Below are 144,179 nucleotides of genomic sequence, written 5' to 3'. Positions count from 1 at the left end.
GAAACTTTCCCAAGGAAGAGATACAAATGGCCAAGAGGCACATGAAATAGGGCTCTACATCACTAATCATCAGGGAGATGCAGATCAAAACAACCATGAAATATCACCTCACACCACAGAAACTGGCACACATCCAAAAGAACAAAAGCAACCGCTGTTGAAGAGAATGTGGGGAGAAAGGGACCCTTCTACACTGCTGGTGGAAATGCCAACTGGTTCAACCCTTTTGGAAAACAATATGGACACTTCTCAAAAAATTAGAAATTGAGCTCCCATTTGACCCAGCAGTACCACTTCTGGGAATATACCCTGGAGAATCAAAAAAGTATGAATGATGAAAGATGTCGAAATGACATCTGCACTTATATGTTCATGGCGGCACTGTTTACAATAGCCAGAATCTGGAAAAAAACCTGAGCGCCCGAGAACAGATTACTGGTTAAAGAAACTCTGGTATATCTATACAATGAAATATTATGCAGCTGTTAGAAATAATAAAGTCATGAACTTTGCATATAAGTGCATCAACATGGAAAGTATTATGCTAAGTGAAATGACTCGAAAGAGACAGACATAGAAATATTGCACTCATCTGTGGAATATAAAGTAACAGAGTAAGAGACTAATATCCAAGAATAGTAGAAATAAGTACCAGGAGATTGGTTCCATGGCTTGGAAGCTGGTCTCACATGCTGCGGAAAAAGGCAACTCAGATAGAGAAGGGAACACCAAGTAAAATGTGGTTGGAGATCCCACGCGGGAAGGGAGATGCATGCTGAAAGTAGACTAGAGACTGAACATGGTGGGCACTCAATACCTCTATTGCAAACCACAACATCCAATTGGTGAAAGAGTGAAAGAGATAAAAAGGGAATACCCTGCCACAGAGGCAGTGTGGGGTCGGGGGGAGATGGGATTGGAGGGGGGGGGGTTGGAGTGTTACTGGGCTTATTGGTGGTCGAAAATGGGCACTGGTGGAGGGATATGTTTGAGAACATTGTATGAGGGAAAAACAGGCTCGAAAATGTGTAAATCTGTATCTGTACCCTCATGGTGACTCACTAATTAAAGAATAATTTTTTTAAAATTTCAGGAGTAGACAGGCAGTAAAGTAGAACATGTTTTATTTGCAGTTTTTTGAAGGTCAGAAAGGAGAGAGAGAGAGAGAAATAGAGAGAGAAGAGAAAGAGAGAAAGAGAGATGCTCAACGGGCTTCTCCAAGGGCAAAGAGAGCCTCTACACACAGAGACTAGCACCAGCATTACATAGGAAAGTTCACCTCTCAAGTGGGCAGATGCTGGTGCCACATGTTCTCAGGTGCCACATGTGCTCCACCATGTGGACACAAGGAGCATATGGGCCCTGGCAAGATATGCATGTCCTCCCTTTGTTCTAGGTGGCTTTTATAGGCTTTTTCCAAGTTGCTCCCATGTGCAGCTTTTTAGCTAGATATGAATCCATTGCTAAGTTGTTGCTGAACTGGTTGAGTTGGGAATGGTCTTCTCTGAAACTCCGTTTCTTGCCCTTTGCTCCTGATGGAGCTTCTCTTGGAGGGTTTTCCAGCCTTCTCTGGTCTGGGCTAGCTGAGCATTAATCAGATTAAAGGAAGGAATTGAGGGCTCTCCAGTAATTTCATTCCGGACCTTCCTGTTGGGAGGGGTCCAGTCTCCTCATAGTCTGCTGATGCAGAAGTCTTATCAGGTCTTGTTTCTGTATACTCAGTATGGGTCAGATTTAGGACTGATGACTTTATTATTTCCCAGAAATTTTGTTGCCATGATTGGGTGGTGGTGAGGAGCAGCTACGAGAGTCACTTCCCTAAACTATCTGCCTACATTAGAATGAACCACCTGCATACTATCACATGCACCAAGGAGAAACTGCACAAGATTCACACTGCAAATAATAGATGAAGATAGGAGTCTTGAAGTCTCAACAAAGAATGCCCACATACATAATCTTTCTATAAAGAATTCAGAGATGAAGTAGTGAGGATATTTAATGAGCTCAGACAGTGGAACAGACATCCAATAAAATACAGGATAACATGAAAAATACAGTGGAATGGAAATCCAACAAAAAAGAAAAGGAGATGGGAGCAGAAATAAGAAACCTACAAACAGAATAGCATTAATAAAAAATTCAGTTGATGAGATGAAAAACTCAATGGGTGCCCTCAACAATAGAGTAACAACACCTGAAGACAGAATCAGTGAGCTTGAAGATGAGATGCAGAAAATTTTCCAGCAACATCAAAAGATTGGAGAAAACCTCAAAGTAATTCAAGGGAAGAAAAGAAAGAGAACCATGGGGTGAACTCAAGAGGAACAGTGTAAGAATCATCAGAGTCCCAAGGGACAGCAAGGCAATCCCAAAAAGCTGTAAGACAGTAACAACTAAAGACATTGCTGAATATTTCCAAGAGCTCAAGAACAATAGCATGTTCGCCAAGAATCCCAGAGAGTACTAGCTAAAGGAGAGACTCTAATAAAAAGACTCCAAGACATATCCTGTATCATACTGACAAATAGTATATACAGAGATACAATATTGAAAACAGCAAGATCAAAAAAGAAAATTACATAAGAAAGAGTGTCCCTTAGATTTACAAAAGAACTATCAAATGAGCCTTTCTGGGCCAGAGGACAATGGTGAGATACAGTTTCAAAAAAGAAGAAGAAGGGGGCTGGAGTGATAGCACAGCGGGTAGGGCATTTGCCTTTTACGTGGCCGACCCAGGTTTGAATCCCAGCATCCCATATGGTCCCCTGAGTACCGCCAGGGGTAATTCCTGAGTGCATGAGCCAGGAATGACCCCTGTGCATTGCCGGGTGTGACCCCACCCCAAAAAAAGAAGAAAAGAAAGAAGGAAACACACACTGCCAAAATGGAGGCTCCACCAAGAATATTTTACCCAGCTAGATTCTCATTCATATTTGAAGGAATGATACACAAACTTATGGATAAACAAAATCTCATGAACATCATATATTCCAAACCATTTTTAAACAAAAAGTCAAGGGGACACGGTAAGGTAAGACAAATACCACAAACAACAATCTTTTAAAGAAAGATGGCACAAACCCTATGACAACAATCTCTCTTAATGCCAAAAATCCAAATGTACCAGTTAAGAGACACAGGGTGGCAGAACAGATTAAAAACTTGAATACAACATGCCCCTGCCTACAAGAGACAGATTTGAATAGTCAAAGCAAACACAGACTCAAAGGCAAAGATTTCTGAAAAATAATTATTTAAGCAAACAACTTCTTCAAAAAGGCCAGGGTGGCCATACTAGTATCCAATGGCCTAGATGTCAGGCTGGAAAAGGTTATAAGAGATAGTGAAGCTCATTTCTTAATTATCAAGGGGTATGTACATCAAGAAGAAATTACACTTCTAAACTTAATGCACCCAATGAGGGATCACCAAACACTTAAAACAATTGCTAATAGACTTCAAGGAGAATATCTGTAGCAACAGACTAGTAATTGGAAACTTCAACACTGCCTGTCACCTCTTGATAGATCAATGAGACTAAAACTCAGCAAGGAAATATGGTTTTGAAGGATGAAATTAAAAAGAGGAAACTAGTATATATATATATATGTAAATATATATATATACATATATGATAGCATTTTATCCTCCAAACCCGATATACATTCTTCCATTCTTCTCCATACATGGGACATTCTCCAAGATAGACCACATTCTGGGTCACAAAACATACCTCCATAAAATTAAGAAAATAGAAAATTGTATTAACTATCTTTTCAGATCATGAAGCACTGAAAATAATAGTGAATCACATACAGAAAGAAAGAAAGAAATCAAACACTTGGAAATTGAATAGCTCACCAATGAACAACCAGTGGGTTAGAGAGGAAATCAAAAGACTCCAAGAAACAAACTTGAGTGAATAAAAAGAAGAAGAAGAGACCGACACCACATAAATAACTTACTTTCACAAGTTAATGACCAACAAAGGGAACAAGCAAGAAGGAAGAAAGAAATAATGAAACAGCAGAAATTAACCAAATGGAATTAAAAAAAATCCAAAAGATCAACAAAATTAAGAACTGGTTCTTCAGAAGAATAAATTGTCACTGTCACTGTCATCCCATTGTTCATGGATTTGTTTGAGCGGGCACCAGTAACGTCTCTCATTGTGAGACTTATTGTTACTGTTTTTGGCATATCTGATATGCCACGGGTAGCTTGCCAGGCTCTACGTGCAGGCGCGAGACTCTTGGTAGCTTGCCGGGCTCTCCGAGAGGGGCGGAGGATTCGAATATGGGTTGACCGCATGAAAGGCGAATGCCCTACCGCTGTACTATCGCTCCAGCCCAGAAGAATAAACATGATTGATAAATCACTAACAAGATTCACAGAGAGAAAGAGCCTGAATTAACCAAATTAGAAGGAAAAGCGGGGGAGGGCAGGCAATATTACAATAGAAACCACAGAAATTCAAAGGATCACCAGAAATTACTTTGAGAATCTTTATGCCACAAAAGAAGAGAAACTTGAAGAAAATGGGTAAATTTCTGCATTCCTATAGACTCCCCAAGCTGAACCAAGATTATTTGTGTTGTGCCCAAGTTTCAGATCCCCAATATCAAAGAAACGCAGTTCCACACGTGATAATGCAAAAGCAAAGGAACTTTATTATTAGCCTGAGCCAGCACTAGCTCGAGCTAGGGCCGAAGTCTCATCTAACATGGTGGAATCTTGTCAAGGACCCAGACTCTGAATCGCAAGCAGTTTATATAGGTTTCAGTCAAGAAGCAGTTTATATACTGATCTATTTTTAGCATTGCCCTATTACCACAGTGGTCAGCAATAAGACAGCAGGTACCAGTAATGGTTTGGGGTTCTTTCCAAGAAGGGTGTGGCGACCCCTCATGATTGGCCAGATCCAACTGCCCAGTTTCTTATGTAGGCACATTACTCAACTGGGAGTTTACCAGAAACTGCAAGTCCTGCTTTGGGGAAATAGAAACTGAGGTCTAGTTGAAAAAATGTTAGCTGAAGCTTGTCATGACTTCTGAGGAGCCTGCTTTTGCGCCTCACAATTTGGAAAACCTGGGAAACTTAGCACTATTAAGGAAATTGAAATGGTAATCAGAAGTATTCCCCAAAACAAAAGAATTGGTCAGATGAATTCTTTCTAACCTTTAAAGAGGACCTACTGCCAATCTTTTTAAGCTCTTCCAGGAAATTGAAGAAACAGCAACTCTTTCAATTTCTATGAGTAAATACCACCCTGATACCAAAATCAGACTGAGACACTACAGAAAAAGAGACTTACTGGCCGATATATGACTATTTTGTCTGGAACTTTGGACTCTGTTTTATTGGGTTTCCATTGTAAAACCCTTCACTCCTCAGTTCTTTATATTAGGTGAAACAGTACAAAAGGAGTGACTGTGTTGAAAATGAACTTTATTTTTCAACCTTAGTTATCTTTCCGACCTTTGTGCTTTTCGATTCACTGATTTTTTTTTACTAGCTCCCATTATCAGTTATAGTCCAAGATAATAATTATTTCAGATTAAGGATTACCAGTCAGTCTGTAAGTAATTTCAAGTGTATTGAAAAATCAAACCTACAGGCTTCTGCTTTTAATATATGAAAATATGTATGTAGTCCTTATGATCACAGTGCAAATGTTAGTTGTGCTCAGACTAGGTGATCTTATTTCATGGACAGCAATGGCAAGCTTCAAGGTCCCAGATAAGTGTATAAGTCTTTTCCTGGAAAGTCCCAGTAAGCTGTAGCAAGACCTGGAAGATTTCAAACTACTGTTCTCCAGTCTAATTCCCTGAAAGTGTTTTGTAAGTCTTTTTATGTGTGGTACACTTGAAACCTGACTCTCAGGCTAAAGTTCCAGGACAAGTAAATGTTTTATTCCTAAAATGACAGAAAATGTTCATGTGTTGTGTTGCAGTGCCCATACCTGCCAGGAATGATTTCCAGTTGTCAAGTTTTGTGGGACCCAAGAATAAAAAGTCCTGAAGTCACCAGAGCTTGCAAATTAGGACATCCCCATATTTTACTACACACATCTACATGCTTAGCTACACAGTAGGGTATGCAGGGCTGGAGCATGCAAGCTTGATAAGCAAGGCAGCAATGAAGTTCAAGGCCAAGTTTCATGTGTGCTTTTAGAAGACCATGTGAGCCTCATGATCCTAATACTGAAGGTTAACACAAAACCATGCAACAATTTCACTTAAAGAGAGAATTTCAGTATGCCCCATCTTTTCCACTGAGTGCTTTAATACTTGCAAATGAATCTTCTTCACATCATACAGTATACGTATTTTCTTTTTCATTTAATTTATTTTTTAATATTTTTGTTAGTGAATCTCTGTGGGGTACAGTTACAGATTTACAAACTTTTGTACTTGCATTTCAGTCATACAATGATAGAGTACCCATCCCTCCACCAGTGCCCATTCTCCACCACCAATGATCCCAGTATCCTTCCCACCCACCCCCACCCCACTTCTGTGGCAGAGCATTCCTTTTTGTTCTCTCTTCCCTTTTGGGTGTTATAGTTTGCACTAGAAGCATTGAATGGCCATTGTGTTCAATTTATAGTCTACATTCAGTTTGCATCTCTCAACTCGAGCTGGTCCTCCAAATATCCTTTACTTGGTGTTCCCTTCTCTATCTGAGCTGCTGCTTCCCCCAGCATTTGAGGCCGACTTCCAAGCCATGGAGCAAACCTCATGGTTCTTATCTCTACTATTCTTGGGTATTAGTCTCCCATTCTGTTACTTTATATTCCACAGATGAGTGCAATCTTTCTATGTCTCTCTCTCTGACTCATTTCACTTAGCATGATACTTTCCATATTGATCCATTTATATGCAAATTTCATGACTTCATCTTTTCTAACAGCTGCATAGTATTCCATTATGTAGATGTAACAAAGTTTCTTTACGCAGTCATCTGTTCTTGGGCACTCAGGTTTTTTCCAGATTTTGTCTATTGTAAATGGTGCAGGAATGAACATACAAATGAGATGTCATTTTTACTATACTCTTTTGCCTCTCCAGGACATACTCCCAAAAGTGGTACTGCTGGGTCAAATGGGAGCTCAATTTCTAATTTTTTTTCATTTTTGTGTCACATCCGGCAATGCTCAGGGGTTACTCCTGGCTCTGCACTTAGGAAATACCCCTGGCAGTGCTCAGGGGACCATATAGGATGTTGGGAATTGAACCCAGGTTGGCCGCATGCAAGGCAAATGCACTACCCACTCTGCTATTGCTCAAGTCCTCAATTTCCAATTTTTTGAGAATCGTCCATACTGTTTTCCAAAAGGGCTGAACTAGTCGGCATTCCGATCAGCAGTAAAGAAAAGTCCCTTTTTTCCCCACATTGGTGCCAACACCAATTACTTTTGTTCTTTTGGATGTGGGCCAGTCCTTGTGGTATAAGAGGATATCTCATTGTTGTTTTGATCTGCATCTCCCTGATGATTAATAATGAAGAGCATTTTTTCACATGCCTCTTTACCATTCTTCTTCTTTGAGAAAGTTTCTGTTCATTTCATTGCCCCATTTTCTGATGGGGTTGGATGTCTTCTTTTTGTAGAGTTCGACCAGTGCTTTGTATATCCTTGATATCAACCCCTTATCTGATGGGTATTGGGTAAATATCTTTTCCCATTCTGTTGACTGTCTTTGTATTTTTGTCACTGTTTCTTTTGAAGTGCAGAAGCTTCTTCATTTAAGATATCCCATTTGTTAATCTGTTTCCACTGGCTTGGCCAGTAGCATGTCATCTGTAAAGATATCTTTAGCTTCAATATTGTGGAGGATTTTGCCAACCTTGTCTTCAATGTATTTGATGGATTCTGGTCTAATGTTGAGGTCTTTAATCCATTTTGATCTGATTTTCATACATGGTGTTAGGTAGAGATCTGAGCCCATTTTTTTGCATGTAGCTGTCCAGTTTTGCCAGCACCATTTGTTAAAGAGACTTTCCTTGCTCTGTCGAGGTCCTGGCCAGTCAACCCTGGCACACTGGAATATGAGCACCGAAGTCACCGGACTTACTCCCTATAGGAAAAGGAGTGGGAAGGGGAGAACCCTCTGTCCTGGCCCTCTGCTCGCCACAGGATTCCTACTGCCGAGAAAGAAGCAGACCGAGAAGGTCATGGAGCAGAGCGGGGAAGCCTGGTGGTCAAGCAGACTCCTTACACAGGGGATTTTTATACACACAATCTAGGGTGGAGGGACATTCCACGCATGTATCACGTTTACTCCATGGAGCTCAGTACAAATTCCAGTTAATGATTTGTATTCCCCAATCTCGGGGCCGAGTTAACTGCTCAGGTAAATGTTAACTGTCACACCCCCTCATCCCATTGTCTCCTCAACCAGAGTGCCTGTGTGTGGAATGCAGGAGTGTGTGGAATGCAGGGCCCCTGGGCCCCTGTAAACAAGGCCGAATCTTGCTTTCAGGGGCAGGGGGTTTAGTTAAAGTCTCAGGCCGGCTACTGAGACCCCAACATTGCTCCACTTCACTTTTCTTGCTCCATTATCAAAGATTAGGTGGTCATATATTTGAGGGTGTGTATAAGGATATTCAACCCTGTTCCATTGGTCTTTGGCTCTGCCTTTGTTCCAGTAAGTATAGGTATTTTCTTAATGGTTGTTTTGGTACTGAAAAATGGAGATGTGAGCACATGTGTGTGTTCACAAAATGGAGGGGGCAGAAGGGCACCACATGCATTCAGTGACCATGAACTCTCTTCACAGCTCGGCATGCAGCCGCCATAGCAAACAGACACCTGAAGCAGGGAACACAGCCACCAAACTGTTCTGTGATCAGTCATTGTTTATTCCAATCTCCGTTCCTATTCCAGGCTCATGCTGCCTCCCATTCCAGTCTCCTACTGTCCCTCATGCTCATCTCCACCAGGGCCTGTCTCACTGCTGAACAGAGCGAAAATGAAGAGATATTTGTTAGAAATACAAAAAAAAAAAAAGCATGACATTACTAGGAACACTCCTTGCCATTAAATTGAAGAATCTAGAAGAAATACATGAATTCATAGAATCTTACAATCTCCCAAGACTGCACCAAATAAAAGTAGAAAGTTAAGCCGACCAATCATGAGTAAATAAGTGATTCTGGAAGTTTTTGGAATGCAATTCATGCCTCTTATCAGGTTTTTGAATTCTGTAGCTCAAGTCAGTTTTTCACAAAGAGCATGAAAAAAAGTTTAGTGGTGTTCTCATGATACAATAGAGAAAAAAGACCTTTAGACTTATAATCAATTTACTAGATAAATGGTAAGAAGTTATCTCTAGATAAAATGGTGCAAATGAAAAAATGGACATAATTAACTAACCTGAGAGTATACAGCCTTGTTGAGGAGTTCACAATGAAAAGAACATTTCATTTATTTCTACTCACATAAAAGTAAAAGAGCATTTTTCCTGGAGAAAATTAGGTGGACACCTAGTTCAGAGTAGCTATTATACCTTTTCCCATGAGAAACATGAGTCCAGGATTACATAGAATAGGAAGGAGCTTAGTAGGAGTCACTTGTAAGGAAAATTATTATTAAGGTCACATTCAAGAAGGTTCAAGATTAGTTTTTCCAGGTTGGGAGAGCAGTTCAAACCCATTTGATCCTTTGCACAACTTGGCTCTCTGAGCAGTGTCTATCGCCCTGGTGACTCCACTACTGCCCAGATAAAACAGCACTGCATTACTGGGCCCAAGTACTGAACTTATTGACTTCGTTGGCAGGGTATCATTGGGAATAGCTCCCAGGAGCCCAGGAGCAGTGTTGTGGAGTGGTTTGTTAAGGAGAATTGAACACATTTATATACATATGTATATGTATCACCATCATCATCATCCCATTGATTGTTGAATTTCTCCAGCGGTCTCAGTAACGTCTCCATTCATTGTGTCCCTGAGATTTTAGAAGCCCCTCCCCACTCATCCTTTCTGATGGTGCCACATTGGAGGCTCTTTCAGGGTCAGGGGAAAGAGACCCATCATTGTTACTGGTATTGGCATATAAATACGCCATGGGGAGCTAGCGAGGCTCTCCCATGTGGGAAGGAAACTCTCAGTAGCTTGCCAGGCTCTCCCGGAGGGAGAACTAGGCTATAAGATGTCTTCCGGGAGCTTGGTTTTATAGTTTCTAGATGTTGGACATTGGTGGGATTACATGGCGCCTGGGGCTGTCCCTAGGTGTGACTGCCTAGCTACTGGAAAATGGGGAATCTGGGTGGAAGAGGCCCAGGCCCGATCCGAACAGGCTTAGAGGTCTCAGCCTCAGGTCCCACACACCTGGGTTCCTCTGCCAGTTCCTTCATGCATGAGACTCATCCAAACATGTGGAGAGGGGCCTTGAGCATGGTTGTGGCTAGATTCCAGAGGTCTTTGGCCGTGGAACCTCTGCTCGAGGTAGGGAGGGAAACTGAAGCCCACCCTCTCCTAGGGGCCCTGGGGAAGACAGCCAGACATGGAGGCAAGAGACTCTCTGCCATGTATATGTATATGAGTATATTTGCAAATTGATCTTGTTGGCAATGAGTATGTTTCAATTATCTTGCATTTTTAAAGATTATTTAAAATGACATCGATTTGATTGAGCAGGCATAGCACAGTGTGTAGGGCATTTTCCTTGTACACTACCGACCCCGTTCAATTCCTCAGTCCCTTTCGTGAGCCCAGCAACCTACCCAGAGTATCCCACCTGTGCGGCAAAGCCTGGCAAGCTACCTGTGGCGTATTCGATATGCCCAAAACAGTAGCAACAAGTCTCACAATGGAGACATTACTGGTGCCCGCTCGAGCAAATTGATGAACAATGGGAAGACAGTGCAGTGCAAATTTAAAATGACAATGTAGTGTCTATGAGAACATGATAGAATAAGGAATTATAGTGGAGAGAGAGTGATTAAAGACAGTGGTATGATCAAAGCTGGAGAGAAGTGGAGGGCAAACTGAGTCAATGGCAAAATATCTGCCCACCAGAGACTGAGTTCTGTCAGTTCAGCAAGCTTGAATTTCAATATTGCATTCATGTTTCCTGTCATCTCAGATGATTGGGACGGTAGACATACTTCAATTTAAGGAAGAACTTGTTCTATTTATAAGATGACTTTATGCAAGAGATAGGTTCCTTTATGCATGAGTTATTAAGTTATATTTTGCAAAATATCTGTGAATATCTTGTATTCCTGAGTATACATAGTATAGAAATATGTGCTTCTTTTACCATCAGTGCAGAGGGGCTAAATGAACTCAAATTTCACAAAAATAATAAAATATTAGTATAAACTTTTTCAAAATATTGCAGCAAGCATGCATACATTACAATTATTAATTTTTTATTTGAAAGTTAAATTTGACTGTTTGTCCATTATTTTAATTTCATGAATCTGGCCGTCATACATTCAACAATGTTGGAATCAGTATCTCATATAATAACATCACATTGAAGCACTATCAACTGTACATCAACAGAATTATGATTCTGATTTCAATAATAATAAAACCAACTATAATAAAATCATGAATTAATCTTGAATATAAAATACAAAGATACAGAATATTGAACAAGGAAATAATAGAGGGGTGTACAGAGAGAGTACAGAGGCTAAGGCTCTTGCCTTGCATGTAGCTGACTCTATCCTCAGCACCACATGTGGTCCCTTTGAACACTCTTGGGGCCAATCCCTGAACACAGTGTCAGGAATGATCCCTGAGTACTGCTGAGTGTAGCCCAAATCACCCACTCAAATAAAAATAATAAAATACTTTTCCAAAAATCAAAGTTGAAGAAAGAAGTTTAATCACGAAGGCAAGGTATATGAAGGCAAGACTGATGCTGGTGGAAATCCTTTACAAAGCTATTATATATTATTGAACTAAATCTAATACTGAAGGCCACTTATAATCTCCACCACTCCTTACTTTCACCTATCAAAAAGGCATTTAGTGATGACTTGACCTCTTCATTTCCTATCTGTATGCCCTTTATATCTTTTTCTTGTCTAATATAGCCAGGACTTCCAGTACTATATTGAATAGACTCCACAAAAAAGCTCCTAGAAACAATAGGTCATATAGTAAAGTGGCAGGCTACAAAATCAACACCCCAAAGTCCATGGCCTTCTTATATACAAATAATGAAAGAGAAGAAAGAGGCATTAAAAATAATCCCGTTCATAATCGTACTTCCGAAAATCAAGTACCTTGGAATCAGCTTAACCAAAGAGGTGAAGGAACTATATACAAGGAAAATTACAAAACACTACTTCAAGAAATAAAAGAGGAAACTAGAAAATAGAGAAATCCTTCTCATGGATAGGGAGAATTAACATTATCAAAATGGCAATACTTCCCAGAGCACTGTATAAATTTAATGCAGTTCCTATCAGAACACCCATCATATTTTTCAAAGAAATAGACAAAACACTCCTGAAATTCATATGGAACAATAAACCTCCACGGATACCTAAAGAAAACCTTGGGAGAGTCTCGGGCCGGGGCCAGTGCTGGCTTGCGCTCCGCCGAGATTCAACTCGGGTGGCCATGCCTTTGCACAACCGCATTGCTGCTGAACGAACAGGATCCAGAGCCAGCTATATTACTTGGGGTCCCAGCAAATGTTTGCAGCCATGTCTCCAGACTGTGAACTAAGCTTTTGCCCCATGCTGCTCCAGGAAGGGAAATGATGCAATTTCCAACTTAAATCTCTCTGGACTTAATTACTAAAATACAGAAATCCTAAACCACGCGGCCGCTACTGCAGCCGCACGACTTTATATCTTCATTCTCATCAGTGGAAAAATAATTATCAAATGTTTCCTTGTCAATAGGGCTGTATTCTTGGGGGATAAACTTGAACAAGAATAGTAAGTTCTCTGTTGAAACTCCAACAACAATAGTGAGTTTTGTGTTGAAATATGGAATGTAATCAAGGTAAAGAGAAAAGGAAGTGAAATTTATCAGTTATGCGGGGGGGGGGGGTTGGGGGGGAGGTATACTGTTTTTTTTTCTTTTTTTGGTGGTGGAATATGAGCACTGGTGAAAGGACGGGTGTTTGAGCATTGTATAATTGAGACATAAGCCTGAGAACTTTGTAACTTTCCACATGGTGATTCAATAAAATAAATTTTTTTAAAAAAGGAAAGATGAACTGAAACTGATCCTGAGATGAAACAATATTATATTTAGAGACAAGGAGCTTTTATATTTATTCTTGAGTACATAAAGAAAAAATACTGAATTAATATATTTTTATACATGAACTAATAAGTAGGAAACTCAGAGAAATTTAAATTATAAAAAGAACTAATGTTGATTGATGTAGTATTAGAATTGTGTGTATGAAGCTATCAATAGCAGAATTTTAAATCATAAAATCTGAGTCAATAAGAATTCTTTTTTAAAAAGAATGTGAATATAAGTAATAAAAACATTAGATTGAAAAAAAAAAGAGAACCTTGGGAAAAAGAAGATGGGTGGCATTACCTTCCCCAACTTCAAACTCTACTACAAAACAGTAGTAAATAAAACTGCATGGTATTTGGGCTAAAAACATATCTGCAGACTAATGGAACATAGTTGAATATCCTGTCACAGACCCCCAAATATATGGCCACTTAATCTTTGACAACGGAGCAAGAAATGTGAAGTGGAACATGGAAAGCCTCTTCAACAAGTGGTGCTGGGAAAACTGGATAGCTACAAGCAAAAAAATGAACTCTGACCTCTGTCTAATGCCAGGCACAAAAGGCAGATCAAAGTGGATTAAAGACCTCAATATCAGACATGAATCTATAAGGTACATAGAGGAAAATGTAGGCAGAACTCTCCAGGACTTTGAAGCTAAAAGCATCGTTAAGCATGAAACATCACTAATGATGCAAGTGGAAGCAAACATAAACAAATGGGACTATATCAAACTAAGAAGCTTCTTCACTTCAAAAGAAACAGTGACCAAAATACAGAAAGAGCCCACAGAATGGGAAAGAATATTTACCCAATATCTATCTGGTAAGGGATTAAAATCCAGGTTATACAAGACACTAGTAGAACTGTATAAGGAAAAAACCGCCAATCCCATTAAAAAATGGGGAGAATAAATGAACAGAAATTTCCTCAAAAAATAAATACAAATTGCCTAAAGGCACATGAAAAAATGTTCCACATCACTAGTCATCAGGATGATGAAAATCAAAACAACAATGAGATATCATCTCACACCACAGAGACTGGCACACATTCAAAAGAGCAAAAGCAACCAGTGCTGGCATGGATGTGGGGAAAAAGGGAAGCTCTTTCACTATTGGTGGGAATGTCGATTGGTCCAGCCTTTCTGGAAAACAATATGGTCAGTCCTTCAAAAACTAAAAATTGAGCTTCCATAGAACTCTGCAATACCACTTCTGGGAATATATCCCGAGGATGCAAAAGAGCACAGTAGAAATGACATATGTACCTATATGCTCATTGCAGCACTGTTCACAATAGCCAAAATCTGGAAACAACCCAAGTGCCCTAGTACAGATGACTGGTTAAAGAAACTTTGGTACATCCACACAATGGAATACTATATAGCTGTTAGGAGATATGAAATCATGAAATTTTCTTATAAATGGATAGACATAGAGAATATCATGCTAAGTGAAATGAGTCAGAAAGAAGTACAGAGATAGAAGGACTGCATTCATTTGTTGAGTATAGAATAATATCACATGAGGCTGACACGCAAGGACAGTAGATACAAAGGCCAGGGGGATTGCCCCATAGCTGGAACACTGCTTCATGAGCAGAGGGAAGAAGGCAGATGGAATAGAGAAGGGATCACTAAGAAAATGATAGCTGGAAGAATCATTCAGGATGGGAGATGTGTGCCGAAAGTAGATAATGGACCAAACATGATGACCTCTCAGTGTCTGTGTTGCAAGCCATAATGCCCAAAAGTAGAGAGAGAGTATGGGGAATATTGTCTGCCATGGAGGAGAGGGGAGGGTGAAAAAGGGGGTGGGGTATACCATGGATATTGGTGGTAGGGAATGTGCACTTGTGGAGGGATGGGTGTTTGATCATTGTGTGATTGTAACCCAAACATGAAAGCTTGTTACTGTATCTCACAGCGATTCAATAAAATTTTTGAAAAAACAACACATTTTATAGATCACAGAATGCATAGATGAAGACTTATGTGATCTTTCAAATATATAACAGACTTGCCATTTTCTCTGGCCATATTTTTCAATATCACACAAATTTTATTTATACAGTTCTATAGATAAAATGTCTTCTACATATCCGGTACACTAAATTGTCAAGTAAAGTCTAAAATGCTATGTTAAACAGTCAATTAAAAGGCACCTAAATGAAACTAATTATCATGGATAACTCAACTATCTGAAGTTTTACTTGGAAAGTCAAAGGTCAACTTAAAATTAGTTCTTTTGAACTCCTCTATAGTCTTTTTTTATAATGTAGGAGTACTGCTATATATTCAACCACTGATGAAGCTGACAAGCTAGAATGAACTCCCCATTATTTTTTATTTTATTATTTTTAAATTGATCCATGAGATAGACCATTACAAAGCTGTTCATGACTGAGTTTCAGTCAGATTCAAAATGCATCCCTCCACTGTGGAGTCCTCCCCACTATTGCCAGAGAAAATGTATTATGAAGCATAGCATAAGCACCACCATTTGTAAGTGACAATCATTCTGCACCCAAGCTCTCACTAAGCTTGCTTAGTGAAAAATTTGCATGGCCATGACTGTGACTTTGAGGCATATCTCACAACTAGAGTTAGCTAAAAACCATGACCCACAGTAGGATGTGGAAACCTGCAATTGGCCAGTTCTCAGAGAGAGAGATGACACATAAACCTCCAGATGTTAACAACCGATAGGAGTTTGACATGACACTTGCACAACACAAACCAGCTGGAGGCAACTACTCAAGTAAAAGGTCACCAGGAAGTTAGCTAGACCACCAAGAAATAGGCAACTTTCATAAATCAGGGATAAAAAGGGTGAGATAACAAAGGAGAGGATTGCTCTCCTACTAGAGGGGATGTCCCTGACTGGTCAGCTTCTTAGCCTTTTCGGCCTTCTCTATGTTTTCAGGTTTCTGAACTCAATGCTTGCCTGACTTGTGCTGAATAAAACTTTATATTACAAAGTTCACTGCTTTGTGTGGTCTTTTGGATACCAGACCCTAATGTCCATCAGTGAACAATTCCCACTACCTATGCCCCCTGTTTCTCTTTCACCATTCCCTAACACCAAACCAGGCCCTGCCAGCCTGTCTCTATGGCAGGCACCTCTCTCTCTCTCTCTCTCTCTCTCTCTCTCTCTCTCTCTCTCTCTCTCTCTCTCTCTCTTTCTCTGTCTCTCTGTCTCTCTGTCTTTCTCTGTGACTGTCTCTTCTTTTCTCCCTCTCCCTCAACTCCTCTCTCTCCTTGTGTGCATTATATTTTGCAATACAGGTACTTAAATGTCATTAGAGATCATTGTGTTTGTTTAGGAGGTCAGTATTTTTAAGGAAAAAAGGAAAAGGAAGGTTGGAGAAGTTTTTATTTATTTTTTTTAACAGGATGGAACTTTGATATGTGAATATGATTGCCAAGGTTCAGAAAGTACAGATAGGTGGGGGAAGGTTGCCCATCCCAACCCTAAGAAAGCTTGGAGATCTTAACAAAATCAATGTCCTGTTTCCCTCCCACCATCCCCAAACACCAAACCAGGCCCAGGCCCTGCCACCCTGCTAGCCTGTCTCTATGGCAGGCGCTTCTCTCTCTCTCTCTCTCTCTCTCTCTCTCTCTCTCTCTCTCTCTCTCTTTTCTTCTTTTCTTTCCCTGCCCCCACCCCCCACTCATTGTGCTCATTATACTTTACAATACAGGTACTTAGAGGTCATTAGAGGTCATCATGTTTGTTCAAGGAGGTCAGTATTTTTATGGAAAAGTAAGGCTGGATAATTTTTTTTAACTGGATGGCAGCTTTGGCACGTGGATATGACTACCAAGGTTCAGAAAGTACAGGGAGGTGGGGGAAGGTCACCTATCCCAACGCCAAGAAACCTTGGAGGTCTCAGTCATAAAACCCACATACCTGAATTTTTTGTAGATTATATTTTGATGAGATCTGTGCTGAGATAGTGGAGTCTGGCCAGGAGCATAGAGGCAACTTTGGATCGTAGAAGCAAGCAGCTTCTGATTTATCCTTGTCTGTACAGCTTTGCATGGGTCTAAGATTAACTGAGGATTTTGATCTTTTTGATATTTATTTATGGGTCTCTGAAGAAAGGCAAAGAAATGCGCTTGTCTAGCTGAGGCAAAAGTGGTTTGTGGGTGTGGCTCCCATACATCTAACTTTTGGCCACTTAGTTTATCAGGAAACTTGGTCCCAAGTTATTGGGGTCTGACCAGAGACACAGCAGCAGTTTTGGGATATCAAGAAGTCTAAAGACACCATCAGGCTGCATATGCACTCACCATGCATGTATAGGTTGACCTGCTGGGGGAACCATACCCTCACCTCTATATTTGTTTGACAACAAATATAAATACAGATACAGAGTATAATTCCTTAAAACAATAAATAATATATATGGCAAAGACCATACATTTCATAAATTCTTGTACCAATAGTCAATCCCATCTCTGCTTCTTGTCCTGCAAACATCCTAAAATATCATAACTGATTGATATCTCTTAAAAATACTTCCCCTTTGAAGATACCTTTAGTTTCAATATGGTGAAGGGTTTTGCCGACCTTGTCTTCGTTGTACCTTATGGATTGTGGTCTGATGTTGAGGACTTTAATCCATTTTGATCTGACTTTTGTGCATGGTGTTAGGTCGATGCCTAAGCCCATTTTTGCATGTGGCTGTCCAGTTATGCCAGCACCATTTGTTGAAGAGGCTTTCCTTGTTCCATTTCACATGGGACTATATTAAACTAAAAAGCTTCTGCACCGCAAAAGACACAGTTACCAGAATTCAAAGGCAATCTACAGAATGGGAAAGGATATTCACCCAATACCCATCTGATAAAGGGTTGATATCAAGGGTATATAAAGCACTGGTTGACCTCTACAAAAAGAAAACATCCAACCCCATCAAAAAAATGGGGCAAAGAAATGAACAGAAACTTTCTCAAGGAAGAAATACAAATGGCTAAAAGGCACATGAAAAAGTGCTCTTCATCACTAATCATCAGGGAGATGCAGATCAAAACAACTATGAGATACCACCTCACACCACAGAGACAGGCTCACATCCAAAAGAACAAAAACAACCGCTGGTGGCATGGATGTGGGGAGAAAGGAACCCTCCTACACTGCTGGTGGGAATGTCGACTGGTTCAGCCCTTTTGGAAAACAATATGGTCGATTCTCAAAAAATTAGAAATTGAGCTTCCATTTGATCCAGCAATATCACTCCTGGGAATATACCCCGGAGAAGCAAAAAAGTATAGTCAAAATGACATCTGCACCTGTATGTTTATTGCAGCACAGTTTATAATAGCCAGAATCTGGAAAAAAACCGAATGCCCGAGAAGAGATGACTGGCTAAAAATACTTTGGTACATCTACACAATGGAATACCATGCAGCTGTTAGAAAGCATGAAGTCACGAAATTTGCATATAAGTGGATCAACATGGAAAGTATCATGTTGAGTGAAATGAGTCAGAAAGAGACAGACACAGAAAGATTGCACTCATATGTGGAATATAAAGTAGCAGAGGGGTACGAGTTAGCAATGATGCAACCTCTGGCAGAAAGCCCTCTGGACTTAGTCACTAAAATACTAAAATACAGAAATCTAGAACCTCACAGCCGCTACTGTGGTCACACACCTCATATCTCTTCATTCTCAGCAATGGAAAACAAATTATCAAATGCTTCTTTTCCAGCAGGTCCGACTCTGGGGGGGAAACTCCAAACAATAATAGTGAGGTTTTTTTCTGTTTGTATGTAATCAAAGTAAAGAGAAAGTAAAGTGAAATTTACCAACTACACAGGCGGGGGTAGGGGGCTGGGGGTCGGGGGGTGGGGGTAAGGTTTACTGTGGTTCTTGGTGGTGGAATATATGCACTGGTGAAGGAATGAGTGTTCAAGCATTATGTAACTGAGACTTAAGCCTGAAAGCTTTGTAACTTTCAACATGGTGATCCAATAAAAAAATAAATAAATAAAATAAAAATTTAAAAAAATAAATAAATAAACTCTACACTAAGACCACAAAAAAATACTTCCCCAAGTTAAAAATCCCTTATGATCCAAATAAACAGGATCCCATTAACTCCTGATTACACTCCCAGCAGTTAAACTTCAGGGGCATCTCCTGTGGTTTTGATTCATCTGTTAAGAAGAAAAACAGCTCCAGGTTCACCAGCTCAGTGAGACAATCATCATCTAAGCCTTATGTATAAGCTGATAACTTATTTGAAATATGCTAGAAAAACTCCCATGTGATGATTCAAGAATCATTTATTTCTTTCTTAATTGTCTTCTTCATTCTTGGGAAAACCAATGGTTTTTAATGTTTTGCCATCTAAGACCTCAAACCAACAATTTCTATTATAATAATTGCAATGATTCTCAATGAACAAACTTTTTCTCTAACTCTATGCTCAGAATCCACAATCTTACTCATCAGTAATCTTGTATTTTACTCTTTGTCTTTTTTTTTCTTTTTCGGTCACACCCAGTGATGCTCAGGGGTTACTCCTGGCTTTGCACTCAGGAATTACTCCTGGCGGTGCTTGGGGGACCATATGGGATGCCGGGGATCGAACCTGGGTTGGCTGCGTGCAAGGCAAATGCCCTACCCGCTGTGCTATCGCTCCGGCCCCTAATCTTTGTCTTTTTAACCATAAACCAAATTCATCTTCTTTCATCTCCATGTGTCAGCCTATGATTTGTTGCTTAGTTTACGAAACTCAGTTTATCAGTTTGAACCCATAACCCCAATGTTTTAATGTGGCTACCACACTTATGACACAGCAGTGATATAGATTGGGAAAGACATACATTCATTATTGATTAGAAGTAGATTTAAAAGACACTTCATAGTCCCCATTCAAAGATCCCATTGCTGTCTCTCAGAGGAGGAGTGCTCCAGATTGGAAAACATTATGCAAAACACTAAGACAAATTAGGAGGGGTGGCTGACCACAGGCTTTTGCTACTGGTGACAAACAATTTTGCCATGTAAAACATCTCTTATTATGAAAATTGCCCTGTGCCCTATTCTTTCAAAACAACCTACTGCCTTAGGAATGAGGTAGAAACAGGTGCTGGGGAAATACAATCTGTAAGCAGTATCCCAATGTTCTATCACTGAAAAATAGCACCAGTCCCTCCCTTGGTGCAGATTTCTTCCTTCAGTCTTTTCTGGTGTCCTTGCATAATGTTCTCAGTAAATCTATTTCTTACTCACCTTTAGTTTTTTTTCTTTGGTAAATATTTTTATACCCATTACTAACTTACCTCGAATCCACAATGTTTAGTCTTCTGTTTTCAGAAGTTTGAACAGTTTCAGGAAACATAATAATAAAGTCATAAATTAAACAAGATTCCACTTAATATAACAGAGTTTTTTGAGGAAAAATTATCAACAAAAACAAAAGTGAGGGGCTGGACTGATCATCTTGTGAGTAAGGTAACTGCTTTGCATATTGCTAACCTGGGTTAGCTTTCCAGCACCACATCCCTATCCCTGAGCCCCTTCAGGAGTAATCCCTAAGCATAAGACAGAATTAAGTCCTGAGTGCTGCCTGATTTGGCCCTAAAAACAAAAACAAACCAAAATAAAAGAAAAACAAAGTGAAGCCATTTGGGGTTTTGTTGCTGTTGTTGTTTGACTTTTGTGTCACACCTTGCAATGCCAGGGATTACTCCTGACTTTGCCGTCAGGAATTATCCCTGGTGGTAATTGGGGCACCATATGGGATGCTGGGATCCATCGTGGATAGACCTCCTACAAGGCAAAAGTCCTACCCAGTATACTATGGCTCTGGCCCCCAAGTGGAGCCATTTTTTTCACATCAGTAAGTGGCATGTTGCATCTTCCAGTTTGTTCAGTGTTTTGAAGCTCAAGGATGCCTCTGCTTTCAATTGTATGCAAGTCTAAAATATTCTAGCTCTTTTCAAGCAGCAGAAGACTAAAAATCAAATTAGGACAATGTAGATTTAATGCAGAAAATATTTGTAAACATATTATCCATTTGAATATTACAATATCAGCAAAAGTGAAACCATTTACAGGTGAAAAAGAACTGTCTGGAGCTGGCCTTCCATAAGTTTCTGAATTTAGACTGATACAATAATGTGTGTGTTAAAAGTTATTTTGACATCAAATAGAATTGGCAGTACATGCTTGTAGTTTTAAAAATCTAAGCAAGATCTTGCCACATTCAACAGAGAAGCAGCCAGGCGTTCTGGTGAGCAACGTGGCCGGAGAATGCTCCGGACCCAAAACGGGGCCAGCAACACCGAGGATCCAGACGGAGGAGGTGCAGCCGCCACACCTTCTCCAGATGGAGCCCTGGCGACACTGAGCAGCAACTAACACGGCTCCGGGATGCGGGACTGGGACACATCCGAACTGTGTGGCCGCTAACGCGGCTGCCGCGACCTTTTCTAAAAACTGAAAACATACAATCTTTAAATGGAAAACCAATTATCAAATGCTTCCTTAGTAGGGCTGTCTTTCTTGGGGGGAAACTCCAACAACAATAGTGAGTTTTGTGTTGAAATATGGAACGTATTCAAGGTAAAGAGAAAATGAAGTGAAATTCATCAGTTATACAGTTGGGGGTAGGGGGCAGGGGCGAGGGGTATACTGGGGATTTTGGTGGTGGAATATGGGCACTGGTGAAGGTATGGTGTTTGAATATTGTATAACTGAGACATAAACCTGAGAACTTTGTAACTTTCCACATGGTGATAAAATAAAAATTAAAATAATAATAATAATAATTAAAATATATATATATAAAATAAAAATCTAAGCAAGGTATAAATCCAGACTATAAAGATATTTCCTTTAATCATAATTGACTGAAATAACTTCCTTTCACAAACCACTTGTTAAAGGTCACAAATAACCAAATAAGAAAAATCATTCATTGTGAGTTCAAAAAAATGTGTAGGTGTTTCATGACATGTGCTTTCACTGGCCAAGAGCCACCTCCCATGGCTCCCCAGCAGAGACAGAGATGGGGGACCACAGTCTGATGGTGAAAATGGCCCACTTAATTCAGAACTGCTAGCATACTTATAGAACACCTGAGGGATTTGATGAAAGGACATAGGTGTGATTGATCATTTACGGAGATAAAACATTCAGCAGAGGTGATTCTTTTGAGATTAAAGCAAAACATTTGGAGACATAATTCTCTGGGGAAGATTAACTCAAGGAGACACTGTCTCCTAGAAAAATCGACACTGTTTTGTCTTTCCTTCTAGTTGAATATGTCAAACAATTAAGTTTACTTCATATCAATACTTGCACTTGATTGGATAAACACAGCAAGAGACAATGAATCCAACAGTTATTTCTCTGGGCTCTGAGAACAAGAAAGGCTTTTACGGTAAATCCCAAACTAAGTCTTCTCAGGCCAGTTAAGCTTGTCCTTCTCTATTGGGTTCCTATCTCTTAAGTCTTAACAGCTTGCATCAAGACCATGCATTTATGCTTTCTAGATTGTTTTATTCCGATGTCGGGGTAATTTTGCCACTGGCCCTGGGTCAATCCCAGTCCCACAGTGGGACCTCCCTTTTGAGATGTTAGAAACTACAGCAACTGAAGCCTGAGTCAAGTAATTATGACCAATACCCGGGAGTAGATATATTTCTGGGTCAATCAACTCCCAAATATTAAGAGCACAGCATTAACGTCTTTCTGTGTTTAACCAAAGAACATTGCTCTATAGCAAAATATAAAAAGGCTATAGGGGAAATAGAAAAGCAAGTACAAACACCCAGCACTTCATATGCAAATCACTATGAATACAAAATCCAGAATTACCAGAAAGTTTCGGCTTATAAGGAATCAAGACTGACTTGGGAAACTGAGACAAAGAGAGGTAAAACACAAAGGAAAGGTTAAAGATAAACTTTAAAACACAAAGGAAAGGTTAAAAATAAACTTTAAATTAGGCATGCTAGCAAGAGTACAGTAAGATACTCTGGAAGGAGGAAAAGGGGCAATTCCGTGATAAGACTAAATCACTTAGGGTTAATATTTAACAATCCACATTACAGTCGCCAAAACTGGACACTAAGTGACTTTGGAATTTGAACTCTTTTATTGCTGTCCCCCACACCCCTGTAACATGAAACCCTTTCCCCTTTAAGTCTACCCAACCTGTGTGCTTGCTTAGACAACTTGATTTGGTTTAAGTTATCAAATATCTGACAAGTTATGAAGTGTTTCAGAGGGAGGGTTCTCAGGCTGTATATAGTTTTAAGTGGATTGGAAACTAGACAACCGAGTATCTGTTTTAAAGTACTCAAGTATATTTGCAGTTTTTGTGATCACAGTGGCAAACACTATTTGCCCCCAGGCCAGGATTTTAGGGAGCAACTCTTGGGCAACAGTTTCAAACTCAGGGTCTCAGATAAGTGTATAATCTTCTTCGTGGGAGGTATTATCAAGTTGTAGCAAGACCTCCCAAGAACTTTATTTATTTATTTATTTAAAAAACTTCAAAAAGCCAGGCACTGTTTCTCTGAAAGCATATCCTTAATCACTTGCTAAGTCCTGCTTTTCAGGCTAATGCTCCAAGATAAATAAATAGGTTTATTCAGGGAAGACAAGAGGTGTCTGCTGTGTTACAGTGCCCTGGTATCATACCCTGTGCAGAATTGTCTCCTGTTGTTACAGTCCTCCAGGGCTCAAAAACTAAGACCTCATAGTTACCAGAGATGGAAATACAAGGAATCCCCTATGTTGACTACACACATCCACCTACTGAGTTACGTGGAGGTCTGTGCAGGATTTTGAGATTTGCTAATTTGCAATATTGTTTATTTTATCTATTTATTTATTTATTTTATTTTTTATTTTATAAGTAGTTGAACTACCCTTGGTGTATTCGATATGCCAAAAACAGTAACAAAAAGTCTTGCAATAAGACATCGAGTGTCCACTTGAGCAAATCGATGAGCAAGGGAATGACAGTGACATTGATACAGTGATAAGGTAGTTCACAATATTTGATTACATTTAATATTCAAACACCAATCCCACCACCATTACACCTTCCCACCACCATATTTGGGATGTTTTCATCCCAAACCCCAATTCCTGTCCCAAGGCATAACCAGTTTTATGAAAAAACACTGAAAATTCTACAAAAAGGTACGAGCTATCAATGATGCAACCTCTGGCAGAAAGCCCTCTGGACTTAATCACTAAAATACTAAAATACAGAAATCTAGAACTTCACAGTCACTACTGTGGCCACATGACCTCATATCTCTTCATTCTCAGAAATGGAAAACAAATTGTCAAATGCTTCCTTCCCAGCAGGTCCAACTCTGCGGGGGGGCGGGGGACTCCAAACAATAATAGTGAGTTCTTTGTTTGTATGTAGTCAAAGTAAAGAGAAAGTAAAGTGAAATTTATCAGCTACACAGGTGGGGTGGGGGGCTGGGGGCGGGGGAGTGGGGGGAGGTTCACCGTGGTTCTTGGTGGTGGAATATATGCACTGGTGAAGGGATGGGTGTTCGAGCATTATGTAACTGAGACTTAAGTCTGAAAGCTTTGTAACTTTCCACATGGTGATTCAATAAAAAAAAAGGTATTCATACAGGAAACAGTGTGAAGATTGTTCTATTTTAGCAAAGGCATTAAGACATTCTTTAGGATATCACTAATATGTTGTTAAAGGTTGAGTGATGTGAACTTTTGTATGTGTATCTGGAAATATGTATAAATGCATATATATATACATATATATATATATTTCCCTCTATGATTGGTTGCTACTATTTGAAATATTGGTTTATTTTTATTTTTATTTTTTATTTATTTATTTTTGCTTTTTGGGTCACACCTGGAGATGCACAGGGGTTATTCCTGGCTCTGCACTCAGTAATCACTCTTGGCAGTGCTTGGGGGACCATATGGGATGCTGGGAATCGAATCCGGGTCAGCCATGTGCAAGGCAAATGTCCTACCCACTGTGCTATTGCTCCAGACCCGATTGGTTTATTTTTTATGATTTTTTTAGTCTTAGGGTTTTATATGTATATATTTTCTGTACATATATTATTAACTAATCTGTAAATAGTGAGAGCTTAATTTCTTTTCCAATTTCGATCCCTTAATTTTTTTTGGGTGATGAGGACTCCAAAACTTTACTGAATCAAAGTTGATAAAGTGGATATCCTTGCCTTGTGCTCAGAGGGAAGACTTTCAGTTTCTTTGTCATTGAGTATGCTGTTGGCTATGGTTTTGTTGTAGGTAGCAAGTATTTCCCTTCCATAATTATTTTGTTGAAGAAATTTTGCATAGCAAATGAATTCTGAATCTTGACAAATTCTTTATATGTATCTATTGATGGTTATTTTATTTCCTTTGTTGATAAAGTGTATTACATTAATTTGTTTGCACGTATTAATCTTTCTGCCATCCCTGGAATGAATCTGACTTGATCGTATTATATGATCTTTTTGTGATGTTTGTTTTGGATATCCATCTGTAATTTTATTTCTTAGTGATAGCTCTGATTTGAGTATTAGGTAAATAGCTTCTTGGAAGCTGATTCAACTGTCCCTGTTCTTTGATAATTTGAAAGAGCTTCGGAAGTATGGCACTATATAACGGAACTTATAGTGAATCTATCTGAATCGAAACTTCTATTCTTGTGATATTTTTAATTACTGTTCCATTTTCCTTACTCGTAATTGATCTGTTCAGATTTTCCATATCCTCCTGACTCAATCTTAGAAGTACTCTGAGATTTCACACAATTTTTTTAGCTTAGTGATGTAATGCTGTTTATAGTAAGTTCTTATGATTTTAGCATTTCTGAGGTGTCTGTTGGCATTTATCACCTTTAGACTGATTAGATATTTCTATTTTTTTCATGACTCTAGCTAAGCTTTTGTGAATCTTCTTTATTCTTTGAAAAATCAGCTCCTGGTCTCATTAATTCTTTGTATTTTATTGTTGCTTTCTATGTCATTGATTTCTATCCTAATATTTATTATTTTTCCCTCTCTTACTTTGGCATTTGTTTGTTTTTCTCTATTTTCTCAAGTTTTGAGGTTGGTTCATTAATTCTTTTCTTTTTTTCTGTTGTAAGCTTTTCTTGCTATAAACTTCTCCTTTTACCATTTCCCATAGAATCTGATAGTGTTTTTATTCTCATTTCTTTCAAGAAAACTCATTTTGGTAGCACCATGATTTGCAATGCTGTTAATGGCAGGGTTTCCTGCATACAACATTCCAACAGCACACCCTCCACCAGAGTTCACCACCCCCCTACAATTGTCTCAGAGTCTCCTCACAATGCCCCCATCCTCCACCTTTGCTAAGCCAAGTTCTGTATGCCAGGTCTTGAACTCTGTTGACTGACCATATTTTAATCCCATATCATGTTTTATTTTACTTCTTTCACAGTCTTTTTCATTCAGAAGCCACATAACAGTTAATTGTTCAGTAATGGGGCACAGAATGCATAGAGATAGAAACAATACCAAAATCTACCTCCCTGTCCTATTGTCTCAAAAAATATTTTATATCAGTGGGAAAAGAGTCTTGAAGATTCTAATTATTTGTTTCTTAAAAAACAGGATTTGGATTTCAGGAGAAACAGGATGAGGATGTTTTAAGGGAAAAATCAGGAGGTCTTAGGATAAAAATTTTGATTATCTGTTTATGGGTATTTTCTCTTAAAATACAGCACATAACAAGACTGATCCTTCTGGCTATTTTAAAAGCAAAAACAGATATAAATATTGTGGGGAGTGTCTACAAAAGGCTGGGTTTACAAAATATCTTTAGCATAATTATTAACATTGCCTGACCATAGGCTTGAGCTACTGTGAATAACATCCCTTGCCATCAAAAGACAGCCCCATTCTCTTCCTAAAAGACTCTTTGCTACTTTAGGAACAAGGGAAATCAAGTACCTATTGGGAAAAAAGTATTTACAAATAGAGCCTAAAGCAACATTTCTTTACTCTATGGAAAATCCACAACCACAGTAATCTTCTGTTTTAGTAATTTGAAATCTTGTTAACAAAATAATAGGAAAATAAATAAGATTCATCTTAATCACCTGATTTATGGGAAGGAATGCAAATCAACAAAAACAAAAGTGAAACCAATCTTTCTTTGGTGCTCAGACTATAAATTCAGACCCAAGTGTCAGAGAGGAAGCCAACATCTGAGCCAGAGACATAAGCTGACAGCATTCCAGAATCAACTGCTCTGTGTGAAGATTTCTCTAGAGCAACCAAAGCAGGAGTTTGCACTAAAGGATACAGGTATGTAAAAAAAAAAGATTAAAGAAAATAAAGCAGACAAATAGAGTGGCAGGCAGATTAGAGTAGAAACAGAACTTATGGAAATGGTCATAGGAAACAGTGAGAAACAGGAGCATATTCAGAAATGCTGAAACACAAACATGGATGGAGCCTGAAGAGATAGTACAACAGATTGGGCACTCATTTGCCTTACACATGGTCAATACTGGTTTGATCTTCAGCACTACATGTGATCCCTGAGCCCTGCCAAAAGTGATCCCTGAACACAGTCAGGAGTAAGGTCTGAGCACCACTGGAAACCTACAATAAGAATTTGGCATGAACATTTACTCTATACAACTCAAAATTGGGGGTTAAGGAGGGTCTGGCTACTACATATGTTATCATACATTTGAACAATTTGATAATTTGAGTTATTATATAAAAGTTAATATATATAATATAAAGAGTTTAAAGAGACTAACTGAAAAAATATTTGCAATATAGGATATGAGATTATTGAAACAGGGAAAGTACTCCAATTATGAATCTATGAGCAACTCCAACATCAGAGAGTTAGAAATCTTCTTTAAATAGAAAGGGTCAATTAGATTAGAAGGAACAGGGTTGACTGAGAGTGAGATAATTAAGGAATATTTTCCCTAAGTTCTGACAATTCTTGGGAGGGATCACTAAATAGTTAAATGCTGAAAGAGCTGTGATGCAAGAAAAGTTTCAGTCTCATTATAAGCACTGCTTTAATTGATCAGTGGGAACAAATAGTTCAGCAAATATTTTATAAAACAAAATGGTGAAGCAAAATAGTTTTTATTAAAACTTACTTAGAAAGATGTAAGTTTAGAGAAAGAAATGAAGCACATGGTCAAGAAAGAACACAGGCTTCCCCAGAGTAGAAATAAGCAAACAAAGAGACATAGAGACAGCAAGAGAGATACATATTCAAGGGAGCACATGTGCTGGAAGACCAAGCTCTAAAAGACTTTCAGAAGGAGCTTTTATACAGTTCTTTTGAAAAGGCTTTTCCTGGATTTTTGTGTAATAAAGGTTCATCTGGACATTGGCATAATAAAGGTTTGCACTTTGATAGTCTCTTCATAATCTCATCAGTTGCATTGTTTATGGTCTTCTCATAATTTCAAAGATTCTTCTGTAGCTTTTCTGATTCCACTTTTCTCTAAGTGGGACCTAGGATTTCTGAATCTGGGTAGTGTCTCAGTGTCTCTTACTTGAAAGAGTCACAATTTGCACATTAATGGAATGTGGTCTTCATGCCTTTGGGTAACTTAATGTCTTTGGGCTAGGAAATATCTTAAGCTTTTATTATTAGTTCTCAAAAGTATATTACCTGACTCCCTCATACCTATATACCTACAGCCCTTATACTCTTATCATGACTTGTAGTTCTCATGTTGCCTCTCCCTTTCTAAAGGGGTTCACTACTCCCTGGGTGGTGCCTCAGTTTATGCATCTCAAAGGATGTGCTTTCCTTACTTCATGTCTTTCGCTTACCTCAGATATAGAGATAGATAATTTCTTCTTCATTTTATTGTTTCCCAAAAATTTACTCTCAGAGTCCCCATGTCTATCTGCAAAAATATTCATTAGCTAATCCATAGAGAACTTCCAAAAGAATATAATGGTAGAATTTAGTAGAGAAGAAGAGACCAAGAAGCAAGATAATTATCTGAAATGTATTTTTTTACTAAAATATAATTGTTACATCACATTCTATTCATTTCAGATCCACAAATAATAGTTCCATTTATATTTGCACTATAAAATTATAAGCACAATATATCTAATAAATGTCACTGTCACTGTCATCCTGTTGCTCATCGATTTGTTCGAGCGGGCACCAGTAACGTCTCTCATTGAGAGACTTATTGTTACTGTTTTTGGCATATCCAATACACACGGTTAGCTTGCCAGGCTCTATCAAACAAAAACTTTAAGTTTATTCTTTGTGATGGAAATTCTTGTCTTACTCTAAGCAACTTTCACATATTCAATACAGTACTATCACCTCTATCTGCCAACTTGTACTTTGTAGTGTACAAAGCTTTCATTATATAACTGATAATAAACCTTTGACCTTTTTGCCTAATACCAACACCTGCTTTTGGAAAACACGAATCTGGTGGGGTTATTGTTTTAAACTCCACATGCTAGTGATATTTTTATCGCTGAATTACTTCACTTATCCAAAAATCCTAGTAGCTCATTAATGTTGTCACAAGTGTCCAGTTTTCCTTTTTATGAAGCTAAATAATATTCCAGTGAAAGGATATATGTAAGTCTGTGATCCTGCACTCTGAAAGAAGAGACTGAGCTAATGCTGATTATGAATAGCCCTACTAGCCCTCAAGTACATATTCTGTAACCATATGATCAAAGTGTTACAGGATAACTTGGATGAAGTGTGGTACAAGGGAAGAAGCCTAAAGAAAGTAGCCACAGGAAGCTCCTGGCATAGATCAGGACTGGGAAAGTCTGTTACTAACACCTGCTGCAAGCAACTACACCACAAGGACATTAACCACCCACCAGTGCCATGAAGCACCTGTCAAGCTGCATCTGCAATCTCTGGCCCAGAGAACTGGTTTCTGCTACCCAAGTTCTCAGGAGTCTGGGACTCAAGGTAGAAAAAAAAAACTACCCTTTGCCAAAAAATAAAAATCAGTCCTAACCTCAGCACAAGTTTTCCTGGTCTCCCATCTTCCCTCACAGAAAATAATTTCCAGAAGAGGCAAAATCATAAGCAAAATAGTTTTTTTGAAAGAAATCTACTTGGAAAAATATGAAGGGAGAGAAAGAGAGGAATAAGTGCTCAAGAGAATGGCTTCGGGGAGAAGGTTATATGTAATTTTTCTGCATTGGTTTGACCTGGAGTTCTCAGGATACAGAAAAGTTAATCTGGGTTTTATACCATTTGTACTCTTCATGCTCATTTCATATTGGTATTATGAACATTAGATTCTCCTTTTCTTGGGTGTCCATCCCTCTCTGGTTGGTGTCTCCTTTCTACATCTAAGTGGTGTGTAACTATTTATATCCAAATATCTCAGAATTTATACCTTAGAGGGACTTGTTTCTCAATTCATTGGACTGCTTATGCAATAGACTTTGGTTTTCTTGCATTAATTTTTCCCCACAAACTTATTTAGCAGGGTCCCCTTATCTAACTACCCATAGCACTGAAGCACTGTCCTCCTGTTGTTCATCGATTTGCTTGAGTGGGCACCAGAAAAGTCTCCATTGTGAGACTTGTTTTTACTGTTTTTGGCATATTGAATACACCATGGGTAGCTTGCCAAGTTCTGCTGTGGGAACAGAATACTCTTGGTAGCTTAGCAGGCTCTCCAAGAGGGATGGAGGAATTGAACCTGGCTCAGTCACATGCAAGGTAAATGCCCTACCCGCTGTGCTATCACTAACTACCCATTAACAAAAGTATTGTTAGTTTGAAAGTAGTTTCTTGAGAATTGTATGAAGTATTTGCATACAAAACCAGGGTGCTTAAGTGTGATGTCCCTGTTTCTGTGATACCCTATTGGCCAATGACTTTTCCCCAGCTGGCTGAAGATGGATGAAGGAATGGGGGCCACAGGCTGGTTGGTAATCAGTGACCGTTTATTCATGTCTCACAGCATTAATTATAGATAAATCATGAAGGGTTGTGGGTAGCAATTACACATAGGTGTGGTTGAATATTTTCACTAATTATTATGATATAATTAAATATTATCATAAATTATATCTATAGGTATATTGCTTCTTCCTTTCTTGCTAGTAATCTATTTAAACAATCATATTAAACTTACTTCTTAATCATATTTCTCGTCATTGTGTATGAACATGGTCAGAGATATATTAAGTTTAAAGAGTGACTCTTCCCAGAAATCTCTCTATATATATCCCAGACTACAGTCAGGCCAGGTTAGTTTTTCCTAACCCCAACAGATGCCTTATTCAGTCACTTTTTTTAGGTCATGTCACTTTGTTCCATGACCATACACTTAACTTATTATACTTCTTATGGCACTTAGGCTGTCCTTTTCTTAAAGCCAGGGTAGTTTATGGCTTGCCCTTAGTCCATCCAAGTCCCTCAATGTGAACTTTTATTGTGGGGTGTTAGGAACTAAGCACAAATGAGGCCTACGTCAAGTAAATAAGATGGATGCCCTGGAGTAAATATTATTCTCAGTCAATTAACTCCCATGTAACAAAAACATAGCATTAATTCTCTTCCTGTGTCTAATCAAAAAAGACATAGCACTAAAATAAACTATGCAAAGCATATGAAGAAAGAAAAAAGCAATATTTCACTGACATATACAAAATCCAAAGCTTTCAGAAGATTTGAACTACAGGGTGCAGGTTCTGAATTAGAGATATTGTGATGTTAACAAATAGGGAAAGAAGATCTTAAAGGAGAGTTCAAAGATAAATACAGAGGATTGGGAGTCCCCAGTGGAATTGGGTGTGCCTTGGGAGCACTGTGGTTTGTGTAATTCAATAAACCTAAGGTCCCTGATGCATGGGGGCTGGGGAGGGAAGAAAAGTAAAACCAATGCTGCTTTTTAAATTTCTTAGAACTATAATCCAACACTTAAGTTAAAGTTTATTATACAGGTCAAATAGATGGGTCCAGGTTCACTATGTATACTGTCAGTTATTTAGTCTTTCTGTTAGGTCTAAATTACCAATGTCCTAGTCACCTCCAGGTATGATTATCTAGTCTTGTCCCTATGCCATCTGCCTTCCTCCAGTGTTCATGTTCCTTATGTGGAATCGGTCCAGCTGAGAGGAACCTGTCACTGGTGCTGGTGCTTGCTGCTCTGTAACCTGATGCTGGGTCTCTCTATACTGTACCCCAGCTGTTCCCCATTGTCCTGAAATTCCTTGGTCTCCTGCCACTGCTATGTGCACACAGGTGAGATCCCTGTGCTCTGAGATCCTCTGGGCTCCTCTAGGACTTGAACAAACAGAAGTTCCCTGTTGTCTAGATTTTCCTTAGTCCAAGGCTTCGGTCACATGTATGTGGATGAGACCTTGCTGTCCTGCTGTCTGTGCAGAGGCGCATAGGTGAGTGCGAGAGGGAGGAGAAGGCAGATAGAGAGAGACATAAAAAGAGGGAGATAGAGAGAGAGAAGAGAGAGAGATCCTGGCTGGGAATTTCAACTTATTGACTGTTATATCCTACCTCCAGCCATTCCATCATATGTCTTTTTTTGGAAACCGTTTTTCTGGGCAAAATTGAAAGTGACCTACTGAATTAACTAGCTCACCATACTTGGAAGTACTCCTTACTTCCACACCATTGTATCAGTATCATCAAGCAACTGTCGATCTTATTATCTGTATCTTTCTTTTTCATACTCAAAACAACCAAATTAGGGTTAGGAAGATAGTCCAGCTGACAGAGAGAACATGTGGGTAGTATAATTCCTGGCACTATATTAACCCCTGCACTACCAGGTAGAAATAACAGGGCACCCAGCATGGCCACATGGCTTTAGTGGCCTCTAAGCTCAAATTCACAGCTACTGACTGACTAGGTCCTGACCCCCACACTTCTAGACTACAACACTGCCAGATGCAGTCTATATGGAGGAAAAATAGCAAATATGTAATGAATACATTGATTCAGGTATTTACATTTTTTTCTTTGGGGATAGCACCCAGTGATGTTCAGGAATTATTCCTTGCTCTGAACTCAGGAATTACTCCTGATGGTTCTTGGGGCACAGCATGGGATGCTAGGGATCAAACCCAGGTTGGTTGTGTGCCAGGGTAATGCTCTACTAGCTCTACTATTGTTCAAGCCCCATATATTTACAAATTAACAGTTAGCTTCCACCTTTCAGAATGACAATTCTCTAAGATCAGGAAACTAATCAATCTTAATCATTAACCAGCACTTAGAGCACTTTCTACCGTGTAAAATTTATGACTGAATATATGTGTAACAAATGCTAAGAAACGTTTTATTTTACAGCATTTGGACCACATCTGGTAGTACTCAGGAGTATCTTTGGCTATGCAAGGAGGACCATGCAGTGGAGTAGATTAAATTCAGTGCTTCTACATGAAAAGCATGTGCTGTACTATTTCAGCTGTCTCTCTGACTGCCATGTTAGTCTGAAGGCCATACCCTACAGTGCTCAAGACTTACTCCTTGGTCTGTACTCAGAGATTGCTCTTGGCAGGACTCAGGAGACCTTATGGAAGTGTCAGTGAATGAACACAGGTCATATATGTGCAACCTCATTCCCTATACTGTTGGTCAGGCCCCCACAATGTTACAATTTTTAATACATTTAAATTCTAATCCTTGATATTAACAAACATATTTTTAAAAAGTCTTTGTGAAAAACTTGCACCAACTTGCATTCATATCAACAATGTACTCAAGTAATTTTCTCCTCATCCTCACGTATACTAATTTAATATTTTTGACTTTTTAGCATATGGCATCATTGAAATGTGATATGATATCTCATCTTATTGATTTAAGTGTTAAGTGATGTTAAGTGATGCTGAGCAATTTTTTCTTATATCTGTGAACCCAAAATCTTCTGTGAGCAAGTGTCTATGTCTCTTGCCTATTTGTATTGATTTGTTATTATTATTGTTATTACTGAGCAGTACAGTTCTTTGTATGTTTTGAATATCAATACCTTGTCAGAAATTTGGTGTATAAATATCTCTGCCAAATTTCTAGGTTGCATCCCTTGTTTTGGCAATTTCTTTCACTGCGTAAAACCTTTTAAATTAGAGTCATGTCTATCGATGTCTTTTTCCCATAATGGTAATCACAAAACAGAGTTCTTGAGCAGTGAATTACTAAACAAAATAAATAAATTGAATGAACAGTAAATACATCTCAATAAAAGGGTTTTTGAAATAGAAGAAAAAGAAACAGAAATACACATTTTAAAAACCCAAAGCTAGATGACAATAAGCAAGGCCTACATACCATGTAATATGTTTGTTAATATCAAGGATTAGAATTTAAATGTATTAAAAATTTTAACATTGTGGGGGCCTGACCAACGGTATAGGGAATGAGGTTGCACATGGCTTCATGTAAGAGACAACAGTTCTCTCTCTGGAACCTTAAATATATCACAAGGTAGCCAGAGAGATAGTATAGCTGCTAAGGTGCTTGTCTTACATGTTGCCTACCTTGGTTGGATCCAGGCATTCTATATAGTTCCTAAGCTTTGTCACTAGTGATGCCTAAGTGCAGGGCCAGGAGTAAGCTCTGAGTATTGATTACTATGGTTCCAAAGCACAAAACAACAGCAGCAGAAATCATAGACCTTGAACAAGATGATAATTAGAAATGCAAAATCAGAAATAAAAAGAGAAGTAAAAGAATGAAGCGACCAAACAGAAAATATAAAATGGGAAGAAAAATGGAATCCATATTTATATAATGATTAGGTGATATCAACACAAAAAAGCTATTTTAGATACAGGAAGCTGATTTAACCTTAATTGGTTTAATAAGTGATTCTCTTGATTGGGTATTGTATTTGATTTGCCTAGAATCTTTAGAGTTTTTATACCTATATTAATGAGAGATGTTGATTTATAGTTTATCTTTTGCTCTGTGTATGTGTATGCATGTGAGTATGCATGAACTTTATGTGTCTGAAAAAGTTTAATAAGGATAAGCATTAGTTATTATGGCATTAGAAATTATGTGAAGATTCTGTTTATATCTATTAAGTTTATTCAGTTACTCACTTAATACTTTTATTTTTTGTTAATTTTTGTATCATGTAGTAAGAGGAATGCTGAGATTTCTTACTGGATTATGTTCCTATCAATGTATTTATTGATTTTTTAATGATTGTTTTGTATATTTGGGTTGACCAGTGTTCAGTGCACATATATAAATGCCTATTATATTTTTATGATGAATCAAACTTTTGGTCATTACATTTTACCCATATTTGTCTCATTACTCTTTTGGTCAAATGCATTTGTTTTCTTGTTTGGTTTTTTTGTGGGGCAACACCTCCAGTGTTCAGGACTTAATCCTATTTATGAGTCAGAGATCACTGCTGATAGCCATGTGCTGGACCATTGAGTCACATATGTCTTATAACATTTCTTGTACATCAGACATGGTAGTAGTAAGAACCTTCAGCTTGAATTTATTTGAGAGGCCATTACTTCTCTCCTGCATTTAAATAATTATTTAAATATAGTCTATACTGCTTCTCATCACCATTTTCCTCCCCCCTCCTTTTTTTAATTGAATCACCATGAGATACATAGTTACAAAATTGTTCATGATTGGGTTTCAATAATAAATGTTGCAACACCCATTCCTTACCAGTTCACCAGTGTACATTTCCCACCACGAATATTCCCCATATCCAAATCCCTCCCCCCGCCTCATGCCTCTATGTCAGACACTTCTCTCTCTCTCTCTCTCTCTCTCTCTCTCTCTCTCTCTCTCTCTCTTTCTCTCTCTCTCACTTTCTCTCTCCTTTTAGATATTGTGGTTTGCAATACAGGTGCTGAAAGGGTATTATGTAATCTTTACCTCCTTCTAGCCCTTAATTCTTTCCCAGAGTGATTGTTTCAAAATTTACTATTCTTATATTGACTCTTTTAATGGAGTCAGATACTACACATGGATTTTCAATTTTCCTAATCCTTAGTAATTTTTCCTCCTCCATTTCTTTCACTTCTCATACCTCTGTCTTAGAATTCTAATATTGTTTCCTCTGCAAGATTAAGTCTACTTCTGAGATTGGATTTTATTCAGTGTGTTCTTCATACCTACCTCTCTCTTTGGATGTTAGAGTGAGTGACACAATTCTATTTAGGAAGTATGAAAGACAGAGATATGAAAAAGAGGAGAGAAAGACAGATAAACAGAGATCCATAAAATAAAAAAGATAAAAATTTATGCACTGCAAGATGGAACGTGGGTGGCTCCAGAATGGAATGCCTATTTGGAATTTTAATACTGTTATTTTCTATGTTAAAGAAAGCTTTGTTCCCATAGAAGCTCTTTTAAACAATTTTGAACCAATTTTTATATATTTAAGATTCTCTAATTTTGTTGTTTTGCTTTGAGGAATTGTAAATTATTTTTGTGTAATTCTCTAATTCTATATCTTTTCATTTCATTACTAAAGTTTCATCATTTCTTTAAAACATCCCATCTTGTTTTACATATCTGTCTGCTAAAAGTTTCTGCTATGCATTTGTTAGCTTTCATTTTTTCTATATGTAGACTTATGACCTTAGATTCAGAATTCTCTTTTGATTATATGGCCATCATGGAGTCAGGGAGAGTAATGAGGAAATTAAAAACCATTTTCAACTACTGTGTTGCTATTTAGAAGGAGTGTGAGAGGAGCAATTTAATTTCAGAGCTCCATACTGTCTCTTTTCCTCTGTAACTATCCACGGAAAATCGTTTTCATTCCATGTTTACAACTCTGAACCATGGTTATATCTCAAAAGGATTTAATTCCACAGAACATTGAGAAATGGGGGAAGAATTAAGCAGATTATGCTGTATCTAGCTGAAAGCACCAAAACTGTTTTTGGTTCCAGAGCTCAGTTACTGATAATAGTTGTAGCTTGTTAAAGTCATCCTATGTTAAGTCCTGTATGACAGCTAATGGTGTTACCTGACATTCTGTGGATCCCATCGACATCTAATATTCCCTGACTGCATTTAGGTTTTTCTTGGAGATTATTGAGTTTCTTAATACAAATAAGTTTATGGAGATATTTTAGCAAACACATATATGCATATGTTGTGTGTGTGTGTTTGTGTGTGTGTGTGTGTGTTTTGGTGGATCACACCTGACAGTGCTCAGGGCTTACTCATGGCTTTATCGTCTGGGTTCACTCCTGGCAATACTCAGATATGGGATGCCAGGGATAAAAGCAACCTAGGTCAGCTTGGTGAAAGGCAAGCACATTACCTGCTATACTATGCCTGCAGCCTTCACACAAATATTTTGAATTATATATTAATCAGGTCAAACATTTGCATCTTTTAGCTGTCTAAGTTATTGATTAATTACACTTGTCCTTTGTTAATATCATGTTTCCTTGAATTTTTATGCCTGTGAAGTTTTACATTGCTGATTTCTCATTGTGGTATCAAAAATGTTCTGAAAATTTGACTCGCTGAACAATCACACAGAGTGTTTCTTGATTTGTGATGTATTCTGTTATCTAGATGTTTCCAGGATATGGTGCATTGACTAACAATATTGCTATTGTAACTTGTAGAAGAATTTTTAAGGATCTATATCTTTTCTAGGTCTTATAACCCAGCAACAGACCTTTGGAAATATTTATTTCTTTTCTAGAAGGTGGTACAATAGCTAAAGTATAGAATTTTTCCCTTGACCACATAAATCTGTGTTTTTTTGGTGTTTGTTTACCTTATTATCTCTCCCCACTAATCTCAGAACCATGCAGAAGCATTTGACTGCATAGTGGGAGAAAATGTGCTTTTGCGTATTTGAGGCATCCATGAATCAGGCCAGGGATATGTGACTAAGCATTACCTGGAACTTCATGAGCGGACTTCCTGCTGAAGTTGAGCATAATCAATTGGAACAACTGTGTTCTTATGTCCTGCTTTGAAATTTTTATGTATTTCCCCAATCCTTTTCTTCTCCAGTCATAGAGACACTTTCTCAGAATTCTGTGTGTTACCAGAGAAAAGCATGCTTTTTAAAAAAATAAAAATATAAAACTTTAAAAATCATTAAAAAGAAACCCATTATTAACCATCTTATTGCTATTTAGAAGGAGAGTGAAAGGAACAATTTAATTTCTGTGCTCCATACTATCTCTTCTCGTCTGTAAATATAACCACCTCTATTCATTTATTTAGTTTTTTTGGGTCACACCCTGACATACTCAGGGGTTACTCCTGGCTCTGCACTCAGTAATTACTGCAGATTTTGCTCGGGGGAACATAGGCAATGCTGGAAATCAAACCAAGGTCGGCCACATATAAGGCAAGCTCCCTACCCATTGGGCTATCACTCTGGCCCCAAGATTAAGAACTCTTGGCAAATGAAATCTTTACTTTGAGATACATTAACAAATGTATAACTGAGTCTTCTTTTGCTGTTCCAGTCTATCCACAGTAGAAACAACCCCTGTTGAGGCACAGTTCAGAAGACAAGATCTTTGAAAGGAGCTAAGAGAAATATTGGTTACCCAAGATTCAACACTTGAAAACGGTCACAGAATTTTAAACACCTAGAAGAAAAAGAACTTAAGAGGTTAAAACTATAGGCACAAGTTTAGTGCAAAAATAGCTCTGGAGAAGTTACTGAACATGTCTGACTCAAAGAGTCTCTCAGAGTTACAGCAATCTCAGGTGAAACAGATGGAGGAAAATCAGAAGCAGGCCAAGCAGGCGCTACAGGAGTTAAGAGCTTTGCTAGATGCAGGGAGACAACAACAGGAAGAGGCAGTAAAGAGAAAAGAAGCAGAATTGAGGCAAGCGATGGACATTCCCCAAAAGTACTGGCTACCTCCTGAGACATCCCTAAGAGAAGTCATGGATGATATAAAGAAACAAATCAACCTCACAGAGAAGACACTGTCCCAAAGACAGAACCTCCCAGATAGAGAGCTAGTGAGATGGGCATCTGGAGGGCTGGCCCTGCAAGGAATTTATAAAACAGGTTCCCACAGAGACCTGCTAGAACAGAGAGAGGAGCTTCTCAGTGTCCCTGAGGAGTTCTCGCTCTTGGACCCTGAGCAGAGCACACAGATGGAAACAAAGGATTTTACATCTTCCCAAGCAGAATTCATCTTCACCCAGACAGTAAGAAAGCTGGGATTCAGTATTTCAGTTGTACCCAAAGGTATTGGTTGGGGAATTAGTTTGGAAGCTAAAGGGGATCACAGCAAGCATTCAGAGTCCATGGAAACCAATCAATCATGTTCTGAGCACTCTTATTTCTGTTCAACCAAGTTCATGTATGTTCCCTTAGTATCCTGCCACTTTCCTATTGATCAACTCCAGCTCTCTAAGGCAGCTCTCCAGGAATTGCAATGCATAGAAGACCTTTTGGATCACTCTAGAGGCCCAGATAAAAAATCGATTGTGAGGCACAGGACAGAAAAATTCTTCAAAAGGTTTGGCTCTCATGCTAACCGGGGCCCTCTGCACCTGGGAGGAATCTACTGGTGGAAGGCCGTTTCAAAGGCTTTCCAAAATGAGCAGCTGGAAAAAGAAAAACAGCAGTCAATAGAAATGTTAGATGCTTACATCAGAGCCAGCTACAGTGGCATCAGCAGGACTACTGCTGCAGGAGTGGAAGTGTCATCCTCACATTCCAACACAGCCTCTCAGAACAAACCTTTCAGAAACAATGAAACCAGGGTACAGTTATCTATGGTCCAGACAGGTGGCCCACTAGAAGCAAATAGTCTTATTGAGTGGAAAGCTGGCCTAGTTGCCAGTAATCAAACCTGGTGTGTCATTGACAGGGGACTTCAGCTTGTACCCATTTGGAATATCATCCTTTGCAACCACGGTAAGGACTTTAAGAATCCTTTTCAGTTAGCTAACTGCCTGGTAGAGAACTATAAGCATTTTACTGGACTCACTGCCCAGATACAAGTAGGAAATGACTTTCTGAGTGCTCTAAACAAGGCTAGGGATTTAAGAGAGACCGTGAAATCCTGGCAGGTATCTGACCCAGAAAAACATCTTGAGCAACTGAACAATTTTATGCAAGTATTGTGTGAAATAGAGAAAGGTTATGACAGCTGGATTAGCATATATCTTACTGATTTAAGTATTCAAAAATTTCTGACAGATATTTTCAATTTCTGCAAAATGTCTTCCACTTATAACAATCAATTGATTAAGTCTCAGTTGCGCAGGCTTCTGTATCCTCATATATACAGTGTGAAAAACTTTCCCCAGAAACAGTCTATCCTGAAGTGGATCTCCCAGTCAGAATCAGTACAAGAGAACATTAATATCACCCAATTTTCTGAATTAATGAACATGTTGAAAGAAGCCCAGAGTCATCTCATAGAAGTAAATGGCATATCTCAGCCCCCAGAGGTACTGGAAGAGGCTCAAAGAAAGGCCACATATAAAGTGAGTGTGTCTCTTCGAAGCTTCTTGAATTACCTCCAAGAAACACAGCAGCCAGACACACAGCTCTTACTGCTTTCCATTGCAGCTCGTGTGGGATATGAAGTGAGTAGCAATACTTTTAAATATCTTCTGGGGTTTAATGAATTAAACTTCCTATTGCATAAGATGCAAACCACCCATGAGAAACACCAGGAGCTCCAAAATACCAACAGGTACAGGGCTCAGGCATTCCTGGTGCTCACAGGGTTGACAGCTGCTATTGGAGACACCGTTGTATGTCCAGAAGAAAAAACACAGCATGTGGAATTGATTAAACAGCATATGGGGCAGTCTTTGACTACAGAAGTTGTCCATGTTCTCACCAAATATGGAGCATGTCATAATTGGGAAAACCTAGAAAAAGACCTGGACTTGCTTATTAATGAGAACTGTGCAGATACCAAGTTCTCACTGCATGTGGATGATGTGAAGAAAGAATTTCAGTGTCTCAACGATGAAAATAAGGCACTTAAGACACCCCATATACCATGTGACTCATTACCCTGTCACATGGTGAATCATAAACAGTCGGACAATTACAAGAGCCACCTCCATGAAAGTGGACCTATTCTAGAACTATTCCAGCATCTAGGCCTAAAAGATAAGTTCCCCAAAATGATGACCAGGACTGACTTCCATTTGATTTACAATATTTCTCTGCAGAACAACAAACCCAGATCTGACCAAGAACTTCCCCTCTATTTCCTACATAAATTACTAATGCTAGATTATAGAGTAAGATACCTGGCTGTCAAAGATGATGTAAAAACAGAAAATAAAGTATCTTCCAGCAGGTTCAATCAAGACAATGAAGCTTTTGATCCATTTGAAGACAAAATTGAAGAAAATGGGAATTCCACATCAGAAACTATTCTCAGGCCCCACAATCACCCTATGGACATTCAGATGGTCATTCTCCACTGTGCAGATGATTTTGCCAGACAGTATATAGTGGGAAAGCTCTCTATTTGTCAGTTTGCCCTCCCACTTCTTGTACCAAATCCCTACAATTCTCAGATTGAATTTAACCTTTGGTCTCTCAGTCAAGTTCGGAGAAGCTGGCAGCAGACAAAGATATCACCACATGAAAATAACAACTTCAATAACCAGCTTATGTGCCAAGTCCATGCCCCCATTGTGTCTTTTATTAGAGTTGGAAATAACTTGTCTGCTTCCAAATCTCAGATCATGAACTGCCTTCTCAGCCAACGGAAACATGATATCTTTTTTCACCGACATTGCAAAGGGAGCAGCAAAGACTGTCTCTTGATGGGGGGTGTGGTAGAAATCTGCTGGTTCTGTCCTGCAGGAGAAGAAGAGGACAGGTTTGACAGCTGCATGACCTTTGCCAATCTTCATGGAAATGCAAAAGAATATCAACAGCAGCTCACATTCCTGCAAAAGGTATCTTCTGTCCTTGTGATCCTTATGTCAGCTTCTGAAGACAATATAGAAAACCGAGAGTGTGTTCTTCACCTATGTCAGTCCTCAAAACCTTTCATCTTATTGCTTGATGATAAAAAAATGGGAACGGCTAGTACATCTAGCCCCAAAGTGAAAATTGGCATCAAAAACAGAAATGAGGCAGAAATAACAGAGGAACTAACATTGACTATTAAAAAATTGCTAAAATTCTCTGAACCCAATACTTACAGTTTAGAGGGCTGTGCCCATATTGCTCGTGAGCATGGATTCCTTGTTGATGAAGACCAAAGAGAGTGTAAAGAAGCCAAAGAAGAGGCAGAGACTATAATGGTTCTTCTGCAGGAAATTGATATATCTCAGATAAAGGAAAAGTTCCTACCTCTTCAGGGACAATTGTGGCAACAGTGGTGTCAAAAGGACAAAGAACTTTATCATCTGAAAGAGAAAGGAAAACGAAGTATTGAACAACACAAGAGTGAGATAGAAATAGAAAAACAAAAATTAAGGGAACAACAGTTGGAGAGAGCCTTTCCACTCAATGATCTAATGCGATCTTTCCTTGAAATTCTTCAGACACGTTCGGAAACTCAAAGAAAATTATTCTTGCAGTGGTTGACTGTGTTTTTGGACAATCTGACTTCAGAAATATTGAAAAAACTGAATAAAGATAAAATGACTGTCTGGTCACAGATACAAACAAAAAATCAAAGACCACCAAAGACCAGTGACCTGGAAAACTTGGAAAGTAAAATAGAATCTATCTCCAAAGAGATTTATAACTGCAGCTTGGGAATTGAACACTTTCTCCGAGAAGCTGGCCAAATCTATGAAGCTCTGGAAGAAATGTCTCCTGATAAGGAAATGAAGAAAATTTTTCTTTCCCTACCCCAGATTGCTGCAGATATGATGATATCTGGGTTTGCCATTGAGCTAATGGATGGGGATGCTTCATACGTGCCTCTAAAATGGGTAACAGCTATCTTGGACAAAATCTCAGAGAAACTTGGAGACAAGAAGTTGTTTGTTCTCTCTATTCTTGGAATACAAAGTTCAGGGAAGTCCACCCTCTTGAATGCTCTTTTTGGACTACAATTCAATGTCAGTGCTGGGAGGTGCACCCGGGGTGCCTATATGCAACTCCTAAAGGTGGAGGAAATATTCGCAGAGGAACTTGGGTTTGACTTTTTACTTATTGTGGATACGGAAGGACTTCGGGCTCCAGAACTAAGCAACAAATCCCTTAATTATGACAATGAGTTGGCTACTTTTGTTATTGGACTTGCAAACTTGACTCTGATCAATATCTTTGGGGAAAATCCATCAGAAATGCAAGATATTTTACAAATAGTGGTTCAAACATTTCTAAGAATGAAACAAGTAAAACTCTCCCCAAGTTGTTTATTTGTCCATCAGAATGTAGGGGAAGTTACAGCTAAAGACCAAAACATGGAAGGAAGAAGGCAACTAGTGCAGAGACTAAATGAAATGACAGTGGCAGCTGCTAAACAAGAAGAATATTCAGATATAACCTGCTTTAGTGATGTCATTAAGTTTGATGTAAACACTGACGTTCACTACTTTGCTCATCTCTGGGATGGCAATCCCCCAATGGCCCCTCCCAACCCTCGCTACAGCCACAATGTTCAGGAACTAAAATGTCAAATTCTTGAGACTGCCAAACAGCAATCCAGTAGGAACATCATGAAGATATCAGCTGTAAAAATGAGGGTTCAGGATCTTTGGAGAGCACTGCTGAGTGAGAACTTTATTTTCAGCTTCAGGAATACACAAGAGGTCCTGGCCATGACCAAACTGGAAGACACTTATAACCGTTGTACCTGGGAGCTGAGGAGTCACATACTAAACTTACAGAATCAGTTTATGAACCAGATTCATAATGAACAGATGCAGACTTTTGATATAAACAAAATTGGGACTCAAGTTACAATAAAGTATAATGCCATCAAGCAAGAACTTGAACAATATTTTAATGAAGATCCAGATAGAGAAATACTCATTCAGTGGAAAGCAAACTTTGAAAATAAGATAGAAATCCTTAAAGATACACTTATATCAGAGACCCAAACAAAAATCACTGAAGTGATCAATTTTAAGAAAAGCCAAGAAGAATTGGACAACAAAAAATCAGCTTATGAGAAGGAAATAGTGAAAAGAAGCCAAGAGTTGGCATTAACAGTAAAAGGCAGAGAGTTAAGTGATGAAAAACTGCAACAAAAATTTGATCAGCTTTGGGAAACCTGGATCTGTGATGTAACCTCAAATCATAAACCTGGTGAAGAAGCTAATATTGATATAGACTCTGAAAACATTCTTTTATATCACTTCAACAAGAAGAATAATATGGCTGACAAAATTAAAAAAAAATATGGGAAGAGTTTTCAAATCAATCCGAAAAAACATATCAAATATAAAAAATTGTATATTTTAAAATCAATAGTATATGGTGATGAAGAAATATTTAGAGATATGACTACTGACTGCATTATTTCAAAAGTTAATGAAATAATTGACAACTACAGAAAAGAGCAGTATGATTACAATCCTAGTTATTTCCATGAAATACTGAATATCATGGAAGAGGAGGTAAAACATACATCCTCAAGGGAAATGTATGAGTTTACAAGTAAATATAAAATTGACTTATCTTTGAGTTTATTCAAAGATGCATCAGAGAAATTTAAGGAGATGCACAGAGCATTCAAGAAAGCAAATGATCCTGTACACTATCTAAAAAATAAAAAAGGTGAATTCTTCATGAGTTTTAAGATGTCTTGTCAAGGATCCTCCTCAGTCAAAACATTTGTTGATTTTCTGTGGCACAAACTCACTCCTGCTGTCTCCAACACCATATGGAAAAAAATGGTACCTACACTGGCTGGAGACATACTAGCAACCTGCCGTGAATTCAGTGGAAACAGGTCTAACCTGGAAAAACATATCCTCATCTCTCTGGCAGAAGAAGAAAATTTTGATAATTATTGTAAATATATTCTTAATCCAAAATCTTTTTTTAAGAGCTACATTGAAAGTTACGTTAAAAAATATTACTCAGGGGAAGGAAGTGAAAGAATGAAGTCATTTTTAAACAAAACTTTAGGTGATATAAAGAAAACCATAGTCTCAGCTATTGATTTATCCACAAGTATAGCTAAAGATATGGATGGCACTGTGACTGCAGCTGCATGGTTGGATTTGTTCTGTAAGTACCTGAGAAGTGACTTGATTTTTCCAAGAAAAGATTTGATAAATATTGAACACCAGGAGATAAAAGATACTGATTTTCTCGAAAAAATCATGAAGGGAGGTTTAGAGTCCGCAATGAATACAGTAAAAGAGAAATGTTTAAGTGTGACTGTAGAAGAAATATTTCCTGAAATTGGAAAAACTATTTCTGAACAATTGCGTGGCTGCTGGGAGCAGTGTCCTTTCTGTAAGGCAATTTGCACAAACACAATCCCTGAACATGATGGAGACCACAGTGTTCCCTTCCACCGTCCAGAGGTTTTCACTAGAAAATGGCATGGAACAGACCACTTTTCTATTGACTTCTGCACTACTGCAGTAGCAAGTGACTGTTACTTTTATGTGGATGATAAAAGAAAAATTCCATATAAGACCTATCGAGAGGCAGGAGGGGTTTATGCCACATGGAGCATCACTTCAGACTTCTCCACCCAGCCATACTGGAAATGGTTTGTCTGTCACTTCAGATCAGAGTTAGAAAAAAAATATAAGTTAAAATTTGAAGGAAAGGGGAAAATCCCTGATACATGGAACAGAATTACAAAGGAGAAAGTGCTAGATGACTTGAGAAAATAAAAATAATCACATTACCAGAGTTAATTTTAATAAGTCACAGGAACAAACCTATCTTAAAAAATAAATCCATCTTACAGTATATATCTCATTATTTCTATGTTGCAAATGAGTATTTTAAAAATAAAGTAACATTACAAAAGCTAAATGTTTTCTGTAAAAAATTTTTCACCGAAATTCTTATATCAATTATTAAACAATAAATGATCAAATAGGATTTAATTAAAAACTTTGTTTATATTTTAAACCATTATTCTGTATGTCTCTTTTATTTCAATATATATATATGATGTTATATAAATTCTGTGAAAGAATAACCACTTGGTTATTTCAAGCATCACTCATACTGAGTTAGAAGCTTAAAACTGACTTAAATTTTGATGTGTGTGTATTTATCCTTCATACTGAGGATGAAAGTTGCTATCTCTTGGACAGACAACTATTCAGAGTTCTATCTTTTCAAGTAAAGTGAGATATAGAAAAATGTGCTGAAAAAGAATAAAATAAATACTTCAACAATGTACATTGTGTGTCAATTTGTGAAATAGCATCAAGCAAATAGAAAAGTTAGTGTAAAATACTTATTATTATGTAATCATCATTCTCTTCCCTTGTACCTTGAAGGTACAAGGGAAATAATAATTTAGTTCAAAAAATAATCACAAAAAGTCAGGCAGGCATCATGCCTGTCTGCAGCTTTCAATTGAACTCAGGAGGACCATTCCACTCCACAGGTCAGGTGAAGGCTGCAGTGAAAAGGGGAGGACTGTTAGCCATCCTGGTTTGACTCTGCCAAGCAATGATCCCTGAAAACTAAGAGAAAGGCCAGCCAGGCCTTGGGGTTTCTGGACTGAATTTAGAAATGCCACTCTGCTCCCCATGTCAGAATTGAAGTCTGCCAGCTAAGAGGGCAATCTTTACTGCTTTGCTCTACTTTGTTATGCTTTGCTCAGCCGCCAAGCATTTATTCACCTCTCCATATCTCACCATAAACAGAAGACATATTAACGTAAGAAACACATAAGAAAGAAAGAACTCCAACTGTAAAGGTCACAACAGCAAAGCAACGCAGAAACCCACCAGGTTTAGTGAGTGAAGATGCTAACCTGGATGACCCAACAAGTAGGAATTATCTATATATCCTATCTGATAACACATTTATTTATTTTTTACTCAAAATGTTAATTTTATTTGATTATGTCCTTTACTATTGTTTATAATCACCGTGAGATACAGTTACAAAGCTTTCCTGTTTGAGTTTCAGTCACAGAATGATAGATCACCCAACTGTACATAAGTGCACATCCTCCACCACTAAGGTACCCAGTTTCCCTTGCTTATCACACCTCTCTCCCCCTCTATGGCAGACAGTCTCCCCCATGCTCTCTTTTGTATTGCTTGTTATGAATAGCATAAAATGTTGCTGCCAGTTTGTCTCCTAGAATTCTAAAATTTTGGATAATTAAGGTCTGGAGAAATCTCTGCAACCAGCAGCTTCATTTGGAGATTCTTTTGTCTGTCTCTGGATCATGGCCATTAAGTACCTTAAATATCAGCTGGAGATAGATTGTGGGCATGATCTCCAGGGTCCCATTGGGACTGAGGAATGAGAAGGACCAGTCCATCCCCTATCCCTTGAAGCCTGGAGTATGCCATCACTGAATCCAAGTACCTGCACTTCTCATTGGGTTCTGGAAGTTGGTGGTCATGAGGATTTTTAGGGTGCTGGTGGAGGCACAATGCCTGCCCCCGTCTGAGGCAACCCAGTGAAGTCAGTCAGGCTTAAAATCAGGAGTCATCTCTTCAGCAAACTGGTTGGTTTGGAGATTCTTTTGTGTGTCTCTGGATAATGGCCCTTGTTTCCATCTTTTCCAGAGAAATAAACTATTGGCATATGCCCTGCAGGGTGCACCTGCTCGCCAGCAATGTGCTATGCTACCGGCCCTAACTGAGGCTTTTGATCTCTTTTGAGATTTATAGGTCTCAAAAGGTCTCAGAAGGCCAACGACTGAGCTTGTATAGCTGAGCCAGGGATGGTTTATGGGTGTGGCTCCTACATACCTAATTCTGGCCATTTAATTTCTTGGTAAACTTGGCCCCAAGGTTTTGGGGTCTGGTCAAAGGCACAGTGGTAATAAACACAGTGGTAAACTCGTTCTGCGTGCATGATCTCCAGGTTCTTATGGGGACTGAGGAATGAGAAAGACCAGTCCATCCCCTATCCCTTGAGGGTTAGGTTGACCTGCTGGCGGCACCATACCCCCTTGATAATACATTTCGAATGAATTTGTTGAGGATGTATTAGGAGATCAAAGAAACAATGAAACACACATTGAAAACAATGATGTATTTGGAGATCCAAGGAACAATGAAACAAACTGCCAATAAAACACAAAAGGATATGAGAGCAGAAATGAAGAAAATACAAACAAAATGCAAGCAGAAATGGCAGATCTGAAAAACCTAGTAGATGAAATGAAATACTGATTGGAAGGTCTCAGCACAGATATAACAGCTGCAGAAGACAAAATCTGTGCTTCAAGATGAGGTGTAGAGAATCTCCAGACACAGCAGAAGATGGAAAAGCGCCTCAAAATAAACCCACAGATGAAGAGCAAACTTTGGACAGAACTCAAGAGGCACTGTAGCACTGAAGCACTGTCGTCCCATTGTTCATCGATTTGCTCTGGCCGGTACCAGTAACGTCTCCATTGTGAGACTTGTTGTTACTGTTTTTGGCATATTGAATACACCTTGGGTAACTTGCTAGTCTCTGCCATTCAGGCAGGATACTCTCAGTAGCTTGCTGGGCTCTTGGAGAGAAATGGAGGAATCGAAGATGGGTCGGCTGCGTGGAAGGCAAATGTCCTACCCGCTGTGCTATTCAAGAGAACAACATAAAAATCACTGGGGTTCCAGAGAAGCAAGAAGAAAACCCTGATGAAGAAGCAACTGTCAACTCCATCATTGCTGGGAAGTTCCCAGAGATGAAGAATGCATGCACCCAAGATCCAGGAGGCCATAAGGGTATGAGCAAAAAAAAAAAATCCAAATAAAAATACTACAAGATACATTCTAATCAAAATGATGAAAATCACAGATAGAGATAGAATATGGAAAGCAGCAAGATCAAAGAACATGATGTTACTTACAAGGAACATCCTTAAGATTTGCAGCAGACTTACCAGAAAAAAATCAGCCAGGCCTAAAGGCAAGTGGTGGGATCTAGTGAAAATCTTCAATGAAATAAATGCCTCACCAAGATTCATAGCTGAACTTTCATTGAGATTTGAAAGAACAATACACAACTTCACAGATATAGAACACAGAAACTTCATAAATTCACACCTTTGTTACAAACTGATGTGCTACTTTAATTTTAGACATGCCTCACAAACAAAGCAAACTCCTACAGAAAGATGGCACAAAACCCCATAACAATTTCTCAAGGTCAATGTGCTAAATGCATCAATTAAGAGATACTAAGTGGAAGGATGTATTAGAAAACTGATCCCAACACTCTGATACTGAAATAAACATATTTTCACAGTCAGAGCAAGCACAGACTCAAACTCAAAAGCTAGAAAACAATTCTCTCTTTCTTTTTCTTTCTTTCTTTTTCTTTCTTCCTTCCTTTCTTTCTATCTTTCTTTCTTTTTTCTTTCTTATTTATTTATTTATTTTTACAGACATAACTTTTCATGCTTGTGTTTCAGTCATACAATGCTCAAGTACCCATTCCTGCATCAGTGCCCATTCTCTACAATCGATGATCCCAGTATCCCTCCCACCTCCACACCCCATCCCCCAACCCCACCTCGTGGCAGGGCATTCCCTTTTGTTCTCTCTCTCCTTTTGGATGTTGTGGTTTGCAATAGCGACATTGAGTGGCCATCATGTTTGGTCTATAGTCTGTTTTCAGCTTGCATCTCCCATCCCCAGTGGGTCCTCGAACCACGCTTTACCTGGTGTTCCCTTCTCTATCTGAACTGCCTTTTCCTCCAGCATGTGAGGCCAGCTTCGAAGCCTTGGAGCCAACCTCCTGGCACTTATCTCTACTATTCTTGGGTGTTAGTCTCCCATCCTGTTACTTTATATTCCACAGATGAGTGCAATCTTTCTATGTCTGTCTCTCTGTTTTTGACTCAGTTTGCTTAGCATGACACTTTCCATGTTGATCCACTTATATGCAAAGGTCATGACTTCATCTTTTCTAACAGCAGCATAGTATTCCATTGTGTAGATATACCAAAGTTTCTTTAACCAGTCAAGGAACTGGTTGGAATCTGCAAAAAGAAAACATCCAACCCCATCAAAAAATGTGGCAATGAAATGAACAGAAACTTTCTCAAGTAAGAAATATGAATGGTAGAAAGGCACATGAAAAAATGCTCTTCACCACTAATCATCAGAGATATGCAGATCAAAACAACTAAGAGATACCACCTCACACCACAGAGACTGGCACACAACCAAAATAATAAAAGCAACCACTGTTGTCGTGGATGTGGGGAGAAAGGGACCCTTCTACACTGCTGGTGGGAATACCGACTGGTTCCGCCCTTTTGGAAAACAATATAACGCTTCTCAAAAAATTAGAAATTGAGCTCCCATTTGACCCAGCAACACCACTCCTGGGAATATATCCTGGAGAAGCAAAAAAGTATAGTCGAAATGACACCTGCACTCGAATGTTCATTGCAGCACTGTTTACAATAACCAGAATCTGAAAAAAGACCCGAGTGCCCAAGAACAGATGACTGGTTATAAGAAAACAATTCTTTAAGCAAACAACACTGTCAAAAGGACTGGCCATAGGAGTACCAGATGACATCAACTCTAGGTTAAAAAATAGTATAAGAGACAGTGCAAGTCATTTCCTAATGATCTATACAACAGGAATAACTCATGCTCCTAAACATATATACATTCAATAAGATACCAGTAAAATACTTAAAACAACTGCTAATAGACTTGAAGGAGGACATTGGTAGCAAAACAAGGGTAATTGGAGATTTCAAAACCACTTTGTCAGCTCTTTTTTTTTAAGGTTTCATTTTAAGGTTAATACTTGAAATTTTTTTTGGTATTCACATATAATCCACATATATTCAAAATATGCCATTTTAAAGAGTACAATGCAGTGGTTTTTAGTATAATCTCGGAATTGTGCTGCCGTCACCACTATATAATCCTAGGACACTTTTATCACCCCCAAGAGTCTCAGTTCCCATTAACAGTCACTCCTGCCTCCCCACTCCTCCTCTTCCAACCCCAGAACTTGGCAATTTCTAATCTGCTTTCAGTCTCTATGCACTGGCTTAATTTAAACATTTACTATAAATGAAGTCTTACAATATGTGACTTCTTGCACCTGATTTCGTAGCACCATGCATCAAGTCTGCAAGTTTCTTGCATGTTGTAGCTTGCACCAGATGCATTTTTTGTTATATTCAAATGATCCAAGTGATATTCCTGTGTATGAATATACTACATTTTAATTTATCCATTTATGCACTGGTAGACATTGGGTAGTTTCCTCTATGTAGTTATTGTGAAGAATGCTCCTATAAGTATTCATATGTAGGTTTTGTTTGAGTGTAGGTTTTTACTTTGGGGTTTATCTACTTAGGATAAGTAGATATCCTATTCTGGGTCACAAGATAACCGTATGTTTGATTTTTTGAGGAATTCCCTGTTCCTTTTACATTGCTAACATCAGGGCATAAAAGTTCCAATTTCTTCACATTCTTATCAACACTTGCTATTATATAGCTTTTATTTATTTATACTTTTATTTTATTTATTTTTCCCAAATTTTCCCTTAGACTTTATATAAACATTGTGTTTTAAAATGTCATTCATGGACCCTCTGCGCCTAAAGACTTTGATTCCAGAGACCTAACACTTTCGGGCATCCAGCGCAGCTTCTAATAACAATGCACTGGGACTGCAAACTGGGATATGCAATTTCTGGTAGAATTTTCCCTGGACTTTATACAGAAATCCAAAACCGCGCGGACGTGACTTAACATCTATAATTGTCAGCTATGTGAAACGGTTCCTTTTGAACAGGTCTGACTTGGGGGAGGAAACTCCAAATAATAACAGTAAGTTTTTGTTGAAATATTGAAGGTTATTAATGTAGCAGCCACCTCTCTGGACTGTGAACTAAGCAAAAGCCCCACGCCGGCCATTGCGGCGTGGCGTACACCATACTATGAGGCGTGGGATGGGGGATGAGGGTGAAAAAAAAAAAGGGAAAAGGAAAAAGGAAAAAAAAAGAAGAAGAGTAGTTATGTACTTGTAGCAGTGGGGTTCCATATCTCTTCATTCCCAGCAATGGAAAACTAATTATCAAATGCTTCCTTGGTAGTAGGTCTGTCTCTCTTGGGTGGAAACTCCAACAACTATAGTGAGTTTTGTGTTGAAATATGGAATGTAATCAAGGTAAAGAGAAATGAAGTGAAATTCATTAGTTATACAGTAGGGGGTTGGGGTGGGGGCGGGGCGCATACTGGGGTTTTTGGTGGTGGAATATGGGCACTGGTGAAGGGATGGGTGTTTGAATATTGTACAACTGAGACATAAACCTGAGAACTTTGTAACTTTCCACATGGTGATTTAATATAAAGTTAATAAAAATAAAATGTCATTCATGATGATTTATTACAAACATTCAGTATTCCAAAACCAATGTCACCACCGTTGCACTTTTGCTTACGTAATTGTCTCCAATTTTCCCAACCACCCCTTAAGTGTGCCCCCACAGCAGGCCCTCAATAATTTAATATTGTTATCATTAATTTGCTAACAGAATGATCAGAAATTATTTTCTTAGAAGAAAGTTAGTGAAGACTTTTGTATCTCACTTGAAGCCATTACATCCACATATGACATTACTAAAATGTTGTTACAGACTAAGCCTTCTGTTTTATATTTTGTTAATGAAGATTGGCTTCCTTCTACATAAGTGTTGTAGAGTTTGCAATGTCACATGGCTGTGTGCTCCAGAAAATAAAAAATTTTTAATGGGGTAGTAGAGTTGGAGTTAAATTTTTCACTGAGTGATGGCTTTGGAGTGTGTGTATGACTCCTGTGCTTCCACAAGTACAGGCAGATAGAAGAAGGTAGTCCATTCTGACTCCTAGAAAGCCTGAAGATTTCAGTCACAAAATCTGCATACCTGAGTTTTTCAGCAGATTAACTTCCTTTTTATCTAAGCATTTTCTTTTTTCCTTTTTATAGAATCACCATGAGATACAGTTATAAACTATCATGATTGAATTTCAGTCATACAATGATAGAGCACCCATCCCTCCACCAGTGTACTGCCAGCACTGGTTGTTCTTGTTCTTTTTGATGATGGAATAGAGACATACCCGCAGACCAATGGAATAGGGTTGAATATACTGACACAGACCCTCGAATATATCATATATTGTCACTTAATTTTAGACAAAGGAGCACAAAAAGTGAAGTGGAGCAAGGAAAGCCTCTTCAACAAGTAGAGCTGGGAAAACTTACAGTTACAAGCAAAAAAAAAAATAGAACTCACACCGTCATCTAAACCAAGCACAAATGTCATATAAAGGGATTAAAAATCTTAGTATCAGACCTGAATCCATAAGGTATATGGAAGAAAATGTAGAACCCTCCATGATATTAAAGCTAAAGGCATCTTTACAGATGGAATATCACTGGCAAGGAAAGTGGAAGCAAAGGCGAACAAATAGGATTTCACTAAACTAAGAAGCTTCTGAACCTCAAAAGAAATGGTGATCAAGATATAGAGACAGCTCATGAAATGAGAAAAAAAATGTTGCAATAAGTGATGTATCAGTTGGTCGGTGGGGCAGAAGCAAGACACGGGAGAGGAATGTAGAGGGACAATAGGCCAAGGCTCTATCAGCTGCTCAGACTCAAGCCCTAGCAGTTTTTGAAACTTCCTTTTATTTGCTCTCCTTTCGTAAACACCTCCAAGAAATTCAAAAGAGCAGAAAAAAATCAAAACAAGAAAACGTGGAGATACAGAATGAGCATGTATCAAAGTGTACATTGTTTTGCCATTTTTACTGTGCAAACAGTTACAATTTCCCCGGAGGAAAACATGGTCCAGTGCTAGACTCCATAGGTCAGGACTTCCTCACACCTGAGGTATGTGATAAACAGGAAGGCTGTTTTCTTGTGTTGCCAGTAGTTAATGTATGACCAAGGCAGTTGTAGGAGGGCATGTTAATCCTTTCCAGATCAATCATTCTCACAAGCTTCAGCTTGCCCACTTAATTCAAAGTGGGGTCCTGGTTCTGCTTCCTGCTTGCAACGCAGCATCCAAGGACTTATCCTAATGATCTGGTTGGGCACCAATAAAAAATATTTACCCTATACCCTTCATATAAGAGATTAATATTCAAGATATTGACAAGGCACTGGTAGAACTTTATGAGAAAAAAGCATCCAACCCCATCAAAAAATGGGGAGAAGAAATGAAGAGAAACATCCTCAAAGAAGAAATACAAATAACCAAAAGCACATGAAAAAATGCTCTACATTGTTAATCATCAGGGATATGCAAATCAAAACAACAATGAGATATTACCTGACACCATAGAGCTTGGCATACATCAAAAAATAAAAAACCAAACAAACAGTGGTAGCATGGATGCAGGGAGAAAAGGACTTTCATCCATTGTTGGTTGGGAATGCTGACTTGCCCAGCCATTTTGAAAAAAATATGGACATTCCTCAAAAAAAACTAGAAACTGAGTTTCCATACAACCCAGTGTTATGTCTCAGGAAGGGAGTTTTTCTCACACACTGACCAGATCAGACTCGAGGATGCAGATGCAAGGCACTCTTTATTGCTAGCTCGAGCCAGGGCCTGAGTCTCATCCAACACAGTGGAGTCTCGACAAGAAACCCGACCCAAATTGCAGGGAATATTGTATGGAATATTGTATTCCAACATATGGAATATTGTATTGCTTATTGTTACATAAGCAATGTTTGGCAGTTTTCCTAAGAATTGCAGCAAAGCAGTCACAAGTCTGTGAGCTAATTGTTCATGCCCACCTGTTGTGCCCAGAGATATCGTACTTATCATAGAACTAGCTAGAAGTGTCTAGGGGATTTCCAATTTTGGCCAATTGTAGGATGACATTACTTTGTCCTCTCCCTCCTTGCCACAAGTAGCTTGTCCGGTTTTACCCAGAATTTAGGCTTACTCCAGTCACACCCATCAAGGTGTTCCCTCCCATCCCTTTGTTTAGCTATAATCGCTTCTCCATGCTCTCTTCCCCAAAAGAGTTAATCCAAGGCTTTCCCTTAATCTGACTCTGCTAATTTGCAAGGTCAGACCTTCCTAGGATACTGAATTTATATTATAAGTTAATATTGCCTTTTTCCTCTTCTTGTGCCTTTTGAATAATTTACTTTAAAGCTATGTCTGTTTTGTATAGACACAAGAAGACAATATTATGTTTTTATCACTTGGGAATTAATTAGCCTCGAATATTATTCCTTCCCGGGCATCTGCTTTCTCCACTTAAGCCTCAGTTGCCCTCAGTTCCTAGCACCCCAAAGTAGGGTCCCCGACGTGGGATGGGAAGGATCCAGGGCAAGCGGTGAGTTATGTGCTACCCTGGCATCGAGATGGGCCTGGCCAAAGTGCCTAATTCTTAACTATAAGTTAAGAGCTTGATCATAGACAAATGCTGTCATGATCCAATAGTAATTATGAGACTGGGACCCTGCCAGGGATAGGAAAGACTGATCTGGCCTGAGCACTGTAGTCTGAGATTGAGATGGTCCCAGGAGAGCAATTCTATAAGCTTTAATGCATCTCTTATTGTGTCCATACAAAATAATTAATATTAGGAATTCTTATATGTTTTCTGGCTGAGGAGAAGAAAAACACATTCATGGAACTCCACCCTTGGGTGGATCCTCCTGCTGAAAGAGAATTAAGTCCTAGGAGAAGCATCCCCTAAGGGAAAGGAACCTTACCCTATTGATGGTGACCACACCTATGTGTATGCCCCAACCCCCTCATGCTGTGGAGATTTAACTAGGTTGTAAGAGTGGGTTGGGGGGCGAGATCCACGGGGGCCTGATCCACAGAACCAGAGAGAGACTGAGAGCCGGGAGAGAAGCAGAGAGAGAGAATGAAATAAACTGATCGAGCAACCAGTCTGGCCTTCTTCCTTCCGTCGCCTTCCCTCGACCGACAGCACACACTGTGGTTCCGGGGCACCGAACGCGGGCGGTGAGACAGAGCTGCCCGGAGAGCCCGAGAGTGCTCGCGCCCCTCAGCGAGCTTTAGTTTTTTACAGCCAAGGAGAGTCTCAGGGAATTCTTTGGGGAGGGGGAAGGTAGAAACATAAATTTAGGCCTACTGCCTGTTTTGCTGAAGAGCAGCCGTTATGGCACATATGAGGTTTTTTCCCAGGCCTCATACCAGCAACACAATTTTAGGAATACACCCCTCGGGTGCAAAAATATCATCTGCACCTGTATGTTCATTGCAAAACTATTCCCAGTAGTTCAGAATCTGTAAACAACCTGAGTTCCTGAGAACAGACAACTGGTTAAAGAAACTATGGTACATCTACACAATGGTACACTATACAGCTATTTGGAAAAATATAAACTTATGAAATTCGCTTATAAATGGATGGGCATAGAGAGTATCATGCTGAATGAAATGAGTCAGAAGGAGAAGGACAGATATAGAATGACTGCACTCATTTGTGGGATATAAAATAAACACAGTCTGAAAGTAACACCAAATGACAGTTGTAGAGCACAGCATCAGGCGCCAGAGCAGATAAGATCTGTCTCTGCATAGCATATAAGACCTGTCCCTGCATAGCATCCAGTAGGGAATGTCTGGGAGACTTTTACAAGCATCAGGTATCTGGCCTTGAATCTCACCTCCCAAACAATAGTCATTCCTAACTAGCCCTAATTGGGCCGGGGGAAAGCAGAGTTGGAAAGGTGATAGGTCAGTAATACTAAGCTTTATGTGGTTGGACCATCCTTTTAAGCTGAGACCTTCTATAAAACATGTATTTGGCAATAAAGTAAGCGGCCATCAGCTGCCACCTGGAGTGGTTTCTCCCTGTGCCCATCATCCTTCGCCTCATGTCTGCCCAGACCTGGTGCGCAACATGTCTGGGATGTTGGGGAAAAACTGTTCCCCAGCAGACATTAGAAACAAGGGCCATTATAGCTTGCAACATAGATGCTAAGAGGTCATTATGTTTGGTCCATTATCTACTTTCGTCATGCATCTCCCATCCCAATTGGTTCTTCTGGCCATCATTTTCTTAGTGATCACTTCTCTTTTCCATCTGCCTTCTCCCCTCCACTCATAAAGCAGTCTTCCAACTATGGGGCAATCTCCCTGGCCCTTGTATCTACCGTCCTTGGGTGTCAGCTTCATGTGATGCTACCCTACACTCCACAAATGAGTGCAGTCCCTCTATGTCTGTCCCTCTCTTTCTGACTCATTTCACTTAGCATCATACTCTCCATGTTTATCCATTTATAAGCAAATTTCATGACTTCATCTCTCCTAACAACTGCATAGTATTGCATTGTGTAGATGTACCAAAGTTTCTTTAACCAGTCATCTGTTTTAGGGCACTCAGGTTGTTTCCAGATTCTGGCTATTGTGAACAGTGCTGCAATGAATATATAGGTACAGATGTCATTTCTACGGTGCTTTTTTGCATCCTTGGGATATATTCCCAGAAGTGGTATTGTGGGGTCAAATGGAAGCTCAATTTCTAGTTTTTGAAGGACTATCCATATTGCTTTCCAGAAAAGCTGGACCAGTTGACATTCCCACCAACAGTGAAGGAGCGTCCCTTTCCCCCCACATCCATGCCGTCTGAGTTATTGTATTGGTCCAGGGGTTAGCAATTTTCTTTGTTTGGTTACCCATCCATCAAATTTCCTTAGGAGACCTTGCTCTATTACCCACTGTTCCTCTTCTGCAAAGTGTTCTGGCTTAGAGAAAATATTCTCTAAATGGGGTATTAATTCCATGATGAAACAGGAATCAAGAGCTGTTGGCGAAAAAAAGATCTCTGTTCCCTCTAAATGACTATATGTATTAACTGAGAATGAATATTTAGAGCCAGTTTAGATGTCCACTTTCAGTATTTTAGCCAACTGACAGGATGGAGGGAGAGAAATTGATCCTGCACTTTGAGTTGAGGTCCCCCTGGTAAAGCTCTGGCTTCTGCTTTTCTGGCCAGTCTGGTGACAGCATGTGCAACATTCAGTTTCTTTGTAGACTAGACTGCTTACTTACTGAATTACCCAATAATTCAATCACCTTCATAGAACTAGATTCTGATTTTCACAAAGGAGGCTAATTGCAGAAACATGGTTTTCTCTCCTCCTCCATTTTAACAGACAACTTAACAAACCTGACTTGTCCTTTTGCACAAACACAGCACAATTGGCTTCATTTGGGGTACCCTGTTTTTTAATGAGAAGTGCTAGGGATTGGTCAAAGACAGAGCAAGTGACACACCAATAATGGCATTTAATGTTTTACCTCACGTCAGGGCTATCCAGGTTTGTACATAAGTAGTGAAGATCAGGTCCCACGATAAACTAAAGGTAGAGCCTTCAGGTCTAATTGGATGTGGTTTCAGGACTCCTGCCCTCTGTAGGAGTGTTCTGGCAGTCAAGAGTCCATCCCATCCCTTCTTCAGGCCTGGGAGAGATCTCAGCCTCCAGTTTTTGACATTGAGGGCAGGGCCCAGCCTGAGTCAGTCATTTCAGATTACCAGGATCCTCATTTTCCATGTCCCAGACGGTGTCCAGTCCTCCCTTGAGCCAGCCTGCCTTTAGGGTCTCCATGATATTTGTAGGGTACTGAAATAGTAACTATTAGATACCTGCTCCTGTCATATAATCAATCCCCTGACTCTTTTCCTGGAAGAGGGCTGTTGGGGTCTCATGTCTGCTTTTCCTGTCAGAACCAGGGGTAGGGCCTATTTCAGAGAGGAAAAACTTTTGTCTGGGCTTATGTAAACAAACATAGGGCCATAAAACATTAAAAGAAACAATTCGAAAGTACAAAGGGGAGAAAAGCAAATATTTCACCTTACTTACAATGAGATGTATCCCTTTTCTATGGGTCCTAGTCAAAAGAAGCATTAACTTCCATAGAGATAGAATATACAGTTTAACAACATCATGTCTAACTCATTCAATTTCATCTTGAGAACATTGATTTCCAATTGTCTAAGAGCACTGTAATAGGAGTCTGGACACTAGAATAATTCTGCATATATAATCTAAAGAGTTCTTGTAATAATATAGTTTGATAACAATTTCTATTTTTTAAATTTTATTGAATCACTGTGAGATAGTTACAAGCTTTCATGTTTGAGTTACAATCACAGGATAATCAAACACCCATCCCTCCACCAGTGACCATTCCCCTTCACTAATATCCCACGTAAGCCCCCTTTCAACCCTCCTCCTGCTCCATGGAAGACAATATTTTCCATACTTTCTCTCTACCTTTGGGCATTATAGTTTGCAACACAGACACTGAGAGGTCATCATGTTTGGTCCATTATCTACTTTCAGCACACAACTCCCATCACAATTGATTCCGCCAGCCATCATTTTCTTAGTGATCCCTCTCTATTCCATCTGCCATTTCCCCTCTGCTCATTAAGTAAGCTTCCAGCCATAAGGCAATCCTCCTGGCCCTTGTATCTACTGTCTTTGGGTCTTATACTATACTCCACAAATGAGTGCAGTCCTTCTATGTCTGTCCCTCTCTTTCTGACTCATTTCACTTAGCATGATACTCTCCATGTCTATCCATTTATGAGCAAATTTCATGACTTCATCTCTCCTAAAAGCTGCATAGTATTTCACTGTGTAGATGTACCAAAGTTTCTTTAACCAGTCTTCTGTTCTAGGGCACTAGGGTTTTTTCCGGATTTGGGGTATTGTGAATAGTGCTTCACTGAACATATAGGTACAGATGTCATTTCTACTGTGCTTTTTTGCATCCTCGGGATATATTCCCAGAAGTGGTATTTTCAGAGTCATATGGAAGCTCAATTTCTAGTTTTTGAAGGACTGTCTATATTGTTTTCCAGAAAGGCTGGACCAGTTGGCATTCTCACCAACAGTGAAAGAGCATTTCTTTTCCCCGACATCCACGCCAGCACTGGTTGCTTTTGTTCTTTTGAATGTGTGCCAGTCTCTGTGGTGTGAGATGATATCTCACTGTTGTTTTGATTTACATCTTCCTGATGACTAGTGATGTGTAGCATTTTGTTTGTGTGCCTTTTGGCCGTTTGTATTTCTTTTTTGAGAAAACTTCTGTTCCTTTCTTCTCCCCATTTTTGATGGGGTCGGAGGTGTTTTTCTTGAATAATTCTACCAGTGTCTTGTATATCCTGAATATTAATCCCTTATCAGATGAGTATTGGGTAAATATTCTTTCCCATTCTGTGGGCTCTCTCTGTATTTTGGTCAGTGTTTCTTTTGAAGTGCAGAAAATTCTTAGCTTGATGTAATCCCATTTGTTTATGCTTGCTTCCACTTGGATGGTCAATGCTATTTCATCCTTAAAGACACTTTTAGCTTCAATGTCATGAAGGGTTCTGCCTACATTTTCCACTGTGTACCTTACAGATTCATGTCTGATATTGAGATTTTTAATCCACTATGAGCTGACTTTTGTGGCTGGCATTAGCCAGAGGTCAGGGTTCATTTTTTTAACAGGTAGCTAACCAGTTTTCCCAGAACCACTTATTGAAGAGGCTTTTCTTGTTCCACTTCACATTTCTTGCTCCTTTGTCAAAGATTAAGTGGCCATAAATTTGGGGGTCTATGACAGGATATTCAACTGTGTTTCATTGGTCTGCAGGTCTGTTTCTAGCCCAATACCATGCTTTTTTAATTATTACTGCTTTGTAGTAGAGTTTGAAATTCGGGAAGGTGATGCCAATCCATCTTCTTTTTCACAAAGATTGCTTTAGCTATTTGTGGGGTTTATTGTTCCATATGAATTTCAGGAGTATTTTGTCTATTTGAAAAACGTCATGGGGATCGCATTAAATTTGTATAGTGCTTTGTACAGTGTTGCCATTTTGATAATGTTAATTCTCCCTATCCATGAGCAGGGTATGTGTCTCCATTTCCTAGTGTCTTCTTTTATTTCTTGAAGTAGTGTTTTGTAATTTTCCTTGTATAGCCCCTTCACCTCTTTGTTTAAGCTGATTCCAAGGAACTTGATTTTCTGAGGTACTATTGTGAACGGGATTGTTTTTTTTTTTTTTTTTTTTTTTAATTTTATTGAATCACCATGTGGAGGGTTACATAGTTCTCAGGGTTATGTCGGTTATACAGTTCTCAAACACCCTTCACTTCACTAGTGCCCATCTTCCATCACCAACCCCCCCAGTATACCTGCCGCCCCCTCCCACCTCCCCAGTCCCAACCCTTGCACATGATATGTTTCACTTCGTTTACGCCTTATTTCGATTACATTCCATGTTTCAACACACAACTCACTACCGTTGTTGGGGTTTCCCCCAAAAAAGAAAAGCAGTCCTATTGCCAAGGAGGCATTTGATAGTTCTCCATTGCTAAGAATATAGAGATATTAAGTCCCGCTGTTTGTTACATAGTTTTTCTTTTTCCCCCTTGCCCCGCGCCACCGAGTTCATGCCTGTTTTAGTAATCGCCACGCTGCCTGACAAGGGAAAAAAAAACCGAAAAGGATGGTTATTTCCCGTCATCAGCAGGCGTGGGGCTCTGGCTTAGTTGATAGATTTGTAGAGTATCTGCAAGCAGTCTCTGGAACCGACGGTCTTGCGCTGGTGTCGGCTCCGGCTCGAGATTCCACCAGCGTCCCGCTGTTCCTTGTACATAATTTTTCCCCTTATATCCCATTCCCACGCCACCAGGTCTGTTTGCTTAATGGACATCACACTGTAGTTGATGACACACCGCGTTTCTTCCCGAGAAAGAAGAAAATTTCTTCTCAGCCGGCGTGGGGATATAGCTTAGTTCAGTCTAGTGAGATGGCTACCACTTTGATTGCCTTCAATATTTCAGCAACAGACTTACTATTAGGATCTCCCACAAAAGTCCGCCCCATTAGAAAGGAACCATTACATATTGCTCATACTAAGATGACATTAAGTCGCGCGGCCGCGGCAGCGGCCGCGCGGTTTTGGGTTTCTGTATAAAGTCCAGGGAAAGTACAACCAGAAGTAACATCACTATAAACTTTTACCCTTTTATGGTGCTCATAAGATGGAGAAACCTAGAGAGAGGCTCGGCGTCTCCGTTTTGCGCTCAGGAAAACCGCGGCCCCTGCGCTGTGCTCAGGAGGGAGGAGTTGAGAGAGAGACAGGTTAAAAGAATTGGGGGATGCCCGGGTCCCACAGCTTCAGCACGCCGTGGGGTCTCTGGTCCCATGCCGGAAATAGTTCAGTGGGCTGCTTGGGGTCCGAGGGCGCTCCCTCGGGCCCCTCCATCATGCTCCTTCCACAGCCGGGTCCAAAAGGAAGCACACGTGGGGGAGGTGGGTTTAAGTATCTAACTGCGGTGGGCGGGGGTCGCCGCCCCCGCCCCCTGGGGACTCCCGCAAGCGCGCTCACGTCCTGTTTTGGCTGAATCGGCGTCTCCATTTTGCGCTCAGGAAAACCGCGGCCCCTGCGCTGTGCTCAGGAGGGAGGAGTTGAGAGAGAGACAGGTTAAAAGAATTGGGGGATGCCCGGGTCCCACAGCTTCAGCACGCCGTGGGGTCTCTGGTCCCATGCCGGAAATAGTTCAGTGGGCTGCTTGGGGTCCGAGGGCGCTCCCTCGGGCCCCTCCATCATGCTCCTTCCACAGCCGGGTCCAAAAGGGGGATTGTTTTTTTAATGTCTCTTTATTCTCTTTCATTATTTGTATATAAGAAAGTCACAGATATTTAAATTCTTTTATTAGATAATCACTGCGATGTATAGTTACAAACTTATGAACTTTTGTGTTTGCATTTCACTCATACAGTGATCATTTACCCATCCCTCCAGCAGTGCCCATTCACCTCCACCAATGGTCTCAGTATCCCTCTCACCACCCCCACCCCATTCCCCCACCACCCCACACTGCCTCTGTGGCAGGGCATTCCCTTTTGTTCTCTCTCCTTTTGGGTGTTGTAGTTTGCAATAGAGATATTGAGTGGCCTTAATGTTCGGTCTATAGTCTACTTTTAGTTTGCATCTTCTAACCCCAATGGGTCTTCTGAACATCCTCTACTTGGTGTTCCCTTCTCTATCTGAGCTGCCTTTTCCCCTAGCATGTAAGGCCAGTTTCCAAGCTGTCGGACAGACCTCCTGATCCTTATCTCTACAACTCTTGAGTGTTAGTCTCCCACTCTGTTATTTTATATTCCACAGATGAGTGTAAACTTCTATGTCTGTCCCTCTCTTTCCGACTCATTTCACTTAACATAATACTTTCCATGTTGATCCACTTATATGAAAGCCATAGATTTTTGGATGTTGATTTTAAAGTTGCCACTTTACTATATCGACCTACTGGTTCTAGGAGTTTTTCCGTGGAGTCTTTAGGGTTTTCTAAGTATAGTATCATATTGTCAGCAAATAGTGATAACTTGACCTCTTCCTTTCCTATCTGTATGCCCTTGATATCTTTTTCTTGTCTGACTGCTATGGACAGGACTTCCAGTACTATATTGAATAGGAGTGGCGAAAGTGGACAGCCTTGCCTTGTGCCCAATCTTCGAGGGAAGACTTTCAGTTTTTCCCCATTGAGAATAATACTAGCCATGGGATTTTGGTAGATGGCTTTGACTATATTGAGGAAAGTTTTTTGATGCCCATTTTTCCAAGAGTTTTCATCATAAATGGGAGCTGAATCTTGCCAAATGCTTTCTTCTGCATCTATTGATATGATCATATGGTTTTAATTATTTCTTTCATTGATATGATGGATTATGTTGATTGACTTGCCAATATTAAACCATCCTTGCATTCCTGGGATGAATCCTACTTGATCTTTTTGATGAATTGTTGGATTCTATTTGCTAATATTTTGATAAGGATCTTCGAGTCTGTGTTTACCAGGGATATCAGTCTATAATTCTCTTTCTTTGTGATATCTCTGTCTGATTTTGGTATCAGGGTGATATTTGCTTCATAGAATCTGTTTGGAAGTGTTTCTGATACTTCAATTTCCTGGAAAAGCTTAAAAAGGATTGGGAGTAAGTCCTCTTTAAAGGTTTGGAAGAATTCACTAGTGAATCAGTCTGAGCCCAGACTTTTGTGCTTGGGAAGACTTTTTATTACTGTTTCAATTTCCTTGATGGTGATACGTCTGTTCTGGTATTACAGGTCTTCTTGGTTCAGCCTTGGGAGGCTGTAGGAATATAAGAATTCATCCATTTCCAAAGCTTCTGCACTGCAAAAGATACAGCGACCAGAATACAAAGACTATCTACAGAATGGGAAAGGATATTTACACAATACCCATCAGATAAGGGGTTGATATCAAGGGTATATAAAGCACTGGTTGAACTCTACAAGAAGAAAACATCCAACCCCATCAAAAAATGGGGCGAAGAAATGAACAAAAACTTTACCAAGGAAGAGATACGAATGGCCAAAAGGCACATGAAAAAGTGCTCTACATCACTAGTCATCAGAGAGATGCAGATCAAAACAACCATGAGATACCACCTCACACCACAGAGGCTAGCACACATCCAAAAGAACAAAAGCAACCGCTGTTGGAGAGGATGTGGGGAGAAAGGGACCCTTCTACACTGCTGGTCGGAATGTCGGCTAGTTCAGCCCTTTTGGAAAACAATATGGACGATTCTCAAAAAACTAGAGGTTGAGCTCCCATTTGACCCAGCAATACCACTGCTGGGAATATATCCCAGAAAAGCCAAAAAATATAGTCGAAATGACATCTGCACTTATATGTTCATCGCAGCACTGTTTACAATAGCCAGAATCTGGAAAAAACCCGAGTGCCCTAGAACAGATGACTGGTTGAAGAAACTCTGGTACATCTATACAGTGGAATACTATGCAGCTGTTAGAAAGAATGAGGTCCTGACGTTTGCATATAAGTGGATCAACATGGAAAGTATTATGCTAAGTGAAATGAGTCAGAAAGAGAGAGACAGACATAGGAAGATTGCACTCATCTGTGGACTATAGAATAACAGACTATAAGACTAACACCCAAGAATAGTAGAAATAAGTACCAGGAGGTTGTCTCCATGGCTTGGAGGCTGGTCTCTCATTCTGGGCAACTCAGAGAAGGGAACACCAAGTAAAATGTGATTGGAGGTCATGTGGGGGAAAGATGATGCGGGCCCAATATAGACTAGAGACTGAACACAATGGCCACTCAACACCTTTATTGCAAACCACAACACCTAATCAGAAAAAGAGAACAAAAGGGAACACCCTGCCATAGTGGCAGTGTGGGGTGGGGGAAGACAGGACTGGGGAGTGGGGGGAGGGATGTTGGGTTTACTTTTGGTAGAGAATGGACACTGGTGAAGGGATGGGTTATCAAACTTTGTAAGGGAGAAACATGAGCACAAAAATGTATAAATCTGTAACTGTACCCTCACGTTGACTCACTAATTAAAAATAAACTATTAAAAAATAAATAAAATCAATGTAACTTTTAAAAAAAGAATTCATCCATTTCCTCGAGGTTTTCGGGTTTTGTGGCATACAGATTCTCAAAGTAATCTCTAAGGATCCTTTGAATTTCTGTGGTTTCTGTTCTAATGTCCCAATTTTAATTTCTGATTTGGTTTATTAGGTTTTTCTCTCTCCCTTTTTGGTGAGTCTTGCTAGAGGTTTATCAATCTTGTTTATTTTCTCAAAGAACCAGCTCTTGATTTCATTGATCTTTTGAATTGTTTTTTGGGTTTCCATCTCATTAATTTCTGCTCTGAGTTTTATTATTTCCTTCCTCCTGCTCCTGTTGGTAATTGTCCAAGCTGTTAAACTGTGCGGTTAGGTTACTTATGTGGGATTGCTCCTCCTTCCTGAGGAATGCTTGTAGAGCTACAAAATTTCCTCTTAACATAGCTTTTGCTGTGTCCCATAAGTTTTGGGAACTCATGTTATCATTTTCGTTCGTTTCCAGGAATATTTTGATTTCCTCTTTGATTTCCTTTCTAAGACACTCTTTGTCCAACAGTGAGCTGTTTAATTTCTAGGTGTTTGATTTTGTTTTCTGTTAGTGTGCCATTTATTTCTAATTTCAGCGCATCATGGTCTGAGAAGATCATTGATACAATCTCTATCTTCTTAATTTTATGGAGGTATGTTTTGTGGCTCAGCATGTGGTCTATTTTGGAGAATGTTCAATGCACGCTTGAGAAGAATGTGTATTCAGCTTTTTGAGAATGAGTGTCCTGTATATATCTGCTAAGTCCCTTTCTTCCATTTCTTCTCTCAAATGAAGTATGTCCTTGCTAAGCTTGAGTCTAGTTGATCTATCAAAAGGTTATAAAGTGGTGTTGAAGTCTACCACTAGTATTGTGTTACTATGGATGTCTCTTTTTGAGTCTATGAGTAGTTGTTTTAAGCACTTTGCTGATACCTCATTAGGTGTATATATATTTAGTATTGTAAGTTCTTCCTATTGTACAGATCCCTTGATCAATTAGAAATGACTTTCACTATCTCTTGTGATCTTCTGCAGCCTGGAATCAATGTGGTCAGATACTAGGATGTCAACCCCAGCTTTTTTATGGGAGTTGTTTGCCTGTAGGATTGTTTTCCAGCCTTTGATTTTGACACTGTGTTTGCTCTAACTGTTGAGATGTGTTTCTTGCAGGAAGCAGAAAGTTGGGTTCAATTTTCTAATCCATCCTACCACTCTGTGTCTTTTAATTGGTGCGTTTAGCCCATTGATGTTGAAAGTGATTATTGTTATGGGATTTTGTTCCATTTTTCTGCTGAAATTTGGTATATTTGAAGGGGGGGGGGGCTGCTTGTCTTAAAGTAGCCCATTCAGTTGTTCTTGTAACCATGGTTTAGGGTCTATGAAGTTCCTGAGAAGTTGTTTTTCTGTGAAACTGTGTACTGTTCCCTCTGTTATGAATGACAGTCTAGCCGTGTAAAATATCTTTGGTGAGGCATTTATTTCATTGAGATTTTTCACTATATCCCACCACTGTTTTCGGGCTGTAAGGGTTTCATCAGACAAGTCAGCTGTGAATCTCTAGGATGCTCCTTTATAGGCAATTTCTTTCTTTGATCTTGCTGCTTTCAGGATTTTTTTCTCTATCTAAGGTTTTGGTCATTTTGATCAGGATGTGTCTTAGGGTATTTTTATTTGGATTTCTTCTAGCTGGTACTCTTTGGGCCTCTTGAATGTGGTCGCATGTGTTCTTCAGCTCTGGGAATATCGGAGCAATGATGTTTTGACAGTTTCTTCTTCATCAGGGTTTTCTTCCTGTCCCTCTGGTCTCCCATAATTCTTATGTTACTCTTCTTAGCTTCCTACTGAACTTCTCTTGACATCTGTTCCCGGATTATGAATCGTTTTTCCATTTTCTTCTCTTTTCTGAGGAGTCTCTCGACCTCATCTTCGAGCTCACTGATTCTGTCCTCAACAGCTGAGGCATTCCACTGAGTTTTTCAATTCACCTATCAGGTTTTTCAGGTCTGATATTTTTGTTTGTAATTTTGTTTGCATTTTCCACATTTCTATCTTCTAATCCTCTTGTATTTTATTGGCATTGATTTCCATTGTTTCTCTTAGCTCCCTAAGCATTCTCATTAATTCCCTTCTAAATTCCTTGTCAGAGAGGTTGTCTACCACTTCGTTGATGTTAGGGTCTTCTGGGCTAGCCTCTTCAAAAAGTAAGCTTGGTGGGGTTCTGCATTGCTTTACTGTTGTGATCCGTGTAGTTTAGGCTTTCACATTCACCATTACTATGGTAGTTATGGTGCAGTATTTATTGAGGTGGGCTTAATGAGTTATTTGCTAATGTGTTTCTGTTGGTTAAGCTAACCTAGTGAATATTCCAACTAAGAGAGTAACTTATAGTTCTTATGGGATATGGAGGGGGAGAATAACTCCCTTCCCTTGCAGATCAAGGATGAAAACCAGTCACCGTGGGGTCTGGTTAGAATCGCGGCTCCAGGAAGGAGCTCTGTCAAGAGCCAATACCTGGATGGGATGAGCAGTGGGTGCCCAGACCTTTGCAGCTTGGGTGCACTCGCGGTGTGTCTCAATTCCCCTCCCTCAAAGTTCAAGGATGAAAACCGGCCGCCCTGGGGTCTTGTTAGAATTGCGGCTCCCAGAAGGAGCCCTGACACGGGCTGATACCTGGATCCACAGTTTCTATCTTAAAACACAATCTTACACGTACATTTCTTTACATACTCAGGCCTTCTACACATTCCTTTTTATCCTTAAAACCACTTTCACTCTAACAGGATACCTTTCCCCTTTTTCCACTAATAATATCTCCATCTATCATCCTTTTTACTTAAATACACACTTACATTCTTTCCTTATTGTCATATCACAGGTTTTAACCTGGTTGTTTTACTGAACTTAATATAGCTTGATCTACCAAGAAATTTGGAAAGAAGTTTGCTAATCATTATATCATTTACCATGACTGAGATGTATTCTGCAGTACACATTCAAAAGTATTACATCAGTCCTATAGATATTCAAAAGGCTTACAATGTTCACAATTAAAGATTTTATAAGAGAATTCTAAATCATATGAAAATACATATAAAAGAGGGTTTAAAATCTCATAAGATTCATACATTTCATTTACTTACTTATTCCTTCAATCTTTGCCCACTTCATCACTTCCAGTGGCATTTTGTATTTTATTCTATTAAATGACTTTAACTTCAATTTTTATTTTTTATTTTCTTATGCTGCTATATATTGACATAGCAGCATAAGAAAACACTTGAACTGCTAATATTTATTAAAAAAAATAAGAAAGCTCTGTTTTAATGGCTTGTGTTTCTCTGTTCTTTGTAAAAACAGCCTAATTTTTCATTAAGATTTGCAGAGGCTTGTAAGATAACGTCTTGCATTCCTGAAATCTGATTACACTTTAGTTTCAGGCTCTAGTTCTGCAGCTCTTTTCTATATAGTACAGATTCCAAAGATCAAAAATATTTCAATTATTAATAACCATTAATGTTTCTCCAGTAAGAAATTATATTGAGAATTTCAATTTCTCTGTCCAAAAAGCACAGAAATCTTTTAAGTTGCTGGGTTGCATATCACTCTGACCTCTTTAATGATGCTTCTTTTCCAAGTTTAAGGATTTCTACTTCTAATTTACACAGACAGACAGACAGAAAATGGACTGACTATAAACACCACATGAACATGTGCACATATTTTCAGTTGATCGATCAATCTGACTCTTCAAGAAAGGATGTACAGTCCTTCTTTGACTTAATTTTTAAAGTTCTTAATTATTGCAAATAATAAGATTTTTACACCAGATACTTTAAAAATTTCACAATTCAAATATGCTTTCAGGCACAGAAAGAGGCCATTGGTACTCACCAAACTTTAAAAAGCAGCGTAAGACAGCACTTGAACGGTCAATGTTTATGAAAGCATGAATTGTAACCTAATTTTTATCTCCGCACTGTTTCACAACACACTTGTTTTTAATCAGGCAGGGGTCTCTCAAGCAGTTCCTGCCAGACCAGGATGTAAGGGATCTGGTCCCAGTGTCCTCCTGGTTCTGGGAAGAAACTTATACCTTTAGCTTTTTAGAACTGTCACCAGATCAAGAGTACCTTGAGTGGGTCAGCCAATGTCAAAGGCTGCAGAATAAACCAATTCTGAAGAACAAAAAATTTTAAGTTAATTCTTTTTAATCTCCAAGGACAGATTACTAGCTATGCTTTTAAAATCTGAGAAATGATTGGTAAAAAGAGACAGGGGTGTTGTCTGTCCCTGGCCCATGTTCCTGTGGAAGAAGTGAGTAATTAATGGTCTGAAAACAGAACAGAGACACAGACTCAACACATACATCGTTACTCAAATATGCTATGAATAAAATAGACAAATATCAGCCGCTAGTCCTCAGTGCACTGTACTTAACCCCATTCCTCAGCTGGTCCTCTGTGACCAAGTTTACTGAACAGCGTCCACCATTCTGGGGTTCCTAGTGGGGGGACAGTGGGAACATCTCCCACATTGCCTGACTGGAGACTTCTTCAGCACGTCCACCTAGGTCCTATGCCAGTCCTCTGTACTTGGACCCTTCCTCCGACCCCTCCTGTCCGGCACTTGGACGGTCAGTCTGACTATCCGCCCTACTTCAGGAGCCTCTCCCCGAGAAGATCTATCTCAGCCGCCTTTCCCCGAGATGACCTTCATTCAGCCACCCCTCCCGGGGCGACCTACCCCATGGAGATTGCGAGATTCTCCACGGTGCAGATCTGCAAGAAGAGCGAGGACCACGAGCAAAAATCCCAGAGGATAATCCCACATATGTTATGTCCCAGGAAGGGAGTTTCGCTCGCACATTGACAAGACCAGATGCGAGGATGCAAGTGCAAGGCCCCTTAACTGCTAGCTCGAGCTAGGGTCCAAGTCTTATACAATGCAGTGGAGTCTTAACAAGGACCCCAACTCTGAATTCTGAGCAGTTTACATAGGGTTTTGGTTACATAACAGCATTTTTCTAGAAACTGGCAATATGTCTCCTATTCTGGTCCCTGTCATGTCCCATGACTCCAGGGACCAACACTATGTTTCCAATTCTTATTAGCAGTCCTCTCCAATGACTCCACTCCCTAGGCCCTCTCTGCTTGGCTGGGTACCACTGCCCATGCCTCCTATTCTGATAGGCTGTTCCCACAGGTCGGTTTATCTGCTTAAGGTGACATTGTTTTCTGAGATGTCGGGACTTTCTGATGGGGAAAATGAGATTCAGACCTGCTGAGTTTTGGCCTTCAAGTGGAGCCTGTCATGGTTCCACTTCAGCCTCACAACCCCTAGCCTGATCACAGTGTAACTGTTAAAGACAAAAAGTCATGGGGCCTTGGGTAGTTTAACTGTTAGCAAGCATATCTAGTACATGCTCAGTCCCCAGAACAAAATGATCACCTGAGTATGACTGGATGTCCCTGAACTCTTCCAAGTGTCATCCTGGAGACCCTTGAACATCACACAAAGTCCAATTACAAAACACACAGATGGCCAGTTAAGCACCATCATCACAGAGCAAGACCATAGCTTAACCCTGCATTGAACAGCTGGCTCAGCTGGTCGAGAAGCATGGGTGAGGCTTCTAGACCTCCTGAGCAAAACCGGGAAGACTCAGCTCTAAAAGCCCTCCCCCCAAATAAGACAAATCTCAGTAATTATATTTTGGACTGTCTTCATTGTATCCCCCTCTGCTTTATTGATTCATAAGTAACTTTTCAATTTTATTTGGTTGTTTCAAATCATTTTTGCCTTCATGCTTTGTATTATTAATACTTTGATTCATATTTTAATCATATCTGTGTATAATTACTTTATAATTTCTCATAGGTGTGTGTTGCACAACACTGGGTTGTCCTTGCTGCTCCCACAGAGAGTTTAAGGTTTATTCAGCCACTCCCACAACAGTGCAAATGAGGCACACCCAATTCCACCGCGCACTAACAATCCTAAACTGTTTTTCTCTTTCCTTTATGTCTTTTGTATGGTTTATTTAGCAATGTCCTTTTTGTATAGACACAGGAAGACAGTTGATGCTATGCTATGTAACATGGGAGTTAACTGAATCCAAATTAATATTTACTCCTAGGCATCCATATTTATTTGACTTAAGCCTCAGTTGCCCTTAGTTCCTAACACTCCAAGAGCAGGTCCCGACGAAGGACTGATGGACCCAGGGCAAGCTGTGAGCTACCCTGGCATCAAAACGGGCCAGACCAAGTGCTACAGTACTTAACTACACGTTTAGAGCATGGTCATCAAAAAACTGTCACAGCTCAAAAAGAGGTAACTGAATAAGGATTCTGCTGGGGTTAGGAAAGATTAACATGGTTTGAGGACTGTGGCCTGGCATATATAGTGAGATGTCCCCAGGAAGAGCCAAACTTTAAGCTTAATATATCTCTTACTGTGCTCATACAAAATGACGTTGCTAGAAATATAACAAGTAAATTTACTATATCTTTCTAAATAGATTACAGTTAGGAAAGGAGAAAGCAACACACCCTAAATGGAATCTTGCCCTTTGGCACATTTCCTAGTAATCTGAAGTAATCTCCTTAGATGAGATTTGATCCTTGAGTCAATCTCCTGAAGCAGTGGCCTTTACCTCTCTTTGTTGTTATGATAATGTTCAGCCCCAACTTTGTATCCCCACCCTACACAATTTCTATACAAACTATGCTGTAGAGTGCTGAGAAGAAGAGAGAAGAATGAAGACTTGTGATGAGAAGGACAAAGGTTTGAGGAGAAAAGACTTAGAACTCTGAGGCTGAAGTGGAGCCATGACAGATTCTACTTTAAGACCAAAACTTAGCAGACCTGAACCTCATTTTGCCCCATCAGAAAGTCCCTACTTCTCAGAAAACAGCATCACTCTGGCAGATAAATCTACCCCAGGGAACAGCCTATCAGAATAGAGGGCATGGGCAGTGTTGCACAGTCAAGCTGAGAGGGCCTAGAGAGTGGATTCACTGGACAGGACTGAGACCAAGAATTGGAAGCATAGTGTTGGTCTCTGGAGTCACAGGACTGAACAGGGACCAGAATTGGAAACATATTGCCAGCTTCTAGAAAAATGTTATGTAGCCAAATCCTATATAAACTGCTCAGAATTCGGAGTCTGGGTCCTTGTCAAGACTCCACTGCATTGGAGGAGACTTGGACTCTAGCTTGAGCTAGCAATAAAGGGGCCTCGCATTTGCATTCTCATGTCTGATCTGGTCAATGTGTGAGAGAAGCTCCCTTCCCAAGACATAACAGGATGAAGACTTGGGAGGGGAAAAGACTTGTGGCTGGAAGACAACAATGTGTGGCTAGCAGAAGAACTTGTGGGAGGTAGACTGTACTGTGGGAAGGAGATGCTGAGGAGATAGTGAAGACTAGATGTTGAGGACTAGATGTTGAGAATGAGAATGTTGATGACCAGACGTTGAAGAAGAGGATAACAGAGACTTTAGAGACTTTAAGGTCTGCAAGGAGACTAGGATGATGGGACTCTGATGTCTGGAACTGCGACCAAAATGACAACTACGACTGTGATATAAAGGGAGAGATCGTATGATGCCAGGGAGGAGAGAGAAATAAACTGACTGCCAACCAGACTGGGGCCCAGTTCCTGTTCTGCCATTTCCTTCACCCGGCCTTCACCCATCATCCGGCCTAGGAAGGCGATTCTTGGCCACCAAATGCTGGAGTCCTGTGTCTCCGTCCCTTACCTGTTCTTCAGGCCCATTGTTCCTTTTTATTGAAAACTTACAGATGTGTTTTGCCTTTACTTTGCCTTCTAATTCTGCATTTGAGAAATTCCTCTATGTAACCATCTTGAAATGATGTATATATTTCAATAAGTGCTCACTTTAAACTCTAGTTTTTTGTGTATTTTATTTGTACATTTTAATTGTATTTCTGAGAACTGTGACTTTTATCGATCCTTGTAGGGTGACTTTTTGTTTTGTAATTGCCAGAATTCCAGAAAATTCAATGTACAAGAACATTTTCTATTATTATAATGTACTAGCTTGAGTTAAACCAACCAAAAAATAGTTTATTCCATATATCTGCATATGGCATAATCTGAAGTTTCAGTCTCTGGAGGGTGACCTCATTAATTTCCATAGTCCCAGAGATGAAAATGGTATTTTTACTTCTTTGTGAACACACTAATAAAATCATAGCCTTCATGAAGAAACAAGATCTGATTTGAGATTAAGGGCAAATACTGCAGCTCTGAGAATCACACAATTAAAAGATTTTGTTAATGCTTCCAAGTTTCTAAGACCTGGAGAGAAAATTATGGGGAGTCAATTCACAAAGTGAAAGTCAGTCTTTCTGGTTATTTAAGTTGTTTTATTAAGAACCTAATTATGAGGCCTGAAAGATAGTACAGGAGTAAGGTGCTTGCTAGACTTGCATGCAGCTAACCTCGGTTCAATTCCCAGCATTAGTAAGAGTGAGCACAGTGCCTAAAGTAGCCTCTGAGCACCACCAGTTATAGCCCAAAAAAACATAAGAAGCAAATTGAGTTGTGGAGCATGGTGATGGGCACTGGAGCAGGTAAGACCCAACCTTGCAAGGCAGCCCAGAAATGAAGCCTTGCAAGAGGGGTATCTTGGCAAAGTTGGCAAGAACAGGGTGTGAGCACAGGGTGTTCAGCCTTGAGCCTCACTCAACCTCCTAGTCAGATGTGCCAAAGACACAGAAACTGTCACATATGCTTAGCAGGTCACCCTAGCCACAGCATCTAGCCTTTATTGGGTTTGGACCAGGGCAGAGCAGAATAAGAGAGGTGATAGGCCAATAATGCTGGCCTTTATGTGATTGGACCTTCTTGTAAGCTGAGACTCTCTATAAAATATGTGCGTGTTTGGCAATAAAGTGAACAGCCATTAGCTGCTCCTGGCGGGTGTTTCTACTCATGCCCATCATCCTTTGCCTCTGTCTGCCTGGATCTGGGCACGTTGGGGAAAAACTTTTCCTCAACACTGAGTGACACTTAACTTCTGACCACAGATGGCCAATTATCTCAAGGTGAAAGGAAGAGAAGTTTACTCACAAGAAAAGCCTGTATTCATTTTGTGTTTAATAAGTAATGATTCATGTATCATTGTATCATTGTCATCCCGTTGCTCATCGATTTGCTCATGTGGGCACCAGTAACATCTTTATTGTGAGACTTATTGTTACTGTTTTGGCATATTGAATATGCCACAGGCAGGTTTCCAGGCTCTGCCGTGCAGGCAGGATGCTCTTGGTAGCTTGCTGAGCTCTCCGAGAGGGACAGAGGAATCAAACCTGGGTTTCATCTCTTTTTAATCTATTTGTCCATTTCAGTAATGAAGTCACCCTTCTAACTGTAATATGTTATCATAAAGTGGTATATGCTGTAGGCTATATAGTGTTTACCTTTACTTTAAAGTCAAATAACTTTACCTTTCCTTTTATGTTTTGAAAGAGAACTCAAAGGTAGGGATTGACATACTTAAATGTAGAAATTGAAATCCTTAACACTACTGAATTTTGGACAACAATAATTAGAGATAGGGGTTGTAAAGGTTCTTTTATTCCTTGTATGAAGTATAGCGTTATCTGTTTTCTGCCAATGAAAAGTCAACGGTATACCCCATCCCCAACTCCACCACTTATAGCACTAAAAGCTGCCTCTATTCTTGGGCAAATATCTCTAGGGAAGCAAACTTATTCCTTGGTTATGGGTGCTTTTCTTCCAAAGTATGCTTTAGAAACTGTAGCACAAAAATTTATTAGGATTTTTAATGAAATTAATTGTTTTAATGAATTGAATTAGCTACCAGAAATCCAAATCTTCCTATATAGTAGCACAGTATCTTCCTGTTGTTAGGTCCGGTAAAGGATTTTCGCTCACACACTAATCAGACCAGACTTGAGGATACAAATGCAAGGCACCCTTTATTGCTAGCTCGAACTAGGGTCCAAGTCTCATCCAACAATGGAGTCTTCACAAGGACCCTGATTCCAAATTCTAAGCAGTTTATATAGGGTTTGGTTACATAATAGCATTTTTCTTTTCAGGAACTCACAATATGTTTCCAATTCTTGGTCCCAGTTCTGTCCCATGACTGTCTCCATTGTCCCTCTCTAATTGGCTAGGCACCGCTCCCATGCCCCCTATTCTGATAGGCTGTTCCATGGGTAGGTTTATCTGCCCAGGGTGATATTGTTTTCTGAGAGGTCGAGACTTTCTGATAGGGGAAACCGAAACTTAGGCCTGCCGAGTTTTGGTCTTAAAGTGGAGACTGTCATGGCTCCACTTCAGCCTCACACCATTTGTTCCGTTTTTGAAGTAAATTTTAATTTCCTCTTTACAGTTATAAATATCTCTCCTAGATTTGTATCCATGAGTAGTAGAGATAAGAACCAGGAGGTCTGCCCCATAGCTTGGAAACTGGCCTCACATGCTGGGGGAAAATGCAGCTCAGATAGAGAAGGGAACACCAAGTAGAGGATGTTGGGAGGGCCAATTTGGGTTGGAAGATGCGAGCTGAAAGTAGACTATAGACCGCACATGAAGGCCACTCAGTACCTCTATTGCAGGCTACAACACCCAAAAGGAGAGAGAACAAAAGGGAGTGCTCTGGGGTGGTGGGGGATGGGGTGGGGGTGGTGAGAGAGATACTGGGATCATTTGTGGAGGAGAATGGACACTGGTGGAGGGATGGGTAAATGATCACTGTATAAGTGAAGTGCAAATAGAAAAGTTCTTAAGTTTGTAACTGTACATCATAGTGATTCTCTAATAAAAAACTTTAAAAAATGTTATACAATTATTAAAGGCAACTTTAAAAGTAAAACTCTCAGACTCATGAATACATCTTGAAAGAGACACTCCAGGCTTGAGTCTCATTTGGGGCACCCCAGAGTGGGCGGGTGATGGGTTCACACAACCCAACTGAGTCTTGGCAGCCAAAAACGTCCATAACCCAGTTGTCACCATGCTCACGGATGGCCATGAACTGCCTCTAACATCATATAAGCTCATTAACCAGCCATGATTCAGAGACGCATAAAAAAATCTCAAAAGACATCAACAAACCGCACTGATGCTTCCAAACCCCAAAGTCACGATCCAGTTAAAAATTTAATTCCCGGGGCTGGAGCAATAGCACAGTGGGTAGGGCATTTATTTGCCTTGCACGCGGCCAACCCGGGTTCAATTCCCAGCATCCCATTGGTACCCTGAGCACCACCAAGGTAATTCCTGAGTGCAGAGCCAGAAGTGACCCCCTGTGCATCGCTGGTTGTGACCCAAAAGGCAAAAACAAAAAACAAAATTTAATTCCAGTTGTATCACCCCATTTAAAATTTTAGAATTCCTGGAGCGACATCTTTAACTCTACACCACTGATGGTACAGGAGTAGTACAACACATTGGATGGGATGTAAAAAGAAAAGGCAATCAATCTCATTTTATAAAATATTATCACACAAGGCTTAATCTGTAACAACATGCTAGTAATCTCTTACATAAGAACTTAATTGCTCCAGGGTTAGATACAACAATCTTCCCACACGTTTGTCTAAGGAAAATTTTTGATCATTTTTAAGCGAGTTATTCATAAGAAGAATACAAAATAAATTATTTAGAGTCTGCTATTGGGATAGGCTTGTGTGGTAGTTGAGGAAAATGGAAATAAAGGCTGTGAGAAGGTGTAATGGTGGTGGAAACGCTATTGGAATATTGAATACAATAAATCATCATGAACAACTTTATAAAAATAAAATATAATTTAAATATATAAATAAAAGTAAAACTATTTGTAAGGTTATGGAAACAATTTTGTTATTGCTCTTATCTCAGAACATTACTAAACACTTATTGAATCTTACAAAGCTCTCTCTTGGAGTGTATCAGAAATTGAGATACTGTTGAATCTGAAGGAGGAACTGCTATTTGTTGCATCGGTAAGTCAATGACATATGACTTTTGCAATAAAGAGCAAGCTTCAATTAGACTAGAGAACATGAAGGTAGGAACAATACCGAAATCTACATCTCTGTCTCTTTGTTTCAGGAAGCATTTGATACATATGGAATGAGGGGTTTGAAACTTTCATGTTTTCTATTTCTTGAAAAATAGGGTTTCAGTACAAACTGGGTGAGGTAAAACAAGATTATGTGCTTTCTTTGAATTTTCTCTTAACACATATAAGAGATTTAATTTTTCTGGCTGTTTTGCCTAGAAAGCAAGAAACAATAATTGAGGGATGTCTCAGTGTATTTTTGCTTATTGATTATTCTTACACAATAGGTGAGGACTGGAAAGGTAGCTCAACGAATTGAGTATAAGCTTTGTGTCAGGAGTTTAGTCTCTGGCACACTTGTTCCTCTAAACAACAACAGGAATTGAACCATAAATAAATCAATGAGAACCATTTGGTATGACTATGACATAAAAATATATATTTATGTGCATGTCTTATGTGTGATGCATGTATAGTTAAATCATGCTTTATTTTACTTGAAAATGTTGCAAAGTTAAATAAAAACTTTTTCCGTAAACTTGGGTGAGATAATCTTTTTTTTATGTGAATCTTTTTTCCAGTCAGAGGTGGATGATAGAGATAGATAGATAGATAGATAGATAGATAGATAGATAGATAGATAGATAGATAGATAGATATTTGGGGGACTAAATCTGGCAGTGCTCAGTCTTCCTCCTGGCTCTGTTCTTTGGAATCACTCCTAATGGGGGTTACAATATTTGGTGTTGAGGATCAATCCCACATCAGTCATGTAAAAAATCAAATGCCTTACATGCTGTACTAGCTCCTTGACCCTTTATAAAAATTATTTTAAAGGGAACCGAGACATGTTCTGAGGAGTACTTGGAGCTTTGTTTAAAGTTTATACATGCCCACACTATCTTCCTCTTGGCTGGTGAGCCTGGGGCTTAGCTCTGGCTCATCCCTAGGCTTCTATCTTCCACATTGCAGAAGCCTTGCCATCTGCTCACCCTTCCTTTGGTCAGTAGGTTAGTCTAGAAGTTCTTTCCTCTTCTATTCTGTCCCCAGCTCTTTGCTTCTCACCTTCCTCCATTCAACTTTAGTTACTCCCTCATAATTAGAATCTTAAAAGTTGTGCTCCAAACATTTCCATTTCACTGGTGTGCCATCAAGATTCACTGTGGCACTGGATGTTCCCATACCCTATCTGGTTAGACCTCTAGAGCTACTCTACCATTGGTGTTCCTGATAAAAATCATCAACAGTAAGTCATGGCTATCAGAGAGAATTAGAATTATAGCCACCAGCCTGATACAGAAACAGAGACACTAGAACACTCTTCAGACCACCTGGAACTTGGATCTCTAATCTTAGTAACCACAACACATGAGGGATAATTATTTTGCTTTTTTGGTCACACCTTGGGATCTACAGGGGGCACTCCTGGTTCTGCACTCAGGAATTACTCCTGGCGATGCCCAGGGGACCATATGGGATGCTGGAATTCAAACCCAGATTGGTCGCATGCAACAGAAACACCCTACCTGCTGTACTATCACTCCAGCCCCAGGAATAATTTTTCAAAAACTGAGCTGCTTGAGTGGATACTAACAAAACCCCAGTTAAGTCCTCAAGAATATCAGAACATCCAATACTTTCCAAGGATAACCTCAGAGCAACAATCATCTCAATGTTCACTGCAAAGAATAAATCATTGGAAGAAAAAGTCAATGAATTTGAAGAAATATTTATGAAGAAACAAAATAATTCATTCAAACATAAATGAGGTACCTCTGAATTCAGTAGCAGATTGTGAGAAGCCAATAATTGAATCAATGACCTCCACTAGAAGGCACGAAATATCATCAATAAAGAAAAATTAATAGTACAGAAAAATTTAATGAAGAATGATTAATATCAGATAGACAACAGTAAAAGAAACAACTTCCAAATTGTAGGCATTCCAGCAGAATGGAGAAGAATAAGTGCTGAAAGAGAGCATAGCAGAGAACATCTCCAGTCTGAGGAACAAAGCTTGTGCGCTGATCCAAGAAGCCCAAGGCCTACCAAATAAAATAAATAAAAATACAGCAACCACAAAGTAAATTGTGATAAAAAGGTGAGAATCAAAGAGAATGATACACTACTTGAAGCAGCAAAAGAGAAGAGCCTCACATACAAGGGAAATAAATGAAGGTCAGAACAGATTTCTCAGATGAAAGATGACAGGCAAGAAGGGAATGGAATTATAAGTCGAAGTAATGAATCAAAATAAAACACCCAACCAATGGGGCTGGGTGATGGCACAGTGGGTGGGTGTTTGCCTTGCATGCAGCCGTACCAGGTTCAATTCCCAGCATCCCATATGGTCCCCTGAGCAGAGTAAGGAGTAGTTCCTGAGTGCAGAGCCAGGAGTAACCCCTGTGCATTGCTGGGTGTGACACCCCCCCAAAAAAAAAGAATTCTCTAAATGCAAGACCGTTAAACAGATTTGTGTTGTAGTTTAAAAAAAATCCTCAGACAAATAACTGAAGACATTTGTTCCCTCTAAAGCATCTCTGCAAGGAATGGGCTCACGTATAAAAGTAATCGATGGCATAAATGAAGACCTCATAGAAAAATGGCAACAAATTCCTGCATATGAATAATGTCTCTAAATTTCAACAAACTGAAGTTCCCTATTGAAAAGCACAGAGTGGGAGGGGCATTGTTCTCCACCGTGCTCTTCCTTGTGCTGATGGTGGCCAACTCTTGTCATCCTCCAACTCACCATCTCCTTACCGGACACCATGCCTTCTATCAAGCTGTAGAGTTCTGATGGAAAGTTATTTGAAGTTGATGTGGAAATTGCCAAACAGTCTGCATCTATAAAAACCATGTTGGAAGATTTGGGAATAGATGATGAAGGATATGACTCAGTTCCTCTCCCAAATGTTAATGCAGGAATATTAAAAAGGATTATCAGTGGTGCACCACCACAAGGATGAACTCCCCCCCCCTTGAAAAAAGAAAGTAAACAGATGATATCTCTGTTTGGGACCAAGAATTCCTGAAAGTCCACCAAGGAACACTGTTTAAACTTATTCTGGCTGCAAACTACTTAGACATCAAAGGTTCACTTGATGTTACACGCAAGAATGTTGCCAATATGTTTAAGGGAAAAACATATGAAGAAATTCATAAGAAATTCAATCTTAAAATGACTTTATTTTAAGAAGAGAAAGAAGAAGAGAAGCCCAAATATGCAAAGAGAGCGAGTGGTAGTCAAGAAAAGTGAAATGCTCTGCCTGAAACTGTGACACTCTAAAGATTGCTTCAAATATTAGTTTCACTGCTCTGTTTATAATTGTTATAAACAAACTGTAGACAAATGCAGCAGCAAATCAACTGTGTTAGCAGAATATTTTCCACATTTCAGGGGTAGTTTGAGAATATTCCAGACCTAAGTCTTGAATTTCTTCTCAGACGATAAAAAGGTTTTTTTTTTTTCCTTTTTTTATGCACTGAATAAAACTGAACTGTCGGTTCTCGATAGAAAGTGGAATGCAGGGCTTTCTCTATTTTGTAAAGAGATTTCTGTCTAGTTTATTTCTAGTTGACTCTAGTGACCTACTAAATTTGGCATAGTAAATAAAAACAACTTTCAAAAAGTTTTCTGAAATAGAAAAAAATAATTAATATAGGTACTGAGTGGTGGGAAGGATTAGTAAACAAATCCAATCACATGCGGCATATAGGTGGCACCTTTGAACAGCAACAGGCTCTATAAGCACAAGCTTAGAGGTGAAGGATGAAAAATTACCAAACAGGTTTTAAAAAGAAGGGACAGTCATAATTACATCAAACCAATAACATTAAAGCTAAGGAAAATAATATGAGATAGGGATGAATATTTCATACTATTCAAGGGATCAATAGACAAGACAATTTAACTCTTATCAGCAAATTTGCCACAAATGAAGGGGCATCAGTTTATAAAACAAGAGTCAGTAGAATTGAGGATATACATCAGTGAAAACAAATAGGAGACTTCACTCCTCATCACTGGACAGTTCAACCAGAGAGAACATCAGTAAGGACATAAGAGCCCTACTGAGGAATTGAATAAAATGATGTTAATACACATGAACACCATTCATCAAATAAAAATCTAACATGAAAATTCCAAAAAGCACTTACAGAGCTCGATAACAACAAAATCAATTATTTCATCCTTAAAAATTGGGGATAAGAGATAAACCCTTCTGTCAAAAGGATATTTGGATAAATTGTAGGCATATAAAAACATGTTTATCACAACAGTGAGCTATAACCTCACTCTGACACTCAAAAAAACAGTGTTGACAAGGTTGAAGGGGAAAAACAATGCCAATTAAAAATACACTAATCATGGGAATATCAACTAGTCTAGTTGTTTTAGAAGATAATATGGACAGTCCTCAAAAATAAAAGAATTCAGTTTCCATACAACCCAGCAATTCCTATCTTGTGAATATACTCTAAAGATCCAAAAACACAATGAATAAGTACAACTGCATCTTTATGCTCATTGCAACACTATTTACAGTAGCCAAAATCTGGAATCAACCCAAATGTCCCAAACCAGCTAACTGGATAAAAAACCTAAGGTACATACACATAATGGAATGCTACATGGCCATTAGAAAATAATTCATGAACTTTGCTGCTACATGAATGTGTCTGGCAGGTATTTTGCTGAGCAAAATAAGCCAAAGGAAGAGGAACAAACATGGGATGATCTCACTCATCAATAGGATATAAAGAAATATAGTAGGGGAATAACTAATGCACAAAGGGCAGGAGATCTGGTCCTTAGCTTACCTGTTAGGGGAGGGAGGAGAGATCAAAGAAGGAACATGACAGCAAAGATGGAGGGAAGTGGTCTCTCTGGGCAGGACTGGGTTCTGAAAGAAGGTAAAGTGATGTGCACGATACCCTATCGGTAGCAGTTTGGGTGATCATGGACTTAAATTACTTGTGACAAAAATTGATTGCTGTGGAGCTAACAATAAGGACCTACAGGACACAATTGTGCAGTATTTGGGAAGCCATGATGTGAATGAACCCTCTGGCCAACTTAAAACAAATGGGCCTTGGTACCTTAAGTACTTCTTTGTGTATACACCTACTGCAAGTTTACAGAAAGACCTTAGCATTGTGCCTGCTTTGTTCTCCTCCCAGTTCTCTAAGACTGGACAAGAGGTTGCTGTGGGTTGTTGCTTTCAGCTAGAAACCAGCTGCTAGAGGGGTGGTAGAATTCCACTTGAATCTACTAAGGAAAGCTTCTACCTGCTGAGATCAGTTCATCCAGAATGGGTGGAAGAGGCTGGTGCTAACACCAATTCCCCATAGAGAACAAGAGCAGAGACAGAAAAGCAGAAGTTCTGTATGACATAGAGAAGTGAGCTGCCAAGGTTGCTAGTATCAGAGAGGCTACTGGAAAATCTCAGAATACACGATAACTCCAGAGAGCTCAGAAGGGAAAAACACCACCACAGTTGCTATTAGCAACTATTAGTAGTTGCTGCTACTTCTCAGATCCCTAAGAACCACAAACTGTCCCTGACCTCTGAGAGAACAGGCAACCCCTAAGTGGGGTTGAACCCTAAGACAGCGCACAGCTGTAGAAGAAAGCAGAGAGAGAGAGCTGGGAGAGGAGGGAGAGCTCTGAGACTACTAAAAATGAAAACAGTTATAATCACTCAGCTGAATATGCCCAGTTACAAGAAAAATTTTAGATTTTCCTCCCCACCCTTGCCCAACCCCATGCCCTCATGTCCTTTATTTGCTTGGAATCCTAGACTTAGACAATTGATTGTGCAACAAGTGGGAAAGAAAGAACAGAAACACTGTTATGCCTTACCCCTCCCCAAGACTGGAGTCCATCAATAAATGTTAAGGATGAGATTACCACTGTAACATGCCCAACACTTGCCATGATAAGCATCTTCTTTGCAAAAGTCACCGCCTTCCTGTTCCTGTCAAACACCTTCCTACCTTGGGAGTAAGGAAAAGAAACACTGTCTACTGTTAAAACAGCTGAACAATACAGTCTGTGAGCAATATCCCTTTCCTGTAAAGTATTATCACCAACCCTGGCCTCAGTACACACTGCTCTATTCAGTCTCACCTGCTGCACTTTGTATTCTTAACATATCTGTTTCTATGTTCTGAGCACCCTCTGCTCAGAATCCTCTAACACCCAGGTACCCGCCCAGTGTCAGGGCTCTTTCCTGGAGCCGTGCATTAACTATATTCCAGGGCAGCCTGTTTTCATCCTCGATCTACGGTGGATGGGAATTGAGGCACATCACATGCACCCAAGGCTGCCAAGTCCCGGGCACCCTCTGCTCATCCCATCCAGGTACCCGCCCCGTGTCAGGGCTCTTTTCTGGAGACATGGCCACTAACACAGCCGCAAGTTATTCTCCCCCCTCCATATCACATAAGAACCATAACTTACTCTCTTAGTTAGAACTTTCACTAGGTTAGCTTAACCAACAGAAACACATTAGCCAATAACTCACTAAGAGCACCTCAATTAATACTGCATCATAACCAGTATAGTAACAGTGAGCGTGAAGGACTAAACCACACAGGTTACAATAGTAAAGCAATGCAGAACCCCACCAAGCTAACTTTTTGAAGAGACTAGCCCAGAAGACACTAACAGCAATGAAGTGGTAGACCTCTCTGACAAGGAATCTAGAAGGGAGCTAAAGAGAATGCTTAGGGGGTTAAAAGAAACAATGGAAAGCAATGCCAATAAAATACAAGAGGATTAGAAGGTAGAAATGTGGAAAATGGAAGCAAAATTACAAACGAAAATGTCAGACCTGAAAAACCTGGTAGGCGGATTCAAAAACTCAGTGGAAAGCCTCAGCAGGTGGAATATGAGCACTGGTGAAGGGATGGGTATTCGAGCATTGTATAACTGAGATTTAAACCTGAAAACTTTGTAACTTTGTAACTTTCCACAATAAAAAATTAAAAAAAAAAAGAATAACAGTTGCTGAGGACAGAATCAGTGAGCTCAAAGATGAAGTCCAGAGACTCTCCAGAAAAGAGAAGAAAATGGGGAAAACACTCATAATCCGGGAACAGATGTCAAGAGAAGATCGTTATGAAACGAAAAGTAACATAAGAATTATAGGAGTCCCAGAGGGACAGGAAGAAAACCCTGATAAAGAAGAAACTGTCAAAAACATCATTGCTATGATGTTCCTAGACCTGAATAAAACATGCGGCCACAGTCAGGAGGCCCGAAGGGTACCAGCTAGAAGAAATCCAAATAAAAATACCCCAAGACACATCCTGATCAAAATGACCAAAACCTTAGATAGAGAAAAAAAATCCTGAAAGCAGCAAGATCAAAGAAAAAAATTGTCTATAAAGGAGCATCCTAGAGATTCACAGCTGACTTTTCTGTTGAAACCCTCACAGCCCGAAAACAGTGGTGGGATATAGTGAAAAAGCACAGTGAAATAAATGCCTCACCAAAAATATTTTACCCGGCTAGACTCTCATTCATAACAGAAGGAACAACACATAGTTTCAAAGATAAACTACAGCTCAGGAACTTCATAGACTCAAAACCAGGGTTATAAGAACAACTGAATGGGCTAATTTAAGACAAGGCAGACCCTCAAATACACCAAATTTCAGCATAAAAATGGGAAAAAAACCCATAACAATAATCTATCTCAATGTCAATGAGCTAAACACAACAATTAAAAGAACACAGAGTGGCAGGATGGATTAGAAAAATTGAACCCAACATTATGCTGCCTGCAAGAAACACCTCTCAACAGTCAGAGCAAACACAGACTCAAAGTCAAAGGCTGGAAAACAATCCTACAGGCAAACAACTCTAATATAAAAGCTGGGGTAGCCATCCTAGTATCAGACCACATTGATTTCAGACTGCAGAAGGGCATAAGAGACAGTGAAGGTCATTTCTAATTGATCAAGGGATCTGTAAAACAGGAAAAACTTACAATACTAAATGTATATACACCTAAGGAGGGACCAGAAAAGTACTTTAAAAAACTACTTATACACTTGGGGGGTCAGGGGGGCGTGGGGAGGTTTACTGTGGTTCTTGTTGATGGAATATGTGCACTGGTGAAGGGGTGGGTGTTTGACATTATGTAACTGAGACTTAAGCCTGAAAGTTTTGTAACTTTCTGCATGGTGATTCAATAATAAATAAATAAACTACTTACAGACTCAAGAAAAACATTGATACAACACAATACTAGTGGGAGACTTCAACACCATTTTATCTCCTCTTGATATATCAACCTAGTTGATCTTTGGTTCTTTGAGAAAATAAACAAGATTGATAAACCTCTAGCTGACTCACAAAAAAAGGGAGAGAGAAAACCCTAATAAACCGAATCAGAAATGAAAAGGGGGACAAACAACAGAAACTACTGAAATTCAAAGGATCCTCAGAGATTACTTCAAGCCCCTTCACCACCCTCCAGCGCCACCGTGCCTGGTTTGCTCCCTCCTGCAGGTCAGTGAACCAAAACTGGGCACCATCTCGCCCCCACCCCACCCCCGCCATCTCCTCTTCAGACCCTGAACTCCCACCCTGCCTTAGCACCTCCCATCTACCCCTTTGCTTCCCTCCAGTGCCCCTCGGCAGGTTTGCTCCCTCCTGCCAGGCACACAGCCACACCCCGGTAGTGGGCGTGGCCTCAATAGAAGTGGACTTGGTCTCTCCAGAAGTGGGCATGGCCTCGCCATAAGTGGGTGTGGCTTCCTTTTGAGCCGACGTTTAACCATCCTTGCATCCCCGGGATGAATCCCACTTGGTCGTGGTGTATGATCTTTTTGATGAGTTTTTGAATTCTATTTGCTAATATTTTGTTGAGCATCTTTGCATATGTGCTCATCAGGGATATTGGGCTGCAGTTTTCTTTTTTTTGTGGTGCCTTTTTTGCTTTTGGTATTAGGGAAATATCAGCCTCATAGAAACTGTTTGAGAGTGTTTCTGTTTCTTCAATTTCCTGGAAAAGCTTGAGAAGAACTGGCAATAGGGCCTCTTTAAATGTTTAGAATTCACTAGTGAATCCGTCTGGACCTTGGCTTTTGATTTTTGGTGAGACTTTTGATTACCGTTTCAATTTCCTTGATATTAATAGGACTATTCAGTTACTCAAGGTCTTTTTGGTTCAGACTTGGGAGATTATAGGATTCCAGAAATTTATCCATTTCTTTTAGGTTCTCTTGTTTTGTGGCATACAGATTTTCAAAGTAGTCTCTGACGATCTTTTGAATTTCTTTGGTTTCTGTTGTGATGTCCCCCTTTTCATTTCTGATTTGGCTTATAAGGGTTCTCTTTCTCTCTTTCTTTGTGAGTCTTGCTAGTGGTTTATCAATCTTGCTTATTTTCTCGAAGAATCAGCTCTAGATTTCATTGACCTTTCAGATTGTCTTTTGGGTTTCCACGTCATTGATTTCTGCTCTAAGTTGTGTTATCTCTTTCCTTCTGCCTGGTTTGGGCTCCTTTTGTTGGTCCATTTCTAAGGTCTTGAGCTGTGAAGTCAAGACCTTAAGTGGGCCCTTTCTTCCTTCCTGAGATATGCTTGCAGAGCTATAAATTTTCCCCTTATCACAGTTTTAGCTGCGTTCCACAGGTTCCAATAGCTCGTGTCTTCATTTTCATTTGTTTACATGTACCTTTTGATTTCTTCCTTGATTTCCTTCCTGACCCACACATTGCTCAACATCGAGCTGTTTCATTTCCAGGTGTTTGATTTGGTTTTCTGCTACTGTACATGATTAACCTCTATCTTCAGTGCATCATGGTCTTAAAAAAATAGCTAGTGACTATCACGCTGGCTCTGACCAGTCTGGGGGACTGCCAAGGCTCGGGGACCCCCTCTTCCCGCCGCCTGCCTTTCCACACGCCTTTCCAACCAACCACTCCCCTCTGCCTGGTAACTTGGACCCCAGATTGCCCTCTCCTATTCCCGCCCCTCTGAAAGAACTCTCACGCCGGCTCTGCACAGCCTGGGGGACTGCCAGGGCTCAGGGAACCCCTCCTTCCGCCGCCTGCCTCTCCACATGCAGTCCTAACCAACCACTCCCTTCCGGCAGGTAACTCCCCTAACCCAGGTAATCCTGGGGTCCTGCCCTTTGGCTGGTGGGGGAGTGTCCTCTATGTAAGGGGGTGTGGCCTCAAAATTGGGCGTGGCCTTCTTCCTGAGGAGCAGCCGCTTCTGCAGCGCAGTTATTTTTCCCCCTTTCCTATACTGTGCACTTAGGTCACAATTTGTATGACCTATTTATTCGAAGAACAACCTGGCCATCTCAAATCACTATATGCCAGTAAGCAATTAACCTATCCTAATTCCAGAAAAAGTGTCAGGAATACAAGAAGGTACACAAAGCCCTCATAAAGTGATCATAGCCTCAAGCCTTGACTAGAAGCCCTACATAAACTAGGAAGAGCGCATTAATGTAAGGAACTATTCTAGAAAGGGGAAAAAAATACCATCATCAATTTAGCTCACCTAGAATCCCATTCTGTAGCAAGAGGGAATAGAGATAGAGAATCAGAAGGTTTCAACTCTATCGTTACATAACAACATGAAGAAACATCAAAAAAAAACACCACGAAGAGAAAATGAAGAGATTCTAGAAGCCTCAATAGAAGTCACCCACAAATACAACCTCCTCTCAGATAAAGAATTCAGAGAAGAAATTGTGAAGATGGCCGATGAACTAAAAGCAACCATGGAAAGGACAACCAATAAACTAAGGAAGGATATGAACACACCATGGAATGGACCACCAAGAAAATACAGGAAGAAATAAGAGCACAAATTGCAAAACTATGAACAGAAGTGACACAATTAAAGGAATTGGTAGATGAAATAAAAGGCTCAGTAGTAGCCCTCAACAGTAGAATGGCTGCAGCAGAAGACAGAATCAGTGAGCTTGAAGATGAGCTGCACAAAGCTTATAGACAACAACAAATAATGGCAAAGACCTCAAAATGGCTCTATAATGAATCAGAGTCCTAGGGGAGACCTCAAAAGGAACAACATAAGAAACATTATAGTACCAGAAGCACAGGGAAGCAACCCCAATGAAAAAAACACAGTTAAAGATATCATTGCTAAGAAATTCCCAGAGCTGGAGAAGGCAGGCATCCAGATCCAGGGAGCCTGAAGAGTACCAGCAAGAAGAGACCCAAATAAAAAGACTCCAAGGCATATCATAGTCAGAATGATGGATGCCGTGGATAGAGACACGATACTGCAAGCAGCAAGGTCAAAGAAGGAAATCACATACAAAGGAGCACCCCTTAAGTTTACAGCAGACCTATCAGAGGAAACCCTTCAAGCCCGAAGACAATGGTGGGACAAAGTGAAAAAGCTTAACGAAATGAAAATCTCACCAAGATTATTCTATCCTGCTAAACTCTCACTTAAACACCAAGGAACCATACACTATTTCACAGATAAACAAAAACTCAGGAACTTCATAGACTCAAAAACAAACTTAAAAGAAAGTCTAAAGGGGCTACTGTAAGACAAAGAAATACCTTAACAAGAACAACAAACCCTACAAAAAGATGGCACATAATCCCATGACAATGATCTCTCTCAATGTCAATGGTCTAAATGCACCAATCAAGAGATACAGAGTAGCAAAATGGATTTGGAAACTAAACCCAACTTTCTGCTGCCTACAAGAAACACACCTGAACAATCAGAGCAAACACAGGCTCAAAGTCAAAGGATGGAAAACAATTCTACAAGCAAACAACTCCCTCAAAAAAGCTGGGGTGGCCATACTAGTATCTAACAGCATAGACTTCAGACTGAAAAAGATTAGACGGGACAGTGAAAGTCATGTACAACAGGAAGAAATCACACGCTTAAACGTATACGCACCTAATGAGCAACCAGCTAAATATTTAAAACAACTCCTAAAAGACTTTAAGGAGGACATCACTAGCACCACAGTAGTAGTCGTAGACTTCAACACTGCCTTATCAACTCTGGATAGATCAACAAGACCAAAACTCAGCAAGTAAACAATGGCCCTGAAGGAAGAAATAGAAGAGAGAGAGCCTATAGACCTATACAGGGCTTTACACCTCCCCAAGAAAAGAATATACATTTTTCTCCAGTGCACAGGGAACATTCTCCAAAATAGACCATGTGCTGGGTCACAAAACATACCTCAACAGAATCAGCAAGATAGAAATTGTATCAACCAGAGTCTCGGGCCAGGGTCGATACCAACTTGTGCTCTGCCGAGACTCGATCCGGGCGGCCACACTGGTGCAGCGGCTTTGCTGCTGATTGACCAGGGTCCGGAGGCCAGCTAGACTACTTTTGGTTCCAGAAACTGCTTGCAGCCATGTCTCTAGACTGTGAGCTAAGCCATTGCCCCATACTGCCCCAGGAAGGGAAATGATGCAGTTTCTAACATAAATCTTCATGGACTTAGTTACTAAAATACTAAAATACAGAACTCCCAAACAGCGCAGCTGCGACTATATATCTCCTAATTCTCAGCAATGGAAAATTAATTACCAAATACTTCCTTGTCAGTAGGGCTGTTTTTTTTTGGGGGGAGGGGGAAACTCCAACAACAATAGTGAGTCTTGTGTTGAAATATGGAATGTAATCAAAGTAAAGAGTAAATGAAGTGAAATTTATCAGTTATGCAGGTGAGGGTAGGGGGTGAAGGGGTGGGAGGTATATTGGGGTTTTTGGTGGTGGAATATGGGCATTGGTGAAGAGACGGGTGTTTGAGCATTGTATAACTGAGACATAAGCCTGAGAACATTGTAACTTTCCACACGGTGATTCAATAAAATAAATAATTAAAAAGAAAAAAATTTTAAATAAAAAAAGACATTATATCAACCATCTTTTCAAACCATGATGCACTGAAAATTGAAGCTAAGCACACACAGACATGGAGAACCAAATTGAACACCTGGAAATTAAACAACTCCCTGTTGAACAACGTGTGGGTCAAAAAGGAAATCAAGGAAGAGATCAAAAGATACCTCGAAACAAATGAGAAGGAAGACACAAGCTACCAGAACCTATGGGACATGGCTAAAGCTGTGTTAAAGGGAAAATTTATAGTCCTTAAAGCATTCTTAGGAGGGAAGAAAGGGTCTATAAAGAGAGCTTGACTTCACAGCTCAAGAGTTTAGCAAAGGACCAGCAAAAGTAACCCAAGCCAGACCGAAGGAAACAAATAATAAAACTTAGAGCCGAAATTAACGATATGGAAACCCAGAAAACAATCCAAAAGATCAATAAAACAAAGAGCTGGTTCTTTGAGAAAATAAACAAGATTGACAAACCACTAGCAAGACTCACAAAAAAAAAAAGGAAAAGAGAGAGAACCCTAATAAACCGAATCAGAAATGAAAAGGGGGACATCACAATAGAAACCAGTGAAATTCAAAAGATCATCAGAGATGACTTTGAAAGTTTGCATGCTACGAAACAAGAGAACCTAAAAGAAATGAATGAATTCCTTGATACCTTCAATCTCCCAAGACTGAAACAAGAAGACTTGGAATACCGTAATAGACCCATTTATATCAAGGAAATTGAAACTAATCAAAAGTCTCCCTGAAAACAAAAGCCCAAGTCCATATGTTTCGCTGGCGAATTATTCCAAACATTTAAAGAAGACCCGTTGCCAGTACTCAAGTTTTCAAGGAAATTGAATAAACAGAAACCCTTCCAAACAGTTTCTATGATGCACATATCTCTCTAATACCAAAAGAAACAAAGACACCAATAAGAAAGAAAACTATAGATCAATATCCCTGATGACCACCCATGTGAATATCCTCAACAAAATATAAGCAAATAGGATCCAACAACTCATTAAAAAGATCATACACCATGACTAAGTGAGATTTATCCTGAGGATAAAAGGATAAATTCGGAAATCAATCAAAATAATCCATTCTATCCATTCTATCAACAAAAGTAAAGATAAAAACCATATGATCATATCAATAGATGCAGAGAAAGCATTTGACAAGATCCAACATCCATTCATGATGAAAACTCTCACCAAAAAGGGTTTTGGAGGAACTTTCCTCAAGATAGTCAAAACAATCTACTACAAACCCATGGCAAGCATTATCCTCAATGGGGAAAAACTAAGGGCCTTTCCTCAAGATCAGGAACAAGACAAGGATACCCACTCTCACCACTTCTGTTCAATACAGTACTGGAAGTACTTGCGATAGCTGTTAGGCAAGAAAAAGATATCAAGGGCATCCAGATAGGAAAAAAAGAAATCAAACTCTCACTATTTGCAGACGATTTGATACTATATCTAGAGAAGCCTAAAGCCTCTACTAAGAAACTCTTAGAAACAATAGACTTTTACAGTTAAGTCGCAGGCTATAAAATCAATACCCAAAAATCCATGGCCTTCCTATAAGCAAACAATGAGACAGAGGAAAGGGACATAAAAAAAATCTCATTCACCATTGTGCCCCAGAAAATCAAGTACCTCAGAATCAGCTTAACTAGAGAAATAAAGGACCTCTACAAATAAAACTATAAAACGCTACTCCATGAAATAAAAGAGGACATGAGGAAATGGAAACATACCCCCTGCTCAAGAATAGGGAGAATCAACATTGTAAAAATGGCAATACTCCCCAGAGCACTATACAGATTCAACCCAATCCCAAAAAGGATACCAATGAAATTCTTCAAAGAAATGGATCAAGCAATCCTGAAATTCATGTGGAACAACAAACTCCCATGGATAGCTAAAACAATTTGTGGGAAAAAGACGATGGGAGGCATCACTCTCCCCAACCTTAAGCTTTACTACAAAGCAGTAACAATTAAAACAGCATGGTACTGGAACAAAGGCAGAGCCTCAGACCAATGGAACAGGGTGGAATAACCCTACACACATCCCCAAGTGTATGATCATCTAATCTTTGATAAGAGATTAATAAATGTGAAGTGGAGCAAGGAAAGCCTCTTTAACAAATGGTACTGGCACAACTGAACAACCACATGCAAAAGAATGGGCTTAGACCTCGACATGACACCATGTTAAAAATCAGATCAAAATGGATTAAAGACCTCAACAGCAGACCACAAACCATAAGGTACATCGAAGACAAGGCCGGCAAAACCCTCCACAATATTGAAGCTAAAGGGATCTTCAAAGATGACACACAAGTGACCAACCAAATGGAAACAGAGATAAAAAAAATGGGACTATATTAAACTAAGAAGCTTCTGCACTGCAAAAGATACAGTGACCAGAATACAAAGACAATCTACAGAATGGGAAAGCATATTCACATAATACCCATCCAATAAGGATTTGATATCAAGGTTATATAAAGCACTGGTTGAACTCTACAAGAAGAAAACATCCAACCTTATCAGAAAATGGGGCGAAGAAATGAACAGAACCTTTTCCAAGGAAGAGATATGAATGGCCAAAAGGCACATGAAAAAGTGCTCTGCATCACTAATCATCAGGGAGATGCAGATCAAAACAACCATGAGATACCACCTCACACCACAGAGAATAGCACACATCCAAACGAACAAAAGCAACCGCTGTTGGAGAGGATGTGGTGAGAAAGGGAACCTTCTACACTGCTGGTGGGAATGCCGACTGGTTCAACCCCTTTGGAAAACAGTACGGATGCTTCTCAAAAAATTAGAAATTGAGTTTCCATTTGATCCAGAAATACCACTTCTGGGAATATATCCCGGAGAAGCAAAAAAGTATCAAAATGACATCTGCACCTACATGTTCATCGCAGTACTGTTTACAATAGCCAGAATCTGGAAAAAGCCCGAGTTCCCTAGAACAGATGACTGGTGGAAGAAACCTTGGTACATCTATACAATTGAATACTATGCAGCTGTTAGAAAAGATGAAGTCATGAACTTTGCATATAAGTGGATTAATGTGGAAAGTATCATGCTAAATAAATTGAGTCAGTAAGACAGGGACAGACATAGAAATATTGCACTCATCTGTGGAATATAAAATGGCAGAGTAGTCGGCACCTTTCCGCCGCCGCCGTCGGATCCTGACCAATCTCCATCCTGCAGCCATTAGCTTAGGCTGACAGTATAAAACCTATCAGTGAATAAGGGAAGTTTAGCACAATCGGAGCCCCTTCTTCCCACAAAAAGGAAGAGGAATAAATAACTACAAGGTTCCAACTCTGCACTTCCGTGACAATATGAAGAAACAGCGAAAATCCCCTCCACCAAGAGAGGGAGAAGAAAAGATACTAGAAACCTCAAAAGAGTCTCCCAACATCTACGACCTCTCAGATAAACAATTCAGAGAGGAAATATGGAGGAGAGTCGACCTACTCCAAGCAACTATGGAACACACATCCAATAAATTAAGGGAGGAGATGAATCAAGCGCTCGAACGGTCTACCAAGAAAATACAGGAAGAAATGAGAGCAGAAATGAGAACAGAAATTTCAAACCTTCGAACGGAAGTCTCACAAATAAAGCAATCGGTAGATGAAATAAAAATCTCACTAGATGCCCTCAACAGCAGAATGACTACAGCCGAAGAGAGAATCAGCGAGCTTGAGGATGAGCTGCAGAAAGCTTACAGACAGCAACAAATAATGGCCAAAGACCTCAAAATGGCTATAGAGCGAATCAGAGCCCTGGGGGATGACTTCAAGAGGAACAACATAAGAATCATTGGAGTACCAGAACCACAGGGAAGTAACCCCAATGAAAAAAACATAGTCAAAGACATCATCACTAAGAAATTCCCAGAGCTGGACAAGGCAGGCGTCCAGATACAAGAAGTCCAAAGAGTGCCAGCAAAAAGAGACCCAAATAAAAAGACTCCAAGGCATATCATAGTCAGAATGGCGGATGCTCTAGATAGAGACACAATTCTACAAGTAGCAAGGTCAAAGAGGGAAATCACATACAAAGGAGCACCCCTCAGATTTACGGCCGATCTGTCAGAAGAAACCCTCCGAGCCCGAAGACAATGGTGGGACATAGTGAAAAAACTCAATGAAATGAATGCCTCACCAAGAATACTTTATCCAGCTAAACTCTCACTCAAACTCGAAGGAACCATACACTATTTCTCGGATAAACAACAGCTCAGGAACTTCATAGACTCAAAACCAATCTTGAAAGAAGGTCTAAAGGGGCTACTGTAAGACAAGGAGGAGCCCCATAAGAACAACAAATCCCACAGAAAGATGACACAAAACCACATCACAATAATCTCTCTCAATGTCAATGGCCTAAATGCACCTATCAAAAGACACAGAGTGGCTAAATGGATCCGGAAATTAAACCCAACATTCTGTTGCCTGCAAGAAACACACCTGAACAAACAGAGTAAACATAGACTCAAAGTCAAAGGATGGAAAACAATCCTCCAAGCAAACAACCCCCTTAAAAAAGCTGGAGTGGCCATCCTGGTATCCGACAACATAGATTTCAGGATGAAAAAGATCAAAAGGGACAGCGAAGGTCATTTTCTGTTTATCAAGGGATATGTACAACAGGAAGAAATCACACTCTTAAACGTATATGCTCCTAACAAACGACCGGCTAAATATTTAAAACGACTCCTAACAGACTTCAAAGAGGACATCACTAACAGCACAATTGTAGTCGGAGACTTCAATATGGCCTTATCACCTCTAGATAGATCCACAAGAACAAAACTCAACAAGGAAACACTGACTCTGAATGAAGAAATGGAAGAGAGAGGCCTAATAGACCTATACAGGGCCTTACACCCCAAAAAGAAAGAATACACATTCTTTTCCAGTGCACATGGAACATTTTCAAAAATAGACCATGTACTGGGCCCCAGAACATACCTCAATAGAATCGGAAAAATAGAAATTGTATCAACCATCTTTTCAGACCACGATGCGCTGAAGATAGAAGCTAACCACCCACAAATACGGAAAATCAAATCAAACACCTGGAAATTAAACAATTCCATGTTGAACAATGAGTGGGTCAAGAAGGAAATCAAGGAAGAAATCAAAAGATACTTAGAAACAAATGAGAATGAAGACACGAGCTACCAAAACCTATGGGACGCCGCTAAAGCCGTGTTAAGGGGAAAATTTATAGCTCTCCAAGCATTCCTCAGGAAGGAAGAAAGGACCCACATAGATAGCTTGACTTCACGACTCAAGACCCTAGAAAAGGACCAGAGAAAGGACCCCAAACCAGACCGAAGGAAAGAAATAATAAAAATTAGAGCAGAAATTAATGACATCGAAACCAAAAAAACAATCCGAAAAATCAATGAAACAAAGAGTTGGTTCTTTGAGAAAATAAATAAGATTGATAAACCGCTAGCAAGTCTCACAAAGAAAGAAAGAGAGAAAACTCTAATAAATCGAATCAGAAATGAAAAGGGGGACATCATAACAGAAACCAGTGAGATTCAAAAGATCATTAGAGACTACTTTGAAAGTCTTTACGCCACAAAAAAGGAGAACCTAAAAGAAATGGATGGATTCCTTGATTCCTATAATCTCCCAACACTGAAGAAAGAAGACCTGGAATACCTGAATAGACCCATCAATGTTAAGGAAATTGAAACGGTAATCAAAAACCTCCCCAAAAACAAAAGCCCAGGCCCAGATGGTTTCACTGGCGAATTCTTCCAAACATTTAAAGAAGACCTATTGCCAGTTTTCCTCAAACTTTTCCAGGAAATTGAAAAAACAGGAACTCTCCCAAACAGTTTCTATGAAGCAAATATCTCCCTAATACCAAAAGCAAACAAAGACACCACTAAGAAAGAAAATTACAGACCAATTTCCCTGATGAACACCGATGCGAAGATCCTCAACAAAATACTAGCAAATAGGATCCAACAACTCATCAAAAAGATCATACATCACGACCAAGTGGGATTCATCCCAGGGATGCAAGGATGGTTTAACATTCGGAAATCAATCAACATAATCCAGCATATCAACAAAAGTAAAGATAAAAACCATATGATCATATCAATAGATGCAGAGAAAGCATTTGACAAGATCCAACATCCTTTCATGATGAAAACCCTCGCCAAAATGGGGTTTGGAGGAACTTTCCTCAAGATAGTCGAAGCCATCTATCACAAGCCTACGGCAAGCATTATCCTCAACGGGGAAAAACTAAGGGCCTTTCCTCTGAGATCGGGCACAAGACAAGGATGCCCACTCTCACCACTCCTCTTCAATATAGTACTGGAAGTACTTGCGATAGCTATTAGACAAGAAAAAGAGATTAAGGGCATCCAGATAGGAAGGGAAGAAATCAAACTCTCACTATTTGCAGACGACATGATACTATATCTAGAGAAGCCTAAAACCTCTACTAAGAAACTCTTAGAAACAATAGACTTATACAGTAAAGTTGCAGGCTACAAAATCAATACCCAAAAATCCATGGCCTTCATATATGCAAACAATGAGGCAGAGGAAAGGGATATGAAAAAAGCAATCCCATTCACAATTGTGCCCCAGAAAATCAGGTACCTCGGAATCAGCTTAACCAAGGAAGTAAAAGACCTTTACAAAGAAAACTACATAATGCTACTCCATGAAATCAAAGAGGACATGAGGAAATGGAAACATATACCCTGCTCGTGGATAGGGAGAATCAGTGTTGTCAAAATGGCAATACTCCCTAAAGCATTATACAGATTCAATGCGATCCCTATAAGTATACCCATGACATTCTTCAAAGAAATGGATCAAGCAATCCTAAAATTCATATGGAATAACAAATGTCCAAGGATAGCTAAAACAATTCTTGGGAAAAAGATGATGGGAGGCATCACCATCCCCAACCTCAAACTTTACTACAAAGCAGTAACAATTAAAACAGCATGGTACTGGAACAAAGGCAGAGCCGTAGACCAATGGAACAGGGTGGAATATCCCTACACACAACCCCAAATGTATGACCATCTAATCTTTGATAAGGGAGCAAGAGATGTGAAGTGGAGCAAGGAAAGCCTCTTTAACAAATGGTGCTGGCACAACTGGACAACCACATGCAAAAAAATGGGTTTAGACCTTGACCTGACACCATGCACAAAAGTCAGATCAAAATGGATTAAAGACCTCAACATTAGACCACAAACCATAAGGTACATTGAAGACAAGGTCGGCGAAACCCTCCACGATATTGAAGAAAAAGGTATCTTCAAAGGTGACACAGAACTAAGCAATCTAGTAAAAACAGAGATCAACAAATGGGACTACATTAAACTAAAAAGCTTCTGCACCGCAAGAGATACAGTGACCAGAATCCAAAGACTATCCACAGAATGGGAAAGGATATTTACACAATACCCATCAGATAAGGGGTTGATATCAATGGTATATAAAGCACTGGTTGAACTCTACAAGAAGAAAACATCCAACCCCATCAAAAAATGGGGCGAAGAAATGAACAGAAACTTTCCCAAGGAAGAAATACGAATGGCCAAAAGGCACATGAAAAAGTGCTCTGCATCACTAATCATCAGAGAGATGCAGATCAAAACAACTTTGAGATACCACCTCACACCACAGAGACTAGCACACATCCAAAAGAACAAAAGCAACCGCTGTTGGAGAGGATGTGGGGAGAAAGGGACCCTTCTTCACTGCTGGTGGGAATGCCGACTGGTTCAGCCCTTCTGGAAAACAATTTGGACGACTCTCAAAAAATTAGATATTGAATTCCCATTTGACCCAGCAATACCACTGCTGGGAATATATCCCAGAGAGGCAAAAAAGTACAATCGAAACAACATCTGCACATGTAAGTTAATCGCAGCACTGTTTACAATAGCCAGAATCTGGAAAAAACCCGAATGCCCCAGAACGGATGACTGGTTGAGGAAACTTTGGTACATCTATACAATGGAATACTATGCAGCTGTTAGAAAAAAGGAGGTCAAGAATTTTGTAGTCAAGTGGATGGGCATGAAAAGTTTCATGCTGAGTGAAATGAGTCAGAAAGAGAGAGACAGACATAGAAAGATTGCACTCATCTATGGTATATAGAATAACAGAGTGGGAGACTAACACCCAAGAACTGTAGAAATAAGTACCAGGAGGTTGACTCCATGGCTTCGAGGCTGGCCTCACGTTCCGGGGAAAGGTCAACTCAGAGAAGCGATCACCAACTACATTGTAGTCGAAGGCCATGTGGGGGAAGGGAGTTGCGGGCTGAATGAGGGCTAGAGACTGAGCACAGCGGCCACTCAACACCTTTATTGCAAACCACAACAGCTAATTAGAGAGAGAAAACAGAAGGGAATGCCTTGCCACAGTGGCAGGGTGGGGTGGGGGGGAGATGGGATTGGGGAGGGTGGGAGGGACACTGGGTTTACGGGTGGTGGAGAATGGGCACTGGTGAAGGGATGGGTTCCCAAACTTTGTATGAGGGAAGTATGAGCACAAAAGTGTATAAATCTGTAACTGTACCCTCACGGTGATTCTCTAATTAAAAATAAATAAATTAAAAAAAAATGGCAGAGTAGGAGACTAACACCCAAGAACAGTAGTATGTAATACCAGAAAGTTGGCTCCATGGCTTGGAAACTGGCCTTACATGTTGTGGGAAAGGCAGCCCAGATATAGAAGGGAACACCAAGTAAAATGTGATTGGAGAGCCCGTGTCGGAAGGGAGATGCGTGCTGAAAGTAGACTAGAGACTGAACATGATGGTCACTGAATTCCCCTATTGCAGACTACAACACCCAAAAGGAGAGAGAAAACAAAATGGAATACCCTGCCACAGAGGTGGGGTGGGGTGGAGGAAATGGTAGTGAGGGGTGGGGGTGATACTGGGTCCATTTGTGGTGGAGAATGGACACTGTTGGAGGGTTGGGCTCTCAAACATTGTATGAGGGAAACACAAAATGTGTAAATCTGTAAATGTACCCTCACGGTGACTCACTAATTATAAAATTAATAATTTTTTTTAAAAAATAATAAATAACTTACCTGCACAAAGACTTAAGTCTGGATATACTTTCTGAGGAAAGTAGTGTATAAAACAGAAAACAAGAGCCATGTCTCTGGGTGCTAACATGCCAGGGCTGACTTGAGACCATCAAGAATGCTAGAAGAACTGCAGATCAATAGCAAGAGAGGGAGAGGTGAGAGATGATGCTGCAGCAGGGCCTTGTGGGACACTGCAAAGACTCACATTTGTAAGCACTGAGCTGGAATGTGTTACAGATTTCTTGGGAAAGAGTGATATCCTACTTTCAATTAATAAAATTATTGCTAAAGGACTATGGAAGAACCTAAGAAAGAGGTAATAGTAGTTTGGTATGGTGGTCAATGTTATTGCTCATGTCGTATGGTACAAAAAGAGTTAAGTTCACATATATACATATATATATGCTGCTGGTTTCCCATTATATACACATACACACACATATATATAATGAGAAACCAGCAGCATTTATTTGAATTATAAATGTAAACTTCAGCTTTGGAACAAGTAAGTGACTCCAATCTGAGATGGTACATAGAATCTAATAAAGAAAACATAAGTCCATTGTGCTCATGTGGAAATTTATTAAACAGAACTTATATCCAGGAGGTTTCAGCACCAGATCATAGAGAATATCCTTACCCACTCTCTTTATTGTGGTAATAGTAAAACTTCAGAAATAGTTATAGCTCCTGATATCTTCTTTCTCAGAATAGGTTACCACCAGATATGTGATTTTAATGGTGATGCTTATAAGAAAAATAGAGTTATACATGCACATAAATGATATGTCTGGTCTAAGCAAACTGAAGACTTAAATATATTTTACCCCAAGGGACCCAAGTATGTAGGTCAGAAAAAGATAAACTGCCTTGATGTGTGAAACCTTCAATTCAAGCACTAGCATCCAACATACAAACAATCCCTGATGTCACATCTGCAAAATATATCAACTCAATTTTGCTTATTTGTGAAAAACTATTAAAACTCCTGAACCAGTTTCCTTCTCAAATATAACCATAAAACTCAGATATCAATTACAATCTATAGCACATTTGTGAATTTCTGTAAGTGGAACAAAACTTGTACATGACCTGGAATCTATCATTGCGGTGAGTATCTGAAGTGGTGAGGGGAAAGGATATAGTTTCCTGGAATTGAGTCTCAACCTGTTTGATCTGACACAATACCCACTCTCTAGAAATTCCTGTTAGAAATAAGTTAAATTGTAACACTGCTGCACAATGTCTTAGTGCAAGGGAAAATCCACATGTGTCTAGTGTTGAATAAAGGCTGTTTTTTTTATTTTATTTTATTTTATTTTACAGTTACAGATTTATACATTTTTGTGCTCATGTTTCTCCCTTACAAAGTTTGATAACCTATCCCTTCACCAGTGCCCATTCTCCACCACCAGTAAACCCAACATCCCTCTCCCCCTCCCCAGTCCCGTCTCCCCCCACCCCACACTGCCACTATGGCAGGGTATTCCTAAAGGCTGTGTTTTAACTAACACAACAGAGAAATCTCCCTTTTTCTTTTTCTCCCAATCCTTATAGTTGGCTCATCTCTCCCACCAGATACCAGAAATGGCTAACAGTGACCCTTTAAGATGCCCCGTAGTCAATTATGAGTCAGATGGAAGGAAAGGGCAGGTAAAATACCCGGCAGAAGAGGCCTTATGATTTCATAGTCCTGCTCTCATGAATCGGATGATGATTAGACCGACCCACTTCACAGGCTTGTGAGGACTAGAATCAGATGTCTTATATCTTGTCTGATCAAACAGGTTAAGGACTGAGTTCTGGAAACTATGTCCTTTCCCCTCACCACTTCAGATGCTGTCACTGAGTCACTTATAGTACAAAATTTAGGCACACCCTCACTCTGAACTCCCCCTTCACCCTAGACACCCTCCTTGATCACACTAGTCCCAAACCTGGGTGCGGTGCAGTGACATTTATTATCTCTAATAACCTGGCAGCAGGGGTTGGGGGTGGTTGGAGGAGTTTCTTCTGCCTCAATGATTATTTAGAACAAGGCTAGAATTTTTCACATGGAAATCAGGAAAAAAACAGATAAATAAGAAACCCAAAGGAAACAGATTTCAATGCGCAGTTTTTCAGTTGAACTTTATCATAAAAACAAGCATTTCTGAGAATTGAAAACCAGAACTGAAAATGGAAATGGGTGTATGTTCTAAGAACTGGGGAAAATCAACTGAAGCAAAAGTGAAAATACGCTTTTGCTTCTAGTTCAGAAGATAAATTCAAGCTGGTCTGTCATAGTTATCTGGAGGCACACATCTACAGTTTACAACATATTGGAAGGAACCTATTTTGCCCAGCTCCCTGAGGAACTTGAACAAGAGATTGATTTCAAGGAAACAGGTAGTGAGAAAGAACAAGAGAAATAGGATAGAGAGCTAAATTAAACACAAACTGAGGCCAAAAAGAAATCACAGAAATTGGCAGTGGAAACATCAGAGACATAGGCATATTCACTGTCACTGTCATCCCGTTGCCCATCGATTTGTTCGAGCGGGTACCAGTGCCGTCTCTCATTGTGAGACTTATTGTTACTGTTTTTGGCATATCCAATACACTACGAGTAGCTTGCCAGGCTCTGCTGTGCGGGCGTGATACTCTCGGTAGCTTGCTGAGCTCTCCGACGGGGTGGAGGAATCGAACACGGGTCGGCCGCGTGAAAGGCGAATGCCCTATCGCTGTGCTATCGCTCCAGCCCAGGCATATTCACATACTAATACAAGCATGAATTTGACTGATACTACTCCTCAAAACAGCTCAAAATAAGGTAAGGTACATTATCTAAGTAGAAAATTAAATCATTAAGTATGTTTTGTTATAAATTGAAAATTAGTATAGATGTTAATATAGATGTTTTAAGGATTATCACTGTCATCCTGTTGCTCAATGATTTGCTCAAGTGGGCACCAGTAACGTCTCCATTGTGAGATTTGTTGTTACTGTTTTTGGCATATAGAATATGCCCAGGTAGCTTGCCAGGTTCTGCAGTGTGGGCAAGATATTCTTGGTAGTTTGCTGGGCTCTTCGAGAGGGGTGGAGGAATTGAACCCAGGTCAGCCGTGTGCAAGACAAACACCCTACCCACTGTTCTATCACTCCAGTCTAACCCCTACATCAGGAAAAAAGAGAAAAATTACTAAGACACTCTCTTGAGACAAACTCCCAAAATATTAAAGTGTATGGGATGGAATTAAAGCAGTGTTAAAAAGAGAAGAATCAACTTACTAAAACCAAAAAGATTGAGTGGATAAGATGATCAGATTTTCAGAAATGAAAGAGAGGAATATATGAAAAACTGCAAATAAACTGGATAGCCTAGAAAAAATGGTGAAATCCCTGAAAACATCTATGAATAGTAAATACTGAAGAAAAAGAAAATCTGAATTAATATTCATGGCGTATTCCATATGCCAAAACCAGTAACAATAACAAATCTCATTCCCTTGACCCTGAAAGAGCCTCCAATCATTGGGAAAGAGTAAGGAGAGGCTGCTAAAATCTCAGGGCTGGGACAAGTGGAGACCTAATTGGTGCCCACTCAAGTAAATCGATGAACAATGGGATGACAGTGATACAGTGATACCCCCACTTCTAAATATCCTGTAGGGGTCCAGAGTGATAATACAGAAGGGGAACACTGTACACAAAGCTGTGAAACTAAAAAGTAAGTAGAAGGAAATGAGAAAATTTACACATGAAAATTAAATCCCCAAGCATCGCCAGGGATGATTCCTGAGTGCAGAGCCAGGAGTAATCTTTGAGTATCACCAGGTATGGCCCCCAAATAAGAAGCAAAATAAAACATAAACATACAAAGAAATTCTTCCCCCCCCAAAAAAAAAACAGTGGTTTTTCTCAACTTCCAGTGCCAGTCTATAGGTATAAAAGGTTGAAAACCACTGCCTTCCTATACCATATGGCTTTACTGATGAATTCTATACAAATTCAATGAACAATTAAAATAAATCCTTCTTAAAAATTGGATATGCTAGTGCACTTCTAACTCACCTAACTTAAAAGAACTGTTGCATAAGGAAAAGGAGATTATTCAAATGGAAAAAGAATCCCCTCATAAATCTGTAGGCATTCAAAGCTCAGATAGATAGGATTTCCCTATTATAGGAAATAGAGGGTTAGAACAGAGTATAACGGGAGTGAGATGATGATGGGAGGTTTTTCTTTGGAGGGATCAATGCAGAGTTATATGCTATAAGGACTGGGAAAAGTCCAGGGCTCTAAAGAAGTAGAAGAGTTTAGCTAAAAGCAATGGCTTCATAGATAAGTGTGGGAAAACAGTTCAGCTGATATTACATAAAACAAAAAATGGGAATTAAAAAGGTCTGTGTCTGACCCCATATGTAAGAACAGGACATATCAATAATCTTTTTTAAGTCATATGGGTCAAGTTCTTTATGTTCAGTGATGTTACAGACAACAAAAAGATTTTCTGTGGGGGTAGACTTGCAAGCAGTATTCAAAACCCTGAAAGGTTTTACAACTGTAATACAATTCTAGAGCCTAGAAAAGCAGCATTGCTTAGATACTGCTGGTGCTATGCAGTGAGCGATCAAATCTGGATCCTAAATGATGTGACCAAATCCATGTTTGGGTGTTGGCACATGAATGCATTTAAGAGACAAGAGTTGATGGAAGAAAATCAGGTTTAAGCTGGTGGATTCATCTTCTAGAACCATCTTGTTCTCAGGCTGGTATAAGTGGTCAAGAGATGGCAGGGCTGGGAAAGTAAGCTAACAGAAAACTTTAGGAAGAAGGAAGGAGTCTGATAAACTTCAGAACTGTTTTCAGAGTGTTCTCCAATGTCAAGAGGAGTGCTTTGGCATGGTAAGCTCCAGGCAGGGCCTCAAAAGCCTGATGTTTGCCTTTATACCTCCACCCCAAATATAACTGCTCCTGGTTCAAGACCAAACACTCAGTGTTTGAGAACATTTTTTAAGATATCTTGTCAGTAACAGTATTGGAAATCAAGTGCCTAAAAGTGGGGAAAAAAGGAAAAAGAGAAAAAGTGCCTGTTATAAAGGCCACCTGGGAGGCAGGTGGAAAACTGGGGACTTGGGTGGAGGGAAGTAGATATTGCTGAAGGACTGGTGCTGGAACACTGCACACCCAAAGTTATACTATGAATAAATTTATAACTCGTGCGACTCAATAAAAATTTGTTGTAAAAAATTGGGCAGTAGGACAAGAGTGAGAGTGGGTTTGTGGTTTTTTTTTTAGCTTTTTGGGTCACACTAGGTGATGCATAGGGTCACTCCTGGATTTGTACTCAGGAATTACTCCTCAAGGTGCTCAGGGGATCATATGGGATGCTGGGAATTGAACCAGGGTCGGCCATGTGCAAGGCAAACGTCCTACCAGCTGTGTTATAGCTCCAGCCCTGTGAGTGAAAGCTCTTAAGAAACAAACTTGTAAGGAACAGAGTGGAGTCTTAGTGTGTACTCACAAATCCCCACTGTCAATACCTTCTTTTATTTCTGTGTAAATCAGGGCTTCAAATCCAGTTTGGATATAGGAATTTGACATGAAGGAAATAGACATAGTGGGAAACATTATGTGTCTCTTTTGGGGGAAACACAACACAAGGAGAAGTTTTCTTTTTTCCATTTTTAAGTTTTTGGGCCACATCCAGTGAATCTCTGGGGTTGCTCCTGACTCTGCACTCAGGAATGCAGGCAGTGCTTATAGGATGCCAGAAATGGAACCAAAGTTGGTTACATGGAAAGTAAGTGCCCAGCTTGGAGTACTATCACTTTGGTCCCAGGAGAAGCTGTTCTTCATAAGATTTTCTTACCATCCCTATACTTAGGATCCCAGCCCAGTCTCAAGATGCCTTCAAATGGAGCTGAATTCCAGCTGTAATTTAAGAAAATGGATTTCTAAATTAGTTTTATCCAACTGTAAATAAAACTGTTGTTTTTTTCAGTTAGATGAGTTATGCTTATTTAAGTCTATTTCCAGAGGAACGTTTGCTGCTTAACTCAAAATTATTTCTTTTTACGTTAGTCTTTAATCTGTCAGTAACTTCATTGCCAGAGTAGATCATTCAACCAATGTAAAATCCTATATTAGTTAATGTACTTCAACCTTCTGAATACCTTTGTCCTTTAAGCAAAAGAAATCTAAAGTCTAGTTATGCTTAGTAAGTCACAGATATTAAAACAACAAAAAATCCTTAAATCAACACATTAGGCCTATGACTGTATTTAAAGTTACTTTTCATAAAATTCTTGCTCTCAAGTCTACTTTTACATACACATACTTCTGTTTCTCCAGCTTATTTTTTCTTTTTTCCCCATTTATTTATTTACTGCTGATTTCATATTTTTTTAATTTTTAATGAAACACCATGCGATACAATTACAGACTTACATACTTTCATGATTACATTTCAGTCATACAATGGTTGAGCACTCATCTCTCCACCAGTGCCCATTCTCCACCACCAATGTTCCCAGTATATCTCCCGCCACCCCCACCCCAGCCCTCCACCCCTGCCTCTGTGACAGGCACATTGCCTTTTATTCCCTCTCTCTTTTTGAATGTTATGGTTTGCAGTACAGATTATAAGCGGCCATCATGTTCAGTCTATAGTTTACTTTCAGCATGCATCTCCTATCCCAAACAAGCCCTCCAAGAATCCTTTGGAGGGTTTCTCTATCTCAGCTGCCATTTCCCCCACCACGTGATGCTGACTTCCAAGCCAGCCCCACTGTATTTAAACACTGTGGTTTACCATGCTGTTCATGATGATTTGTTACAGCCCTTCAATATCCAATCCCATCACCATTGTCACTTTTTCTCCACCATTTTCTCCATTTTCCCAACCACCTTCCTCTCAAGCCTGCTCTTGTAGCAGGCCCACATTAATTTATTTTGTATTGCTATTACCACTAAATGACTAACAGAATTATAAAAATTATTTCTGTAGAAGAACATTAGTGATAATTGTTGTATCTCACCATGGAGACACTAAGTCCTTGTCAAATGTTTTCCAAAGCTGTTGTCGCAAGTTAAGTCTTCTTCATTAAAGTTTTGTTCATCGAGGTTGATTGGCTTCTACATTACATCCCATCCAATCTAGTGTGCCACTCCTGGGATGCCATTGTTATAGAGTTTGGAGATGTTCCAGATCCACTTCAGAAAATCCTGAATATTTAACTGGGCAGTTGAACCAAAGGCATGGCAGCAGTCCAACATGTTTTTTAATCTTTTGGAAGATGATTTCTTTTTCCCTTTCCCTATTTAAAACTCCTTATCTTTCCTTAGTCCAGAGACATTTTCTTTATCTTTATTCTTCAAAATCCTTAATTCTCAATAGACACTAGAAATCAAGGGAGATTTTCTAGAAGTTTGTATTTTAAATTTTTTTCTTTTTCTCTTTATCTTTCCATGGGCTTTATGCTTGATCAAACTGCCACACTTGTCAGTGCAGCTTTATGTCTATCATCTTCAAGATAAGTAGTAAGAATAGTATTTACACAAAATTTTAAAAGCGATTTTAGATTTTTTTGCTATATTTATACATATACATATAAAGCTCAGAATTTATATATATGTAGCCAAGATATTAAAAACAAATGATAATTATATATACAAAAGATATAGTTTATGTTATTAAAACAACTTTTGAGACCAGAGCCATAGCACAGAAGGTAGGGCATTTACTTTGCATGAGACAAACCCAGGCTCAATCCCTGGCACCCCATATGGTCCCACAAGCCCAACAATAGTGATCCCAGGGTTCAGAGCCAGAAGTCCTGAACACCATTGAGTATTACCCAAAAACCAAAATAAAGAAATAAATAAATAATGAGACCACTTGAAAAAGTTAGAGAAAATAGTGAATTCTTAAGTTGTCTCAGTTTCATTTCTATGTTAAATGTCCTTCGAATTTTCTTTATAAACATCTGTCCTATGATAACAAAATTTAAAGAAATTGATGAAGTCTTCAATTGTCTTAGTGTCAAAATCAAATGTTTTTTTAATCTTTCCTAACATTATATGTGTTGTATCTCTTTTTCTTCCCTTTTTTTCTTTTTGGGAAATCGGGAGACAATTTTACACAGAAACATAAATCTTCTAGCAAAATGTTTTATTTCCATGTCCCTTCTCACCGTTAATAGATACTTTGTTTTGATACAAGTTTTTTCGTTGTTTCCATTAATTTTGGTTACATAAAGCATTGAGAGTGTTTTCGCTTTTTAAAAACTTGATTTTTTAATTTCAAAATTGTATGACATGCAAAACAGTGGAACATCACCATTCTAAACTGCCCCTGGTATTGAGGAGGGAGACAGTTAACCCTTCTTCCAGTTGGCAGAGAGACCATTGCAGGAAGTATAATGGGCTGAGGGAAGCAGCATCAATAGTCAGTACTAGTGACTGGTGATGTGGTGCTGTGGTTGCCAAAGGCAATAATGGGAAGCTTCCAAAAGATTTCTGTCCTTCTCATCTTTTTCTTCCTAGAATTCACTATATTTGATAGCATAATTTCCGCCAGTTGGCATCATTAAGTAGCGCCACCTAGCAGGAGTCCTTCTACTGCAAGGTATAAAACTGGGTGACATTGAATCCCATTTGACAACATTCTCATTGTAAGATAGAAAATTAATTTAAATAATGATCTATAAGATACCCTTTTTTCAAATTAAAACTCATGAACAGGCCAAACAATGTCACAACAGAAAATCATTTTCATTTTACTCATGCAGCCCAGTCTCTTAGAACATGGTCCAGGGAGTTTGGGAATGGTATTAGATTCAATTTTCTTTCTTTTTTTCTTTTTTTTATTAGTTTATTTTTAATTAGAGAGTCATCGTGAGGGTACAGTTACAGATCCATACATTTTTGTGCTCATGCTTCCCCCATAAAAAGTTCAATAACCCATCCCTTCACCAGTGCCCATTCTCCACCACCCGTAAACCCAACATCCCTCCCCCCCTCCCAGACCCGTCTCCCCCCACCCCACCCTGCCACTATGGCAGGGAATTCCCTTTTGTTTTCTCTCTCTGATTAGGTGTTGTGGTTTGCAATAGAGGTATTGAGTGGCCATTGTGTTCAGTCTCTAGTCTGTATTCCACCCGCCTCACCCTTCCCCCACATGACCTCCAACCACATTTTACTTGGTGGTCCCTTCCCTGAGTTACCCAGAATGAGAGACCAGCCTCCAAGCCAGGGAAACATTCTCCTGGTACTTATTTCTACTATTCTTGGGCGTTAGTCTTATAGTCTATTATTCTATATTCCACAGATGAGTGCAATCTTTCTATGTCTGTCTCTCTCTTTCTGACTCATTTCACTTAGCATGATACTTTCCATGTTGATCCACTTATATGCAAACGTCATGACCTCATTTTTTCTAACAGCTGCATAGTATTCCATTGTATAGATGTACCAGAGTTTCTTCAACCAGTCATCTGTACTAGGGCACTCGGGTTTTTTCCAGATTCTGGCTATTGTAAACAGTGCTGCGGTGAACATTTACGTGCATATGTCACTTCGACTATACTTTTTGGCTTTTCTGGGATATATTCCCAGCAGTGGTATTGCTGGGTCAAATGGGAGCTCAACCTCTAGTTTTTTGAGAATCGTCCATACTGTTTTCCAAAAGGGCTGAACTAGCCGGCATTCCCACCAGCAGTGTAGAAGGGTCCCTTTCTCCCCACATCCTCTCCAACAGCGGTTGCTTTTGTTCTTTTAGATGTGTGCTAGTCTCTGTGGTGTGAGGTGGTATCTCATGGTTGTTTTGATCTGCATCTCTCTGACGACTAGTGATGTAGAGCACTTTTTCATGTGCCTTTTGGCCATTCGTATCTCTTCCTTGGTAAAGTTTCTGTTCATTTCTTCGCCCCATTTTTTGATGGGGTTGGATGTTTTCTTCTTGTAGAGTTCAACCAGTGCTTTATATACCCTTGATATCAACCCCTTATCTGATGGGTATTGTGTAAATATCCTTTCCCATTCTGTAGATAGTCTTTGTATTCTGGTCACTGTATCTTTTGCGGTGCAGAAGCTTTTTAGTTTAATGTAGTCCCATTTGTTGATCTCTGTTTTTACTAGATTGCTTAGTTCCGTGTCATCTTTGAAGATACCTTTATCTTCAATATCCTGGAGAGTTTTGCCGACCTTGTCTTCAATGTACCTTATGGTTTGTGGTCTGATGTTGAGGTCTTTAATCCATTTTGATCTGACTTTTGTGCATGGTGTCAGGTCGAGTTCTAAGCCAATTTTTTTGCATGTGATTGTCCAGTTGTGCCAGCACCATTTGTTAAAGAGACTTTCCTTGCTCCACTTCACATCTCTTGCTCCTTTATCAAAGATTAGATGATCATACATTTGAGGTTGTGTGTGGGGATATTCCACCCTGTTCCATTGGTCTGCAGCTCTGCCTTTGTTCCAGTACCATGCTGTTTTAATTGTTACCGCTTTGTAGTAGAGTTTAAGGTTGGGGAGGGTGATGCCTCCCATCATCTTTTTCCCAAGAATTGTTTTAGCTATCCGTGGGCGTTTATTGTTCCATATAAATTTCAGAATTGCTTGCTCCGCTTCTTTGAAGAATGCCATGGGTATCCCTATAGGGATCGCGTTAAATCTGTATAATGTTTTTGGGAGTATTGCCATTTTGACAATGTTTATTCTCCCTATCCATGAGCAGGGGATATGTTTCCATTTCCTCATGTCCTCTTTTATTTCATGGAGTAGAGTTATATAGTTTTCTTTGTAGAGGTCCTTTACTTCTTTAGTTAAGCTGATTCCAAGATATTTGATTTTCTGGGGCACAATTTTGAATGGGATTGCTTTTTTCATGTCCCTTTCCTCTGTCTCATTGTTTGCATATAGGAAGGCCATGGACTTTTGGGTATTGATTTTATAGCCTGCGACTTTACTGTATAGGTCAATTGTTTCTAAGAGTTTCTTACTAGAGCTTTTAGGTTTCTCTAGGTATAGCATCATATCGTCTGCGAATAGTGAGAGCTTGATTTCTTCCTTTCCGATCTGAATCCCCTTAATATCTTTTTCTTGCCTGATGGCTATTGCTAATACTTCCAATACTATATTAAAGAGAAGTGGTGAGAGTGGGCATCCTTGTCTTGTCCCCGATCTTAGAGGAAAAGCCCTTAGTTTTTCTCCATTGATGATAATGCTTGCCCTAGGTTCGTGGTAGATGGCTTTGACTATCTTGAGAAAAGTTCCTCCAAAACCCATTTTGGTGAGAGTTTTTATCATGAATGGGTGCTGGATCTTGTCAAATGCTTTCTCTGCATCTATTGATATGATCATATGGTTTTTATCTTTACTTTTGTTGATGTGATGGATTATGTTGATTGATTTCCGAATGTTAAACCATCCTTGCATCCCCGGGATGAATCCCACTTGGTCATGGTGTATGATCTTTTTGATGAGTTGTTGGATTCTATTTGCTAGTATTTTGTTGAGGATCTTCGCATCAGTGTTCATCAAGGATATTGGTCTATAGTTTTCTTTGTTAGTGGTGTCTTTGTTTGCTTTTGGTATTAGGGAGATATGTGCCTCGTAGAAACTGTTCGGAAGGGTTCCTGTCTTTTCAATTTCCTGGAAAAGCTTATGGAGAACTGGCAACAAGTCTTCTTTAAATGTTTGGAAGAATTCGCCAGTGAATCCGTCTGGACCTGGGCTTTTGTTTTGGGGGAGACTTTTGATTACAGTTTCAATTTCCTTGATATCTAAGGGCCTATTGAGGTATTTCACGTCTTCTTGGCTCAGTCTTGGGAGATTGTAGGAGTCAAGGAATTCGTCCATTTGAATCTCATTGGTTTCTGTTGTGATGTCCCCCTTTTCATTTCTGATTCGGTTTATTAGGGTTTTCTCTTTTTCTTTCTTTGTGAGTCTTGCTAGCGGTTTATCAATCTTATTTATTTTCTCGAAGAACCAGCTCTTTGTTTCATTGATCTTATGGATTGTTTTTCGGGTTTCCATATCATTAATTTCTGCTCTAAGTTTTATTATTTCTTTCCTTCGATCTGGTTTGGGTTCCTTTTGCTGGTCCTCTTCTAAGATCTTGAGCTGCGAAGTCAAGCTATCTATATAGGCCCTTTCTTCCTTTCTGAGGAAGGCTTGCAGAGCTATAAATTTTCCCCTTAACACAGCTTTAGCTGCGTCCCATAGGTTCTGATAGCTTGTGTCTTCATTCTCATTTGTTTCGAGGTATCTCTTAATTTCTTTCTTGATTTCCTCCGTGACCCACTCATTGTTCAATAGTGAGTTGTTTAACTTCCAAGTGTTTGATTTGGTTCTCCGCGTCTGTGCATGATTAACTTCCATCTTCAGTGCATCATGGTCTGAAAAGATAGTTGATACAATTTCTATCTTCCCAATTCTATGAAGGTATAGCTTGTGGCCCAGAACATGGTCTATTTTGGAAAATGTTCCGTGTGCGCTGGAAAAGAATGTGTATTCTTTCTTTTGGGGGTATATAGCCCTGTATAGGTCTATTAGCCCTGTCTCCTCCATTTCTTCCTTCAGGGCCATCGTTTCCTTGCTGAGTGTTGTTCTTGTCGATCTATCCAGAGGTGATAAGGCAGTGTTGAAATCTCCCACTACTATCGTGTTGCTAGTTATGTCTTCCTTAAATTCTGTTAGGAGTTCTTTTAAGTATTTAGCTGGTCGTTCATTAGGTGCGTATACGTTTAGGAGTGTGATTTCTTCCTGTTGTATATAACCCTTGATGAATATAAAATGACCTTTGCTGTCCCTTCTGATCTTTTTCAGCCTGAAATCTATGCTATCAGATACTAGTATGGCCACCCCCGCCTTTTTTTTTGAGGGGGCTGTTTGCTTGCAGGATTGTTTTCCATCCTTTGATTTTGAGTCTGTGTTTGTTCTGACTATTCAGATGTGTTTCTTGTAGGCAGCAGAAAGTTGGGTTTAGTTTCCGAATCCATTTTGCCACTCTGTGCCTCTTGATTGGTGCATTTAGCCCGTTAACATTAAGAGAAATTATTGTCATGGGATTTTGTGTCATTTTTCTGTAGGGTTTGTTGTTCTTATAGGTCTTTTTCCTTGTCTTATAGTAGCCCTTTGAGTCCTTCTTTTAAGTTTGGTCTTGAGTCTATGAAGTTCCTGAGCTGTTGCTTGTCCATGAAATAGTGTATGGTTCCTTCAAGTTTAACTGAGAGTTTAGCCAGGTAGAGTATTCTTGGTGAGGCATTCATTTCATGAAGTTTTTTCACTATATCCCACCATTGTCTTCGGGCTTGGAGGGTTTCTTCTGATAGGTCTGCTGTGAATCTGAGGGGTGCTCCTTTGTATATGATCTCCTTCTTTGATCTTGCTGCTTGCAGTACTGTGTCTCTATCCACGGCATCCCTCATTCTGACTATGATATGCCTTGGGGATTTTCTAGTTGGGTCCCTTTTAGCTGGCACCCTTCGGACTCCTTGTATCTGGATGTCCGCATTCTCTAGCTCTGGGAATTTTTTAGCAATGATGTCTTTAATGGTGTTTTTTTCATTGGGATTGGTTCCGTGTGGTTCCGGCACTCCCATGATTCTTATGTTGTTTCTCCTGAGGTCATCTCCTAGGACTCTAACTCGCTCTAGAGCCATTTTGAGGTCTTTTGCCATTATTTGTTGTTGCCTATATGCTTTGTGTAGCTCATCTTCAAGCTCACTGATTCTGTCTTCGGCTGTAGTCATTCTACTACTGAGGGCTCCTAGGGAGTTTTTCATTTCATCTACTGATTCTTTTAGTTGTGTGACTTCTGTTCGTAGCTTTGAAATTTCTGCTCTCATTTCTTCCTGGATTATCTTGGTGGAGCGTTCCAAAGCAGCATCCATATCCTCCCTTAATTTATTGGATGTTCGTTCCATAGTTGTGTTGAGTTCGTGAACCATCCTGACAATTTCCTCTCTGAATTCTTTATCTGAGAGGAGGATGTGTTTCTGGGAGGTCGCTGGTGAGGTTAGTGAGATGTTTTCTTGGTTCTCTACTGGTGGTGGGGATTTTCTCTGTTTCTTCATGTTGTTATGGGCTTTATTGTCTGGAGCTCTCCTTAGCTTGGGAGTAACCTCAACTGAAGATTTTGGGCTATGCTCCTTTGACAGAGGACTTTTGTGTGCAAGTTGATGTGTTCATTGACAGTTTTCGTGAAGTTAGGATAGGGTGGCTTAGTTGAGCATTAAGATGTAGTAACTAAGATGATGAGGGAGTTCTTCGAAGGAATGAATTCTATCAATTGTGGCCAAAGGAGAAGGCATGGAATGGTAAAGAAAAAAAACTGCGGCTGCGTTAGCGGCCTGTGCTCCGGAAAGAAGCCACGCCCACTTTTAGGCCACGCCCCTAAGATGAGGACACGCCCCTAAGCAGCAGAGTGGGGATTGGTCAGGCTCCGACGGCGGCGGCGCAAAGGTGACAGGCAGGGGCTTCAGGAGAAGCCCCGAGCCGAGGCGGGCGGGGGCGGGGAGGGGGCTTCTCTAGATTCAATTTTCTAAATCAATATAAAAGAAAGTACCATAAAGAAAATCTAAAACAAATAAAAACAAAATAAAACCGAATCAGAACAACATGACACAAACAGAACAAAATCAAGGCCAAAAGACAAATACAAACGGAGCAACTTCAACACAAATCCTCCAAAGGAAGATAAAGGCAGAGATCCCAAACATAGAGGTCCTGTAGTTTACCTATTGGCATCCCAGGGTCCCAAGTATCAAAAAAAATCCTAAATGTCAAAAACAAATATTTCATTTGAGTGTTCTGAAGTTCGCTAGTCCTTGAGTCCCTCACCTCTTTCAAGCTCTTTATCTTTATCAACAACATTTAGAGAGCATAAAGATAAGGAAAAGATTAGTGTGCAAGACAACTGGAGCTCAGGTAGCTGTGTGGAGTCCCAAAATTTTCTTCCATGGGAAAAGCTAGCCTGTAGTGGCCGACACACACCTAAAGGCTGCCAGTACCCCTAGTACCATGATAGGATAACATGAGGGTGCCTTGGCCACCTGCTCCACCCATTGGTCCCTGAGAGGGTTAAGATTTCTGGACTACACAGCTACTCCTGTAGCAGTCACCAAAATTTTGGTGAAACACAAGTTCAGCTTCCAAAAGATTGCTGTCCTTTTCATCTTTTTTTTTCCTATTTATTTATTTATTTATTTATTGCATTTTGGGTTTTACCCGGTGTTGCACAGGGGTTATTCCTGGCTTTGCAGTCAGGAATTACTCCTTGAGGTGCTCAGAGGAACATATGGGATGCTGGGAATCGAACCTGGGTCGGACATGTGCAAGGCAAATGCCCTACCTGCTGTGCTATCACTCCAGCCCATCTTTTTTCTCCTGGAATTCACTATATTTGATAGTGCCAATTCTGCCAGTCAGCATCATTAAGTACCCCCACCCAGCAGGAGTCCTAATGCATAGTATACAAACTGGGATGTATGACATTTTATCCCATTTGCCAGGTTTTGACAACATTCTAATTTTAAGATAGAAAATTAATTTAAATAACCAGCTAGAAGTCATCCTTTTTTTTTTAAATCGAATCACCATGAGAACAATTACAAAGCTTTCGGGTTTAAGTCTCAGTCATACAATGATCAAACACACCCATCCCTTCACCAGTGCACATGTTCCATCATCAAGAACCCCAGTATACCCCCCATCCCACCCCCCATCCTGCCTGTGTGGCAGATGATTTTCACTTTACTGTCTCTTTACTTTAATTACATTCAATTTTCGATAGAAAACCCACTATTATGATTTGGAAATTTCCCCCAACAATCAGACCTGCCGAAAAGGCATCATTAGATAATTTGTTTTCTATTGCTGATAATGAAGAGCATATGATGTCGCATGGCCTCAACAGTAGCTATGCATTTTGGAATTCTGGTATTTTAGTAATTTAGTCCAGAGGTATTTCTGCCAGCAGACACTGCCTTCCGAGATTGGTTTGTGTGTCCCTGGTATCATGGCCATTTAGGAGTGGAGGAGCTGTTCTTGGGCGGCTGCACAGGATCTTGTCTGGGCAGGAAGCAGGGAGAAGTCATCCTTTTTCAAATTAAAATTTATGAATAGGCCAAAATGTGTCACAATAGAAAATCATTTTCATTTTACTCATGCAGCCTAGTTTCTTAGAACATGGTTCAGGGAGCTTTGGGATGACATTAAGATTCAATTTTTCCAAAGCAATATAAAACAAAGCATCAAAAAGCAAATCTAAAACAAATAATCAGAGACAAAATAAAACCAAATTCAGAATATGATGCGAACAGAACAGAATCAAGGTTAAAAGCCATGTACAAATGGAGCGCCTTCAATACACTTCATGCCAAGGAAGATAAAGGTAGAGATCCCAAAGGTAGAGGTCCTGTAGTTAACCTTCTCAAATGACCCCAGAATACCAAATGTCAAAGAAATTCTAAATGACAAAAACAGATGTTTCAGTTGAGCACACTGAAGATTACCTAGTTCTTGAGTCCCTCAACTCTTTCCAAATCTTTTATCTCTATCAGCAACATTTAGGACACCATAAGGGTAAGGAAAGGATTAGTGCGCCAGACAAATGGTGCTTAGTAGCTTTGAGGAGTCCCAAAAATTTCTTCCATGGGAACAGCTAGCCTGGAGTGGCTGGCACACATCTAAAGTCTGCCAATACCCCCAGTTCCATGATGGGATAACATGATGGTGCCACAGGCATCAGCTCCATTCATTGGTCCTGGGAGGGTTAAGATTTCTGGACTACACAGCTGCTCCTGTTGCAGTCACCAATTTTTTTGATGGAACGCAAGTTCAGGTGCTTAGTACACAAAGACAATAGTTAAGATATAAGAGACAGAAATAGAAATATAGGGTTTTTTGCTAGCAAACTGAGATAATGGGTGTCCTCCCAAACCATCTTGCTCTCTGGCTAGGGTTTGTGGTCTGCATAGGGCAGCCTGAGAAAGTAAGTTAACAGAAAATTGTTGAACATACGTCAGTGGGAGGAAGGAATCTGATAAACTTCAGGAATCTTTTCAGAGGGCCCAATGTTGTTCCTCTCCAAAGTTGAAGTACATGTCACTGGGCATCAGCTCCTGAAGGATTCTCAGTGGACCTGGGATTTGGTCTCACTTCAACCTTCATGAACTAAATGTACTTGGTTCAATACCAAAGACACAATGTTTAAGAACTTCTTTTTAAGGGGGCTGTGTTGGGGCCACAGCCAACAATAGTGGGGGAAAATATGCAGTGGAGAGAATAAACTGTGGTCAGCCACAAGCATGGCAAACATTTTAACTCCTCTAATGTTTTCCAGCCCTCTACCTCCATCAGAATACCTTTGAAATTCAAAGGAAGGACAATAGCTGAGAATGACAGAGAGAGAGAGAGAGAGAGAGAGAGAGAGAGAGAGTAAGGAATACATTTCTCAGGAACAGAATGGAGTCTAAATTTTGCTTACTTACACAGTAAATAAGTGGCAAGAGTCCCAGACCCATAAGCTCTCACCAGCCCAAAATAGATTTCTCCAGCCATCACTGGTTTTCAGGAAATAGAAGCTAGGAAAAACTGTAATTATTACTATGAATTATGGAAGTAGTAAACATTAATATGAGAGATGTTGCAAATAAATCACCAGTCACCATTTATTTAGCATTATATTTTTAATTTTAGCCTTATAATTTAGCACCAAAACTGCCTATAATGAGGTAGAGGTCCTTTGGTAAAAGTATTATACTCAACCAATTGGAATTGGTCCCATTAAATAAGTGTATTCTTCAAAGCAAACATTTTATTTTATGATGTAAAGACAAGGTGCCTAAATCTTGCAATATAAACTATATGTCCCTGTAGCAGGAAAAGTTTTTGACTCGGCCTAAAACTTTGATTAGAAGGCTTCACAAGTGATGACAAATGAACTGTATCTCGAATACATACTCCTCATAGAAAAGATAGCACCCTCCCCCTGCTTCTAAGACAATATTCCCCATACTCTCTCTACTTTGGGGCATCATAGCTTGCAACACAGACACTGAGAGGTCATGATGTTTGGTCCATTATCTACTTTTGGCATACATCTCCCATCGCAACTGGTTCCTCCAGCCATCATTTTCTTAGTGATCCCTTCTCTATTCCATCTGCTTTCTCCCCTCCGCTCATGAAGCAGTCTTCCAGCTATGGGGAAATCCCCTTGGCCCTTGTATCTACTGTCCGTGGGTGTCAGCCTCATGTGATGCTACCCTACACTCCACAAATGAGTGCAGTCCCTCTATGTCTGTCCCTCTCTTTCTGACTCATTTCACTTAGCATGATACTCTCCATGTCTATCCATTTATAAGCAAATTCCTTGACTTCATCTCTCCTGACAGCTGCGTAGTATTGCATTGTGTAGATGTACCAAAGTTTCTTTAACCAGTCATCTGTTTTAGAGCACTCAGGTTGTTTCCAGATTTTGGCTATTGTGAACAGTGCTGCAATGAATATATAGGTACAGATGTCATTTCTACTGTGCTCTTTTGCATCCTCGGGATATATTCCCAGAAGTGGTATTGAGGGATCATATGGAAGCTCAATTTCTAGGTTTTGAAGGAATGTCCATATTGTTTTCCAGAAAGGCTGGACCGGTTTGCATTCCCACCAACAGTGAAGGAGCGTCCCTTTTTCCACACATCCATGCCAGCACTGGTTGCTTTTGTTCTTTTAAATGTGTGCCAGTCTCTGTGGTGTGAGATGATATCTCATTGTTGTTTTGATTTGCATCTCCCTGACGACTAGCTATGTGGAGCATTTTGTTCATGTGCCTTTGAGCCATTTATATTTCTTTTTTGAGGAAACTTTTGTTCATTTCTTTTCCCCATTTTTTCATAGGGTTGGAGGTTTTTTTCTTATAACAATTCTACAAGTATCTTGTATATCCTGGGTATTAATCCCTTATCAGATGGGTATTGGGTAAATATTCTTTCCCATTCTGTGGGCTCTTTCTGTATTTTGGTCACTGTTTCTTTTTTTTTTGTGACTGTTTCTTTTGAAGTGCAGAAGCTTCTTAGTTTGATGTAGTCCCATTTGTTCATGTTTGCTTCCACTTGCATGGTCAATGCTGTTTCATCCTTAAAGATGCTTTTAGCTTCAATGTCATGGAGAGTTCTGCCTACATTTTGTTCTATTAACTTTATAGATTCATGTCTGATATTGAGGTATTTAATCCACTTTGATCTGACTTTTGTGCCTGGCATTAGACAAAGGTCAGAGTTCATTTTTTTTGCAGGTAGCTATCCAGTTTTCCCAACACCACTCATTGAAGAGGCTTTCCTTATTCCACTTTGCATTTCTTGCTCCTTTGTCAAAGATTAAATGGCAATAAATTTGGGGGTCTGTGACAGAATATTAAACTCTGTTCCATTGGTCTGCAGGTCTGTTTTTATCCCAATACCATGCTGTTTTAATTACTACTGTTTTGTAGTAGAGTTTGAAGTCGGGGAAGGTGACGCCACCCATCTTCTTTTTTCCAAGGATTGCTTTAGCTATTCGTGGGGGCTTATTTTTCCATATAAATTTCAGGAGTGTTTTGTCTATTTCTTTAAAAAAAATGTTATTGGTATCCTAATACGGATCGCATTTAATTTGTATAGTGCTTTGGGCAGTATTGCCATTTCGGTAATGTTAATTCTTCCTATCCATGAGCAGGGGATGTGTCTCCATTTCCTAGTGTCCTCTTTTATTTCTTGAAGTAGTGTTTTGTAATTTTCCTTGTACAGGTCCTTCACTTCTTTGGTTAAGCTGATTCCGAGGTACTTGATTTTCTGAGGTACTATTGTGAATGGGATTGTTTTTTTATGTCTCTTTCTTCTCTTTCATTATTTGTATATAAGAAAGCCATGGACTTTTGGGTGTTGATTTTGTAGCCCGCCATTTTACTATGTTGACTTATTGTTTGTAGGAGCTTTTCTGTAGAGTCTTTAGGGTTTTCCAAGTATAGTATCATATCATCTGCAAATAGTGATAACTTGATTTCTTCCTTTCCTATCTGTATGCCCTTGATATCTTTTTCTTGTCTAACTGCTATGGCCTTCCAGTACTATATTGAATAGAAGTTGCAAAAGCGGGAAATCTTGCTTTGTACCCAATCTTAGAGGGAAGGCTTTCAGTTTTTCCCCATTGAGAATGATACTTACCGTAGACTTTGGTAGATGGCTTTTACTATATTGAAGAAAGTTTCTTCGATGCCCATTCTGCTGAGAGTTTTCATCATAAACGGTACTGAATCTTGTCAAATGCTTTCTCTGCATCTATTGATATGATCATATGGTTTTTATTATTTCTTTTATTAATATGATGAATTATGTTGATTGACTTGCGAATGTTAAACCATCCTTGCATCCCTGGGATGAATCCTACTTGGTCATGGTGTATGATCTTTTTGATGAGTCGCTGGATTCTTTTTGCTAACATTTTATTGAGGATCTTTGCGCCTGTGTTCATCAGGGATATCAGTCTGTAATTCTCTTTCTTTGTGGTATCTTTGTCAGTTTTTGGTATTAGGGTGATATTTGCTTCATAGAAATTGTTCGGAAGTGTTTTTGATACTTCAATTTCCTGGAAAAGCTTAAAGAGGATTGGGAGTAAGTCCTCTTTAAAGGTTTGGAAGAATTCACTAGTAAATTCATCTGTGCCAGGACTTTTGTGCTTGGGGAGAACTTTTATTACCATTTCAATTTCTTTATGGTGATAGGTCTGTTCAGGTCTTCTTGGTTCTGCCTTGGGAGGCTATAGGAGTCTAAGAATTTATCCATTTGCTCAAGGTTTTCATGTTTCGTGGCATAAAGATTCTCGAAGTAATCTCTGAGGATCCTTTGATTTTCTGTACTTTCTTTTGTAATGTCCCCCTTTTCATTTCTAATTCGGTTTATTAGGGTTTTCTCTCCCTCGTTTTTGTGAGTCTTGCTAGAGGTTTATTGATCTTGTTTATTTTCTCAAAGAACAAGCTCTTGGTTTCATTGATCTTTAGAGTTTCAGATTTCAAGTGGCCCAAACATGCAGCCTCACCGTCTAGAGTGTCCAAAATTTTAACAAATGATGCAGTTGGTGTGAAATTCTTAACTGACTAGCTTCTTTGGAGCATGTATGAGTGACTGCTAGGATTCCAGAAATACAGGGAGATGGAAGGAGGTAGTTCATCCCCAATCCCATGAAAACTGGGAATTTCAATCACAAATCTCACATACCTGACTGCTTCAACAAATTAATTTCTGGATGAGGCTTATGTGAGCACGGGGTCTGGTCAGGAGCATAGCGGTAATTGTGGAATGTGGAGGTTCTTCACTTCCGGAAGTCTGTTTGGGTGGGGCTAGGACTCACCTGTCCCACTCCAGGTTGTGCTAGGACAACTCAGCCTTATGAAGGACCTGGGAGAAACTTTGTCACTTTTTGATCTCTTCAGAGATTTATTTCTGAGTATTTGAAGCATCTCAAATAAATCTTTAATTGAAGTGTTTACTAGCTCAGGGTCAGTTTTCTGCACTATAATTCAAGCTCTTTAAGGACAGGAGTCTGTCTTAATTACCAATCTACTTACACCTTCTACAAGAACATAAAATATGATTTTTTAAAATTTTTTTCATGTTCTGATGGCCACTTAGTATCCATATTGTGAATCATACCACCCAAAAGAAGAGAGAGAGTAAAAGGGAATGTGCCTGCCACAGAGGAGGGTGGGCGGTGGCAGGAGGGATACCGGGAACATTGGTGGTAGAGAATGGGCACTGGTGGAGGGATGGGTCTCGATCATTGTATGACTGAAATGTAAACACGAAAGTTTGTAAGTCCGTAACTGTATCTCATGGTGATTCATTGAATAAATAAATAAATAAGTAAATATTTTTAAAAGATTTTTCATGTTCTCTATAATTTCTTCTAGCAATGATTTACTGTTTTCTTTGTATAAGTCTCATATATATATATATAACATCTTTTGTTAAACTTATTCCCAGTGCTTAATTTTCTGTGACTCAACTGTGAACTAAATTTTTTAAATTTGGGGGCTGGAGCTATAGCACAGTGATTAGGGTGTTTGCCTTGCATGTGGCCAACCCGAGTTCAATTCCCAGCAAGCTATACGGTCCCCTGAGCACCACTAGAAGTAATTCCTGAGTGCATGAGCCAGAAGTAACCCCTGTACAACACCTGGTGTGACCCAAAAAGGGAAAAAACATTTTTTAAATTTCTTTCTATTTCCCAAACATTTGAATATATAGAATTTCTCTCATATTTCCACTATTTGCACAAATAAGGAGTCATTCATGAATTTATGCATACTGATTTTGTATCCTCCCTTGCTGCTGTACAAATCTTTTGTTTCTTGGAGTTTTTTGAAGCTCTTTTAGGGTTATCTTGGTATAGTCTCATGTTATCTAAATGCTGAGATTTGAATTCTTTTTCTGATGTGACTGCCCTTAATGTTTTTCTTGCCTGGTTGCTAGAATAATGACTTCCAGCATCACTGTTCACTGTCATCCCGTTATTCATCAATTTGCTCGAGCGGGCACCATTTATTCTAGCCCTGAGAGTTTAGTAGCCTCTCCTTACTCATCCTTCCCAATGGTGCCGCAATGGAGCTCTTTCAGAGTCAGGGGAATGAGACACATTATTTTTACTGTTTTTTGTCATATCAAATATGCCAAGAGAGCTTGCCAGACTCTTGCCAGGATACTCTCGGTAGCTTGCCAGGTTCTTCGAGAAGGAGAACTAGACTATAAGAGGTAGCTTCCTGGAGCTTTTTTTATAGTCTCTGGATCTTGGCTGTTGATGGGATTTCATGGCACCAGGGAAAGCTTATGGGTGTAACTGCCTAGCTACTGGAAAATGGGGGATCTGAGTGGAGGAGGCCCAGTCCCAATCCGAGCAGGCTTGGAGATCTCAGCCCCAGTACCTGCATACCTTCGTTCCTCTGCTAGTTCCTTCATGCATGAGGCTCGTCTGAGCGTGTGGAGAGTGGCCTTTAGCATGGCTGTGGCTGGGTTCCAGCGGTCTTTGGCTGGCAAGACTCTGCTTTGGACAAGGAGGAAACTCAACCCGCCCCATCCCCCCACCAGGGTCCCTGGTGAAGACAGCCTGATGTGGGCAGAAGACTTCCAGTACTATGCTAAATATTAGTGGTGAGTGTGGGAAACCTTCTCTTGTGAATGATGTCAGAGGGGATGTTTTCAGTTTTTCACCATTGAGTATGATGTTTGTTGTGGTCTTCTGGTAAATGGTTTTAAGTATCTTGAGAAAAGTTCCTTAAAACTCCTAATTTATAGAGTGGTTATCATGAATGGGTATTAGATCTTGTCAAACTCCTCTATTTCTACTGATATGATCATAAGCTTTTATTCTTGCACTAAGATGGTGTATTATATTGACTTGAATATATTAAACCACACTTGCATCCCTATTCAGTCTTAGTGTATGTTCCTTTTGAAATGTTGTTGGATTTGCTTTGGTAATTACTTTGTTGGGATATTTATATCTATGTTCATCAGTGATATGAAAACTATACTTAGTTTTCTTGCGATTTCTCTGTCAGCTTCTCATATCAAAGTAATGTGCCTTTGAAGTTAAAATCTATTTGGAAAAATTCTGTTTCTTCAACATTTTGAAAGTGCCTGGAAAATATTAAAAGTAGATCTTATTTAAAGGCTTCAAAAATCTCAGTAGTAAACCCACCTGGATTTTTGTTTGGGGGTAGGCTTTTGATTACCATTACAATTTTATCTTTTTTATTGAATCACTCTATGATATGCAGTTACAATGTCGTTATTGACTGGGTCTCAGTCATACAGTGTTCCAACACCTATTCCTTCATTAATGTACTACAACCAGTGTCTCAAATTTCCCTCCCACCCATCACCAACCATTCTTTATGGGAGGCACTCTTTTCTTCTCTCTCTCATTCTGGTCATTATATAAGTATTGAAGAACTGGACGGTTATCCTATATATCCCCACTACCTACTTTCAGCATTCAGTTCTTGTCCAGAGTGATCATTTCCAACTACCATTGTCATGGTGGTCCCTTCTCTATCCTTACTGCCCTCTCCCACTCTCCTCTGCTTGTGGCAGGCTACCAACAGTGGACCAGTTCTCCTGGCCCTTGCTTCTACTGAACTTGGGTACTAGCCTCATGTTCTGTTTGTTTTTTGTTTTTATGTCACACAAATAAGTGCAATCACTTCATATCTCTCCCTTTTTTTCTGACTCATTTCACTCAGCATGATACTTTCCAGGTTCATTCCTTTATAGGCCAATTTCATAAATTCATTTTTCCTAAAGTTTGGATAATATTCAATTGTATAGATGTACCATAGTTTCCTATCCAGCAATCTGTTCCTCTAGGCACCCAGGTTGAGTTCAGATTCTGGCTATTGTGAATAGTGCTGATAGTGCTGCAATGAACACAGAAGTGCAGACGACCTTTCTGCTATGTGTTTTGGACCCCCAAGATATACCATTTCAATTTTGTTAATAGTTATTGGCAGGTTCATATCCTCTGTTTCCTATGATTTAGTCTGGGATGTTGTCTGATTTAGCCACTTTAGAACAGAATATGGAGGTTCATTCAGAAACTAAAAATAGAGCTTCAATATGGCCAAGTTATCCTTCTTCCTAGTATCTACCCCCAATACACACAAAATCATTCATTAAAACTTTCATTCTCAGAGAGAATTTTATACTACTTCAACTTCCTCAGTAAGAATAGATCTGTTTCCTTTATCTACTCTGGATATAGATGTTTTCTACTTCTTAGCTTGGTCTCTGGAGGTTTTAGGACTTCTCTTTGGGCTCCCTTTGATGTTCTTCTAGCTTATTGAGGTGTACAACTGTTATTTATTAGCACTGATTCTTTCCTGGAGTGCTATGAACGTCCCTGTTAGTGTCATTTTTGCTCATCCCACAAATTCTGAGCACTAGTATCTTCATTAATATTTCTACCAAGGAATCTTTTTATTTTTTTTAATTTCCTATGATGATTACTTATTAGAATGTTGTTTAACATCATAGTCTCTGATCTTGACCCATTTTCCAGTTTTTAATTTATTTTCAAATTCACAACATCATTATCTGATAGGGTACTTAAGATGACTGACTTACTCATGTTCTGTGTTTCAGCACATGGTCAATCCTTGAGAATGATCCATTCATTATCTAGTCAATTGTGAGAGCATGGTAGTGATATCTCTTGCTACTCTTGTGCTGCTATTAATATTTTCCTTTAGACCTAAAAGACGTTTATATATATATATATATATATATATATATAAACCTTTGATCATCATGTAGTGTTCATCTTTGTCTCTTATTGCCTTTTTCACATTGAAGTCTATTCTGTCTGATATGAGGATGGACACCCCTAAGTTTTTAGACTATTGTTTTCTTTTTTTCTTTTTGGGCTACATCTGGTGGTTCTCAAGAGATAACTCCTGACACTGCACTCAGGGTCACACCTGGCAGGACTTGGGGGGACCATGCAGTGTGCTGGGCATCAAACCTGGGGTAGCTACATGCAGTGCAAGTACCCTAACACTGTACTATCTCCCAGGCACCTGATCTACTGTTTTTCTCTGGGATTTTTCTTCACAGACTTTCAGCATAAGTCTGTGTATGTACATCATGACAGTTCAGGTGAGTCTCCTGTATTGGTGAAATTGGTAAGATTCCTTGCCAATCAAAGAATATTAGTCATTCTGTGTTTTGATTGATAACTTCAGAACACTGACATTTAATGAAATTATTAAAATTAAGGGGTTTATTGTCATATCTTTTTACAGGGTTTGGGCTTTTTGTGTGTCAACTTAGCTTTGCTTCTTCAGCCTTTTATATTAGATAAATTATTGCATATTTCAGGGCTACTTCAGTGACCAAGAACTTCTTTAACTTTTGTTGAGAAATGAAGTGTTGTATTGTTCCATCAGGTTTCAATGATAATCTGTGTGATGTACTCTGTTTGAAAGTCTATTTAATTCATTATGCTGGGTAATCACATGACTTACTTCTTATAGGGCTTTATTTGAAAGATTAACTGTTAATTTCATAAGGATTTTTTATAGGTAATTTGGGATTTTGGTCTAACTGTTTTCAGGAGCGTACCTCTATCTTTAGCTCTTGCCTTTTAAATTACAATGTTTCTTGATGTTTGTTTGAGTCTACTCTTATTGGTAACCTGTGAATTTTCTGGATTTGGAAATCTAAGTTGTTCTTAAAATTAGAAAAGTGTTCTGTGATTATTGCCACAAAATATCTTCCCTAATCTTTCTTCTGATGCTTTTATGACCTCTATATTTGGGTGTTTTTTCTCTCAGTTTGCTTCCTAGCTCCAAGATGCTTTTTAATTTTTTTTCCTGTTTTTCACTTTTGATGGGGTTCCTCTCAAGCTTAGGAAGTCCAGGGACCGATGTAGATTTGTGGCCATGGGTATTTGATTCAGTGCAAAGGCTCAAAGGTGTAAGGCTATGCCGGGGATGTTTGGACTGCCCTGATTTTGTTGGAGTCCTTTAGGGCCACACTCAGTGGTGCTTGGAAGTCTCTGGGGCTACACATGGAAATATTCAGGGAATCATGTGTTCCTGAGAATCTAATCTGGCCTAGGTTCTCACTTGAAATGGCTAACCTCTCTCATATCTCCCAATCCCTTTGTTTTTCTTTTTATTTTCTTCTTTTGTCCATTATGAATAGTTTCATGCATCATATTGTCTTTTCTGCTGATGAGTTCCACTAATTTTGTTACTTTGCTCATTATGGGCTGGAGCACTAGCACAGTGGGTAGGGTGTTTGCCTTGCACGTGTTCGACCCGGTTTCGGTTCCTCCGTCCCTAAATAGGAGAGCCTGGCAAGCTACCCAGAGTATCCCAACGTCAAAGCAGAGCCTGGCAAGCTACCCCTGGCATATCTGATATGCCAAAAATAATAACAACAAGCTTCACAATGGAGAAGTTACTGGTGGCCGCTCAAGCAAATCAATAAACAACAGGAGGACAGTGCTACAGTGCTACCGTGTTCATTATACCATCTTTTACAATTTTTTTTTTCTATTTGTGTGGAAAATTCTAATCTCTTGCTGAAATTCTCAACTATTATTTCCTTCAATCCAATAAGCAACTTAATCACTATAATATTGAAATCCACATTCAGCAGAATAGAGAGGTCTTCTGTGCATGGACTTTCCCCAGGTATCTGTCATTCTTCACTGGTTCTTGTTTTCTTCATTATTTCTGGAGCTGTACTTCCCTCCAAAGGTTATGAGCTGAAAGGAAGTCCTGGTGAGAAATCAGGTGTGCACCTTACTTATGCAAGTCCAGGCATGACTCATCAACTATCAAGTAAGCAGTGAGGAGCAGACAAGGCAAAGGAACTTACAGCTGTGCCTTCAGGCAGGCATCGAGCTCCAGGAGTGTCCAGGAAACTATCCTCACTGGGCAGTGTTGGAAAGTGTTAGGCAGCCTCTATGAATGAACTCTAATATATTTTGGCAATGTCATTTTATTAATTTTTATTTTATTAATTATTTATTTTTATATTTATTTTCATAATTCTTGGACCATGTAGTGCTGAGAGTGAAACCAGGTCTAGCTACATGCAGGTGCCTTATCCCCATACTATTTCTGTGGCCCTGAATGTTTTTTGTTTGTTTGTTTGTGTGTGTTTTAAACTGATTTAGTTGGGTTTTTTTAGTAGTTGATTAGGTGTTACTGGCAAGAAAGTCAGTATAGTCTGGAAAGATAGCTTCATGTGCTTCCTGTATTCTTTGCATGCAGGAATCCTGGGTTTGATCCCTTTGCACTGCATTATCCCCAAATACAACTTGTCCCAAAAACCTAAAAAAAGAAAGAGGTTATTATATATTAGAATGTTGACTTCTAGCTTGTCCAAATGTAGGCATATCTGATCTTACATACTGCACAGTTGCTGATGACTGATAGTAGTTTCCTATAGTACAAAGAAAGCATACCTGACAGTTCTCAGTGCCCAGGCAGATATTAGTGAGTCCCATAGCCTTTAAGTAGGGTGTGGTGAGAAAAGAGAAAACCCTGGAGAAAAGAGTGTTCTGTGTTTGTTTTTAGTAAGATATAAAACTGAATTCTAATATTCATACACAGAAATCTTATAATTTATAGTTTGTTATTGGTTTGCTTTTCAGATCATACCCATACTGAGCCTAGAGGATGCTCATGTCTCTGCACTTGTGGGGTTGTCTCCTAATGTTCAGGGGGATATTGGGGGCCAGGATTTGAGTTACTACATGCATAGCCTTACTGGCAGCCCGTTGAACCATCTCCTGACTTTAATGTGTAGTTTAACAATTTTCAAAGTGATTAATCCATATTGTGGATTAAGAATGACAATACCCCAGAATAATTATTTATTTATTTATTTGGATTTTGGGGTTACATCCTGCAATGCTCAGGAGATAACAACTGACTGACTCTGCACTCAGGAATTACACCTGACTGTGCTCAGGGATACAAGGCAAACGCCCTACCCACTGTAATATAGCTCCCCCACCACCAATAATCCTTAACCCCCACTGTACTCCTTTTGTATTCTGTTACCAGAGATTAGTTCTGCCTAGATTTGAGCATCATAAAAATGAGATCAAGCAGCATGTGATCTGTTTGGGTTCCTTCATGGCATATAAAAAATAATCTTTAAAAAAATTTTTTGGGGGAGCAGGGTATCTTCGTTGCATTGCTCAGAGGACCCAGGAATTTCCAGTAATATTTGTTTTGATTTTTTTTTAGTTTTTTGGGTCACACCTGGCAATGCTCAAGAGTTACTCCTGGCTCTGCACTCAGGAATTACCCCTGGCGGTGCTCAGGAGACCATATGGGATGCTGGGAATTGAACCCGGGTCGGCCGCGTGCAAGGCAAATGCCCTGCCTACTGTGCTATTGCTCCTTCCCCTTCTGGTGATATTTGGCCAAATGGTCCTGGTAAGTCCTGCTAGGATCTAGAGATGGGAACTGCTTGGACCCTGCAATGCTGGGTACCCCAGTGGTGCTCAGTAGCCTTCAGCCACAACCAGAAACACTAGGGGTGCTTGGCATGTGGAGCAGGACTAGAACGCGGGTCCAAGAGTATGCACAGCCTGTACCTACTGAGCGAAATAGGAGTCAACCCGCAGCCCAATACTTTTATAGGCCACACCTAGTGGTGCTCACTGGCTGCATCTGACTCTGTTTGGGGGTTGCTGTCAGCAGTTCTTGGGTCCTTCATGGTGCTAGGGCAGTCAAACAGGGCCCAGAGAGCTCTCTTTCCAAGAATCCCCTTTCTAAAATAGGGGCCACACTGGGTGTTCAGGTGCTGCTGGAACATAGGCCCTGTTCACTGCCCAGGTACCCCCATGGGGCACACCTTATACTTTTAGGATCAAACTCAGAGCCTCACACATACTGTCTCTCTGGCCCCATAGATGTAGCTCTAATCTTGGTATTTAGGTTTGAAATGACAAAATGTACCAACTATCTACGACAGTGTTTGAGGGTTTATTTTGAAATGTAGTTAAAAGTTTAGAACTGGGTTTTGTGGTTAAATCCTAGTTCTATATTTCATTATTGTTGTCTATAAAATGAGGAATTGTAAAATTTAAATGAGGTGACAATACTTATTGTGTCATGCAAATTGCATGACATATTAAGTGCTTAAAGAACATTAGCTTTCAAAAGCATCTTTAGGATGAAACAGCACTGACCATGCAAGTGGAAGTAAAAATAAACATATGGGACTACATCAAACTAAGAAGCTTCTGCACTTCAAAAGAAACAGTGACCAAAATACAGAAAGAGCCCACAGGATGAGAAAGAATATCTATCCAATACCCATCTGATAAGGGATTAATATCCAGAATTATATTAGTCTGGATATTAATATAAATTAATATCCAGAACTTATATGCAGGTGGATCTTATATGCAAGACACTAGTAGAATTGTATAAGAAAAAAACTTCCAACCCTATGAAAAAAAGGGGAGAAGAAATGGACAGAAATTTCTCAAAAAAGAAATATAAACGGCCAAAAGGCAAATGAACAAAATGCTCCACATCACTAGTCATCAGGGAGATGCAAATCAAAACAACAATGAGATATCATATCACACCACAGAGACTGGCACACATTCAAAAGAGCAAAAGCAACCAGTGGCTGGCATGGATGTGTGGAAAAAGGGACGCTCCTTCACTGTTGGTGGGAATGCAAACCGGTCCAGCCTTTCTGGAAAACAATATGGACATTCCTTCAAAACCTAGAAATTGAGCTTCCATATGATCCCTCAATACCACTTCTGGGAATATATCCTGAGGATGCAAACGAGCACAGTAGAAATGACATCTGTACCTATATATTCATTGCAGCACTGTTCACAATAGCCAAAATCTGGAAACAACCCAAGTTCCCTAAAACAGATGACTGGTTAAAGAAACTTTGGTACATCTACACAATGGAGTACTATGCAGCTGTTAGGAAAGATAAAGTCATGAAATTTGCTTATAAATGGATAAACATGGAGAATATCATGCTAAGTGAAATGAGTCAGAAAGAGAGGGACAGACATAGAGGGACTGCACTCATTTGTGGAGTGTAGGGTAGTATCACATGAGGCTGACACCCAAGGACAGTAGATACAAGGGCCAGAGGGATTGCCCGATAGCTGGAAATCTGATTCATGAGTGGACGGGAGAAGGCAAATGGAATAGAGAAGGGATCACTAAGAAAATGATGGCTGGAGGAACCAGTTGGGATGGGAAATGCATGCCAAAAGTAGATAATAGACCAAACATGATGACCTCTCAGTGTCTGTGTTGCAAGCTATAATACCCCAAAGTAGAGAGAGAGTATGGGGAATATTGTCTGCCATAGAGGCAGGGGGAGGATGAGAAAAGGGGGGAATACCAGAGATATTGGTGGTGGGGAATGCGCACTGGTGGAGAGATGGGTGTTTGATCATTGTGAGATGAAACATGAAAGTTTGTAACTATCTCACGGTGATTCAATAAAATTTTAGAAATATATTTAAAAAAGAAAGCTGTTTGATTTTTCTCCTATTAAATAGTAATCATATAAAGCTGAAGGTTTTCTCATCTAAGAATCAGTTAGTGTAAAAACATCTGATAGAGGAATATTTAATTGGTGACCATTAAGGCTGCTAATAAGAATGAAATTAGCAAATTCTTTTTTATTTATTCTTTAATTAGTGAATCACCATGAGGGTACAGATACAGATTTACACATTTTCGACCTTGTTTTTCCCTCATACAATGTTCGCAAACACACCCCTCCCCCAGTACCCATTATCCACCACCAATAAACCCAGTATCCCCCACCCTGCCTCTGTGGCAGTGTATTCCTTTTGATCTCTCTCTCCAATTGGGTGTTGTGGTTTGCAATAGGGGTATTGGCTGGCCACTGTGTTCAGTCTCTAGTCTACTTTTAGCACGCATCTCCCTTTTTGTGTGGGATCTCCATCCACATTTTACTTGGTGTTCCCTTCTCTATCTGAGCTGCTTTTATCCCAGCATGAGAGACCAGCTTCTAAGCGACGGAGCAAACCTCTTGGTACTTATTTCTACTATTCTTGTATATTAGTCTCCTACTCTGTTATTTCATATTCCACAGATGAGTGCAATCTATGTCTTTCTCTCTCTGACCCATTTTACTTAGCATGATACTTTCCATGTTGATCCACTTATATGCAAAGTTCATGACTTCATTTTTTTCTAACGGCTGCATAGTATTCCATTGTATAGATGTACCAAAGTTTCTTTAACCAGTCATCTGTTCTAGGGCACTCGGGAATTTACCAGATTCTGGCTATTATAAACAGTGCTGCAATGAACATATAAGTGCAGATGTCATTTCGGCTATAGTTTTTTTGCTTCTCCGGGGTATATTTCCAGCAGAGGTCTGGCTGGGTCAAATGGGAGCTCAATTTTTAATTTTTGATAAGCGTCCATATTGCTTTCCAAAAAGACTGAACAAGTCAGCATTCCCACCAGCAGTGTAGAAAGGTCTCTTTCTCCCCAGCTCCTCTCCCACAGCGGTTGCTTTTGTTCCTTTGGATGTGTGCCATTATCTGTGGTGTGAGGTGGTATATCATGGTTCTTTTGATCTGCATCTCCCTGATGATTAGTGATGTATAGCCTTTTGGCCATTTGTATCTCTTCCTTGGGAAAGTTTCTGTTAATTTTTTCACCCCATTTTCTGATGTGGTTGAATGTTTTCTTCTTGTAGAGTTCAACCAGTGCTTTATATACCCTTGATATCAACCACTTATCTGATGGATATTGGGTGAATATTTTTTCCCATTCCATAGATTGTCTTTGTATTCTGGTCTATCTTTTGCAGTGCAGAAGCTTTTTGGTTTAATGTAGTCCCATTTGTTAATCTCTGTTTCCTCTTGTTTGGTCAGTTGCATGTCATCTTTGAACATACCTTTAGCTTCAATATTGTGGAGGGTTTTGCCGACCTTGTATTTGATGTACCTTATGGATTGTGGACTGATGTTGAGGTCTTTAATTCATTTTGATCTGACTTTTGTGCATGGTCGAGGTCTAAACCCATTCTTTTGCATGTGGTTGTCCAGTTGTGCCAGTACCATTTGTTAAAGAGCCTTTCCTTGCTCCACTTCACATTTCTTGCTCCCTTATCAATTAGATAAGATAATCATCTTATCAATTAGATAGATAATCATCTAATTAGATAATCATACACTTGGGGTTGTGTGTAGGGATATTCCACCCTGTTCCATTAGTCTGAGGCTCTACTTTTCTTCCAGTACCATGCTGTTTTAATTGTTACTGCTTTGTAGTAAAGTTTAAGGTTGGGGAGGGTGATGCCTCCCATCGTCATTTTCCAATAATTCTTTTAGAAATCCATGGGAGTTTGTTGTTCCATATGAATTTCAGAATTGCTTGATCCGTTTCTTTGAAGAATGTCATGTGTATTCTTACAGGGATTGCATTGAATCTGAATAATGCTTTGGGGAGTGTTGTCATTTGGACAATGTTGATTCTCCCTATCCATGAGCAGGGGATATGTTTCCATTTCTTCATGTCCTCTTTTATTTTATGGAGTAGCGTTTTATAGTTTTCTTTGTAGAGGTCCTTTACTTCTTTAGTTAAGCTGATTCCAAGATACTTGATTTTCTGGGGCACGATTGTGAAAGGGATTGTTTTTTCCATGTCCCTTTCCTCTGTCTCATTGTTTGCATATAGGAAGGCCATGGATTTTGGGGTATTGATTTTATAGCCTGCGACTTTACTCTACAAGTCTATTGTTTCTAAGAGTTTCTTAGTACAGGCTTTAGGCTTCTAAAGCCTAAAGATATAGTATCAAATCGTCTGCAAATAGTAAGAGTTTGATTTCTTCCTTTCCTATCTGGATGCCCTTGATATCTGTTTCTTGACTAACAGCTATCCCAAGTACTTCAGTACTATATTGAACAGAAGTGGTGAGAGTGGACATCCTTGTCTTGTCCCTCATCTTAGAAAAAAGGCCCTTAGCTTTTCCCCATTGAGGACAATGCTTGCCATAGGTTCGTGGTAGATGGCTTCAACTATCTTGAGGAAAGTTCCTCCAAAACCCATTTTAGTGAGAGTTTTCATCATGAACGGATGTTGGATCTTGTCAAAAGCTTTCTCTGCGTCTATTGATATGATCATATGGTTTTTATCTTTACTTTTGTTGATATGATGGATTATGTTGATTGATTTCTGAATGTTAAACCATCTTTGTATCCCCGGGATGAATCCCACTTGGTCATGGTGTATGATCTTTTTGATGAGTTGTTCAATACTATTTGCTAATATTTTGTTGAGATTCTTCGCATTGTTGTTCACCAGGGATAGTGGTCTATAATTTTCTATGTTATTGGTGTCTTTGTTTGATCTTGGTATTACAGAGATATGTGCTTCATAGAAACTGTTTGGGAGAGTTCCTGTTTTTTTAATTTTCCTGGAAAAACTTGAGGAGAACTGGCAACAGGTCTTCTTTAAATGTTTGGAAGAATTCAACAGTGAATACATACGGACCTGGGCTTTTGTTTTTGGGGAGATTATTGATTACAGTTTCAATTTTCTTGATATTAATGGGTCTATTCAGGTATTCCAAGTCATCTTGGTTCAGTCTTGGGAAATTGTAGGAATCAGGGAATTCATCCATTTCTTCTAGGTTTTCTTGTTTCATGGCATACAGAGTTTCAAAGTAATCTCTGATGATCTTTTGAATTTCAGTAGTTTCTGTTGTGTTGTTCCCATTTTCATTCTTGATTCGGTTTATTAGGTTTCTCTCTCTCTTTCTTTGTGAGTCTAGCTAGTGGTTTATCAATCTTGTTTTATTTCTCAAAGAACCAGCTCTTGGTTTCATTGATCTTTCGGATTGTTTTCTGGGTCCATATCGTTTATTTCTGCTCTCTTTTTTATTATTTCTTTTCTTCGGTCTGGTTTGGGTTCCTTTTTCTGGTCCTTTTCTAAGGCCTTGAACTGTGAAGTCAAGCTATCTGTGAAGGCTCTTTATTCCTTCCTAAGTAATGCTTGCAGAGCTATAAATTTTCCCTTTAACACAGCTTTAGCTGTGTCCCATAGGTTTTGGTAGCTCATGTCTTCATTCTCATTTGTTTCGAGGTATCTCTTGATTTCTTCCTTGATTTTCTTCCTGACCCACTCATTGTTCAACACTGAGCTTTTTAATTTCCAGGTGTTTGCTTTGATTCTTTGCGTCTGTGTGTGATTAGCTTCTATCTTCAGTGCATCATGGTCTGAGAAGATAGTTGATACAATTCTATTTTTCCAATTCTATTGAGGTATGTTTTGTGGCCCAGTACATGGTCTATTTTGGAAAATATTCCATGTGCACTGGAAAATAATGTGTATTCTTTCTGTTTGGAATGTAAAGACCTGTAGAGGTCTATTAGGCCTCTCTCTTCTATTTCTTCCTTCAGAGTCAGAAGGAAGAAATAGAGTTCGTGAGTTTTAATCTTGTTGATCTATCCAGAGGTGATAAGGCGGTGTTGAAGTCTCCGACTACTACTGTGCTGCTAGAGATGTCCTCCTTAAAGTCTTTTAGGAGTTGTTTTAAGTATTTAGCTGGTCGCTCATTAGGTGAGTATACGTTTAGTAGTGTAATTTCTTCCTGTTGTACATATCCCTTGATAAGTAAAAAGTGATCTTCGCTGTCCCTTCCAATCTTTTTCAACCTGAAGTCTATGTAGTCGGGTACTAGTATGGCCACCCCAGCTTTTTTGAGGGAGTTGTTTGCTTGAAAGATTGTTTTCCATCCTTTGACTTTGAGCCTGTGTTTGCTCTAACCATTCAGGTGTGTTTCTTGTAAGGCAGCAGAATGTTGGGTTTGTTTCTGAATCCATTTTGCCATTCTGTGTCTTTTAATTGGTGCATTTAGGTCATTAACATTGAGAGAGATTATTTTTATGGGGTTTTGTGTCATCTTTCTGTGGGATTTGTTGTTCTTATAGGGTTTTTCCTTGTCTTACAAAAGCCCCTTTAGTCCTTCTTTTAAGTTTGGTTTTGAGTCTATGAAGTTCCTGAGCTGTTATTTATTCCCGAAGTAGTGTATGGTTCCTTGGACTTTGAGTGAGAGTTTAGCTGGATAAAGTATTCTTGGTGAAGTGTTTATTTTGTTGAGTTTTTTCACTATGTCCCACCATTGTCTTTGGGCTCGGAAGGTTTCCTCTGATAGGTGCTGCAAATCTAAGGGGTGCTCCTTTGTATGTGATTTCCTTCTTTGATCTTGCTACTTGCAGAATTGTGTCTCTATCCACAGCATCCATTATTCTGACTATGATATGCCTTGGAGTCTTTTTATTCGGGTCTCTTTTTTGCTGGTACTCTTCAGACTCCTTGGATAAGGATGCCTGCCTTCTCCAGCTCTGGGAATCTTAGCAATGATGTATTTCACTGTGTTTTTTTCACTGGGGTTATTACCCTGTGCTTCTGGTACTCCAATGATTCTTATGTTGTTCCTCTCGAAGTCATCCCCAAGGATTCTGATCTGCTCTATAACCATTTTGAGGTCTTTTGCCATTATTTATTGTTGTCTGTAAGCTCTCTGCAGCTCATCTTCAAGTTCACTGATTCTGTCTTCGGCTGTAGCCATTCTACTGTTGAGGGCACCTACTGAGATTTTTAATTCATCTACTGATTCCTTTATTTGTGTCACTTCTATTCGTAGCTTTGAAGTTACTGCTCTCATTTCTTCCTGCATTTTTTTGGAGGACTATTCCAATGTTTCATTCATATCCTCCCTTAATTTATTGGATGTCTGTTCCATGGTTGCTTTGAGTACGTCGAACCTGTTCAGGATTTCCTCTCTGAATTCTTTGTCTGAGTGGTTATATATGTGGGTAACCCCTGTTGAGGCTTCTGGAATCTTTTCTTCATCCTCTCTTCGTGAAGGGGATTTTCTCTGTTTCTTCATATTGTTATGGAATTATAGGGTTGACACCTTGTAGTTGTCTATCCCTATTTTCTTTTGCTGTAGCCTTTCAGATTTACAGGAATCTCAGAGGAAAGCTTTAGAGGAAAAGCAGAAACAGGCCGAGCAGATACTAAAGGAGTTAAGAGACATGCTGAATGAAGGAAGACAATGACAGGAAGAGGCAGTAAGGAGAAAAAAGGAAGAACTGAGGCAGGCAATGGCGATCCCTAATGAGATTTGGCCATCCCTGGAAAAGTCACTTAAAGAAGTCATAGAAAGCATGCTGAAACAAATCAACCCCAAAGAGCAGACACTGAGTCCCCGACAAAACCTCCCAGCTACAAAGTTGGTGAGCTCGGCCTCTGGAGGGTTGGCCCTGCAGGGAATTTATAAAACTCGCTTCCAAAGTGATCTGCTAGAAAGGAGAGAGGAGCTAGTCAGTGTCCCCAAAGAATTCTCACTCTTTGGGCCTGAACAGGGAACACAGATGGAAACAAAGGAATTTACATCTTCTCAAGAAGAATCCATCTTCACACAGAAAATAGAAAAGCTGGGATTCAGTGCATCTTCCGTAGGCAAAAGCAGTGGATGGGGATGTGGTTTGAAAGCTGGAATAGATTACAGCCAACATTCAGAAACCACGGAAACCAAGCAATTGCATTCTGAGCACTCTTATTTATGCTCCACCAAGTTCATGTATGTTCCGCTGGTCTCCTGTCACTTTCCTCATGATCAACTCCAGCTCTCCAAGGCAGCTGTTCAGGAATTGAAGTGCATTGAAAACCTTCTCAGTCACCTGGAAGGCCCAGATAAAGTCCATGTTCTGAGGAGCAGGACTGAAAATTTCTTCAAAATTTTTGGCTCTCATGCTAATCAGGATCCTCTATATCTAGGAGGAATCTACTGGTGGAAGGCCATTTCACAGGGTTTCAAAAATTAACAACTGATGAAGGTAAAACAGCAGTCAGTAGAAATGCTGAATGCTCACATAAGATGCAGCTATGGTGACTTTGGCATAACTATTGCTGAAGAGGAGATGTGTCATCATCTCATTCTGACACAGCCTCTCAAAACACAGCCTCTAAAACTCTCCAAACCAGGGTACAATTATCTATAATTCAGACAGGTGGCCCACTAGAAACAGTCTTACTCAGTGGAAATCTGGCCTCGTTGCCAGGAATCAAACCTGGTGCGTCATTGACAGGGGACATCAGCTGGTATCCATGTGGGAAATCATTCTGTCCAACCATGAAAATGATTTCACGAATCATTTTCAGGTAGCTAAGTGCCTGATAGAGAATTATAATCACTTGACTGGACTCCCCACTCACATCCAAGCAGGAGAAGATTTGCTGAGTGCTCAAAAGGAGGCTAGGGATTTCCTAGAGACTGTGAAATCCTGGGAGGTATCTGACCCAGAAGAGTAACTTAAGCAACTGATAGATTTATGCAAGTGTTGACCAGGAGAGAAAAAGGATACAACTGCTGGATTAGCATGTGCCTTGCAGATTGGAGTCTGCAGAATTTTCTGGTAAATACTGTCAATTTGTGCAGGAATTCTTCCACTAACAACAATCAATTCATTAAGTCTCAGTTGCGCAGCCTTCTGGATCCTCATATGTACAGTGTGAAAAACTTTCCCCAGAAACAATCCATTATGAAGTGGCTCTTCCAATCAGAATCAGAACAAGAGGACATCAATATCACTTAATTTTCTGAATTAATAAAAGTGCTTAAAGAAACCCAAAGTGGTCTCATGGAAGAAGAGGCCAAATCACAGTCCCCAGAAGTAGTGGAGGAAGCTCAAAGACAGGCTACTCATAAAGTCAGCGCGTCCCTTGGCTTCATCTTGAATCACCTCCGAGAAACACAGCAGCCAGACACACAGCTCTTGCTGCTTTCCATTGCGGTTTGTGTGGAATATAATGTGGTTAACAATACTTTTCAGCATCTTCTGGGGAGTGAGGAATTATCTTTCCTACTGAATGAAATGCAAGCTGCCCATGATAAACATCAGGAACTACAAAATATTTGCAAGTACAGGGCTCAGGCTTTCCTGGTGCTCACAGGGTTGACAGCTATGTGCCTCTAAAACGGGTGCAGCTGTTTTCAATAAGGTCATTGAGAAACTTGGAGACAAAAAGTTGTTTGTTCTCTCCATCCTAGGCATACAGAGTTCAGGGAAATCCACCCTTGTCAATGCTCTTTTTGGGTTACAGTTCACTGTCAGTGCTGGCAGGTGCACCCAGGGAGCCTACATGCAACTCCTCAAGGTGGAGGAGACATTTGCAGAGGAAGTCGGATTTGACTTTTTACTCGTTGTTAACACAGAAGGACTTCGGGCTCCAGAACTAAGCAATAAGTGCCAAAATCATGACAATGAGTTGGCAACTTTTGTTACTGTACTTGCCAACTTGACTCTGATCAATATTTTTGGGGAAAATCCTTCAGAAATGCAAGATATTCTACAAGTAACTGTCCAAGCTTTTCTGAGGATGAAACAAGTGAAAATCTCTCCAAGTTGTCTATTTGTTCCCCAAAATGTAGGGGAAGTTACAGCCAAAGATCAAACCATGGAAGGACGAGGGAGGTTGGAACAGAGACTAGATGAAATGGCAGCTGCAGCAGCTGAACAAGAGCAGTGTTTGGATATCACCTGCTTTAGTGATGCCATTAGGTTTGATGTCGCTACTCAAGTCTGTTATTTTGCATATCTCTGGGATGGCAATCCCCTGATGACCCCTCCTAATCCTCGCTACAGCCACAATGTTCAGAAACTCAAACATCAGATTCTCGAGACTGCCAAACAGCAATCGAGGAGAAGCATTATGAAGATATCAGATGTAAAAATGAGAGTTCAAGATCTGTGGAAAGCCCTATTGAGTAAGAACTTTATTTTCAGCTTCAAGAATACCCAAGAGGTCCTGGCCATGAGCAAATTGGAAACCATGTATAACTGCTGGTGCTGGGACTTAAGGCGACATATACTAGGCTTGTATGACCAACTCATGAACCAGATTCAGAACGGAAAATTACAGACTCTTGGAACAAACATGCTTGAGACTCAAGTTTCAGAACATTATGACAACATCAAGCAAAAAATGGAAAAATATTTTAAGGATGATCCAGACAGTGAAATTCTGATTCAGTGGAAAGAAAGCTTTGAAAATAAGTTAGACCATTTGAAAGACACCCTCATTTCAAATGTCCAAAACAAAGTCAAAGAAATGGCTACTTTAAAAAGAAATCAAGAAAAATTGGACAGCAAAATATCGACTTATGAAGAGGAAATAATGAAAAAAATTCAACAGTTGGCCTTAACTGTCAAGGGCCGAGAGTTAAGTACTGAAAAATTGTATCAAATATTTGATCAACTTTGGAAAACCTGGATCTATGGTGTAACCTCAAAGCAGCATTCTATTAAAGAGCCTGATATTGATAAAGATTCTGAAAATATCCTTTTCCAGTACTTCCACAAAGAGAAAAACATAGCAGACATCATTCAGAATAATTGTGGGGAAAGTTTTCAAATCCAATATGACAAGCATGTCCAAATGAAGAAGAAATATTTTAATTGGAAGACTCTGAGTTTAGAAATTCAAGATAAAGAATCCATAAATGTGACTACTGAATGCATTGTTTCAAAATTTAATTAAACTCTTGACAAAGTTCAGAAGCAGCAGCATGATTATGATTTCAATTATTTCCATGAAATACTGAGAATAATAGATGAGAAGGTGAAATCTGCAATCATCAAGGAAAGATACACTTTTGAAACTGAATATCAAATTGATTTGGCTTTGACTTTATTTAAAAAAGCCTCGAAGACTTTTAAGGAGATACACAGGGTATTCAAAGAAGCAAATGATCCTGTAAACTATCTGGAAAGAAAGAAAGATGAGTTCTTTATGAGTTTTAAGATGTCTTGCGAAGGAGCAACCAACATCAAAACGTCTGTTGATTTTCTGTGGTGCGAACTCATTCCTGCCATCTCTACAACCTTGTGGAGAAGAGCGGTTTGTCAGATGGTTGGGCACATTTCGAGGAACCTGCCCTGAATTCAATGCTAACAGTTCTAACCTGGAGAAACATATCCTCATCTCTTTGGCAGAAGGAGAAAACTTTGATAGTTATTGGCAATATCTACATGATCCACGATCTTTCTTTAAAAGTTTCATGATGAGCCAGGTTCAAAAATATTACTCAGGGGAAGGAAGTAAAACACTGAAGTCATTTTTGAAACAAAATTTAGATGACATCAAGGAAATCATCCGCTCAGCCATCTATGATTCCACAGAAATTGCTAAAGATAGAAACAGCAATGAGACTACATCAGAGTGGCTGAATTTGTTCTGTGATAGGCTTGGGAGTGACCTCGCCTTTCCAAGAAAAGACCTGATAAGCATTGAACACCAAGAGATAAAAGATCTTGCTTTTCTCAAATATGCCATGAGTGGTGCTTTGGATCCTGCAATGGAGGACTTGGAACAAAAATGCTTAAGTACAAATGAGGAGAATATGATACTTGAAATCAGTGACATTCTTTCTGAACATCTCTGTGGCTGCTGGGAACAGTGTCCCTTCTGTGGAGCAATTTGTACAAACACAATCCAAGGACATGATGGAGACCACAGTGCTCTCTTTCATCGTCCAGCAGGTCTCATTGGGTGGAATTGGAGTAAAACAGACCACTTTGTTATTGATTTCTGTACTACTGCAGTAGCAAGTAACTGTAAGTTTTTGGTGGACAATAAATCAGTCCAGTTTAAGACCTATCGACAGGCAGGAGGGGTTTATGCCACATGGAGTATCACTCCAGACTTGTCCACCCAGCCATACTGGAAATGGTTTGTTTGTCACTTCAAATCTAAGCTAGAAGAAAATTGTAAGGTAAAATTTGAAAGTAGGGGCCAAATCCCTGACACATGGCACAAGATCACAAAGAAAAATGTGCTTAATGACTTGAGAAAACAATAATACTCAGCAATCACCATAAAATGTTTTAGTACTATAATAAAATGTACAGTAAGAAAGCAATTCTCAAATAACTCTTACTTACAATTTTAATCTCTATTATCCTTGTGTTTCCAGTAAAAAATCAGAAAGATAGCATTCCAAGAGCTGGATATTACAGCAATACCACTTCTGGGAATATATCCTAGAGAGGCAAAAAAGTACAGTCGAAATGACTTCTGTACTTATATGTTCATTGAGGCACTGTTTACAATAGCCAGAATCTGGAAAAAACAGAGTGCCCCAAAACAGATGACTGGTTAAAGAAACTTCGGTACATCTATACAATGTAATACTATGCAGATGTTAGAAAAAATGAAGTCATGAACTTTGCATATAAGTGGATCAACATGGAAAGTATCATGCTAAGTGAAATGAGCCAGAAAGAGAGGGACATACGTAGAAAGATTGCACTCGTCTGTGGAATATAAAATGGCAGAGTAGGAGATTAATACCCAAGAATAGTAGTATATAATACCAGGAGGTTGGCTCCATGACTTGGAAGCTAGCCTCACACGCTGGGGGAAAATTATCCCAGATAGAGAAGGGAACACCAAGTAAAATGTGATTGGAAATTCCGAGCGGGGAGGGAGATGCACGCTGAAAGTAGACTAGAGACTGAACATGATGGCCACTCAATACCCCTACTGCAAAACACAACATCCAAAAGGAGAGAGAGAGAACAAATTGGAATGCTCTGCCACAGAGGCGGAGTGGGGTGGGGGGATGGGACAGGGGGTGGGAGGGATACTGGGTTCATAAGTGGTGGAGAATGGACACTGGTGGAGGGATGGGCTCTCAAACATTGCATAAGGGAAAAACAAGCACGAAAATGTGTGAATCTGTAACTGTACCCTCACTGTGACTCACTATTTAAAAAATAAATTATAAAATAAGAGCTGGATATTATCTTTTAAATCACTGCTTTTCCATTTTATCTCAACTCATAGAACAAAAATAAATTACTAAAAACATAAACATGACAAAATCTTTTTAAATAGGTTCTTCCATGTCAAACTATTGTTCTGCAAGCCATGTTAATTCTAATACATCTAATATCATAAAATTTTTCAGAGCAGGCAATTTTAAAACTGTTAAGAAAATAACTACGGATTGCTATAAAATTGAAAAATTGCTTCATATTTATATCACAAACCATACAGATTTGCCGGACACTGCAATTTAACTTTTTGTTTTAGTTTTGTCTTCACACTTGAAAGTTGCTAACACCTAAATTAAAAAGTCCACAGAAAACTTATGATTCTGAAAAATAAAGTGCAGTGTTATTTACAAAATATTTTAAAAGAGAGTAGAGTGCTACTTAAAAACCGTCTGTCCTGGAGAGTTTGGTACCACCAGCAGGTCAATCTGTAAGCAGTGGCAAGTGGGTCAGCAGTCTGATGGTGCCTTCAAGTTTCCTGGTACCCCAAAATTACCACTGTGCCTCTAACTGACCAAAACAACTAGTGACCAAGTTTTTTGAGAAATTAAATGGCCAAAATAGGTATGTGGAAGTCATAACCACAAACCACCTCTGGCTAAGCTATTCAGCTCATTTATAGGCCTTGCTTCAGAGACCCATAAATAAATCTCAAAAAGAATCAGAGTTGCAGTTAATCCTTGACCCACACAAGGCTGAACATAGCACGGTAAATCACAATGGGGGGTGGGGGAAACACAGCCCCTAGCAGCTCCTTGCTTCCACATTAGAAAATCATCACTTCCATTATAGAATAACATCACATGAGGCTGACACCCAAGGACAGTAGATACAAGGCCAGAAGGATTTCCCCATAGCTGGAGGACTGCTTCATGAGCGGAGGGGAGAAGGCAGATGGAATAGAAAAGGAATCACTAAGAAAAGAATGGCTGGAAGAAGCAGTTGGGATGGGAGATGCATGACTAAAGTAGATAATAGAAAAAAAACATGATGACTTCTCAGTGTCTCTGTTGCAAGCCATAATGCCCAAAAGGAGAGAGAGAGTATGGGGAATATTGTCTGCCATGAAGGCAGGGAAAGGGTGGGAAAGGGGGTTATACCCAGGTGGTAGGGAATGTGCACTGGTGGAGGGATGGGTGTTTGATCATTGTGAGATTGTAACCCAAACATGAAAGCTTGTAGCTATCTCACGGTGATTCTAAAAAATAAAAGAAAAGAAAAGGAAAAAAAAATCACGACTTCCTTATACTCCTGGAAGCACCATCAGTCACCCCCATCAACTTACTTCAGCACCACCATGTAAGCTCTCCTTCCAGCCCTGCTTCAGAGACCCATAAATAAGTCTCAAAAGAGACCAGAAGCAGCAGTTAATCTTGGACCTGTGCAAGGCTGAACAGACTGGGGTAAATCGCAAGGGGCAGGTCAGCCTGGTGCCAGCCCAAGCAGAGTCCCTGGCAGCCACTTGCTTCCCCAATCCAAAATCACCACCATGCCCCCATCTGGATTCCAGTATCTCGGGACAGATCTCACTGAGATATAATCTGCTGAAAATTTGGACATGTGGGGTTTTTTTGTTATTTATTTTTAAATTTTTATGGATGAATCACCTTGAGGTACAGTTACAAACTTATGAACTTTCATGTTTGCATTTGGTTTACATCCATCCACCAATGCCCATTCTCCTCCACCAATGTTCCTAGTATCCCTCCCAACACCCCCAACCCAACCCCATGAGTCGGGATGAGCTACCTCCCCACACCTCCCTATACTGCCATAAGCCTCGACAGTCACATCCATACTTCAAGGCTGTCATTCAGTTAAAAGAGCTACTCAGGCCTTACCTTCCTGATAAAAATACTGAAATCCCTGAACAAACACAATGCCCTCTCCATACCTATTTTGCAAACCATGAGGCACAAAAGAAGAGAGAAAAAGAAGAAAAGTGCCTGCCAGAGAAGCATGCTAGTGCAGGGAGGGTATCAGGGGATGGTGGGAAGAAAACAGGGAATATTGGTGGTGGGAAAT

The 144,179-nt window shown here is 39.6% G+C and overlaps 2 pseudogenes; both read left to right on the top strand.

The window, feature by feature from the left end:
• The first annotated feature begins 22,583 nt into the window (after positions 1–22,583).
• On the top strand, positions 22,584–45,977 carry LOC129405930 (interferon-induced very large GTPase 1-like; annotated as a pseudogene).
• Positions 45,978–48,517: 2,540 nt separating this feature from the next.
• LOC129405929 (interferon-induced very large GTPase 1-like) lies at positions 48,518–141,178 on the top strand (annotated as a pseudogene).
• Positions 141,179–144,179: the final 3,001 nt, after the last annotated feature.

This window comes from Sorex araneus, chromosome 6 (assembly GCF_027595985.1).
Source record: "Sorex araneus isolate mSorAra2 chromosome 6, mSorAra2.pri, whole genome shotgun sequence".
Classification (NCBI taxonomy): domain Eukaryota; kingdom Metazoa; phylum Chordata; class Mammalia; order Eulipotyphla; family Soricidae; genus Sorex; species Sorex araneus.
This window is presented reverse-complemented; position numbering and strand designations above follow the sequence as displayed.